Raw genomic sequence first — 115,169 nt, 5'->3', positions numbered from 1 at the left:
CCATTAATGAGTAAAGATTCTAGTTTTGGTCACTAAAGATACGCTATATGGGTGCAGATAACATTCACGACATCAAGTAAATGAAGAGTTAATGTGAGTTTTAAGAAAATAAAATTAAGGAAAAATGATTAGAGCTGTAGATATAAATAGCCACTATACAGCCTATGCGTAACAGAATTATTTATTCACCTATGAGTGTCAAAAGTTCATGAGTCATAAATGAAACCTCATTGAGAGTAGGCTTCCTGTTTAAAGTTACCTTAAAATTATTTTTATACAACTGCACTTCTCCAGAATTAAAAGAAACAGTAGCTGCCCTTATGTGGATATTAAACAACTTTCAGGTCATTACAGGATGGAAATCTTTGTGTTTAAAAATTTGGTTCTGGTTTCTCCAGCACTTTTAGACTACTTATTCCAAAACTGGAGCACTCTCTTGAGGGGTATTTGGCTGCTCAGGACCTTTGCTGAATGCTAAACTGTACATTTGATGTGAGAAATGGCACACGATGAAAGAGTAGAAATGAAAACGTCTTTATAAGTGGATTTACTTTGATGAGCAGAAGCCAGTGAATGACTATTTTCCTGCCTCAAATCCTGGATATACAGTGTGCAGTCCAAGAAGTGTTCCTGTTTTGGCTGTTGTCTCCATAGTTGTGTTAATTAAGTCTCAGTACTGAGCAGCCTATTTTTACAAAACTAATAGCAATTTAGTATCTTCAAGGCTTTTCTTCTTTCAGTTGCATGTAGTCAAAGTTTACTGTAACAGGCAGATAGAGGGGAAGATATGGACAATGTTACTCTCTAAGCTTTACTTCTGCTGAAAATCAGGCTAGCAATATACATTTAAGTTGAAATGCAATATCTGCATAAATAAATCACCACTGAAGGACCAGGTCATAATTGGTATGGTTTCAAGTAAAAAGTTTTCAAGTAAAAGCTGACATTTCTGAATGCCAGCTCTGCAAACTGAAAATAAAAACTTGACTTGATCCATAAATCAGTGTAGTGCTTTTTTTATTTTTTTTTTTTACTTTCTCTAAGTAGAGGTAAATAAAAGTACCACAGCTTACCTTTGTGGTATTTGTTGCTGGTCTAGAGGTTGCCTAGATATAAATTGACTGATTAGAACCTGATATTTTGTCGTAACTAGCTTCAGTATCAATTGCTTTATTAATTGTATCATAGTTGCAAGGAAAACAAGGCCAAAGGGCTGGACTGGTCAACATTAAAGAAGCAATCAAATTTCATGAGCTCTAAAGCTCTAAATTTTTCATATTGAAGAAAAACAACAACTATAACAGCAACATGAACAAATAGAGAAGATCGAGAAGAGGAATTTCGTTATATTATAGTAATGCACTGTTGTTGTGTGCAAAACTCAAGTTGCATATCAGGTCTGTTTTCTACCTTCTAAGATATACCAAACACTGGAATCAATAATTTGTATTAACTTGCTTTTTTATTGCTGGTATTTTCTTATTCAAAGCTGTGGTGCTTTTCTGATGAAAGTATACACACCATAAATAGCACATTCCTACTCTTCTAATAACCTCATAGTATGATAAATAGCTATGTATATCTATGTATATAGCTATGTATAGCTAGTATGCTATGATAAATAGCATCAATTTGTTATATCAAAGGACCTATTTTTGCCTTATTTTCTATTTGGAGTCACTGGATAAAGCTCCAAATAATCAAGATGTTCTGATATTTCTACAATCTAAGGAAGAGATACTACTAAATAAGAATAATAATAAGAAACAGTACTAAACAGTAACATCTGCAGCATGTATTTGACATGTTTATGTCTTCTCTGAAAACATTTACAAGGGAAAAAAGATTCAGACTGTTTCTGTATCAAAAGATATGATGGTTCTTGGTGGTGATTTTTTTTCCCACTTTTGTTTTCTTTTTATTTGTTATATTTGAATCATCAGTAATCTTCAGTTACTTTTCTACAGTAATTCTCAAATTACATCAGGATTTTCACTTACGTATTTGGCAGTAACTTAAGCTACAGCCTAGATTGTAGATTTGTATCTACAGAAATCTTGCCAGAGTTGCCTAACAATGCTTCTTCATACGACAAAAATAGGAAAAGGGTATGATGTCTGAAAAAGACCAAGCAGGGCAAAATGCTTGTGAGGAAGGTGAAAATGGAAAACAAGTAATAAAGAAGTCTGTGTGCAGTGATGTTTGCAGTTTGTACTTCATAGCAAAAGTGAAAAATAAACAAACAGCAACAAAACCACTCCTGCTTGGAGTCCAGAAGTAAGAACAGGAAAATTTAAAAGGAAAAAATATATAAGTGGAAGTTATTTGAAAAGCTTCAGTCTTTAAGAGTATTTTGCTTTCTCTCTATAAGTCAAAACATTTGTACTAATTTAAAACTGAGCTGTCAGCAAAGACATGTTTTAGTAGATAGAGTATTTTATATAGCATTTTTATATAGCATTTTAATCTTTTATATTTATATATATATATGTGTGTGTGTGTGTGTGTGTGTATCTTTTATATTTATATATATGTATATATATATATGTATATATATTGTGTGTATATATATATGTGTGTGTGTGTGTGTGTGTGTGTATCTTTTATATTTATATATATGTATATATATATATGTGTATATATATATACATATATATAAATATAAAAGATTAAAATTAAGTGAATTAAATCACATCTAGGAATCTCCAGAAATATGCTATATAAAATACTCTATCTCTATACTCTATCTATTAAAACATCTCTTTATATATGTATATATACATATATACATATATATATATATATATCTGCGTGGTTTAATATATGTTTCTCTGCTAGAGAACTGAGAACTGTTTTAACATCCAGTCCTTTTATGAGCTTAATTCATGTTGCAGGAGAATCTTGCAACAACTAGTCAGTGAGAGCAACAAATCTGATAATGTCATCAATAACATTTCTAAACTTTCTAAAAACAGAAAGATATAGATATCTTGATATAGACTACATAGACCTCAGGCAGTGTGAACAGGTTCTTCAGAAGTCTTATCTGCCTTCGTCCAACCTCTGTGTTGTGGTATGGGGCATATATGGTAAATGCTATTCATTAGGTATGTCACAGTATAAACTTCTCTTCATAAGCTGCAGAATTTCTAAACTAAGTGAAGTGTTTATATGCAGATATTTGAGACATTTTTTAGTGATGAGTAATGGTTTGATGATCATTTCACAGTGCTCTCTCATCACTATAGTGATGAGAAACTATTCTGTGGTTTTGATGTTTTGAATTCTGTTGATAGTGTTCTGCATCCATCTCAAATCATGACTCACCATTTATTTTAAAAAAGAAACAGATCATTTACCTGAATTTGCACTTTCATAGTTGACCACTGAAGACAGGAAAACCTCAACAACATAAAAACATCCAAGTGTAGGGTGCTATCTTTCAACTCACACTTCTTTATTAACTTTTTTATTACTTTTATTAACAGCCTGGAAAAGCTATAACTTATTTTGAAAAAAGTACTGATGCTTTTAAACATGGATGAGCAGGAAATGTTTGACCCACACCTATGCTTCCGAAGCAGGGGGCATGAGCATTTGCTAAATGAAGAGGGAAACACAGTGTAGCAGAACTGAGACATAAAACTGGTGAATGTTCCACGTATTGTAGGCGACTGCAAATGGAAGCTGCCTTTGGTTAGCTCCATGCCAATGAAGTCTTAGAAATTTTACCAGTGCTACATAATTCTCTGTGTTTGAAATCCTCCTGAATTTCACTGTAATTGAAAGGGGGTAGCTGGATCTCAGTCCTTGCAGTGGGAAATAAACTGTAGAAAGTGTTTTAAAACTCCATGTTCTTTCCTGCTGGCTGTTTTATGACTGCAGAGAAAATTTTAAGTAGTGTTTTATGAAGTATGAATTTTACCAAAGAAGCATCAGAATGCTTATTCCCTTATTCCCTAGAAAATACTAAATTGCCAAGCTTTTAATTCTTTGCCCTCTGTCTCATTTCACTTTAGATGTGCGTTTTGTTGGCAAGATTTACTTTCAGTTATCAATAAAAGAAATTCTTTCCAGTTGCCTGTAAAGTCTGGACCCATTTTTAACATTTTGAGACACTTAACTGAGAAACAATGTCAGTTTCTCCATTTAATGTTTCTTTTTATGATTCTATGTGAGGATTAGAATGAAGTCATTTCTGCCTGCACAGAGTATGATGAACTGCCATCGCAGCAAAAAAGCAGCATGAAAAAAAAAATATATATATATATATATTCCTTTATATACATATATATATATATAAAGGAATAAGGGAATAAAGATTGATGAGATCGTAAGACCACTTCAAAATCATCCCTTAAGAAAATAGGAAAACTGGTATAAAGGATTGAGAGATTGTTAAAATCAAGTTCATAAAGTTATTTCTTAATAGAATATTATAGAGGGTAGCTTGAGGATCTTGAGCATACACCAATTCGTATTTACTTTTCTAATTTTAAACTACTATCTTTGAAGCAGCAAAATAAATAACGTTTCCAACATTTTTTTTTCTGATCTCAATCAGCAGAAATTTTGGTTTTCCTCTTCCTTATTTTTATTTATTTATTTATTTATTTATTTATTTATTTATTTATTTATTTATTTATTTATTTATTTATTTATTTATTTATTTTGTGATAAGTCACTCATATTGTGTGTGCTTTTAACTGAAGCAGATGTTCACAGGTAATCTAGGATAAAGACATGCCCAAACAGTGATTCACTTTGAAAAATCCTTTTCTTTCGCAAACTGGTTCTAAATAAACACTATGGCTTAAAGAGAAAAACAGTGCAGAATAGATTTTTTATCTCTCTTAGCCAGATGCCCACATGGAATAAAAATAAAAATTTGTGTCTTTAGAAGATCTATTCAGAAGTCTGTTTGACTTCTGTTAATTAAAAAAGTTTTTTTTCTTGCCTTTATGTCAAGTTTTAAAAGTTAAAATTTTGTTTTTATTTATTGCCTTCATATGGAGGGAGGAGGAAAAGACTTCATGTTACAAAAATTGCCAAGAGGAGGGATTACAGAGATGTATGTTCCCATTACATAGTCTTGACTCTCAGAACTGGACATCTAAATTAGTCACCTAAATGAACACATATATGAGGCTAAACAAGTAAAACTTGTTGATGTCAGCTGAAAATACTTGCTCACAAAATTAAAGAATGTAAAATGACAAATATCATTTTATTTTGGTACAAGTAATGAGGATGCTTAAAATTATAAAGGTACTTTATTAATCTAGTATACTGAAAGAAAATACTAGAATGTAAAAGTATCTTCTTAGCTTCAGTATTTTATTTTTAACAAGTTTAAAGAAAATTGATGAGTTATACTGCAGTGTAAGTAATGAAATTCAAATTCTCATACCTTCAGACAGATTCTGTATTCTTACTTTTTTTTTTTTTAGGTAAGTTATTTCAGTTCAAATTCTTTACTGTGAAACATTTTCTGCATCTAGAGGTGAATTTATGCTTGACTTTTTTCTTGATACAGGAAAATGAAGCATAATGTTATTTCAACTATTAAGACAATACGAAGTCCCTCAGGTAATCTCAATGGGACAATAGTATCAGATGACTTTGGAAGTGGAAATTGTGTCAGACACCTGGTTACACTACAATGCAAACAGTTAGTTAGAAGAAGTACAGGAATATCTTAGGTGACTGAATATACCTAAAATTGCATTTGATGTTTTAGAAGGAAACCCACTTAGGTAACAGTGTAAATGAAAGCAAAAATTTGCTTCTAAACTCCAGATGATTAAACATAATGGCAAAATGAACATTAAAATATAATAATAAACATTATTATATTTTAATTAAAATATAATTAATGAACACTATTACTGAACATTTATACTATAAATGGAAAAGTTAATTATAAAAAAGGAAGCACCAGTAGACTCATGTTAAAATGATACCTCTGTTTTAAATGGAGCTTGTGCTTTTATTTCTTTTTTTATTCATTTTCAACTGTAATTTAAGCTTTCCCAGTCCTAGCAGAATCATGTAATGCAAACATATGTTTGCTTATTTATTTATTTATTTATTTTTGCTACAGTATCTTTTATCTTCGTAATTCTACACTTTTAAGTAAAGTTTTTTACAAGTAAAAGTGCAATTACTCAAGCACAGTAAAGACATTTTGCCAACTACATCCAATTCACCTATTTTATTGCTTTATTATGAATATTCCTAAAAGGTGGGAGTTGTTCAGAGATGAAAAGACATTTGGGTCATCACCTAATGGTGCAGCTCCGATTTAGCAACTTTTGTATCTACAAACACTCACTTTCCAGCATTCTCTTTTTGCATTGTTTTAATTCACTCTTTGATTCCAGATTAGGAAGCAATGTGGGCACTGAGACAGTCTCAATCTGTTCCTGAAGTGATGATGGGGGTTGGGATGTCATCCACGAACAAAGATAATATTCTTGTCTCTATATGTACAATGTTTATTGCACAGTATCACAGCTTAAATGTGTTACATTCATCTTAGATGTGAAAAGTCTCTAGTAACTCTCAAAGACATTTTTCCTTGCTAGGATATGTAAATAAATTTAGGCAATTTGCTTGAAAAAAATTCTAATGGGCAATAAGTGACTGCACATTTCTCCATTTCTTGACTCCCTGTGTCATCATTCATCCAAGTACAAAGTGGTTACTGGAAATCAACTCTGAAGAAAGATGTCGTTTCACATAAAAGATCTCTATGTTCTTACATACTCAGAAAAAACAAGAACAATAACAATAAAAAACACCAAAGGTCCTCAGTATGTCATTTTAGATATGGGACTGGACCTAAAGATAACATACACTGTTTATGTTAATTTTTGACTCGTTTGCCAGGAATAATGGTGATCATTATGTGAGAAACACTCCGTAGCCAATAACTTAGGCTCAGGCGAGGATCTCAGTGAAGTAGTAATTTATTCGCGATTGCAATGGCGGGCGCCCCACAAGCAGGAGAGAGCGCATCTACTAGTTCCAAAACACAGTTTATATACCTTTTGATGGCAGGACCCTCCCCTGTTTCCCCACTGAGTGGGTAATCCAGGTTCACAATCTATCTGATGCTTCACAAACAATGCATGGCCTTCAGTTGCCGGCCTGTTAAATTTCAAATTTTTTTTGACATTTTTACTGTTTGAAGTGGTAATGTTTCTTCACTTATCTGACTTGACTTGATACCGTGATTTTCACCTAATTGTCCTAAGGAGTCTGGTTGTCTGCATTTTACTAGGTCGCCTGCTAAACTTTCTTATCACTGTAAGCATATCTCAGTACCACATTCCCTCCTTCTAAACAATGTTACTCTGCAAAAACAACATTTCTATTCCCACAATTCCCCCCTTTTCTTTTTTTTATAAACTGTTGATTTTTGCAAAACCTTTCTCTAAGGTGTAATTTGATAGACTTCTTCTTTTTTGCTTTCTTTGCTTTCCATCTCCTCATTATCTCCTTATCTGAGTAAGGTGGTAGCTCCATGGTCATTTGTTTCAATAGTGCAGTTTCAGTTAACCACTGTACTAGTCCTCTTACACAGAGGATAATGCAGCAACCAATGGCTGTCAAAACTCCTACAACTACGATCAATGTTGCAAATATGCCTATTTTTTTTTTTATTTTTTATTTTTTTTTTTTCTGCCAATTCACTGGCAAGGGTGGTAAGCCCTTGCAATGCTCTTGTTACCGAGCCATCTGGGACACTATTGTTGGGTATAAGATTGCAACAATGGTTGCTCAGTATTACACACACACAAACACACCTCCTTCCTCTGCGAGCATCATATCTAATGCTATCCTGTTTTCCCAAGCCATTTTGCTGATGGCATCTAGTTGTTCAGCGATTCCTCTCATCGCATCCTTGGTATAATTGATGAATCTCCGCTGATTATAATAGAAATAATTAATCCAATCCACATTTTTATTGATTGTTACCCACCAGAACAGTGACTCAAACCCTGCAGCAATTTGATTTCTGGCTTTATGTTCATCTGCAACTCCTCTAGGTACCCCAATAGAATCTATGTATACTCTATCATCAAATGATATTCCTAAGCCTCTTTTACTTCCTCTGGGTATTTGTGATGTTTCTCTTTCAAATGCCAGGGTGAAGGGTATAGCTAATTGAACAAGTGCACAAGTGCCTTCCCAATTAGATGGTAGGGTGGACCGTAAGATCTTCCCTCCACCGTACCACCAGAGATCTGCCCTGGGGATCTCTAGTCTTGAGCAGTTTCCCATCAAGTCCTTGGTAGCACAAGGCAAATTCTCGTAGATGCCAGGTAGCACTCACACCCTGCCGTGAGAGGCAAGCTGTATGGTTACCTATAGCTGTAGAGAATGCAGGGGGAACCGTGATACTGTTATCATGCAAGGAACAGCAAAGAGAGACTTACAGGCCTCATTTCCCCAGGCAGTCTTTTCTTGGTACAATGCAATCATACATCGCATCCCTTGGGAGTCTTTGGTCCACCCCCATGGGAAAGGCACTATCTGGGCAATCGGTCATCCCGAGGCACAAGCATAGCAGTAGCTACGGTTGAGACTCTGGACGGTATATTTGACCCATTCTATCCAGGCATTCACATCCCCATACCTTGTTTGAACTGACACATTTCAGAGGGCTTCCTGTTTTCTCTCCTGTTTTCTCCTTGAGTTTCTCCCTTTCTCTGATGGCAATAGAGGATTGTTTCCATACAGCTATTCTCAATCTGGCTGTTGGGTCTCTCCCAGTTATTTGTTCTCTCTGCTCAATTGTCGTTGGGCATTTAGATCTCCACAAGCTAACACCTCACAAACATCAAACGTGACAGAATGTGGTACATAACCCTCTGTCACAGTCACCCATATTTTGATGGGGTATCCCGTTTTTGCTATTATCTGGTCATGCCTTTTGCAAGTTGCCAATTGACCAAGGCCTTCTCTGAGGCCTAGAATCACTAAAAACAAAATTAGTAATCAATTTTTCCCTGTCATTATTTTTAAACCTTAGGTTTCCAAATAATTATCGATACAAAAAAATAAGATGTACACTACTACTATAACAACCCCCCCCTTGGGAGCACTGCATTTTGCTATAGGTCTGTTCTTTCTTTCAATCACAAGTCGCAGTCGTTAGTTACCTGTGAAAATAAAGGTTAGTTTACAATTGTAAGCTCTTATCCTGCTCAGAGTCCACTATGAGATTTTTCTATTCAATTTCAACTTCCAACAAGTCTTTTGTAGGAACAGCTTCCCAGGTACTAGCGTCGACGGATGCCTTCACTCGAGTATAGTGAGTCCAACCTTTTTCCGCAGTTCTTATGGCTGTTTCAGTGGTTAGTAATTGTCCTTCCCATTCAGGCCGGAGTTGACTCTTTCCAGGTCCAAATCAGGACCCGGTTTCCTGGGTGATGGTGGTGAATGGGGAATTCCAAAGGTGGGGTTTGAGCCAACAACCCACAGGTCCTGAGAAATGACAAAGAAGAGGACAAACCCAGAATACAGTTCTTAAGAAAACTCTCTTGTTTTAAATTGTGGTATCTCATCCCTTCTGCCCAGATAGGGCAATCTGAACAGCATCTCATATGGTGAAATTCCTATATCCTTTCTTGGTGCTGTTTAAAGCTGTAGGAGTAAGCATTTTACCCAAGGAAGTTGGGTTTCTAACACTAGTTTAGTTAATTGCTTCTTTAATGTCTGATTCATTCGCTCCACCTTCCCAGAAGAGGAGGGGTACCAGGGGCTGTGAAAATCCCACTCAATCTCTAAGGCCTGCTTTAACCCTTGCAGTAAAGCTTTACACCCATCCAGTCACGTGGTCAATTAGGACAAACAAGTAACTCAGTAAAGTTTACCTGTATACTTTGGAAAGGTCAAACCCCTGGCTCCCGTCCCCCTCTAGATGGGTTACAGAAGACCTTTTTATTTACCTTTTGACATATGGTACATCCTCTACATATGTGCTTCCCTAAAGTGTATATTCCTACACAGACATACTTTCTTATCACATATTGCTTGCACCTCCCAATGACTCTTCTGATGTAAAACAGTTAATATTTGCCTCATTATCACTTTATTCAGCATTTCTCTCCCATTAGGGAGTATCCATTTTCCTTCAGACTTCATGGCTCCTGATTTCTTAAAAAAAATCTTTCTTTTAAAACTTTTTAGTTCTTTCTTAATTTTCAACAATTCTTTGAATCCTCTCTGCATTTATTCTTTGTTTTCCTTCAGACATTAGATGCCTTAAATACCTGACTTCTCTTTCTCCATATTGTAATTTATTTATTTTTTTTTTAATACTCCCAAGCCCTGCTTTCCCAGAAAGTTGAATAGCTTGTTAGTAGCTTTCTTCACAACTCTTTTCTCCTGTCCTGACAATAGAAAACGATCCATATATTTGTTAACATTAATACCCCCTTGGGAGGTTGTAATTGCTCCAAAATCTTTTTTAGAACTTAACCAAATAGATAGGTGGCCCAGTAAACCCTTGGGGTAAAATTGTCCACCTATATTGTTGCTTCCGCCCCCATTTCAGGGTCTTTCCAGTCAGAGGTGAATATCCATGTATGTTTGCTCTCAGGGCCTGAGAGCACTCCATTAATAACACTGTTATTCCAGTCTAACAATTTACTATTTGAATGCCCAATTTAATCATCAAATCCCTTCTCAACAAGTTAGTCCCTGCCTTGGGTACATACAATAATTACCCAGTGATCATTTTATCCCCTGGTCTCAGCTTGGTATCCCCCAAAAGTGGCACTGTTATCCCAGCCCCTTCTACCCCCATCACTTTTTAGGGTTTCATTAGTTAATTTAATCCCTGATACTTTACAAGTCAGTAATGACCTAGCTGCTCCCCAGTGTATTGGGTTTGATGGCAAGGTTCGGGGGCTGTGAGTGGGGGGGGTAGGAAACTGCAGTGGCAGCCCCTGTGAGGAAAAAAAAAAAAAACAGAAGCCTCCCCGTGGCACATAAGGGACAATTTCATCTGGCCCTAAAGGGGCCCACTGCTGCCCAGAGCCAAGCCATGAGCAATACAGGCCGTGCCTCTGTGAGAGCACATCCACAAAAACAAACAAACAAACAAACAAACAAAAACCTGCTGCTCAACAGCAGTTGGGAGAGCGAGAAACCCCCCCCGCAGACACCAAAGTCAGTGCAGAAGGAGGGGGAGGAGGCGCTCCAGGCGCTGGAGCCGAAGCCCCCCTGCGGCCGCTGGAGAGGCTCCTGGTGGAGCAGGCTGTTCCCCCCCACCGTCCCCCTCCCCGATGCTTGGGAAACTGACCAAACACCACAGCAAATATGCAAATATACCAAAACTTCTAGACTGTTACTTAGATAATGCCTACATCCCCTTTCCCTGCTCATTCAACTTCAAACAGCTCTGTTAAATACTACATGCCACACCTTTAACCCCTTCAGCAACCCTTTTAACACTTCCTTTATCTTTCTCCAGCCTGTACTTTAATACCAGCACCAAAGGCTCAGTCAGGGTCCAACTTAATTCCATACTTTTTCCCTCCAAGATAAACAACATATCAATATAGCATATTTCATCCCATTTTCCTTCTTCCCTCCTTCTTCCACTCCACATATTCCTATTCGAAGTGGCCAGCCTGGCCACACTTAAAACATCTTATCAAAGCCTGTCCCTGCTAGGACTCAGGCCACAACACAGGCAGCCTTCTTTGCCTGCCATTCCTTCATCTCTCTTCCTCTCCTTTCCATCCTGGCCCTGACTCTCCCTGAAGATTTTCTTCCTCTTTCTCCAACCCTCTGCCTCACTACCCGCTGCACTGTCAATACCATTAGTTTCGCTCTTTTTTTTTTTTTTTCCTTCTTATCTCCCCTTCGGACACACACCTCCCAGGCCTCCCGCAGGAGGGTCCCCCAGTGACTGTTCACTACATCCCCCCACCTTCTGAATCATTTTCTGCGTATTTTGCCAGGCTTTAATCACACAATGAACTTTCAAGAGCCCTTGGGTTACTGGGTCCTCAGGTCTTATCCCCAAGTACTTTCTCATTCTGACCCCAAGTCTCTCATATGATTTCTGTGTTGCACACTATTATTATTCCAGCCAGGATTGGCAAGTGGGTATTTCTGCCCTGCCGGTATTACCCCTGGTCCTGGAGGATGAGCTCTTTCCCATTCTTGTATAGCAGCTCTCCTCCTGATCATTCCCATTTCTTTCCCTGTAAACAACATACTTATAGACATAATTCCCTCCCCCAAGAGTATAAATCAGGTCGTAGGAACTGGTCTAATTGTTCAACTAGGCTGTCGGGGTCCTCAAATAAAGACTTCCTCTCCTTCTTAAAAGTCCTAACCTCTCTGCTGGTAAGGAGGGGGGGGTAGTTCACCTAAGAGGATACACAGTTAGTGTTAATACTGTTAGTATCAGGGAAGGCAAAATTCTCAGTATATCTTCTACCTTGTTCTAATTCTTGCCGGAGCCTAGGGTACGATACTTTTTTAGGGACAGTGTTAATTACAGTCCCTGTCTCCCTTCCTGGAGTGACTGCTGCTGCCACCAGTTCAATATTAAGATTATAGGGAGCATAACTTGGCTCCTTCTCTGAAAAAGGAATCTTCTTGTTTACACATAAATTTAAAGCCTGAATTTTCATCAGACCCGTATTTTGGCCAAAATACTGCTGTTTCCTTAATTGGTTCTTTTGTCCAGACTGATACACAATATTTAACCTTTTTTTTTTTTTAATTATTTTTCTTTTACAATCCCTCTAATTTTGGGATTATGTTTCCAATCTCTTATAATTCTTCAGCAAGAACTATTAGTAGGCACTCCCCCAGGGATATCTCCCTGTCCCCTGGAACTCATATCTTCCCATTTTTCCTAACCCTCGCCCGTATGTGCTACAGAAATTTCCCTTCTGCAGTGTACCACACACCAACGTACTGAAAAATGGGGGTGTACCGCCAAGCACTTCCCTGTGCCAGCGTTACCGCACACCTATGAGTTTACCAGATTCCCTGGAACTCGTACTTCCCATCTTTCCTAACCCTCGCCAGTATGTGCTACAGAATTTTCCCTTCAGTGTACCACACACCAACGTACTGAAAGATGGGGGTGTACCGCCAAGCACTTCCCCGTGCCAGCGTTACCGCACACCTGAGTTTACCAGATTCCCTGGTGTACTTCCAAGCACTTCCCCGTGCAAGGATTACCGTACACCAGATTCCCCTGGTGTAGTGCCAGCACTTCCCCGTGCAAGGGCTTACCATACACCAGATACCCGACCCCCAAGGCAATACTTAATATTTCTTACCTTGGTCTGTGCACAGAGTTACCGGATCGATTCTTAAAAACCCGGAGTGCCTACCTTCTTCCTTTCCCCACTACTTCACGGATCCTGCCTCTTTAACCAGTCTCGGGCCCTCTGTCAGCTTTCCGCAGAACCGCCACCGTCGATGCACAGGACCGCTGAAATCAGCGGGGCATGCCTTCCTGCTGCTGCGGCGGTGGAGCTCCCCAGTAGGTGACTGGCTCCCGGACGAGCCCCCAAATTGTGAGAAACACTCCGTAGCCAATAACTTAGGCTCAGGCGAGGATCTCAGTGAAGTAGTAATTTATTCGCGATTGCAATGGCGGGCGCCCCACAAGCAGGAGAGAGCGCATCTACTAGTTCCAAAACACAGTTTATATACCTTTTGATGGCAGGACCCTCCCCTGTTTCCCCACTGAGTGGGTAATCCAGGTTCACAATCTATCTGATGCTTCACAAACAATGCATGGCCTTCAGTTGCCGGCCTGTTAAATTTCAAATTTTTTTTGACATTTTTACTGTTTGAAGTGGTAATGTTTCTTCACTTATCTGACTTGACTTGATACCGTGATTTTCACCTAATTGTCCTAAGGAGTCTGGTTGTCTGCATTTTACTAGGTCGCCTGCTAAACTTTCTTATCACTGTAAGCATATCTCAGTACCACATTCCCTCCTTCTAAACAATGTTACTCTGCAAAAACAACATTTCTATTCCCACAATTATCATTTGATCTTGCTAGAAAATTTTGGTAAGCTTTTCAATAAAAACTTCCATAGTATAGTGTTACAGTTTGAGACATACACAGAGCAATTAAGGTAAAACAAAGCTCAATAGTTGAGAATATTTGTTATACACCATGAATGGCACGGTGTATAGCCTAGCAGCTAGAGCTTTGTTGACAGAAATAGATATGTATGTATGTATGTTTGTGTATTAGGCATACATGTAGGTACGTTTAACCATGGTTATACATACATATGCCTAATAAGGTACCATGGAGGTCTTATGCTACCTCCTTTTAATCTGAAGAAAAGAAAGCCATCTCCTGAGACTAAAGTAGTAACCCAATAGTAAAAGTAGTAAACCAGGTACCATTAGGTGTGCTACAAAGATCCCATCTCAGCTGAGTAAGCAGCATGCCTGACTTTCAGAAGGATGCAGCTGCAGTTAATGCTCAGGAGCGTGTGCTCTGAAATTCTACTGGTTTAAAAAAAGATCTTGCAGAGAATGCGTGCTGCTTGTTTTGGAAACTCAGTTCCTCCACTTTGAAATTAACCACCTTAAGCTGGTAGGCTGCCTGGCATGCTGCCACCTATTGTTCCGTATTACTGGCTGAAAGGAAGCTTGGAGATGGGTGGTGTGCGAAAGACCTTGGTATTGACTTGTTCGTGGTATTCACTCTTTACTAGTAATTACATTGTTCCTGATGCATGGAAATGAAGTTGCAGAAGCCTGTTTTATGTTAAATATTAGGAGTTTGTCAAGGTTTCTGGGATGATACTTTATTCTTTCGTTCAGCTGGAACACATCTGACTAAATAAGCAGATTAATATTCTCACTGTCACCCTTCCCACCTACAAATGCTGATAAAGGGGTTAGAGGGACCGGAGAGAACACTGTCCTCCCCTGTGATCTACCAGGTAACTACTTTCCCAGCAACACTCCAGCAGGTCCATTAGCAATTACAGCAGGAACCACCTGAATGTAAACTTTTCACCGATTTATGGATTTCACTGTGTTTGGTCTGTGAAGGCACACACAGTCCCCCCGGGGTGCTGACTACACAACGCTGCAGAGCCGGGTGCAAGGCAAGCCCAGCAGCTTTCTGGCAACCAGCCTTGTGCATGCAAGAGGTCACTAAAAATGTCATTGCTTAAGTAATGGAAAAGCTAATCATTACAGTGAAAGATCATAAACCGTTGCCCTTTGGGAAGGGCAACAACTACGTGTTGTTTTCTTTATCTAAAATCGCAGGAGAGGGGTTTAGGACAGCTCTGGCTTTGTCTCTTTTGAACATGAAGGAAAATGGGTTTATTTTGCTTGGCTTGAAGGACTTTTTGATCCTTCCTTGTTTCCATTTTGTAATGAGGAGATAGAGGAACACTGGGTAAATTCCAAAGTGACACTTTGTATTATTTTGTTTCATTTTCAGTACTTACACTATTATTATTTTTTCCCTAAAGGAATACTTACGGAGACCAAAATTCAGAAACACTCCAAATCTCAATTTCTGCTTCAGTTGTACAGCTATATAATATGGATAGCATTATTCACCAAGGAATTGACAGTCAAAATTTGAAAAATGTGGAATTATTACTGCAGACAAGTTTGATACATGGAAAAGCTTAGTTGTCCAGATCAACAACCTCATAGCCAAATCTTCACTAATTAAATACAGACGCTGTATGGAAATGCTAAAACATAAGTGAATTGTGAGAAATGCAAACAGTTACCTGACTTTTTATTTTTATTTATTTTTCACTCTGGGATCATACAGTGGACAAAACAATTGCTACTTCAAATGTTAAGTAGATAGGAGATGTACCATGTTGCTGTAATGATCCCTTAATGGATAAATTCATAATTCACCTGAGTTTAGACAACTCATCTTGTTTAGAAAACAAGAGTTAGGAGCAGCTGAGGAGACTGGGGCTGTTTAGTCTGGAGAAGAGGAGGCTGAGGGGAGACCTCATTGCGCTTCCCACCTCCCTGCAAGGAGGCTGCAGCGCGGAGGCAGTCGGTCTCTTTTCTCAGGTGACAAGAGAGAGGCCATGAGGAAAGGCTCTCGATGTGGGGCAGGCTGTGCTTGGGTTGGGTACTGGGAAGAATTTCTTCAAGGAGGTTGTGGTTGAGCACTGGAGCAGCCTGCCCAGTTAAGTGATGGAGTCCCAATCCCTGCAGCTATTTAAGAGATGTGTGGACATGGCACTAAGGTACATGGTTTAGTGACGGGGACTCAGTAGGCCAGGTGGATGGTCGGACTTGATGATCTTGAAGGCCTTTTCCAGCCTAGATCGTTCTAGAAGGGAAGGAACATTACTGCAGATACAACACACCCATGAAAATGAGTTACTATGTGGGGAACAGGTACAAGGATCTGAAGTCCCGAACCCAAATCTTCTCTGTTGTACCCATTTTTGCACAGTGCTGTTGTATTTATGGGATTCCAAACTGTGTCCAAGGTACTTCACTTTACATCCTCTTACTAACGGGCACATGAGGCAAAGTTTGAGGAAAAGTAACAGAAACAGCCAAATGAGGCAACATTATTGACTTACTATACTTTACTGTTATGACTGTTCTCAAAAACAATTTTTCCATTCTGGACTTAACTTAAAAAATGCATTCTATCCACCATTCGTTGAAAAGACTTTGGGGTGGGGGAAAAAAAAAAAAAAAAAAAAAGCCATCCCATCATCAATCTTCTTGGCAAATCCCTTTTTTGATCCTTTTTGGATCCAACACTAGCTCTCTGTGCTTTTCCTCTACCTCAGAGGAGAACTGTGTAAGATTTATTAATTGGATTTGCTTTAGTATGTTATACCATTTGTCTCTTAGGACAAGAAGCCAGGCTTCTACATAACAACTGAAAAAAATATGAGAAATTAAATCTCCTGTGAACAAGTTGTTGAAGTTATTTGCTTGAAAAGCAGCAACATACAAGAACCACCTCCCTCCCCTTTCCTAGGCAGAATACGAATATAAAGTTAAAAAAAATAATAATAAAAAAATCTGTATGCAAAGCAGGTAATACATGGAGAAATGGAAATCCCTCAGCCTGCATAATCCACCAATAAGTGCAGGAATTTGTCAAGTTATCCTGAAAGAAAAGGTTTGGGCTAGGAGGAAGGCATCAGAGGGGATAAGAGCATCCTTACAAGTCAGCAAAGAAGAATCTTGTAAAAGACATTCAAAGAAATAGATAACTGCTGTCAAAGATCACATTGTCCAAGTTACAGAAGTGAAACCCAGTGTGATTAGAGATGAAGACAGAAAAGTACATATTTTTAATTACCAGTAGTTTTTCTCTACTGTTAAGATATCTCTAATATGTATGTCCTTACATTGATCAGCAATCAGTTATTTAAAAAGCAACAGAAAAAAAAAAAAAAAAAAACAAAGAATTTAATATTACATTATTTTGGTTAACATCAGGCATTGTTTCAGCTTAGCACCTGCTGGAGCATCTAAACTGGCAATGAAAATTCCATGCCACAAACACCTGCATCTCATAACAGATATTGAGCTTCAGGTTTTCTTTGGATGCTGAGTCTCATTAAAAATATGGTGAGCAGTGGAAGGTGACATGGCCTCCTGGGATGTGTGCTGCATCTCGAGCACCTGCAGCTTTTTAACTTCAGACGCAGGTGGCATTCTCCTGGGTGCTGAGACTGCAGTGCTAGGAACAGTGTGGGACATACAACCAGGCCAGGGGAAGGCAACCACTGCACTGCTCCTCCTTTTCTGGGCCAAACTGCAGCTGTAAAAGTATGTCATTTTCCCCGCAGCAATTTGCACTAAATAAGCATGCTGTTTTTTTCAGGATGTTCAGAATATGCCCTGGTAAAAATACACTTCTTATTCCAATGCAGAGAGAATGTACACAGGTGTCTTGAATATTATCAGCAAGCAAGGCAGAAGTAATAACTTCTATTAAACAACATATGTGTGTGTGTGTGTGTGTGTGTGTGTGTGTGTGTGTGTGTGTGTGTGTGTGTGCATATATAAAGTATCATCATGGGATGCTTGGGAACTGGTGAGAGCTGGCTCTTTAAACCTATGTCTGTACGATAGCAGAGGTAGCAACACGAATTACTTTTCCTGGACAGAGCAGAAACTACAGCTGTAAACTTGAGAGTGCATTTCATTCCAAAATTGAGCATGAAAAGAGGGAACTGTGCAATGCTATTAAAAGGGCTTTGGCAGTGAAAACATGGTTTTAAAATTGTTGTTCGTCCTAGAAATTTTTTGTGTGTGTTCTCCAGTCCTGCAAGAACTGCTTTCACCAGTGTATGCACTTCACGAACTGCACATAATTAAGGAGTACATTCATAAGCTTCTATATCCTGACTTCACTATCAATTTTTACATTGAAACATTACCTTATTTAAAGTACAGTGCCAAATGAAGTCAACAGGACATGACATAACAAGGTATTACATGTAGAAAGGAAAAATTAAGCCACCCATCCTTACAGGTACTACTGTCTAATTAAGGTTTATGGTACATGAGGTTGAGGCTTAAGCTACAGTGACTGCTGTCGTGGTAGTGTAAACATCAAAACCCTGCTAGATCCCTGATAGAATAAATAAATAAATGTTTATTCCATTCAAGCTGCTTTTGAAAGTAGCTCACAGAGCTGGAGCATCTCACAGGCTCATCATGAAAATTTCCAAGCCAAAGCACAAAATGTATTTCTCTTTTCTTTGTGAGACAGATTAATGAAAGGAAATCAATGCAGGGCTGCAGTTTTGAACAATGCTCAGGCACGACTGAGAGCTACTTGCTGTTGCATCTGAACATTTAAGGTCTACACATTTTTAGTCTTTGGCAATACCATAAAAGTTGTTATCATTAATATATCCAAGATTTCTTTCTACTGGAAAAAAAGAAAAAAAAAAGTAAAAATAATATCTAAGCAATCACATAAGTCAGTGAAAGTGTATCTGAAGGTCTTAACATATTTTTCTTTTACATGATGTGTGTCTTTCAATAGTACATGGTACCAATGCTTAAGTTTCATCACAGGTGAAACTAGTTGGGTGAAAATGGAGGAAAGGGAAGAAAAATTCTGTCCCCTCTTCATGTGGCCAAGCCAGTGTACAGTGATGTATCTACCATGTCCTTTGGCATAGCAGTTGTATCACTGTACCACCAACCTCACCTTCCTACTACCTACACTTCAAGAAGAGTAAGAAGTTTATGTGTTCCTTTAAAATAGAAAAAAGAAAACACATGCATACACACAAAAGCCCAACAGCAAATACAACAACAACAGAACCCAGACCGAAGAACTGGTCAGTAAATAACAGAAGCTTCTAGCAGGTGATCAGCTCTGATTGACCTGACAGAAGGTAAGCGCTTACACCTGATCTAGTCAGCACAGCCTGATTTAATGGCCAGTGAGAGGAGGAGGAAGAACATGTATCAGTGCTGCGCTATTTCTAAAACACAACACTGTCACAGGTCAGATCAACAGCACCTTGAAGGTGCTCCCCTATTGACCATGCAAACAACATGAGGAGACATGACCAGAAGCAGATGGCTAAGTTTAAATAGGATGAATCCATCACACCGTGACATAAATTGAGAATGTGTTCTGCTTCTCTCATTGTGACCGATCAGGCACAAATGTCTTTCTCTGACAGTTCCCTACACCTCCCTAATTTTAAATACATTGACATGAACAATGATGTTGACACAGACTTCCTTATCCTCCCCATACACTAAAAGCCAGATAATCTACTGCACATGAGAGAAACTTACAGTAAAGACCAAATAGCTTGAAACTGAACCCACGTAAGACAGAACTTCTGCAAACAGCCAACAAATCAACAGAAGAGGCACCCTGAAAAATTACAGGCAGGCTGCAGTCACATTACTAGATGGACTGACAGGTCAGGAGCCTGGGGCTGATGTTAACCTTCACGCAGTATTCCTGTAACTGAAGGGAAGGTCTATGGGCTCTGTGCTCTGGGTAAGAAAATCCACCGAGTCCCAGAACACAGACTGCTCTTCATGCAGCACAACACAGGGTGTGCTGGGAGCAGGGTTATCAGGGCAGATCTAATGTTATCCAGGGAACTCAAATGCAGAAACCTAACTTTTGGCTCTAAATAGAAAGCACACCCTTTATAGTGAATATACAATGTTGTTTTTTAAAATAAATAAAAACATACAAACAAGAACTATGCATGTCTTTTTTTTTTTTTTTTTTTTTTAACCCAACAGTTTCTTTCTCATCCGACAACAGAATCAGGAAGAACAAGTTATACATGACAAATATATGTCACATTATTTGATGAACTACCAGAAGAGTTCAATGAGGAGTAGGAAAATAAATGCTACTACATACTACAGAATCTGGTAGCAATACACAAGTGGGCATTAAAAAGCACATTAAAATACGCTCAAGTGTTGTCCTCCTCCTTGTGAAAATGTGGATTTGGATTTTTAAACATCCACATAATGCTCAAATATCTAAAACGTTAAAATTTTCTCTGTCATTTATACAGAAGGCATTGTAAGCATAAACTGTTAAATATATAAACATAACCTTTACTCCAGACTATTTACCTTAAACAATGTTTCATAAATGTTTCATAAGTAATAAATTACACTATATCCCCTCTTGAAAATTAAAATAATTATAGCAATACAGAATTTATAAGATATAAAGTATGATATACACTCTGCTCTAAGTCTTTTTGAAATTCAAGAGAAAAAAAAATCAATGGCACAGGCCATGTCATATCCCCAACTAAGTAGAGCTTCTTATCTTACTAATTTCCACATTATTGAATGCAGAATATAAACATCAGAATTTAATCTTGGAACAGTCTTTACAGCCATGTTACATTTTTATTTAATTACAATGATTCTTCATAGGGACATTCACCAGCATTTTTTTTTCTAGCTACAATTTATTCTGCTGCCTGTGAGTTGCTTTTTTTTTTCAAAGCTAAATCACCATTATTTTTGTATTTGTCAGCAAAATAATCAGAGTCAAAGCTTACAGACAAATCTGGAGGACTCACATAAACGTTGCCATTGTTTACTGTAACTTTGTGAATCCTTTGTTTTACTCCTTTTGACTGCCACCGAGGTGTTGGTGATGGCTCCAAAGGGTTTATTCCTTCATATAATCCTTCTCCTGTTTCCAAAGTAATTACGTACTTATGCCAAGGACAAACAATACATGGTTGACCATCAATATCCTGAAAAGAGGAAAAAATAAAGAAAAAATATGTAATTGTATTCTGACTCTTCTCCTTTAAGAATCTCCAGGCCAAAAAATATGTCTGGTGATTCATGTCTATTCATGATTCATGTCTATCTGCATGTCTATTCTGGCAGGAACAAAAATTTCTGCTCCTAAGAGCACCATATTACAGTAGCAAACTGGACCAGCAATCTGTTTGTGCTGGAGCCCTTTACCCAACAGTGAACAACACCAGGTTTTCCTTGCAACTTTTGTAATACTGCTGCTAATCATAATATTCTACCATTATGGGATGCATTTACACAGCAAAGGGAATCAGGTTCTCACTCTATTTCTCATCTCACCATTTCAGTCTCCCAAGATTAAAACAAACAAATAAAAAACAAACCAAGCAAAAAAAAAAAAAAAAAAAAAAAAAAAAAGTAAAAAGTGTGATACGAAACATTATTTTCACTTAAATATCATTTTCTTTCAATGTTATGTTCAGTCAAAAGTTTTCAGAGAAAATACATTTGAGATTTCAAAAGACTATGGAAATGCATATTACTTTGCTTACATACCTCTATTTCTCCAAGATTTAAAGGGCCTCCTTCATCTGAAACATGGAAGAATAAAATATTAATTCATTCAGCATATGTTATGTTTAATTGTAGCAATGTTAAGAAGAACGAGCAAATATCTTACGGTAGCAGCGAGAGTCCAAAGCATGAAATTTCCCTTCATGGTAGAAAACAACAACTTCTCTGCCATTGACTTTGGCAGTTATTCTTTGGGAGTTTTTTATGTCGTCTTCTTTTCCAACTAGTACAAGACCATCCGGCTCTGCTTCAACTGTTCCTTTGCTTGAGCTGCGCAAAACCACATCCTTAAAACACACAAAAAATAATTCAAAAAAGGCAGCTTATGAAGCAGTCCATGTTTGGATTTCTACATCTGGAATGGATGTCCCAGTCTCAGAGAAACTCACAGCTCATTTAACACGAGATGAAAGGAACAGAAGTTTTAGTAAAAGATTAACAATATGCACATGAAGCAAAGCACAGGAGTTTGGTGATAATGTTTCACCAACATGTTCACTACCAGAAGCAGAATTGCGAACACCAACTGTTGCAAACCTCATACCTGAGGCTGAGACAAGATAAATTCCAAATCATTGCTTATTTAGTCGATACTGTAGTCACTATCTCCCCTAAAGCAAACAAGTCTAGTAGTGCTGATTTTAAAATATTTAATTATTTAGCTATGCAATGTGTAAGCAGTAGCATTTACAAGTAAATCTGATTCTCTTTAAACAATACAATGTCTAGAAATACAAACCTATCTAGGTTGACAAAAAAAAGTTAAAGTATCATTTGCAAAAGGAAAAAAAAAAAAAAAAAAGTTTATTTGTGAAGCTATAATAAAATGGGCTTTTTAACAGATATGTTTTGCCTTTCCCTTCTTCTCTTTACATATTTCAGATGTCTAAGAGCCTCTCCCTCTCTCAGGAGAGGACATGAGGCAGTTTTCCTCTTTTATCACAAAACCTGTCCTCCTATTAAATTTGCTTACAATTAGCTACTGTGTTCCAGTCACCTCAGAAGTCCTAGTGCCACAATATTACCCTCAATTCCACAGAAGATCAGCCTAAAAAAAGCTGTTGCACACACTGAGAACAAAGAGGAACCACATACATACAGATTCCAGTTGCAAAGAGGGTTAAGAGCTACAAAGAGCAGTGCAACTTATCAGGCACGCAGCAAGCCGTACAGTACCTTAGATCCACACCAGATTACAACAGAGATGAGAAAGCAGATGAAGAAATGAATGCTCAGAATAATGAGGTCCAACATTGGCTCTCTTCAGTGTTCCTATCACAACTAGGCCTGCTTTGTTCGCATAGGTAACAGCATTTATCAAAGTGCTTCTTTACATAAAGACGTAAGCCAGTGGGACTGGCCCCAATAGCACAAAAAGGCAGGCTTTATGAAGGCTCAGCACGGCAGAGGAGAGAGCTCTGTGAGGACTGATAAGGAGTGGGGATGAGCTGGGGCTGTCCTGATAACAGAAGATCAGAGCTCAGAGTTCCTCTCGCTGCATTTCCCCTTGTAAGCAATGCTGCACCACCGCCTGTTCCAAGTGGGACTCGTCAAACTGAAACCCTGCGCAGAAGTCACGTCTTATGTCACGTAGTGTGTTCTGGGTGTACGCAGCCTCAGCAACTGCATATTTCCTAATAACCGCTATGCTGAGACTGGCATAAATAACAGTGTGGCACTGGCAAGGCCAGTTATTATTTGCTTTGTGCATAATGAAATGCAACTACCAATTCCTTGCATTCCAGTCACAGGAATTTCTACCAAGCCTTTCCTAGAAAGTGAAATATCACAGTTGTCAGACTCACAGTAACATCCAATAAGGCATTTGCATTTACCTTATTTTCCTTAGAAAATAAGCATGGTGTGTAGCAACTTAACCATGAGAACTAGAATACAATATTCTCAATTTTTACTATCAGGATTTGTTTTGGTCTGACTGCATATAAACCTTCCAGACTGATCTAAACCTTAAAATACAGGTGCATGTAGTTAAGCACACTCTTGTGAGGACACTTATAAAAACACACACATGCACACACACACATACATACATAAACACACATATATATATCCATCTCGTATTAAAGTAACACATAGTAGTTCGTTTAGTGGTGATGTTTCTACAGCCATCCAGGATTTCAAACACAAAAAAAAAGCCAGTCAATTCAGCCTGACTGCCAGTATCTTGTAGACCCTGCGCTAAGTGCCTGGAGTCAGCAATCAGTAGCCAACTGCTCCACTCCACAGGCCAGCTCCAACGTAAACCCCTCCGTGCTTATCTGCAGCCACCTGCAGACCAGGGACTGACCATCAGGACTGAGCCCTCGGGGCAGCGTACGCCTGGTAATGCAGTACGGAGCTTGCTAAACACATGCTGACAGACAATTTTCTCCCCTCTGAAAAGCCACGTGGAAAAGGCCTCTGCAGCTCGATCCTCTCAGAAGCCTTCCACTGGCCATGAGGTGGGGACGTGCCTGCAGAGCACTGACAAAAGGCGGCAGATTTCAGCCTAAAGCCCTCGGAAAGCCCGCACGGAGGCAGATTTTTGCCTACAGGAGCCTGCCTGGCTTGTGTCCCTTGGCCTGAGCCCAGCCCCAGGCCTAGCTGCAGGGCAGCGTGCCAGCCAGCAGGACTGCAGCTCCAGGCAGTGCCCCGAGCGTGATGCCGGCTTCCCGCTGGGCCCCACGCCAGCAGGAGCGGGCTGGCTGAGGCATTCGGGGGATTAATACTGTCTTGGGGATCATGTTAATCACCTGCTGCAAGGATGCGTTAGACAGGGGTAGCAACAGGCTGAGGTATGAGGAATGCAACCTCACAACCCACAGTTTAATCATAGACTCATGGGATCAGAGAATGGCTGGGGTTGGAAGGGACCTTAAAGCCCACCCAGTTCCAGCCCCCTGCCATGGGCAGCGACATCTCCCACTAGATCAGGTTGCCCAGGGCCTCATCCAACCCTGTCAAGCGTTAATGATTGACACCCCATCAGAACAACAACTGTGCTCCAGTAAGGAGATAAAATTCCCAGTAATCAGGTGGATAGGAGCAAGTCAAAAAAACCCTGTGATGTCCTAGTGGATATTTGCAACCTGCCCAACCCAGGCAATCAGAAATCCCTGCAGCAGACAGCTGGTGCGTGGGGATTCAGGAAGGTCTGGGGCTCTAGCTCAACTACTGCATGACGTGCTGAAGACATCAGTACAGCAGTAGTGGTGTGAGCAGGCTGGAGAAGCTCTCAGCAGCTTAGAGAAGTAATGGCCTATGAGTTGTTAGGACCCCTACATGCTTGAAACCCCTTTGCACTGCCAGTCGTGGTAGGGGATCCAGGAGCATGGTGGGGCCTGTGACAGCAGGTAAGCCAGGGTGAAGGAGAATGGCCCATGGAGTTCGGTTCAAAGCCCTGGCAGGCAGCACAGAGTGTTTGAGAAGTGCTGCTTAGAACATATCTAGCCTTAATGGATAAAGAGAACGTCAGCCAGAACAGGAAGGAACATTTAAAACTACCCCTCTGTATTTTAAAGCCCACTTTGGAGGGACAACCCTTTCCTGCTGGTTGGCCCTCAGATGGCCATGCAACCATAAGCTTTATCCCAGGGCACCGGGTGAGGGAACTCTGAAAGAAGGGAAACTCAATGAAGATGTTTGGGAGATCGGGATCCTAACTCTCCAATAAAGGAAGCCCCCATATTTAACCCTCAGCAGCACAACAGAGTGTCGTTCACAGATAAGTGGCTAGAACACATGCTGCCGTATCAGTCAAGGATTGAAAGTCTTATCACGTGAGCTGAGGGATCTGCTCAATTAGCCAAGTTGCAAGCTGTTTAAATGGCTCTGGAAGCAGAAGCTAAAGTGACTTACACCAATTCCTATGAAGTCTGGGCAGGAGTCACTGAAGAAGTGGAAGGAAAATAATTTGCAAGTTAATAACTGAGATATTTGGGGGAAAGGAATATGGCACACAGAAACCAGACCCACTGCAATGGGAGACGTGGATCAGAGGGATTCTGATTCAGTGTATGTCTGGAATAACAAGACTGATAAGCATGCCCGGGCCCAATACCCAAGACCAGTCTCTTTGTTTTGTTTTCCAGGCTCATGAACATTATGTGAGAACACTCCAAGTGCCTACACTGTACTGGAGTGAACCTAAGGCATTATCCTATTTTTTGTAATAATTTGACTTTTCTTTGTGTTTATAATTTTACATGTGTCTTGCTTTTAGAACAGGAGAACCCTGAACATATACTGTCTCTTTTTGTTAATGTGAAATATTTATTTTAAAACTTATTTTAAAATTTAAAGTCTTTGGCTCATGTTATCTTGAATCAAGAAAATGGTGTGTTTTACAGTTATATGTGTCTTTCTGATGTTTCCTGTAACAAAAGCAGGCTGGAAGGAAAAATTATTAAGTTGTCATAGAATCATTGAGTCATAGAATGGTTTGGGTTGGAAGAAACCTTACAGACCACCCAGTTCCAATCCCCTGCCATGACAGGGACACCTCCCACCAGAGCAGGTTGCTCAAAGCCTGGCTTTGAGCTCCTCAAATGCTGGTTATTTACCCACGCACCTTCTCAAGGAGTGACGGGATTACGTCTATTAGGTGTCCCACTGGAAGCACCTCCTAACTCTTCTTGGAGAGAGAAATCAGCCAGTTGGTGCATGGGCTTCCTGTGAAGCCCTGAATCACTATGTGTCACCGATGTTCCCCGTGCTCACATTCCCAATAGACTAAATGCCTCACCTTGCCTGAATATTTCCAGGAAAGGACAGGAGCTAGGAAAGGAATACAGGTGTGAAACAATGCTCAGTTATGTGTGGAACTCCAGCATTATGCATGTCAGTAAAGACACTGGGTCCAGATGGGAATATGCATTTATTTTTTCTCTTGTGTTATACTGCAAATTGTTCGATACCTTATAACAAAATTAAGGACTGCTCACCGCCAAACCACCATCCTTACCACATGCTGAAAGATACAGTGAACTTGCAGGATTTAGTAAACAATTGTGCTTGTAAGAGCCCAGGCAGCACAGGCACCTACCTGTACGGTGGGATGGTTACTTACGCATTCAGAAGTACATTATGCTCTATGGCATGGGCTGGCCCATTTTTTACCCAGGCACATTCAACCTCCAGACCCTCTAGTGGAAAGATCAAAACACATACGTATCTTGAATCCTATTTCTGAACCACAGTGTAATTGTACTTGAATCTGCCGCTGCAATTCAATGGGCAATGCCACAATCAATGCAGTTTTGGCCTTGCAAGAAGAGGCATCAGGAGTATCAAAAGTAGTGCTCCAAAATTAGATGGCATTGGATATGCCATCTCTCAAGGTAGTGTGTGTGTATTGATAAATACAACCCGCTGTGCTTATGCTGCTCAATCTGGTCATATCTCCATTGACATTTCTGTTCTAAGAGAATATTTAAAAACCTCCCACGAAATGGGAGAAAACAGACAGAACGCAGACATATGGGGACAGTCACTCAATGTCGGAGGTTGGTTCAGGAGTATTCTGAAGCCAATTTTGAACCAGATCATTTTGGTCTTACCAATCATAGTTTATACATTAGCAAAACTGTCTTTATATTGTCTGACATTGAGCTGTAAGTGCACATTACTACCCACCAACAAACTTTTGGAAATGCACAGCACAGGGAACGAAGGGAACGAAGGAATGTAAGTGTTAAATAAACACAAGGACAAGGAGGTGCAAGACACCACCTGGGCAGAGCTCATCACCAGTACCAGACTGGTGTTTAGTTGGTTTGAGAGGACTGAGCATGGGGCTAAGTGAAGGTCTAAAAGAAGGACCCCCCTGCTAGCTGTGGTGCCAGCAGCCATGGAAGGCAAGATTCAACCCAGCACATCCTGAGCATGGTGAGGACATTCCAGAGAAACCTCGACCAGAGGGGAGGCTCAGGAGACATGGGTGAGAGTGATAATCCATGCATCCATGTTGCTTGCAGACAGGCATTGAAGAACTGGCCAGCTGTATCTACCTGTCAAGCTGCAGTAGAGAAAAATAATTTTTTTTTTCCCTTCCTGTTCTTACTTGATTTACATTTCCCATGAGTGATTGATTAATCCCAGAATGAGAAAGCAATCGCAGACACCCCTCCACTGGTGTGTCAGTCATAGTCTGCTCTCGTGGGAAGTTTTTTTTTCAGTTCTTAAGGTCTGCTGCAGTATGCATGCGTTTGTGCTCTCAGTAATGTTACCAACACCTTGAATGAGGAAGGTCAGGTGAGGGCAAGGCTCCTTCCTACTTGTGCAGGGTCTCACTGGGTCTTCAGCCAGGGCTTTTTCTTGATTATTCTAGGTCACAAACAAGCAATCTTTCAATGACACAGCACTTGAGGCTCCTTATATCCACACTCTGTCACTAACCATCACCAACCTATCCAACAACACTGAGCTTTTTTTTTTCCTATACATGTACGTTTCTCTCTTTTCTATGGGTATCTTTTCTTGTTTCAAAAAGTGTCTCTTGGTAGGTATTTGTGTTGAACCACATTTACTTGTAAAGGTACCAGATTCTGACAGGTAGTGGCAGCAGCTGAAACTCAAGCTTCCTCTAACAAAATTAAGACTGTGACTTTTCACAGAAAAAGACATCATTCTGAAAACAGGCACTTTGTGTGGTATTTTTACAAAACATCATTACAATAATTCATGCTAACTTGCAATTACTGTTGATGGCAAGGAGTTATTATAAAGATTGTAAAGCTGGAAGGGTGGTATATAAATGGGACTCAAATTTGTTCACTGAAAGAGAAAAAAAAAAAGAAAAAAAAAAAAAAAAGAATGGCAAGTCACCACCCAGCAGGCAGAAAAGAAGGGCTGTAAAGAGTGTCAAGGAAGCATTTGGTCGAACTCTTACCTAGAGCAGGATCACACGTACCTTACCCATTCTTGACAACTATTTTCAACTTACTTGTAATAAATTCCAGTGTCAGTTTTGATAGCCTCTCCAGGCAGTCTCTTTTTATGTTTAACCATCCTTACATTATTTTCCCCAAATACCACGTCAGAACAGCCATGCCTGAAAAACAAAGGCATCTTTTTCTGTTCTTGGTGACAGCAGTTTGTTGTGCTTTTATGTGACCCTATTATTATCTGGGGACTTATCAAGGTTTCTCTGAAGTCTGAAACAAACCTAGCACAACTCATAGTCCCTTGTTTATATTATATACCTTTGAATGCTCTCATCTGGTTACATCTTTCTTAAAATACAAAGCCACAAATGGGGGATATCTTGAGGATTCATTAGTGTTGAGAAGAATAAAGTAATTACCTTGTGTCTTGCATATAACATTGTTTTAAATCATTCAAGAACGTCCTTTGTTTCTTTTGTCATCACATCATACTGTTGATTTATACTCTTCTCCTTTTTCACTAACATCTCCATGCTTTTTTTTTGTTCCTGAAGAAATTGCACCCTAGACAGGTTGCAACCTAGACAACAACCTAGTTTACCTAGAATCTATTTCTACACTTTGCTTAAAAAGATATAATAAACATCACTGCCTAATTGCATGCATTTTTTCTCACTTATTTGGCAAGCTATTCTGACACAGACGATTATTTTCATGATTTGATGGCATATCCAACATTGGCAGTCTCCTGCCTCTGCAATGACTTCTAGGAACTTGTAATTACAAAAATAATTCCCATTGTTATTCTTCAGAACACTAGTACCTCACCTGCTTTTTGTTTGTTTGTTAGTTTTCAGGACATCATGATGCTCTGTTGACCTGAGTATATCTGAAAACATGCTTGACTGCATTGTTATTCCAGCCCTTCTTCTCCCTTTCACTCCCCAGTTTCTCATTATTTATTACTGACATTATATCTTATTATCTCTATTTTTATGTATTTATTATCATTACATTGTATGACTTGTTTAGAGTGATTGAGAAAGGTGTTTTTCCAGTTAGTTTGCCCAGCTTGCATGTTGCAAACATCATTTGATTTGTTGTAGCAATGCAGATGCTTTAGCATAATCAAGACAGTGAAGCTGAATACGATCAATTGCAAATATATCTATTTTATAGTTAAATTAGTACAGTTTTCTACCAAAACAGGCAGATTGTTTATTGCAAATAGAGGTAGTTTAGTATTAGGAGGGCTTTTGCCTTCTCTCTGTCAATGAACTTGTGGAAGACGAAGTTTTGCTTTTAACAAATAAATTAATGCTTTCTTGTTAAATAAGCTCTTTAAGAAGACCAAATACAAACATAAATAGTTGACTATCATGGAATACCAGAATGATGGAGGTTAACAGCACTTCTCCCAGCTAAAGAAGGGCCATCTACAGAAGGTTGTCCAGCACCATGTCCTGGACTGGATAGGCCAATCTGGGATCTGACCACAACCCTCACTACCTTACATGCCACAGAATAACTCAGAGATCATCCCTTCCTACTGGAATTCTACTTTCAGTTTGTGAGCTAGCACATTACTGGGTTTCCCACAATTATTTTGGAAACTGTCCCTATGAACTACCCGTTTCTGCAGTCTGTTATTCAGCAAGTTGCTGCAAGGGTTTAAGGTAGGAAGTCTGTTTTTCCATTTCACACAGTAATACAAACTACACTTCTGTTAGCCTAACAGTTACAAATAAGCGCATCCTTAAAGGCTTTTGTCTTCTGAGAAATGTAGCACTGCATTCACAGAATTGACAGAACACAATTTTCCCTTGTGATATATTTAAAAATTAAAGAAAGCACTGACAAAACAACAACAAAACAAACACACACACACACAAAAATCACAGTTCACTGTTATTTTATTTTGCTGTATTCTGTACAATTTATTCCATTCTCTCCAGAACTCTGGAAAGTGATCAATTTACTTATTATTTCCCTTGTTGAATAAGCCTTCATAGGGACATTTTGACATTTTTTCCCTGTAATTATGCAGCCAATTTATATTAGAATGCTAAGATGAAATTATTTCATCACTATCTGAACTCATTTTTGCAAGAATTGCAAAGGCACATGCTACAGGGTTTAAAGGTTTATTTGAATTTAATATATACCAATAATAGTGTAGTAAGCAGTTTACAAAATGCATGTAGAGTACTTAGCCATCAGAAAATATTTTTTTTCCATGTTATTATTATTTTTTTTACAAGCTTATTGTTACTGCTGAATATCGCATTAAAAATTCCAGAGAACATTTAGGTATGAACTATAATATCATCCTGAATTGCTATTATAGCTGCAACAACCATGCTTGAAAATAAGCACATATAAGTGCTGCTACAAGCATATTCTTCATTAAGCAAAAGTTAAGACTTACTAGCTAAATCTTATCTCCTTCCAAAACTGCTTTGTTTTTTGTCACATTCCTGGTAAAATGAGAAATAGTATTTTTAATTTTTTTTTTTTTTTTTTTTTCTGCAAGCTTCAACAGCATCTCCTCTGTATACATTTCAGATTCCAGTTTTGCACATTAAGACGTTTACCTGCAGAATCTAACTCCATAATGGGGAATCTACTCAATCAGTTTTCACCTTATGTTGTGCAAATGGCATTACCACTTTTCACAGAACAGCTGTAGTCACAACTTTGGTCTGAGGGTCTTATTATTTTCCCCCCCCCCACCCCCCCTTAATTTCCAAAAGCCAAATTCCTCTTCATAGCAAACATGTTCAGTGAGTGGCCTATGCATATAGTGAAATTATTTTGAACAGTGAGGCATGATAAGCTCAGATCCAAAAGCCAGAGATTAGAAGGCTGATCCTCAAAGGATGAAGATTCAATGATGTATAAATAGGGAATGCTGAAAATATTAAGTACTTGAATAAACTGCATTTATGTCCAGACCAGTAGTAGTTGATATCTTTTTGATGAAATTTGAACCTCTATGGCATCTCCAAACTGGATAACTGTGAATTTATTATGAAAGTCCACCTTGATGGAAAACTGGCTCTAGCACATTTCTCTGTAACTGGCATCCCACCACACTAGGTACCATAATCCGTTTAACAGTCTGTCCTTAGAAATGCAAATTCCTGTTAAGTTCTGACACTTAATACTTGGTATTCTGACAACCAGCTAAACATTCCATACACATAATTAATACTTATGTGCTATCCTTTCTATGGATACTTAAGTGACGTGGAATTATAACACGTAGAACCTAAATTTGTTGTGCTGGCTAGTTATATAATTTTTTTCTGGCTTTTTAACAAAAACCAGTAATCCTCTGATCATCCTTGCTTTAAATAGCTTGTATAAGATAGCAGTCCTAGCACTTGAAACACAACAGAATATCACAAATGCAGAATGTTTCCACATAGTCATAAGAAAGCTGCATTGATTTTATTTATTTATGTATTTATTTTATTAATTCTCTGACTCAGCCACTCATCAATTGCTTTCTCGTATTTTTTTGGTTTCTTTAACCAGTCTTGATGCCATCTAAGGTTAGCAATAACAGCTGAGTAATTCTGTCCCAAACTTTGTTTCCAGCTGATAAACTGGTTTTTGTTATACTCCTGAACATAAGAAGAAACCTTTGGGTAGTTTACTACAGAGCGAAGTATTTTGTCCAAGGACTTTACAATTTCTGGGAATTTTACGGCAACGTTTGTGAGCTCATCTGGATCAGCAGAAAGGTCTGGAACAAACAAAAAGGCAGTTAAGAGCCAGTGTGCATGTAATTGAATTTATCAATCAGTTAGGACACAAGAGTTGTAACATACCGAACAGTTGTGGAAGTACTGAATGGCCATCTGAGTATGCGATATACTTCCATTTACCAGTTCGAAGCATGTATGTGGAAGCATTCACATTGCACCCGTGGAACTCACTCAGCACCCACGAGGGCCGAGGCCCCCTGGGTGACACTTCCTCTTCAGCCTTTCCCTGTAGCAGCGGTATAAGAGAATATCCACTGAGGTTCTGTGGGACAGGAATTCCTGCTATATCTAAGCAAAAATATATATAATCAAGACACTACTGCAGTTAAAACAATATAGAAAACAAATTTTCATTAGCTTTAACTACTAGAAGTACAGTTTTATCTCTTGCCCCACATTTTCTCAAGCAATTGTAACATGCATGTGATGCTTCTTCAATAAAGATTTTTGCAGACTGCTTTGAAAAGAACAGTTTTCTGATCAGCAGCCTAAAAGATTGTAGGTAAAGCCTGGAATGGTGACTTCACCGAATATTTAGTTCCAAAGAGATCTTGTGTGATTTGTCACACAAAAACTGTTTGAAAGTATACTCTTATAAGTTTCTTCTATTTATTTGTAGGTAATTTGATGCAAGTCCTTTTCATTTGTTTCTCTGCTCCATAAAGGATTTTTCCATATCCAAGAAGATAAGAATGGATATGGATTATAACATTTTATTACACTTGCTCAGATCAATTGTACCTTTCCTACACAAAGACCTTTATTAAGTTTCTTCCACATGACACTTCATAAAGGAAATTCCTTTGATAAGATAATGAAGCTGCCATCCTTTCAGATAAAATCACATCTCTGGATGCTTTTACATTGTAATTTCTATAGTGAATTATTAGATATGCATGCTAGCAAGGATTATTCATATCTGAACTACGTCTGATTGGTTTGTATCTCATTTTTAAACAAATAATCCCAAATAAAATCATTCTCTGTAATTGTGAGAATGATGGTAACAGCAATAAGGAACAACACCAACTCCTTTATTCAGTTTTAATATGCACTTCTTGCGTTTTGTGTTAAGTCCATACCTATGCTCCCCACATAAATTGTTACCTCCTGTTGTGTTTACTACATTGTTTCACAAAGTGGAGACATCATTCTGTCTATAACACGTATGTTGTATATGTTGTATATATGTCTATAACACGTGTTATAGACATATATACAACAATAATTGAGTGAAAAAAAAAGATCGAAATGACTTAACTCACCAAGCATAGTAGGATATATATCCACAAGAGACACCAAGTTTGATATTTGCTGCTGTTCTTTTACGCCTGGCCCCATAACTAAGAGAGGAACATGGGAACTTCCTTCATACATGCTCATTTTGTAGAACTGCCGGTGCTCCATAGCAAGTTCTCCATGATCAGAAGTGAATATAACAATTGTTTCTTTAAGAAGCCCAGTATCTCTTAGAGCTGAAATAACCTCACCTGCAACAAGAAAAAGGTATTCAGAAAGGTACATTCAAATATTCCTTTAAGCTTCTGTATTGGCAGAGTGGCACGCAAACCCTGAGTAATCCTATTCAAAGGCTTGGGAAATCCTCCCTCTGCCACAGAAGGCTGAGCCCAAAGCATGCATCCCAGAACAATATACAGTATTATATTGTAGTAAATTAGTTGCAGCAGTCTGCTTCCCAGTGAAGCCTGGAGGGCACTGAACAGCAACCATAAAAATTATGAAGGGCAGAGATGCACCACAGGATGAGGTGCATTTTTGCTACTATAACTAATAACAATTATTGCAACAGAAGCAAAACACAGCACCAGAAGCCCTAACACTACATCTAGAGAGAAGGACTCCTCACAGCATCCACCTTACACGTAATCATGGGTGTCTTTTCTTCCTGTGCTTATGTCCCACAGGGACCCTTTACACAGACGTTTGTTGTTCAAGGAAGACAAAGCCAAGGTCAATGAAATCAGTAACTAAGCAAAGCATCTGCATATCTGTAACTAACATAATTCTTGACTAAACAGACTAGTTAAAAACTTAAATTACCATATTAAACCCCAGTGCAGAGTTACTTAGCAACACCTTCATTTCCTAGTGTCCCCACTGATCTCTTTTATTTTATAAAATGTGAAAGCGTAATTCTATGCCTTTTAAATTAATAATTCTAAAATTGCAAAAAGATTAGCTTATTTATTCATGAATTTCAAATTAGAATGCAAGAAAATTCTTGTTCTTTCACTGCTGCTTTTAAAATTAAGAATTAGAATCACTAAACAAAGTCTATTTTGCATTATAATTTTTATGCATGTAGACCTTATCACAGATTAGGAAGTATTCTGATTGCTTAATTATTTTTTTTCTTCTTCGTTTTCAATAATATGCTGCTAAGGAAGACTTCAAAGGTAGCTTCTTTGTTTAAGCCACGGCTAGTTGTTATCATTGTATCTATGCATTTGAAATCAATCTCCAGGGGAACTGCTTGTGCTACCAAATTTCACTTTCTTTGCAGCTTTGCTTTGCTGATCTTTCCCCTTTCCATCTATTTCTATTTTTCAGTTATCACCTAATGAAAAAATATTTAATTCTGCTGATGCATGTCAAACAAAGCTTAACTGTACTTACTGAGCTTTTATCTACTCTTTGATAGTTCATCTTAGTATTTTTCAGAGTGAACTCACTTTGCAATTGCCTTAAAAGGTGTCCGGTTATTCATCATAGAGACTGATTAAGTAACATCTATGTGACCTACTCCTAGGTCTGAACTGTGTGGCTTTGTTTCATTTTTCCAAAAGACCAGCCCTAACTGCATTTTCTTTTATATTTCTTAAGAAAAAATCAGAATAAGAAAACCCACTGTGTTATGAAACTTTACGTACCTAGCATAGCATCTGTCTCTGCACACATAGCATAATAAAATGCTCTAATATTTTTCACTTCTTTCTTTGTAAACTGTCCTGTGCAATTCTTGGTGTAGGATGAATAATAGTCTACTGGATGCATCTCTGAAAGAGAAGACCACTTGGGAATTTTAATAGCTTCATACATTACCTAAAAATGAAGAGGATATTGGCATTACTTTAGCAACTGAATTAAACAATTCTAACAGAAACAAACAAAAAAAAAAAAAACAAACAACAACAACAAAACAGATTTAATGTAAAATTTTTAGCATAATTTCACAGATCTCAGTTTGTGGTGCAGAAGACAACAGCTGTCTATCTCTTGTGTGGTGTTGCTACTTCCTCCATACTTCCCCTCTGTTTCCACAGGTGTTAAGTCATTTAGTTATAAAAGAGAGCTATAAAAATCAGCTAGAAACTAAGGAAAGAAGCCGGACATATGTGCTTTTCTAGCTGATGTCTTTTTAAACAGGAAGTGATAGTGTGAAACAATTTTCTAGATCTGTAATCTAGAGAAGTTATGGAAGGATTGGCATAGTGTCTCGTTAAGTGTCAAATGCCTCTAAACCTTATGTATGTAGGGGTGTCAGGTGTGTCTATAAAGCAAGAAATTTACTTAGTCTGGGAAGATCTACAGAAAACTGGAGGACAAGTCCTGGCATCTTGATAAACATATTTCAACATGTTAATCCAATTTCCTAATACAGTGCTATTTATTTCTACAAATGTCAAGCCATTTAATTATAAAGAGGCACAAAATCAGTTTGGAGCTAAAAGGAGGAGCCGATCAATTACATACAATGCTAGATTGCATATTCAGACTGGTATTCTCACAGATTTTGTGTGCTTACGCACCAGCTTTAGTGCCTGAAAGTTTGACACATACATTTGCCTAGGCAGTCACACTTGTAAGCATGCTCCTATGTAAGTGCTGCATTTAACAAAGTTAATTACTTCTGTATCACAGATTTAAAACACAAATTACCATAAAGCAGAGAACTATAGACTCAATATGGAAAAAATAAGTTTATTAAGCAATAAAAACACACATGCTGTTCCCATTTACCTCTGAAAATTTCTCTAATAAACAGAGCTGAGGCCTAGATTACGATGATGAAGAAGCAAGTTCCAATAAGATCAAAGACGCTAGGATTTGTACCATAAGGAACTGAGAAACTCAGAAGTTTCAAGACATGTACAAAAGAGTATATTTTACAGTGTGCAGCATAATACAAAAAAAAAAATGCTCTCTACTTTTTCTGTATTTTAATGACAATACTGTAGACAGTATGTAGAAAAATAGTATTTCATGAGGTCTAATATTAATTGCTAGCATGCAGTGACAGATATACTGGTCGAATTTATAAACCTAATACAGATGAAGTGATTTCATGGATCTTCAACTCTACCTGCTTCACGCCAATGAGAAAGCTGTCATTTCGCATGTGAGAACTCTGGAGAAAGAGCCCTTGACACCTCTCTGGTCCAGCAGCTATTGACACAGCTCCCCCTTCTGACTTCACTACCTACTTCATGCACCCTGTAAAACAGATTTTCACCCAAATGTGGGAAAGATAGCACCACCTCCTGTTCACAGGGTGATAGCTAATTTCATTATCCCTGAGAAATGAGATGAGAGCATACTCTGTGCAGTAGACAATACAGGATAATCTATCCAGTGCTCAGATGGAGATTCTCATGTTATAGAGTCATCGTGGTCTGGAGTTCTGCAGTCACATGAAGTACATAAAGTCACATTTTAGACTCCTCAAATGGTATTTATTAGCTGTATGAGATATAATGGAAGCAAAAATCCCCATGATCCAGCAGAAGACTGAACCCTTTTATACAAGATTAGAGCCTAGCTTTAAGAATTCAGCCATTATCTCTATGTCTGTCTGTCATAACTTGTAACTAGAAAAGATGCCACATGCCCCGAAAAAGAGCCAGCCAGTGCAAATTACAGTGGACCATCTCCTCAGCAGCACAGAGTTTCATAAACATACCATGCTGATACTCCATTCTGTACTAGCTCCCCAGTAAACATGTAATTTAATTCACATTCCTCATCTATACACTCAAATTTCCTCTTGAGATTGATCTTTGTCATTTTCACAGTCTGCTTTTTCCATGGCCAAAACAAATACATTCCAGAAGAATCAGGAAATGGTCACTAGGTGGTAGCATGTGGTTCACATAATTGAACTCAACTACACAGTGGGTGAAAGGACCTCAACAAACTATGAGTTCCAATAGTCTAACTGGATTAAGTGTGCAAAAATGTGTTTGAGATGTTATAAATTTGAGATGTTATGCTGTGACGTGAAAGAAGATATATACCAGACACTTGATACGCATATACCTTGATACAAGGTATATACCACCACTTTCCAAGAAATGTCTGTTGTAGCAATCAGCACCTAGGAAGTTTCCTTAATATCCAAACTAGATCTTGCTTTTTTCACAGGAAGGATTGTGGTGGTTTTTTTTTCTGCCTCTTTTTTTTTTTTCTTCCCCTCTCTTCCTTTCCCTATAAACTTCTCAGCATTCTTAATAAAGAATATCTATTACAGATATTAGACCGGTATCTATCAATGTCACTCAACCTTAATTTGTATATTTCTTTTCCTAAGTCTCTGTATTTTTGTGGCACCTAAACAAATTTTGCATCTCCCCAGTAGAAAATGCAAAATTCAGTTATATGAATTGCATCTGCTTTTTTCTGTAGCAAGTATGAAGTCCTTTAAAACGTGACTCTCACTTCTTCAGCTGAAGAAATTCCTAATGCCTTTATGCAGTGGGAGCTGTTGTAATCCATTTATAGATTTATGACAGATAAGGGCACCTGGAGACTGCATGAGATGGAAAAAAATATTTACTCTGTCTTTATGATGGAGTGCTATCTGCTAGCTCTGCACGTATAGACATAGCGGGACATTTTGGGACACTAAAAACAAATGATGCTACAGTAGCATAGAAAGCAGTTAAGAGAAAAAAGACTTCTGCTCAGAAAATCTCTCACTAAAACTTAGGTCTCATTGTATCAATTTAATGCGTTGCCTGCCATTGAACTCCAAATTTCTAACAGTCAGCAGTTTATAACAGTTAGCAATTTAAAACAGGTAGCGGTGATAACTGCAAACAAACCTCTCCTTTCCTACAACAGAAGAAAATTCTTTGCTTCTATTTGCTTAATCTTAAATCGTAAGTCCAACATCCCTTCCAAGTACTACTTACTGTGTACTGAATTATCAAAACTGTGTCTGATCTGAAAACTTACAAGTAATAAAATACTTTTAAAGTTATAAATAGATTTATACTTAAATTCCATCTTCACATACCTTTTCAAGCCAATAGGGAGATGTCAAAAATGTAGAGGAACCAAAATTTTCTCCTGCATAAGGTGATGGATAGGGATGAGGTAAATTTAGTCCCAAGTAAAGAGCAAAAGGCTGAGTAAGGTTAATGGCCTCTTCCCGTATCCAAGCCACTGCTTTGTCAGTATTCTTCCAATCTGCTTCCATCACTCTCACGTGCCTCCTGTCGCCAGTAAGATTTACCATGGGTCTCCCTTCTTGCCGGAGCAGGAAGTCAACATCCCTAGTCCAGGCTTCCACACGGTTACTGAAAATACATACACAAGACACATGCTTGGTGGTGACTGTTTTCTTCATTTTTCTTCCAAGTCAAAAGAATTTAGAACTCCCGATGAACTTCTGCTACATTTGTAGCTGTAATCTATCTAATTTCTACGTAAAGGAGAATTGTGATAAACGTAATCTACAGCTATCTCATATCTATTTTATACTCATAGCTTTAGTCATTCTTTCCTGTTTCTGAAACTTTTTTGTTTTATTATAACTTCATGTCAGAATGGTTCTTCTTCCCACATCTACACAATAACGTTTAGATATAGCATCTCTACCTTGTTGACCCTGCTCCATATTCTGGCATGCATTCATATTTATCCATCTGTCTTATATTCACATTTATTTATCTATTTATCTAACTGTTTATCTGGTAAACAGGGCCTTGGAATTTCGTTATTTAAAAAAAACTTACAACACAGCCTTCAAAAAAAAACAAAACATCGCCAGTGATTGTGATGGTAGATTTAATATTCAAATATTATCAAATATGTTTCTCTGTTTCGGTTTTCCTATACTGATCCTATATATATAATCAACACAGGAAGACTTAAAGCAATAAAATATGAAATAACCATTAAATAACCAAAATGTGAAATAACCATTCACACTGAGCAAAGCCACAATCTTGATATTCACCTCCTAGCTAAAGGAAACAGACAAAATGAGATACGCTTATGGCTGCATACAATTACAGGACAGACCTCTACTAGGTTCCTAACACAATTTCCTTCAAATAAAAGCTCCTACCATTTCAGTCAGAGACAGAAACCACTTGCCAGGCTGTTCATTCCTGTCTATGTCATACCGGGAGCATCTCTCTGATTACCTCACTGAATGATGTCCAGATGTATAATCCAATTTCCCGTACTTCTGGGTGTGGTAGCCATGCTTCTGCATGAGATCCATCCATGTTAGGTAATCTGGATCCAGACCTTTGAAGTTATTCCAAGACTCTGTTAAATGAGTGAAAAGACCGCTCCACATAGCTGGAAAACAAACGAGATATGGTTTGTGAAGAGTAAGTAGTGCTTCCTGTCTGAAACTAAGTTGAATATACTTCAGAATGGATCCATCTTTTCATTATTTTAAATGCAAAAAGTTCACATTAAGAATCAGAAAAATGGCATTTTATATTCCCCGCTCAAGTGGATCACATTTTTTTCATCATTATGAGCAGCAAATATTAAAATAATCCCCAGAATCACAGATAAAGGTCCCACCTTTCCATGCACTATAGTCATTAAATCAGGCTTTTCTGTAAATCAGGAAAAAATCCACAGCATTGCAGATCCTGATGAAACATGAACGGCGCTCCAAAGCATGATCTCTCCTCACTTCAATTAGATTTTAGTGTTAAAGTATGTTTGTGAAGAGAATTTGAGTTCTTTACTTTTTAAAAAACTATTTTTATGTAATTATTATATTTATTATTTTTATTATATGGAAAGTTTTATCCTTTCCATATATTCTACTTCACTACCAGCTGTAGAAACAAAGCAAAATTATTAATGAAGTGATCAAAAACAAACGAAACCAAGGAAAGGTTGAGAAGGAGCTACAATAAACATTTTTCTTATCCAGTCCCTGTTTCTTTGTAGCCTGTCTTCTTCACAGTGGTAATTTAAATTCAAAGGTGGATCCAAAAGCAAAACTAAACTCTTCTGTACGCAGTGGAAAAGCCAGTAATACTAGAAAACGCTAACGCCAATGCTAACCATGGTGATACCCCTCCTCTCCCCACTGACAGCCATACCTCAGATCACCCCTAGCTCTTCCCTTCCCTTCTAGTATTGTCTCTGACTCCTCCACGATGGATGCACCCTCAGTTCCTTTAAAGTTTCCAAGCTAGTGGTTAAAGAAGAGATGCCTTGCTGGCTCACAGCTACACCTGTCTGCCGCACGTAGGACAGGCTGCTTCCTCCTATCATGTATTACAGAAAGGGGAATCTCACCTTCAGCTATAGATGAAAGTTCATTTACGTCACCTCTGGAGGATCTTTGCAACAACTGAGAAGGCTAGAAACACTTTAAGATGTAACCTTTTATTCAAGAATACAGCTTCCTTCTAACTTTCCAAGTTCTAAACTCCGCAAATGTGAAGATGCACATGGGACATTGATTACCATGAGTAAAGATGAATACTTATGTATATAATTAAAGCCACTGAAGGATGCATTATGTATTTAACACAGTGTTTAGAATAAATGTAATCTAGAGGCAAGGCTAACAGCAACCAATGTATTCAATTGGCTTTATTTAATATTTTTTTCCTGAAGTAGGAAAGAGATTTATTGCATTTCTACAGGATGGGACAAGAGTAGGTCTGAATACAGTTTCAACACTTCAGCACACAAACTGACAATTTCTTTACAAATCCTCAAGGTTTTTAAAAGTTACTGATGCCTGAGTGGAATTTGGAAAAAGACCTCGAAACTTGGATATAATTGCACAAAAAAAAATTAAAAAAATATAAAAGGGAGAACAAAAACCTGAAAGGAAGAAGTGTGAGGCACGAAAAAGAGAAACGGATGGAACATCAGAATACTATAGGAATTTCAGACACAAATCAAAAATAAATTGGTTTTACCAAAAAAAAAAAAAAAGAAAAGTGAAAGCCCCCAAATTTAAGCCTTTGAAGTTTCCAATAATTACTGTATGTTTAAATTGATGTGTGCAAGTATTTATCATTTTCTTTTATCTGCCGTTTTGCTTGGTCTTACCTGCACGGGATGGACAACAAATCGGAGAATTGGTGTAAGCATTGAGAAAGACGGCGCCACGTCTTTTCATGAAGTTTATGAAAGGCAATTCCACAGTCTGATTTCCAGGATAAAACGTCAAACGTCCGTCCTGCAACCAAGCAGAGAAAAACATTACCTAAAAACTGTTATCCCGAATTATTGTCAGCAACACTTCTTAACTTGTGATCTTGAAGTTGTACCGGTCAAACACTGCTGATTCTACTTAGGTATGGAAAATACGGAATTGAGAAGCTCTTGTTAGATCAATATAAAATGGATAACTCAAAAAAAATAAAAAAAAATAAAAAAAGCCATGCACAATGCACTCACCAGCGAGTCGCAGGCCACCAGCACCACGCTGTGCCCCGGGGCGGCGGGACGCGGCCTGGCAGCCGCCACAGGCAGGGCGGCCGCCAGCAGCGGCAGCAGCAGCAGCGCGGGCCCGGCCCAGGCCCCGGCCCCGCCGCCCGCCATGGCGGCGGTGGCGGAACGGGACGGGACGGGGCGGTGTGGGGAGGACTACAACTCCCAGCGTGCCCCGGGCTCGCCGCCGCTGACTGGCGCAATGGGGCCGGGCGGAACGCGTCCCCGCCGCGGCGTCACGGCGGGGACTGCGCCTGCGCGGTGGCGGCCGCGGAGGGGCGCTGAGGGGGTGAGGGGAGGTAAGATGGCGGCGGGGGGGGGCTGAGGCGGGCAGCGGGCCGGGCTGCCTGAGGGAGGGCTGGGCAGGGCCGAGCCGGGCCGGGCGGGGGCCGAGGCAGCGCTCCGGGCTGAGTTTGTCGTCTCTCCGCAGGTGGAGATGGAGCCCGGGCTCGGGCGGTGCGAGGGACGCTGTGTCTGAGGAGCCTGAGGAGCCTGAGCCCGCTGGGAGCCACAGCGCTTGTCAAGGGCGGCTGCTAAAAAGTGTGCGTGTGGCGAGTTTAAAAAATAATCTCTTTCTCTCTATATATATATATGTGTATACAGAGAGAGAGATTCTGAGGGAATCTCAGATATCAGCCATCTTCCTTCACTCTTCCGTTATTAATTCCTCCCTAAGCCCTTATACCCGTCCTCAGCTGTTGCTCTGCAGCTTTTACAAGCCGCTTTTTCATCTTTCCAGCACGTTTCTTTGCCCGCACCCTCTGAGTTGTTCCTTAGCCACGTCCCGTCTTTGCCAGTTTGCATTGTGATGTTTTAAAGGTTTGTTTCAGGCTAAATATTTAGATTGAAGCGAAACAGGGTGTGATTATCGCGGACGTTACAAGCATGAACCTGTCTTATGCTTGTTCTTTAATGCTTCTGTGCGGCTGCAGTGACAGAAGGCAGACTGCCCCTGAGTGTTGGTGTCATGCTGACCACCGTCCCGACACAGACACGAAAATTAAAAGCTCTGATCTCAGGAGCCCCTTGAGAACGTGTCCGGTGCTCACTGTGTAGCAGTTCCTGCCTTAACAGAACATACATATGGTGTCTTTCATCTGCTGACATTCCACAACTTAAACTATGGTACCTGTCATACAACACCTCGCATCCCATTGAGGATTATCCCAAAATGAACTTCGTGTCAAGGCTTAGGATAAGTGCTGCGTATCACTTAACTGTTTGGAATATAGAAGTAATCCTGCGTTGAGACTAAGCGTGACCAATTGATCTTAACTATAGTATTTGTTTCAGCAAGTTTTAGGGAATTATCATTCAGTGTGCAGTTTAGGCATGTTGCAGTAACCAAAGTGCTCGGGATGCTTTCTGCTTTCTTTATGCTATTACATTAGGACATTAGCGATGTTCTGAGTTCAGTTTGTATGGCTGGACTTGATGATCATAAAGATCTTTCCCAACCTAGATGGTTTTACAGTTCTTCTGTACTAACTAATTATGTGTTGGTTTTATTTAGCAGCCACAATGTCAGATAAGGAGGTGAAAGCAGCATTAAAGAGTGCTAGAGAAGCCATAAGAAATAAAGAATATAAGGAAGCCTTAAAACATTGCAAGGTAAGAATTATTTACTTGGAAAGTAAAGTGCTTTGTACTTTTTGTTTGCTGTTCCCATACGCTTAGAACTATGTAGTTACCTGGAGTGTGTTGTACCTCACCAATGTAATAGTTAAGATTAATTGCACAGCTTAATTTCTGTTCCACTCAGTGAAACAGTTCCAATGTGAAACATTTTGTGGCATAAAAATATCAAGTTACTAACCTTAACCTTCACCTTTCCCTAAAAATGAGTTAACTTTTAATATTATCATAAAGAGGAATTCACCAAACCTTAATGAGAAAACTCAGTGCATGAATCTGTGAGATGCATTGCATTCATCCTTTTCACCTCAAATTGCGTGTTTTTAGGCAGTCTTAAAGCAAGAAAAAAACAACTACAATGCCTGGGTATTTATTGGCCTGGCAGCTGCTGAGCTAGAACAGCCTGATCAGGCCAAAGGAGCATATAAGAAGGCTATTGAAATTGAACCAAACCAGCTGCTGGCATGGCAGGTAAGTGTGTGCCCAGATTCACTTTTTCTTTCCATGAAAGTATTCCTCTGGAGTTCAGTATGGGAACAAAGCTGAGTTAATATTTACGTTGAGTTTTCTTCAGGCACTAAGTTGTACGGGGCTTTTCGGTAACAGAAGTTAATGTTACGTGTGTACAAACTAAAGCGATGGGTGGTTGTGTGTGTGTAGCAGCATGAATTTTAGCTCCGTTGCATTTAAGCGTGTGTTTCTTCTCTAGACAAGATAGCAGCGAAATGTGCTAGGAAGAATGTAAACTGAAGGACATACAGTAAATTTATCTGTGCTTAGAATTGCCATGCTCATAGCTTAGCAAACATTTGAGAGTGCTTGTCTTGTATACAACAAAATGTTTTATCTAGAAACTTATTTTTCCAGCACGAAATGGATTGTTATTAATTTTTGATGTTACTTAAAAAATAATAACATACATTTAAAGTAGTGTGTACTGCTGGTATTGTGACATCTTAGCAGTATATGGTTATGGCATTCAGTTGAGTTATTTGGAGACTCGTGAAGCATAAAGTTGCACGATAGGTCTCTTGCAGATGTCAGAATCTGATACTTTTATTGTAGTAAGGTTTGTTGAGTTTTCAATATAAATCGCTTCTTAAAGTATAAATACTAGTGCCTCATTTCAGGGTGTATGGAAATTTCCACAGCCGTCAGATTCTGGCTTTCTGTTATTATACATGTACAAGGTGGTGTGGTACTTAGATATAAAGTTTTCATCTTGTGAGGTGCTATTTGTATATAGTCTGGATTTGTATATAATCTAATTTGCAGACAACATTATGTAACATTTAAAAGTTTCAAATAGTTGTATTAATTAATAAAGCGAGGAAAGCTATTATTTTAAAATAGATACAGGAATATCAATGTAGATTCTGCTCAGAGATTACTGCATTAACATGTGAAGGCAATATATTTTTTTAGGCGGAACTTGCAATGTAAATTTAATTCATAACTGCAGACATCAAATGTTACTTATTTTCTGATCTTATTTTTTTAAAGGGATTAGCAAATTTATATGAGAAATCCAACCAAACCGATGTCAAAGGAGACTTGGCAGATGTTTATAAAAAGCTCTTGGAACTCTATGAAAGGTAAAGAATATTGTACTATAATTCAGTCAAAGGTTTTTAGCTCACAAAAGTTCAGTGAACGCCACAGCTGATATGATTGCCAGGATAGATTACCAGTTGTCTTTTTTAAGCCACTGGTAAGTGCAGGTTACTTAACCTTATACAGGTACAGAAAAGCTATGTTATTTCTGCCTCTTTTAATAGAGCAAAAACTTTTGGAATAGTTGTAGTTGAGGTTAGCATTTCAGAAGATTCTTACGTTGTCACTTGTCATCTGTGTAACCTCACTGCCTTGATGCATTTAGCTGTGAGGGTACCAAGCCTGCATTAATAAGGGGCCTTAACTTTTCCCTCCTTTATGGGGAATGGATGTCACCCAGCTCATACAGATACAGTTCTAAACAAAAGTAACAAAAGTAACTCTTAGCTGTCAGTGTAGCTGGCTGGAGAGTTACAGTTGTTTCCTTAATTTGAAAACAGATCAAACAGAAAAGCCCAATCCCTTAAAGGAATTGTTTACTCAGTTATAGCAGTGATTTTTAAGGTAATCTGCAATGTTCTAAATATTTTTTTGTTAACTGAACTAAAACTTCATTTGTCAGAATTTGAACTGTACTGCTATTTTATGGCAATCTTAGCTTGTTTGATTTTCTTCTTTCTAGTGGAGACAAGCAGAAATGGTGTAATGTATGTAACAAGCTTGTGGAACTATATCATCAAGAAAAGAAATATTTAGAGGTAAGTGACTAATGTCATTTCTCTGCTCTGATCTAAAGGAAATTTCTCGCTAGAGCTAGCTAGTCTTCATGAAGGAATCCATAGGTGTTCTGGGCCAGAGATCATTTAGAATCTCCTTTTGGATCACTAGGCTGATTTTTTAACTATATTCTTTTACCATATTATTTTTTTTTTCCTCCCTCTGCATAAAAGAATTGGATGGCACCTGTTTAACTGGCAACACTTGACAAAAATGTTAGTGTATAGGCTGGAAGGGTGCAATATCATCCTTCTGTTTGATTTCCAGAAGTCCAGCATGATACCAAATGCACATTTACCCACAGCATGTGAGAGGAACTTACCCTTTGCCTAGCTTGGCCAGTTCTCCACTGATGGGATGATCTTTTCCTAGGTTGTTTCATGCCAGAGGGTGAGGTGGAATTTACATAAAAACCAAAGCATATGGATTAGGTACCAGATTCTGTGAGCACAATAAGGACATGAAAATCTGCTCTGGTGCACCACAAGCTTCAGCCCTCCTTGCACTCCTAAAGACCTTGTCAGCATGAGCACTGCAGGGATGGCTCTTGACAGGTTACCATGAGGTGGAGCTGTTAAACACCTGTACAGTTCAACAGTAGTGTTATCTGCAGTCTAGTGTTATTACAGAATACTTAGTTTTGCTGCTACTCTGTTCACTTTTGTGGTGTGTGCTTACACAAAACACCATCTTCCTCCTTTTCCTCTGACAATGGGAAATGGGAGATTTTCCTTCTCTTTAAGCATCAGGCTGAAGACTGTTAGCCTCAAAGATTCTTTGCATAGCAGTTTCTGAAACTAAATTTAGTGATAAGCTTAGTTTGTGGTTTCCTTCCTATGTTAGGCCTGAGCATCCTTTTTATTCTTTCTTAGTCTTGCTGAGTTTTCCACGCTGTAATTTCAGCACATATTGCTGCTGTTCTTGTATTTCTGTTTGTAGTAGTGTAGATCTGACAGATACTCTGTTTGTAGGAGGACTGTTTGTCTGTTTTTTCTGTTGTTTTCTCAAGGAACCAGAGTCAGAATTCATGCTGTTGGTACCACCTTTACGTACCTTGGAAGGTAGACAAGTCCCCACGCAATGTTATTATTAAACAGTATATACTGCTTTCATTTTGTGTTATAGTGTTCACTTCCCCTCCTTCAATGTCTCTCTCTCTATATTGAAAGCATTCATTTTTCTCCATGTGATCCTTAATTACTCAGTCTGGCTGGCACTGGGTTTTCTGTCCAATAACAAGGCAGGTGAGGATAGCTTTAAATCTTCCTTTTCAAATTTTCAATAAATGATGCAAGCATTTATTTGCAATAGTGTGTTATGCAAATGTAAGTAAGTGTAGAAGTGGAAGTACTCTAGTAGTATAGCGGTTTAATTTAAATTAGGATATCTTTTGACTGTTTGAAAGAATGTCACTGTCTTGTACAGACAGCAGTGTGCCATTTTAAGAGAGGAAAGTGAAATGCGTGTTTCTTGGAGTTGACAGTACTTGGAAATTTTGTTGAATTTAAAGAGTTACAGCATAGTTTGTTTGTCTCCTATTGACAGGTTGCTGAAACATGGCAGAAACTAATAAGGATAAAACAGGAGGAAGGTGCAGAAAAAGCAGAGCTTCATCAGCTTTGGAAAAGGATGATCCAGTTACTGGCAGACAGTGAACAGAGCCAGGACAATCAGACTGTGCAAATGGTAATGTTTTTCCATTCCTATTCATCATCAGATGCATATATATACACAGAGCAGCTAGATTCAAATTAAGCCTTAAAAAAGTACCCATCATGTGACTCTCTCATTAGCGTTCAGTGGTACCCAGCTTCTCAGGAAAAAGGTAGGTGATGTAGCATCTGACAGAAACAGCGAAGGTGTTGCTGTCTGAAGTGAAACTTCAGTGGAATCGGGCATCTGAACACAAACAGTTGTCCTGGAGCTTTGTCCTTAACTGCCTCCGAAGTTCTGTGGGAGCCCAGGTTTGCCCTGTACCCTGGTGATGCATTGTTCTGCCCCTGCATGGTACAAGAAGCATCAGTGTATTCACACAGCAGGACAGAATAGCTTCTAGCATATTTGAAAGTTCTGATAGAGTCTAGAATATAGGCATTCTCCAAAACAAGTGACTCCTTCTCTTCCTCTCCTGCAAACTGGAAGAGGTAGTTTTGTGCTGTTTTCCCATTACTTCGTACCTAGTGCTCATCTTAGGTATCAATGTTTGAGTTCAAAATTTCCTTCTACAAATTGTAAGCTTTTATGTTTTAGGAGAATGTTAAAGTTCTTTGGAGCATTACAGAAAGATCATGAGTTGTACTGATTCTGTGCCCTCTGTGGCCAAAGTTAATTTTATTTTATCTGTTTTATTCGTTCTTGCAAGATGAACCTCCTTCACAAGGAAGGGTGGAAATTTCTCTGGTTGATAGTAATGGTTCAGGAAGGTAGCAAATACTTGTTCAAGTACTTTGACAGAGGGAAACTGAACGTAGATCCGTAAGTTCTGAGAAGGCAAATGCTCTGCCTTAAGGGCTATTATAAAAAAGAGGTGCTGAAGTCAGTACTTGCTGTCTGTTTTTTTTGTTTTGTGAGGGAGGTGGAGTAGGAGGTGAGCAGGGGACTGGTACAAAAAGATTAGGAATGGATTTCACCTGTAAATCAACAATTTCCTGCAGTTCTGAACCTGTAAGGTTGTGGTATTGAAGGCAGCTTACTATTCATCATTTCGGTTGTGGGAAACATTATATAAAATTTAATAGTGGGAGAGGGGGAGAGTGTCAAGGAATTAAGGACTTCAGGTTTCTTGAGAGTTCAGGGGGAAGGCTGACAAATAGTAACTTTGGTTTTGTGGAACCAAGTCCTTCAAACTGGAATTGGGTACAAAGAAGCATCTGTACTCCCACAAATTTTGCATTCCTTGTACGTATTTTATAAAACTTATTACTGCTTTTTCTTGTTTTGGAAAACTAATGTGTTTTGTGTTTATGAGATGATAAAGGACCCAAGGAATATCAAAGACACCAAGATAAGGATTTTTTTTGTCATTTTCCTCTGCTTTTGGTATGAGGATAAATTTAAGGAGTAGGGACCAGGTTTGAGTATGCACTTAACTATGATGGTAACGTTTTCTTAGAGTCATTGTTTGCTATACTCCTAATTATTTCTTATTTCAGCTTTTGAATGCATTTGAGGAGGCAGTGAACTCTGCGGACCCTGTTCCCAGTGAAGACCACCAAAATCTTTACAAAGACTTTATTCAGTGCCTGTCAAAGGTAAGGTTTTATTAGTCAGTCTTTGTCAGTGAGTCGTAGAATCAGTCACAGAATTGTAGAGTGGCTTGGAGTGGAAGAGACTTTAAAGATGATGTAACTCCAACCCCCTGCCAGAGGCAGGGATGCCACCCACTAGATCAGGTTGCCCAAAGCCCCATTCAGCCCAGCATTGGGCACTGCCAGGGATAGGGCATCCACAATTTCTCTGGGCAGCCTGTGCTGGTTGCCTCACTACCCTTACAGTGAAGAATTTTCTCTTTATGTCTAGTCTGAATCTCTCCTCTTAGTTTAAGACCATTCCCCCTTGTCCTATCATTATCTACCCAAGTAAAGAGTCCTTCTCTATCTTTTTTATAAGGCCCCTTTAAGCAGAGAAAGGTTGCAATAAGGTCTCCCCAGAGCCTTCTCTTCTCCATGCTGAACATCCCCAGCTCTCTCAGCCTTTCTTCATAGGAGAGGTGCTCCAGCCAATTGATCAACTGCATGGCTCTCCTCTGGACCTGCTCTTAACAGCTCCACGTCCTTCTTGGTCTGGTGGCCCCAAACCTGGATTCAGTACTCCAAGTGGAGTCTCACAAGAGCAGAAAAGAAAGCGACAATCACCTCCCTCCCCTGCTGGTCACACTTCTTGCGATGCAGCCCAGGACACAGTTGACCTTCTGGGCTGCAAGCACATACTGCTGGCTCACGCTGAGCTTTTTGTCCACCAGAACCCCCAAGTCCTTCTCTGCAGGGCTGCTCTCTATGACTTCTCCCACTCTGTGCTCATGTCTGGGATGACCCTTACCCAGGTGCAGTACCCTGCACTTGGACTTGTTGAACCTCATTGAGTTCACATGAGCCCACCTCTCTAGTCCATCGAGGTCCCTTTGGAAGGCATCTCCTCTTCCGTCTTTGCTATCAACTGCACTGTTCAGCTTGGTGTCAGCTGCAAACTTGCTGAAGGTGCACTTGATCACACTGTCTACATGGAACAATCCTGTATGATAATTCACACAAATAGCTCCTTGTTTTCTTTTCCTTACAAGCTTCCTCATGAAACAGCTAAGTTGGAAAAGGCCTGTGATGACATGATGGCTTTATATCCTACTGCAAGCTATCCTTTGGAAGTACTTTGCTTGCACTACATTGAGTCAGGTGAGTAGGATGGGTTTACACACTCTGGGGGCTTAAAATAATTCTTTTTATAATTGATGTTATGATAGTCTTTTTGACAAGTTTTTACCCTTCACACCTAAATACAAGCACGCTGTTTACTTCGTCATGTTTTACCACTCTGGAAGTGGAAAGTGTTCACTCATGCTGCTATGGTTTAACCTGGCAGGCAGTGAAGCACCATGCATTCACTACCTCACTCCCCACCAGTGGGATGGGGGTGAGAAATGGGTAAAACTCTTTGGATGAGATAAAAACAGTTTAATAAGAAAAGGAAGGAAATTAATAAATAAAAGAACACACAAAGTGATGCACAGTGCTCACCAGTAGCCAACTGATGCTCAACCAGTCGCTGAAACAAGGCAGCTCCCCTGGCCGGTTTAACCCAGTTTTACTCTTCAGCCTTACTCGGTTTGGGATATTCATTCAGCAAGTTCAGGCCAGCTGTCCTGGCTATGTCCCAGCCTAGCTCCCTGTGTACCCCCAGCCCCTCACTGGCAGGGCAGTGTGAGAAGCTGAGAAGTCCTTGGCTTGGTGTAAGCACTGCTCAGCAGCAACCAAAACATTGGTGTGTTATCATGATTATTCTCATCCGAAGTCCAAAACACAGCACTGTACCAACAACTATGAAGGAAATTAACTCCATCCAGCTGAAACTAAGACATATGCTTTATAATTACATGATTTTGTAACAGAATGATGACTGTAAATGGGAAAAAAAAAGAAAAGAAAAAAAGTCCAACTTTTGCAATGTATTTGCCTTACAAAACTCAAAAACAGCCTTTCCAGATAAATGAATCTATGCTCTGCATTCAGTATGAAGCCTGATTCATAGGCACTGAGCCTAGAATAATGAATGGAGAAGTTAACACATAGCTCTAAGGTTGAGGAAGGGCTATGTGTAGGTTACTCTTTGCCAATAAAATCCTTCCTGCCTAAGAAGAAAGATTTGTGAAATTGCTTGATGTCCCAAATTTGTGGGCTTGTAACTTAGTTGCAATATTAGTCAATTTTACCAAATTCGAATCAAAGGCGTCCTGTATTTTAATGAGTCCATAATTTAAAGCAAAACAAAACAGAAAAACAGATCAAAGACTGTTGCTGAAGTTGCTAAGTTTGCAAGTTAACTGTCAATAAAATGTAATGCTGACACATTAAGTCATGTGCTTTCACAGCAAGACTGTTTCAGCAAGCCCATCACAGCAAATGTGTAGTTACACAGGCCTACTCTGGAAGGAAATTATTTTGATTTATTTGTGGTAGATTTTGAGATGTGCGCTTTCACCTAAGCTTGGATGAAGGGCATATGAACAAATTAGTTTCTACTAATAAAGGAAGCATACCTGTATTAGTTTACTATGAGGTGTTAAAGAATTCAGATTGGCAGCGTATTTTGCTTGGTGATATTGAGTATATTGATGACTACTTGATTTTTACTTGTTTATGTGTAGGGGTTACAAGCATATAGTATAATTGGAAAAAAATGTTTAATGAATAAACTCATTACCTTGAGCTTAAAGGATAAGTGTCATATAAGTATATATGTTTCTGTAAATAATTTCAGTTTTCTTGTTACATTTTTAAATCTACAGCTCAAGAAAGTGTTTCTTTTTTTTTTTTTTCTGCAACTAGGTGCCATGTCAGAAAAGGCCTTTCAGTGTTTTTCTAAGCTTTCGGAGATGGACTCAAGTAGTGGTCCAGGCAACATTGGTTTTGGTATAAAATGTCTCCATGAAAAGAAATATGAGGAGGCTGTTAAAAGTCTTACTGAAGGTAAATGTATAATGTGAGGTATTGGTACTCTGTCTTGACAGCAGCTACAATTAATGTTTTGGGAAGCTTAGAGTTTCATATTACTTTGCCAGTTCTATTGCAAGTAGTAGAAAGACCAGCTAGCTTTTAAAATAATACTCAATGCTTTGTCTGACTGAAGTATATTTTTTTAAGTATCTCTTGAAGTATAACATGTCTGAAAGTCTAAGCAATCAGGATATACTGTGATACCCTGTATTCCTTTAATTTGAATTTTGGAATATGCTATGTCACAGCAGCATACCCACACTGAAATAAGGTGACTTGCCTAAATAATGAATCAAATTTCAGATGCTTAAGAGGAAAGTCTTCCATGTAGCAAATTTCTCTCTTAAATGGCAGTTGGACATTTTGATGAAACATATATGTGATTTAGAAATGCAATTGAAATTTGCTTATATTTCTGAACTGCTCTCTCCCAAAACATATTACCAGTTTTTTACTTCTAGATGTAGTACTCATAAAGGGGAGAACACAAAGAGCCTTGCACTTTGCATCAGCAGAAATGTTTCGAGTTGGAAGTAATGCCTTTCCTAGTAAGCCAAGTGTTCACATTTTAGGCTCTGAAACTTCAAGGAATTATTTAATAGTAATATATTTCTCAGAAGAATCAAATTCTGTTTTATGACTGAATCTCTAATTAAGGCGTTTCTCAGGAAATTCTAGTTAAATGCTTTTGCAATCTGTTTTTTTTTTTTGCTGTCTTGAAGTTCCATAGCTGTTCTATAGAGCCAGCCTTTTCTCGTCTCTAAGGGAAATTTTATAAAGCAGTCTACAGGCTGTTGGTGATAATTTGTGATCAAACAGAAGGACTTTCTGCGTTCTGAAACAAAAGTGCACCTTAAGCCAATGTTGTGTATTTCCTCACATTTTCCCCTTTTCTCTTTATTTATATATAACATTATAGGCAAAATTAAGCCTAAGAGAGGTTTACAACTGCCATGGTCTTTCCCTTACATTTGGGTGTATCTAAGATATTTTTTCTTTGAGTCTTAGTTTAAACTAACTGCATTTTTTTTTGCTGATTATTTGATGTTAGTGTTTTGATGGTGTTGCACGGCAATACAGCATCTGTCAGCCACAGCATCTTTGCAGCCCTAAGCAACATTTTTTTTCTTGAACTTTCTTTTACTAGGTTTGAAGAATGCTAGCCAGTGTCTGGGAGCATGGCATTGTTTGGCAGAGGCACAGATGAAAATTCACAAGCACAAGAATGCTGTCCTGTCCTGTAATCAAGGTAACTGCCTGCTAATTGAAAGGGCATCTGCAGTGTTAACCGTCTTTATGCAGTCTAGTCAGTGTGGCCTGTGCACAGTAGGTGTGTGTTAGCAGCAGCCCTACTCCTTTGCACTTTGCATCATCACTGGTTGTGGTGAGCTCTCTTGCTGCTTTTGCTTTATGACAGGTGAAAATCACCTTGTGCTGCTTAGTCTCAGGAAGAGAGGAAATATTTGGTTAATCAGAACCAGAAAGCTGTCTCAGGATTAATATTTAGATGTTTTGCACATTTTCGTATGCTTCTTCAGCTGGTCGTTGACCAAGTCAGCCAAACAGCAGTTAACTGCCAGGAACTACAGAGGTGAGTGAAACACAGTGGACTTTATCAGAATCTCACCTTTTCAGTCTTTATATAAAGTTAAAGTGCAGAAGAATGTTGGATAGTACAGCTGCATCTCAAGAAAGCTTACTTTGAGTGCAACTCTTCATCTCTGCTAGCTGGGAGTGAGGGCGGTTGTTATGATCTAGTGATATATATCTAATCTGAACAGAATCATTATTTGATGGTTATAAATGAAGGCTCATCCAAAGCAGGCTTCTTCTGACAGAGACTAATGTAACAAAAAACTCCTCAGGAAAGACTCAGAGAGGTAACAGTAATCAGACTTGGCTAAACAGTCATAGAAAATACATTAAAAGCAAGGGGAATACTTCAAATGGTGAAGTACTTGCCATTGAGGAAGATGCAGAAGGGCTATAAAGCTGGGTAGAGGAAATGTGAGAACAGAACGAAGTAGGTCAAAAGAGTTCAGGAAACATATTGCAGAAGGAATGAAAATGAGGCAATTATTTTCCCATCTGTTTTCGCTGTGTAAGAGTTCAGGGAGACTTCTACACCACGACCTTTTTTTTCAGGGGTCTTATCAAAGAATTTACCTGTCATTATAGCCTTGATAGAAGTTACTATAAACCAAAACAGGAAAAATGAGCATTAAGAAACTAAGAGATACTGACCTAGGAATTGAACAGGGCACATCAAGATGAAATTGCTGAAGCATTAACTGTTAAATCATAGAATCACAACATGGGGTGGGTTGGAGGGGCCCTTAAAGAGCACACAACTCCATCCTCCCTGCTATGGGCAGGGACACCTCCCCCTAGGTCAGGCTGCCCAAAGCCCCATCCAGCCTGGCCTTGGACACTTCCAGGGATGGGGCATCCTCAGCAACCTGGGCAACCTGTGCCGGTGCCTCTAATCTAAATCTGCCCTCTTCAATTTGCAAGCCATAACCCCTTTTCCTACTACTACGCTCCCTGATAAATATTCTCTTTCTAGTGGTATGTAATCACTTGCTTAAACTGTCTTCGTACCCAGATACTTAGACATAGTTAGTGTGACTCCAATTACAGGAAGGATTGTAGGAAAGATCAGAAAAACCACAGACAAGTATAATGTTTAATGGTGAAACTGCATTACTCTCTTCTTTCAGTTTTTAAGTAATTAATGTAGAAAGATGAATTCTGTGGGGATAGACAGCATGGCTTCAATAAAGTGAAATTGTTTTTTAGTAATCTTTGAAGAAGCTACCAGCACACGGGGAATGAAGTTGTAGTACAATTCACTCTGACATCCAAGTGGTAATTGATAAAATCAAGAGATCTTATTACAAGACTTTTAAGGAAACTGAGCAGTTTGGATTAAGAAGCAGTGTTATAGCACTGAGTAGGAGTTTTTTTCTTCTTTTTTGTCTGTTTGTGGTTTTTGTTTTTTTTTAATAGATTAAAAGAGCACGTTGTAGTAATAAAGGTCATTTTTCATGCTTGAAAGAGGCATTCGAATACCAGGACCTTGGATGTTTATCTTCTTTACTAGTCCAATTATGAATTTTGAGTAATACATTTTGCTGCTATTCAGGGCAGAGGGGAATAAGTCTGAAAAGAAATTATCAGAGAAGGTAATTAGGTGAGAACCTGAACAGGCCTCTTGCTATCTGTTAAAATAACTGATTGTAGTGGATTTATGCAACTAGACAGTTGAACTCCACCACAACTGCTCTTTCACTCACCCTCCTCAGAGGGAAAGGGGGAGAAAATACGATGAAAAGGACTCAAGGGTTGAGATGTGGACAGGGAGATCATTTACCAGTTACTGTCATGGGTAAATCAGGCTCTTCATAGAGAGATTAAAGTAATTTATTGCCAACAGACTAGAGCAATGAGAACTAAAAGCAAACTAAAACAACCTTCCCCTCATCCACCCTCTTCCACCTCCTCCTCCCAAGAGGCACAGGGGAACAGGGAATGAGAGCTGCGGTCAGTCCCTGTTGCTTCGTCTCTGCCTCTCCTTCATGGTCCCTCTCTGCCCCTGCTCCCTGTGGGGTCTCTCCCACGGGATGCCGTCCTTCCCCAGCTGATCCCACACGGGCTGCCCACAGGCAGCAGCTCCTCAAGCACTGCTCCCACACGGCTCCGTCCCATGGGGTCCATCCATCCCTCCCCCAGGAGCAAACTGCTCCAGCACGGGTCCCCCACGGCTGGGCAGCAGCTCCCCCAAAGACCCCCTGCTCCTGCGGGGGCTCCTCTCCACGGGCTGCAGCTCCGGCCCGGGGCCTGCTCCTGCGGGGGCTCTCCATGGGCCGCGGCCTCCTCCAGGCCACATCCACCTGCTCCACCGGGGGCTCCTCCACCCATGGGGGGGCTGCAGCGTGGAGATCTGCTCCATGGGGGACCCATGGGCTGCAGGGGGACAGCCTGCTCCACCAGGGGCCTCTCCCTGCACAGCCCGCAGGGGAACTGCTGCTGCCTGCCTGCAGCACCTCCTGCCCTCCTGCTGCACCCACCTGGGGGCTGCAGGGCTGGTGCTCACTTCTCTCTCTCCCAGCTGCTGTAGCACAGGCGGATTTATTTTCCCTTAACTCTGCTCTCCCAGAGCCCAACCAGTGTCACTCACGCTTTAGGGAGCAGCAGGTCCCTTTTGGAGCAGCTGGAGCTGGCTCCGCTCTGCCATGGGGCAGTTGCTGGGCTCTGCTCACAGAGGCCACCCTGCAGCCCCTCATTACCAAAACCTTGCCACATAAACCCAATACACTAATAAAATTCCATAGTCATAAAAGCAAAGTCATGCAGTTGTTAGAAGAAGTGTTCTCGTTAAGTTATCCTCTAGTCTTACTGCAGTAAAACACAGAAAGGTATTTATTCTGTATGAAGAAAGTAGGACTGCTCCTTTTCCCCTTCTGTGCTTTACAGGAGAACTTGAAAGTCAGGAATTACAGTGAAGGGAATGGTTACTGAAACAGCACCAACAGGCAGTTGCATGAAGAACTTGAGCAGCGTGGTGAATTCTTTGTGCAGTTTTAGTACCCACCCACTCTCTAAAAGAAGAGATGATTTTGAAATCCGTGAAGTTACAAATTACTTGGAAAATAAATAAAGATCATATGCTTTCTTCTCACATGCAAGATCTAGTTAGTAACAAATGAAACTAAAGGATGTCAGGCTCAGAACAAACGAAGGAGGCTTTGTTTCTTATGACAAAGTGTAAGTTAAGGTATTGTGCCTTGCTAAAAGATGCTGTGGATACTGAAAGTTGCCTTGAGTCCAAAACTGGGGGAGAAATCTAGGGAAGCACTGCTCTGTGCTTGGCCTGTTTTTACATTGTTCCTGTATATCTGCAGCTAGAGGCAGGATGCTAGGACAGACGGACTATCAGGTCAGACAGAAGACTGACATGGGTGGAAATAGAGTTAACTGACTAGTTGAGAAAGTATTTGTCTTTGGAGTGTACTGCAACTCAACAGAGATTCTCTGAGGTGAGATTATACTGCCTACTGGAGAAGTAACCAATACTGCTTACAATAGTACAGAGCTGGCTTTGCACAGGTACAGAGTTAAATCCTTGATTTAATAGCAATATTTTTTCCCTTCTGACATTGAAGTATAGAACAACAAATTTGGTTAGTGAAGGGTCATTGTTTTCTCAGAGCATGGATCAGGAAAACAAGCATTCCAATTATTAGGCTAGCATCTAGGAGACAGTTTCTTACACATCTGACATCACCTTTCTAAAATTGATCAAACTTTTGAACTTGCATAAGTAGAGATTTTATGTAATAGTTTCTTCAACACAGGAGAGAACAGTCTAATAATTAGCTTTATTAAGTGGTGTTCTCTGTAGATCCTTTTTTATTTCCATTTGATTAAACTTCTGTCTTGTCAACAGCTCTCAAGAGTCTTGGAAATCCTGAGAGTCCTAGTCTTCAGCAGAAGAAGGACCGTATTCTTCAGTTGAAAGCAGAGGCTTTGATTAAAATAGGCGATGCCGATGCTGCAGAAGAAGCCATTAATGCACTTGAGCAGGTATTTTCATTGACCAAAATGTAGTTTAAGGAAAAAAAAAATGCTCTCATCTTTATGCACTAAAAATTCAAGCTGTGTATTTTTCCCCTTGGCTCGTTTTTGTTTTCTGTGTGGTTTAGACAGCTCCTACCAACAATGGTGTAATTAAAACATGCCTTGCTCCTTTGCTTTTAGGCTTTGCTACTACTTCTTTTAAGTCACAATTCTAATTTAAAAAGCCATTGCTCCTCGCCTTATCTGGTCTTGCATAGTGAAGCTGGGTTCTTGCTAGTTCTGGGGCTATTGTTCATCTTTATTTGAATTATGGTTATAATCCTACTCCCTCTGCCCTCAATTCACTTGTTATTACATGTAAACACATTACTTTAAGATTGAATGGTGAAGCTTTAAGTGAAAATTGCTTCCCCTCTGTTATGCCTCACAGTTTCATGTATACTACTTTTTTACTGTTCAAACTTCTGTAGATTTGTCCTTTCTGTTTACAATCTGCTACCTCTTCAGCAAAACTCTATCTAAGGCTCCTCAAGGGTGGTCTCCTCTCTCAGTGCTTTCTTGTCTTCATGTAGAAAACCTGCTTTTGACACCTTTGATTTCTTAGTGTGTGAAAAGAATAACTTGTTTGTATCTATTACCTGATCTTCTAGATTGCAGGTGCAAGCAGCGATCCAGTGGTTTTAGCTTTCAGAGGTCGGGCTTATCTAAACAAAGGTTTAGTGGATCAAGCTTCAAAGGTTAGTGCTCTATAGTCCTTCCTGCAAGCTATGTAGAACTCTTATTTTCATATAGAAATAACTAGAGAAGGATGACATATTTTTGCAGATTTCACAAGAACTTCTGTTGTCACACCCTGATCTGGCTGAGGCCCATGCTCTTGAGGGTTTCATCCATTATTCTCAAAAGAAGTATGAACAGGCAGAAAGAAGGTAAACCTCTTTTTCTTTTTTTAACAGGGAAATGTGGGGGAAAATAGCATATAATGTTCAGCTTTTGAGGGTTTGCTTCATCTAATCTGTTCCTTTTATTTAGTTTTCAAAATGCCATTGAAAGAAGGGCTGACACTGCAGAGTATCATCAGTACCTGGGGCTCACCTATTGGTTCATGAGTGATGAGACAAAAAAAGACAAAGGAAAAACACTCACTCAGCTCTTGAAGGTAAAAGCTTCTTTAACAATTCACATAGATTAGCATTTTCCTACATAGGAAAAGAAATACAGAAATTATTCGTGACTGGAGTTAGACACTGGAATTGTTTCTTACTCTTTACAGGCCTACAGAGCCTGTAAACCACGTTCAGCTGTGAAGAAATGCATGAAAGGGAGCTGTGTAATTACCTAGAATCTCCCTGTTTTTGTTTTCTTCTGTTCACTGAAATCTTGAGGTCTTTGGTGTAGCCAAAAGTAGTAATGGTTCTTTCAATCCCCTTTCCTTGAGGGCTGTAAAGTTGAGGCCTATAGGTGAACAGTGTAGCACTTTTTGAAATGTAGAAGGCAAAACGTTTGAAAATGTAGAGGGGGAGAGGGGGAAGAAAGGAAGGAGAGGAGAAAGAGAATGGTGTTAAAGTTTCAGTGTGTGTCCACAGAAGTAAGCCTGCAAAGCCCAACTAGTTTATATGCTTTTCCTGATCGTTTGTTTTTTGTTGGTTGTGGCTTTTTCCCTGCACATAGATAGAATGTAATCCAAAAGATTGTCTGACATCATTACTGAGAATTTGGAAGTTACAAAATAGGAATCTAGATATTGCAAAGTCACTATAAATTAGTAGCAGGTATGGGCAACTCGTATCATCGTCTACTGTTTACAATTCATTAGCAGCGGAGTATAGTGGGCAATGTATTTGAAGTGAACAGTAATCTTAATTCTAAATTATTTTATATGAGCTTTTTTATTATTGTCATAGCTGTTATTGTGCTGCTTGGGGCTTGTAGTTTCTTAAGTATAAACAAATCTGCCAAATGTGCTTAAAAAGGGAACTCAGACTTTAGAAAATGCTAGAGTTAACTGTGATATAATACGGTATGACTATGAGTGTAATGACTGAAACTGAGTGGAATATAAAAATGATGGGATGCAGTATGGAATTGTTTGTTCCCAACACATCTCGCTTGTTAGTACTCATGGCACAAAACATTTTGTACAGAAGGTTTGTGGCAGATTCTGCAAATATTTAAAGCTCAAGTAATCTTTTGAATACTCAGATGTACCACAGAAGATGCTTAACTAAGTTGATAAGCAGAGATTGTACAAGTAGTTATCACTGGACCTGCCCATCTGTTATTCCTTCAAAAGCTGCTCTTATATTGTGTTCATATTTCTTTATAGGCTGCAAAATTGGACAGCTACTTGGGAAGTGTCTTTTGTTATTTAGGTAACTACTACAGAGACATTGCTGGAGACAAAAGTAGAGCTCGTGGTTGCTATAAAAAGGCTTTTGAACTGGATGCAACTGATGAAGAATCTGGAATAGCAGCTGTAGACTTAAGTGTGGAACTTGGAGACACGGTATTGCATATTCAGGGCCTTGGCTAATGGGTGTCTTGATTTTCTGTTAATCCTGCTCTTTGAGCAACCACTTGAGATTTCTTCAGTATTTGAGAATAAGATCTCAAGAAAACAGATATTCTGTCATTGCTTAGCAGTTTTCATAGCTGGATCTGCTTCAACTCCGTGCTTCAATTCTGATTTAAACCTATCTGGGGAGAAAGGTGGGGGAAGCAAGCATAACGTTGTAGTCATCACATACGTGATTCAGAAGATGGGAGGATTTTTTTCAGTAGGTTACATGAAGAGAAAGTGAGTTTTCTCTTCATATTTAACTTGTGCCATTTCTTTCTCCATCCTCCCCCTTGCTCCTTTCAGAAAAAAAGCACACAAAGTCATCGGAACATTTTAAACAAATATTTCTTACATAGCATTGTATAAAAAGTTCTTAGTCTGGTATTACAGCAAGAAAGCAGCCCACACTTTGACAGACTATTGGAATATCTGGAGAAATAGACTGAGTATCTGACTTACTGCAAAGACGTGTAACCTTATCTAGTTAAAAAATCAAGTTGCCTATTTGCTAAGGCATATACATAAGAAATAATCACATCTTATCACAGATGTGATAATTTCCTTCTTTACTCTGCCACTCAGCCTGCCAGCTTTGAAAAGCCCATGTAATGTTTCTTCATTACAGTAACTAACAAGTTAGACAGTTTAATGGTTTGCTAGAATTGGGAGTATTCTTCTTAAACAATAACTTTCTTCTTTAGATACAGCTGTTTACTAATGTGGCATTTTTGGTGCTTTGTTAGGATACCGCTCTGTCAATCTTGAATGAAGTAACTGAAAAAGCAAACGCTGCTTCAATAAAATGGGCCTGGCTTCATCGTGGACTTTACTACCTCAGAACTGGTCAGCCGTCACAAGCAGTGGCTGAGTAAGAGAACTTGTGGTTGGTTTAAACTGTTTTCTGTAAATCCCTGTAAAACAGTCTTTGATCTTCATGATTTTTGAAATTAAGTTAGCTAATCACAAGATGGCCTGTACTACACAATGGAAATGGGTCTGAGCAAGCTGTATCTATCTCCAGTTCTGGAATTAGCACAATGCAGTTTTATCATGATAGCAGTGATCCATGCTAACAAGCCTGGTGACAGGCTTGTCATAGACACTATAACACTGAATAATGAGCCAAAATTAGGTACAATGCCTAAACTTTTATAATGTGTTCTATGAAGATTACAACACTATTATGCAGTTTCTAAAAGTTCTATATAATTGTGTGGTTGTGTTCTGATAGTATATAATGCAAAGAAATAATTTGTTTTTGTTAACTTATATCACATTTGATTTAAATAAATTAAATTTTGATATCTTCAGTTTGCAGGCAGCTCTCAGGGCTGATCCAAAGGATTCCAACTGCTGGGAGTCTCTAGGGGAGGCTTACTTTGGCAGAGGTAGCTATGCAACAGCTCTAAAAGCCTTCAGGAAGGCCAGTGAACTGAACCCAGAGCTTGTATACAGCATATACAGAGCTGCTGCAGTTGAGCAGATGCTAGGCAAATATGAAAATGCTATAGTTACCTATCAAGAAATCTTGAAGAAGACAGAAGAGTATGTGCCTGCGTTGAAAGGTAGTGTATCTGAATCTGAAAATTTTAGGTCTTTCTCCTTCTATCCTGAGTTTCATGAAGAGGCTCTGATGTAGTTAGGTCTGCCTACGTAAAGGACAGTTTTGCTGGTGTAGAATGCTGTGATTCACATGTATGAAAGAAAGAGTATAATAGCTTGTAAACATATGAAGACTGTTAAACCATGATGCACAGAAATGATTGTTACTGTTGCAAGTAAGTAAAAAAGGTAACTATTCTTACGTAACTACCAAGCCAAATGGGTAGAGGCATTGAAAATTTATGTAGTGGATGCCAGCTGATGATGCTCAGCTTCACCTAAGCAGTCAAATACTGTGTATGGCTGAACAGGCAGTGGAGTTGGGCTTCTGTGTCAAAAAGGTGGGCTATATTTATTTTCTGCTGCTGCTCTTCGTGACTTTTTTTTCTCACCTTTTCTGTTACCCCTGGTGATTCCGATCCCTGTGAGCTTCTTCAACTGACTAAAAATAGTAGTGAGGTATCCAGAGAGGTCTCGCAAATGTTAGATGTGGCAGTTGGTAGGTTACTTTAGTATGTATTTGGGAACAGGCTAGAGTGGTCAAGCACGGAGTCCTGGTGATAGTGAAAGTGAACTGTTGGTCTCAGTTTATGTAACGTAGAGAGTATATAACATTTTGATAGCCAACTAATAACTGTTTTGTTCACGTTCTCAGTGCCTCTTAGTCCTCAGGCATTCTCACCCTATACATCCATCTGAAATCAAGTTTTTTGCTGCTTGGTTCTGGTATGAATTTTTATGTTGCGTTCCTTCTGTAGAAGGCCTTTGACATTTGGATGAGTGTAAGCTGATATACAAAATATACACAAGTGTACTTGTCATACAGTTTTGATCAAAAAAGAAACAGTTTCTGAAATGAGCTGTTAGAAGTGTAGTCTTAAGGCAGATGAGAGAACATACTGATGTTGCTTGAACGTGTCTTTTCTGTGCACTTTTTATTTGTGTTGTTGAATAATAAGTTTATTCACCTCTGCTCCAGCATTTCTCTTCACTTATAACTTCAGGGAATAGAATCAGTTTTATAAATCAATTTTGCTTTTAGATTGGAGCTTCTTGACATCTGAAGAGTTTATGTCCTTGGGACTTCTGTGTGGTCAATGCAAACACCTAGTGAGGGCATGATAAGAGTCTCACAGAGCTGCATCTAGTTCATATGGTCTGCGTTTGTCACGATGTTATTGATGTTAATTGTTTGCCAAAATCTGCAAAGAAAGATGGTACCTACTTTGATTATTAGTTTGATATAAATAGAGACGACTAAAGCATGAGGAATGTAGGTTCAGAACTGTGAAGAAAATGCTGAGAATTAACGAGGCTCAAATCCAGTGACTTATTGCCAGACAGAATCACTACAGATACCAGCGGTGTAAAGAGGCAGTATCTTGCTGTTTCTGAAATAATACAAATAGTGGTATTAGATGTGGTTTCTTTAATTGCATTTATTTCCATATGAAGTAAATTCTTAAATAGGATTAAATAGTTGTGGTTTCAGGTAGTTCTAAAAAAACTTCCCACTTTTATTACCTTGATGTTATTTCTTCTTTTTGTATTTGGCAGTGATTTGATAATGTTTTTGACTGAAGTGTGAGCTGAATATGGCTGTATTTGTCAGACTTACCAGTGCAGAGCACCTCTCACATAAGTGCTGTAGTTAATTCTTGAAAACAAACCCAAAGTTTCAATACTATATTTTTTATAATTACACAAATTTATTTTAATATTCAGATTATTCTACAGTTCATGCTACTGGGGAAGGGGTAAAAGCAAAGTCTCTCTTGTGAGCCACAGAGTGAGTTTGGTTGTGGATTTTTTTGGTCAGGCATAGTATATGTAGGGCATAAAGCATAACATGGAGCAGTCTTTCTTCATACAACCCCACCTCCTTCATCAAGTAGTAACATGGAAGCATCTGTTTTCATAGAGGATATTTTGTCTTTCTTTCAGGACTTGGTGAGTGCTATCTCATGCTGGCAAAATCAGCCCTTGATAAGTATCTTGATAGGAAGGCTGTGGAATACATAGAGCAGGCTCTTGAATTTTTTACAAGGTTAGTACTAAACATTCTGTTGTTTCATTTCCACTGGGCTTGTGGTTTGAAGAAGAAGAGTTAAGTGTTTGAGGAGTTTCAGTTACACTAAATCAAATGGAGTGGGCTTCTAATGTAGAAGTGTTTAGTGAAAATGGTTTGAATAATGCATTGTGGACTTAGGCTGCTAGAGCGAATGGTAATGAGAGTTTTCTTTTTTGTGTTTAAAGACACAGAGTCTTTTGATTATAACACAAGTGTGAAGTCGCACACAGTTCATTTCAGCTCTCATCCTGTGTATATGGGTAGAAGGAAGGAAACTTCTCCCAAAAATGGTGGATGAGAGGCTATTGTAGCTTACCTTCCTCAATCTTACTGTTTTGCTTATCAGACAGAATGCTTTAGTGGCCTAAACTGAACCCTGGGATAACTGTTGGTATAGGAGAAGGTCTGCTAGGTTTCTGCAGATGTCTCATGTCTTGCAATATAAATGATACTGTTCTGAAACACAAAAGTTAGTGTTGACAGCTGATGTTTTGATAGATAACAGGTCATTTTCAGAACAGACTCTTCGTCTCCACAAAATTGCAGTACGTTAGCATTTTGTAGTTTCTCTTTTTATGATTACTTTTAAGTTTTTAAAAATACAGATTTAGTAGCAAGAAAACAGAATAATAATAATAAAAAAAAAATACAAACAGCCCATCAATTAATTAGAGTTCGTGCCACTATTCAAAGTGGTGAACTTTCTTTCAGGAAAGAGCATTGCAGTGTCTGAACAGATATTTTGTGGGTTTTCTTAAATATCAATTTACAGGGCAACAAAGCACCGTCCTGATGTATCATCCCTTTGGAAACTGCTTGGAGATACCTGTACTACTGTGCATGTTATTTCACCAGCCAGAGTGAATATTCAAGTTCTAGGATTGCTTCTGGGTAAAAATGAAGGCAAACAGATGCTGAAGAAAATTGAGCTGCTCAGACTGGGAGGAAGGTAATAATATATTTTTTTTTTTTACTGTCAAGTTCTTCTACATATCTGTGCACAGTATAGAGTCTCAAATGTTCTAGACTATATTATTCCTAGAAAATGAAACAAATGCTGATCTTTATCACCTGGATATTTAATGAAGATTAATGAGGAGGTAAAGAGGGCCTCATGCTTCTTTCAAACTATACCACTCATTTAAAGGTATGATCCCTGGATTGCTGCAGTGGCTCTCAACACTTCATTTAGGACCTGCTCTTCTTGGTTCTGTCTCCAGAGCACGGCTATATCATGTCTCTCATTCAACAAATTGTGCTACTCTAAATGGAATGGTTGCAGTAGTAGTTAGCCCATTCTCCCAGGATTATTAAAGTCCAAGATAATACTGTAAGCTTTATGTCTGTGTTTATTTCATACAAAACTGTTATCAATTTGAGCCCTAGTTATGGGATCTAAATTACATTGGAAGACGGAATTCCTTGTGCCTGTCCCTGGAAACTCACAATAATAGAGCTAGAGATAATAGAAGTACTTATAGTTGTTTTCTTGTAGCCTCTCCTGTGGCTCCTTATGAGCTTTGTGCAGCTGGATGTGTTAGTTAAGACAGGCTGGCAATGTACCTCCTTTGAAGATCTCAACAGTGATATGTGTAGTCAAAATACTTCCAAGGGAAAGTCTGATTAACTCTGAAAATGGTTGATGTTTGTTTTAATTAAAAATATGCATATTGCAGCTGACATAACTTTGATGTATTGCACATCTATAATTTCACAAGTGGTGGGGTAATACAGATCAGGATGGATTCTGTGAAGATAGCTGTCTGAATTAAAATTAGTTGTCATAGGATTTCCATTCTTGTCTGGTTTTGTTTGTATTTATGCATATTTGTTTGGTTTGGGTTTTTAAGCACTCGAGTGTTTTTCAGCTTTCTGTTCTTCATGTTAGGGAGGCTCAGAATAATACGTGTGTGTGATTCATGTTTCTGTAGGTGTTACGGCAGAGCTTTAAAATTGATGCCTTTGCCTAACATATGGTGTGATCTTGGAATAAATTATTATCGACAAGCAGAGCACCTCACAGCAGTGGATGCTGACATGAATGAGATCAGTGAACTGCTAGAGAAATCTTTACAGGTACTGCCTGTTTTTCTGTTGCATTCTTTAAAGTTTAAATCAACTTTGGTGTTTCTCTGCCTAACCTCTCTGTCCTCAATAAGACCTAACCCTCTGGATAACTTTGTGCATAAAATCTTATTTTATGATAATCTAGTAGTTCAATTCACATTTGATTTTCTTTCAGTGTATCAAAAAAGCTGTGAGGCTTGACAGCAAAAATCATCTTTATTGGAATGCACTTGGTGTAGTTGCTTCCTGTAGTGGTAAGTCTTCAGTGAGACCCCTAGCTGCATAATATTCTAAATTAGAAGGCAACTTAACTAATGGTGTTTATGAAATTCAGTTAGATCTAGCTTTCCTTTTTTTTTTCCTCCAGCTATTGGGAATTATGCTCTTGCTCAACATTCGTTCATCAAATCTGTTCAAGCTGAGCAAATCGTAAGTGCTGTAGGCAGCTGCCATCTGTTTCAAGTGGGCATTTGAAACTTTTCTTCCCCTGATGCTGTGTCATTTGGTTTTTTTAGAATACAGCAAGAACACATTGGTTTTAACTTGTATTTGTTCTCCCTAGAATGTTGTGGCCTGGACTAACTTGGGGGTTTTGTATCTAGCAACTGGAAACATTGAGGTAACTTTTTTTCCCATTTCTCAAATATGGTTTCCTTTTCCACTTTTTTTTCTTTAGGGGAATATAGTAGGGTGAGAGCGTGGGCTAAAAGTGGAGAGTGTACCTCTCAAATTCAAAAAACATACTTGAATTGAATGAAATAAAATCAGCATTTTTCTTGAGTCACACAAATTAAGTATTTGTTCTGGAGTGGATGTAGTTAAGTGAACTTGCTCTAAATTGCTGAAGTTTCTCTCCAAATGACTAAGTGGAATAGCAACTGTTCAGAAGGACTGAGAAGGACTAAATCAAACCAACTCACAACAAGTTGACTGGGAACTCTTTTAGTCACAAACTGAAACTTTGAGTTTCTGATTTTCCTGTAGGTAGCTACTTTCTGCTCATTAGTATGGCACATGACTTGCCATAGTTCTGTATAACCTTTAGAGCTTCTCTGAATAAAAATTGGAATACCTGTTAAGTGAAGTCCAGGGTTTTCATGTACCTAAAACTACATAATATCCTATTTACTGGTAAGAATTTCAGCAATTTTATTTAATTTCTGTAATGTGATGGTCAAGCTTTATTTTTAGTAAAAATAATTTAATAGTAAAAACTACTTACTGCTAAGACATCTCAGGCTAGGACTTTGTTCACCTTGTGCCACATTAAGGGAAGAACAATGAACATGTGCAGCCTTGAGGGAAAATTATGACTTGTGGATGGTAATCAGTTTAACAATTTTCAGAATGTGTCAAACTGTTTACATGAAAGAAATGCAAATTTTGAAATCTGGATCCTAGGCTGATTTTAAAATATTAATTGTTTCAACAGTTAATCTAGCTTCTTCCTCAGAACAAGGAGGAGGAGTTGTATTTGGAAGGGAGAGGAACTTTGATTTTCTAAATATTTTTAATTTTATGTTTTTCTTTTGAGAAGATAAACTGATTTATTTCTGTGGGTGATATGTTGTTCTGTAAAGCACAGTAGATATTCTTTAGTAGTGACCTAATTTCATTCATGAAAATCTCTTCTAATACTACTGCATGTTAGCTATGAATACTCAAAAGTGATCTGTTACCATGCCAGACAGTTGAACAGCATCATTATCTTTGGTTCTGCAGCAAGCTCATGAAGCCTTCAAGATAGCCCAGTCTCTGGAGCCCACTTACCTACTGTGCTGGGTTGGACAGGTAAGATGTGAAAAAATCTTAACTGTGCACCAAATCCATTTGTTAGTGCAAGAGAAGTTTTACACTCTGTCCTAAGAATTGGCCCTTAAGCATGTTCTCATAGGATTTTAAGTAGAGGGAGCGGCTGCTTCCCCTGGGGGTGGATGGGACCCTTTGCTTCTGTATTGGTATATAATGGAAGCTACATTAATCATGTATCTTTATATAAATGTTTTTTGTGGCTAATGTAATTGTGAGTTGTATAAGAAATTATCTATTAAAAAAATCACTTTTGTGCTCTGAAGCTTGTTATTAAGTGTTCTTAACAAAGTACCATCTTCGTAAGATGCTAGCTATTTTGTCTTCTTCTGTATGACTATTTCATTTAATGGCACTGTTTAGCACACTTCTCAGTGTCCCCCTTTCTATCTTCGCTGTTAAAAACAGTAAGTCTCTAATATACCTGGTGCAAAAGCAGCTCTTACATCCTGGGAGGTGCCTTCCTCCACCTACCACTGTGGATTGGATGTGCTCCCACTGGTATCTAGGCCATCTGTGAATAGTAGAAGTACTCATGACTCATTTGTGATTGCCGTAGGTGCACTCAATAATCCCATGCTGTTGACCTGCTAATAATATCTAACTGAAACCGGATTCTAAGGAAGGACTACTGACATCATGTCAAAATTCAGCTCCCGTCATACGTTGTTATAAGTGGAACTAACATGCACAAGAAGTCTCTGTCTTGAAAAATGTAACGTAGCTCCCCAACACCTTAAGTGTGAAGTGCTGATGCGGTACTTATGCCCTCTTAGTAGTGTTCATTTTATTCTTAGAATTAGAGAGTGGTTTGGGTTGGAAGGGAAGCTTCCAACCTTCCAAGGGAAGCTCATTTAGTTCCAACTCCCTGCTGTGGTCAGGGACACTTCTCACTAGACCAGGTTTCCCAGAGCCCCATCGAACCTGGCCTTAAAAACTTCCAAGGATGGTGCATCAGCAGCTTCTCTGGGAAACCCAGTCCACTGCATCACCAGTCTCTATTAAAGAATTTCTTCCTTACATCTAATTTAAATCTACCCTCTTTTAGATTAATGCCATAACCCTTTGTCTTGTCCCTACACCCCCTTACAGAGACCCTCCACAGCTTTTCTGTAGACCCGTTTAGGTACTGGCAGGCTGCTGTAAGCTCTCCCTGGAGCCTTCTTTTCTCCAGGCTGAACAACCCCTACTCTCTCAGTTTCTCTTTGTAGGAGAGTTGCTCCAGCCCTTTGGTCATTGTTGTGGCCTCCTCTGGGCCCTCTTCAACAGGTACATGTCCTTATCCTGGGGCCCTAGAGCTGGATGCAGTATTTCAGGGGGAGTTTCAAGAGAGCAGCATAGAATTTCTTCAAGAGCATGAGAATATAAATTATTTTCATGTTAATTACCTAAGATGTGCCAGAAGTAATGTGTACCGAGGCTCTTGTCAATGTCATCGTTTTTTAAGTACCTGACCGCAGGAACCTTTGCTTCTCTGTAGGCTCTTGTTGCGGAAAAAGTTGGCAGCTATGATACTATGGATCTCTTCAGGCATACAACTGAACTTAGTATGCATGTAAGTGTAACAGTTATATTGTACTGAAGATTCTTTATGTCTAATCTTATGTCTAGTTAGGTGATGTATTTTTTTTTTAAAATAGGTTTCTTTAATGATGGGACAACTAGAGTCTTGTTCCAAATGGGATTGTCTGAATTCCATGTTGGTGTTCCTGGCCTGTGCTGGCACTAAATGGCAAGCAGTTATTTTGTTAAGTGCTTTAGTCCCAGTGGTCCAAGAACTCTGCTCCATAAGTTGTGAAAAAAAATTTCTTGATGTTCCACAGAACTGGACAGAGATCAAAGGCATAAATTGGACACAAAAACAGGAAAGAATACTGCCAGTATGCTGGCAGATACTGCCAGAAAGACCCGGGATACTGCCAGGGTCCTAAGAAAGTGGAGGACTTTATATTGTCTTAAACTTTTCTTATTTGTCATCTCTCCAGTGTGTCATAAGTGATACGTAAATATGAGAGTTCTTTTTGCCCGAAGGACAATTTTTGTTTGCAGCAATCCAGTTCAGTGTTTTATTGTACTGCTTAACAGTTATGTAGACTTTTAGCCAACATTGTGTTAAAACAAAGAATTACTATGATCTTTAAGCATTTCAGTGTTACTAGAGCAGGTTTAATGACTCTCAATTTGTGTGTTTTTTATTTCCTGAGACTGAGGGAGCAAAAGGCTATGCCCACTGGGTTTGTTCAACACTGCAGGATAAAAGCAACAGAAATACTGAGGTGTATCAGTACAACATTGTTCAAATGAATGCTATTCCAGCAGCTCAGGTGGTAATGACCAAATATACAGGTAGGTAACGTAGATACCTCTCTGAATTGCCAAGCCTGACTAAGAGATGTGTTAAATGTCTACTTCTGTATAAGGTGTGGCACAGAGTGATTCAGCTGGACTAAGCTTTTATGTTGTAAATTAAGCAGACAAAATGAGGTTAATTGGTTACTGATTTTTTATTAATGCACCGGAACAAAATAGGTATGAGTTCTATCATTCCACCAGACCTCGTTTCAGAAACTGAGCACAGTGAGGACCAGAGCCTTGTTATACTTGCCATCAGGTGTCTGGTATCTGACTTCACTTGAGTATATCTCTATGTCTGTGCAGATAGCTGCTAGCTTTTTTGCCCGTGTGCTAGATGTTAGGCTGTTTGTGGATGCTGTAAAACTTCATAACCTGAAGCACACAATAGTGTTAAGCTTCAGTAAGAGACAGAAGACTTTCTTGGGCATGGTTTCAAGACAGCATGGCCTCCATGTTGTGGTAAGCTTGTGTATATTTAGCCCAGAAGGTGGATGGAGCAAGTGTGGATTTTCTTACTGTAAATATATCCTTGGACTAAATATGTCCATTGCTGGTATTTTTAGAGCTACAAACTAAGTTACAAGCACTTAAAATGAAGTAAGTGTGAGGAGGCATTTGTAAAATCCCTAAGCAGATTTCAAGAAAGGCCTATGTTCCCCTTTCTGGTCTAGGAAAAACTGTTAGAACTGAGATGACAACTGTAGCTATTGACAAGCCTTTCAATGTTGTAGTAGTGAAAAGAAATAAACCGTAAGGTTCTGCTAGTATCTTACTAGAGTCAGTACAAGCTGAGTAATTTAATATTTCATTACCAAAAAAAAAAGACACCACAAATCACAGTGAGCTGAAACACAGTGAGCTTAACAAAATAAAATATATTGGATGCATCAATACTGTGTCATAAGAGTTGAAACACTTTTGAGCTAGCCTGATGTCATGTTGTGGTCTTAGTATCTCTTCTTTATTTGTTTGCAGCCTGTCAAATAATTCCAATGAGCAACTGAGAGAAGCACTTGGCAAAGTGCTTCATATATGTGTGTGTGTGTGTACTGTAGCATCAATGTAGCAGTGTTTTTTCTACTACATTTCACAGCTCTTTCTGATTACATTCTCCTGTATTGTCAATTCTGATTTTCTAGAAAGAAATCCAGATGATGCATCTGCTTTCACGATGCTTGGTTACTTGAATGAGTATATGGATCTAAAAAGGCAGGCCAAAGATGCTTATGAGAGGTGAGTTATACGTACTGGAATGTTTACTGATAGAAGCTCCTTGTCCTCTTTTTCTATAAAGGCTTTTCTTTTCTTGCAGTAAACCTTATTTTCAATGTACTCAGCAGTACATTTCAACTAACTGTACTGCAAGGGGGATGTGAGGATGTTCTTATATCAAGTTTGGAAATGTAGAACACAAGTAACAAGGAAAAATAAAGTCATTGCAAGGCTGAGCATCTTACTAGGACATTTAGCTAATTCAGTGTATGGCATCTCTCTTTTTTTGTGTTTTTTTTTTGTTTGTTTGTTTTGTTTTGGTCTCTATACTGATTAATGTTAGGGTTTTTTTTTCTTTTCAAATGGTAGAGGAGGGTGGTGAAAGAAACCACGTTTGGAGAGCATGTTTGGTGATTCATTAAACTTTGTAAGATTGTCTCTGTGCTTTCTGTGCTTATGCATAAAAAGATTTCTGTGTAAAACACTTGTCCATTCTGCTCTGAAAACTAATGTCAGAATACTTGTGTTATAGTCCTATGATAATTACTCTTAATTGTGGTTATTTTAAGGGCCGCTTCATTACTGAAAAACTCTGAGGATACTGAGAAATATCATATAGCTATGCAAAACTATGGCAGATCACTGTGGTAAGTGTTTGTTGACATACTTATCCCAGCCCCTAGATTCAGCTTTGGATGTAGTGAATGCAGTGGTGAAAAACTTGTGCAAGGCCAAATGGCGAAAGGTCAACAGAGAAAATAATTTATTAAATATCATTCTTAATTGTAGACAAGTCTGACTGAACTCTGTATGTTCTCCAGAAATGGGTACTATATCAAAAACAAATTAGAGGAATTGCACTACCTCTTGGCAGTTTATAACAGATCAGTGATTCCCTTGAACTCAGTTTGATCCTTAAATAGAGTCTAAACAGTGTAGCTGTACAGTCTCCAGGGTAAATTGTTTTTTAGGATCTCCACACTTTGGATTCAGGTATGTGTAGTTTGAATAAGGTAGCTGCTGTAAGGTTTATTAGAAGTCCTTTCTACCTGCCCTTTGAATTTGTGTTCACTTGTATGAATTTAAACACGCATGGTTAGGATATTGTATGCATGTGACCTTTCTGCTGCTGACCCTTTCTGCTGCAACTCTACACGCAATTGAGTTCCCTTAATGGAATCATAGAATCACTAAGGTTGGAAAAGACCTCATGATTTGCTTTGAGTTCTGATGGAAGGCAGGGCACCAGTGTTAATAGATGAAGACTTACAAACTCTTCTTTGATGTAAGATGGCTCAAGTTTTGCTTATTAGATTTTGTCAATGCTATAGGGAAACATTAATGTATTCTTAATTTTCTGTGCATGTAACTGTAATGCCTAGGCTGTGATAATGTAATAATTCATTCTTAAATTTCAGAAATTTCTGAAGCAGCTCTTCAGTTTTCCGTAGTCTCAGATCCACACTGTATGCATGGTGATTCCTGTGGGCAACTTACACAAGACTAACAGTTCAATAACTAATAACTAGTTCTAATAATATCTCCCTGCATAATTTCTTCCATAGTGGCCTTAGAACAAGAATTCTATATCTGTTTGTGTACGTACACTTGCCTGTGTGTGCATGTGCATGCTTTGATTTGATTTTTCTCTTGTTTTTTCACCTTTGCAATTTTCCTACTCCCCTTCCCTATTCCATTGTGCTGACAGTTAAGCTACATCTTTACACATAGCTATCCTGCACATTTTCCCCACCAACTATTTTTCATGCAAGAGGTAGTTGGAAAGAGGAACTGCTGTAACAGGAGGAGGGTAAGAAATATTGCACATTCTTGTCCTAGTGCTGCACTTTTCCAGATGTGTGCTTACAACTGCTGTTCAAAACAGGATTCTCAGCTGCATGGACAGCTTTTCTTAATTCTAACAGTTCTTGCTACATCCTTCATACTAACAGTAGTTGTGTTTTTTTTTTCCACAGTGCCATTGGTGAATGTGATAAAGCCATTGAGGTTTATTCATCAATACCTCTAACTGATTTTGATAGCATTGTGGGGATAGCATTAGCCTACTTCAAAAAAGGACTCTTACAAGAAAGTATTAAAGGTAAACATCTGCCTAAGTCACAGTACCGCACTTAGAATGACAAAGTTTATTCGTCTAACCAACCTAGCTGTGGTTGAGATTATTTCACTCTTTCAGTCCCAATGTACAAGTACAAATTCTGCAGCTATTTTCATCATTTAGCTGTTGAGTGCTAGAGCTATTCAAATGTACTAAGGAAAGCTACATTTTTATAATGTTTAATTCTTGTTCATTAACCTCTTGTGCTCTTAGCTTCTCTCACTATCTCTTACTAATGGCTTTCTTGGGAAAATCATTTCTGGGTAGGAGATTAATATAGTGTACAAAACACTTTAGCTTTAGTAATACATGTAAGTGCCGTATTGTCATGTTCTACACTGCCGAGATGTGAGACTTCACAAAGAGGTGTACTGAATTATCAGTGTGGAAGTGTAAGCACTCACAGTAGAGCAGCCAGCTCAGCATTGTAAAGAACTCTGTTTTTGATTGGAGTTGTCTGCCCATCTCAAATACTATTTCATAAATATACTGTCATAGGAGAATCTTTAAACTGTACTTATTAAGCCTTTTTCTCTAGATATCCCTGCACTACTTCTCAGATTTATTTCCATTTGCTACATATTAAACAGGCTGTAAATAACCCTGGCATTTTCCAAGTCTTAGTTGTGTGTTCTGCAGTATGGTGTGAGGCATGAAAATGTAGTGAACCTGAAACCAAAGTGCCTTGTTTGTGTGTGTATGTATTAATATCATGCCTTTCCAGAGGCTTTATGAGCAATGTATTTCCTTCCCTTCTTCAATACTAAGTCTTTTTTTTTTTTTTTAACAGCCTATGAGAAAGCCCTGTCTGTTGCCGAGTCTGAACAAGATAAAGCACATATCCTGACTGCCTTGGCAATAATAGAGTATAAGCAGAACAAAGTGGATGCTGCAAAGACACTACTGTTTAAATGGTGAATGGAGGGAATAACAATCAGTATATGACGCTTTATTGTACTTCTAAAACTGAAAAGTCACTTTTGTTGGGGGCCTCAGGATCAACTCGGTCAACAGAGAATTTCAGTAATGGCTGTACAGTCCCCATCTTGCCAGAAGACTCGTGAAGTTACTGAAATAGTGAAGATTCATGACTATGCTGAAGCCTGAGTAACTGATGAGTTAGCAAACTAATTAGCTGGGGAGCTGGTACATCCTATTAATCACTGTAGAGTTCTATTTTTGTCCTTAACAACAACAGTGAGAATTTCCTATATGGTGGTAGTCATTTGTGTTTAAAATAATAATAAAAAAGTAGAAAATGCTTTAGAAAAGTAACACTACAGTGAATATGTTCAGATCTAAATCTGAAGTACAATGTTGCAAATTTATACAGTGAATTTTAATTAGAAGAAAAGAGGCCTGTACATTCTAATCATAGGTCTTTGTTAGTAGGAATTTGTGCAGGGGAACTTGAAGGGCCTAGGTAGGTCACTGAGCAAGAAGATTCCTTTTTCTTCTTTCTTTGTAAGTTTAGCACAGAGATTTTGGTAGTGAGTATGTCTCTTTAGCTAGTGCGATAGAGTAACTCTTCTTACTCATGGGAGAGCTGTGCCCTTCCACCAGCTGACATGCTCGGTGTTGCCTATTCAAGGTTGCATGTAACAGCTGGTGGAATTTCTTTTTTTGCCAGGAACTGAAAATGAAATATAGAACAGGATGTTCGCATTCTTGTATTTCTTTCAAATGCAGAAATTATGTAAGATTAGTTAATAGTTAAAGATTATTTATCTAAACATTATTATTTATAAAAATTATTCCAAAAAAGCTTGATTAAGAACCTTATTGTGGTCACCTGATAAGTGAAGGTAGGCAGCATTTCATTCTGCAGTTGTGTATAGGACATGACAATTAAGTAACTCCAAATTTCTGTTGCCATGCCCTATTCTGGTCTTTTTTTTTTTGCCTCCTTTTATTTTGTATTGTCATTTATTGAATTGCTTTTGTTGTAAGAATAGCTTCAATTAGTACATCACTTAACGTATTTGATTTTGGTTGTTTGTAATGAGCTGTGTGTATTATGCAAAGTCAAAGTTCTGGGGATTAATTTGAGTTGAGAGTTCTCCACCTGTTCTATATAATTTGCAGAAAAAAGTCATTCACTGTGGCTAGTAGGTCTCCAATAAAGCTGGGAGTACTGTTGAGATGAGGTTAAACTCTTTCTCGTAATGAACAGAATAGCATAACTTAGTACTGATACTAAAACTAATTCATGGTAGAAAGAGCATGCTTCAAGTAAACTAAGTTGGAAGAAATCTTGATGTAAACAAGCTTTAATTTCTCAGAACAGCCAAATTGAAAGACCAGTTCTATGCAGCAGGCTTATTTCTGTCTTTTTCCTTCCTGCATTTCTGTTGCAAAGTTGGAAATAGGCACACTGCAACTCACTTATGACATGAGTTAGAAGTACAGGTGTCTTCAGGAAAAGTAAATAGCTCTCAGTGTTAGACATTCTTTTGCCATTCCTTTTATGGGTGCTACTAAAGGGTACCTAATGTGGTGGAGCCTTGCCAAGTAGTTATAACTAATAACTACTGAGTGTAGCACACTACCTGAAATAGAACAGAACCACTTTCTGTATCTTGATATCTCAAATTTACTGGTCTAGCTTGTTCCAGCATCTCTTAGTGTTAATTCAGCATATCGTAGGTGATGCATGGGAGCAAGAGGACTCAAAAGCATCAAGTACTGTAGCATTGATGGTAAATTTAATTTCTGCTCCAAAATGTCTCCTCTCCCTCTGATTCAACAGCTCATTAAAGGAACCTAGTACAGAAAGTCTAAAGGCTTTGTGCACACTAGGACTGGTAAAGCAGGATGTTACGCTTGCGACAGCAGCCTTAAAAGAATTACTGAAGCACGAGAAAGGAAAAGATGGGATTTATGAAAGGTGCCTTATTGCATCTGCTGTTTATGCATTACAAGGTAGAAACATGGCAGTCCAGAGAGAAGTCTCAAAAGCAATACATAGGTATGTATTTTGTTAATATTTAGATTGCCTTGTAAATGTGTTGCTTTATTGATACTGATAAGTAAGCAAAATTTATTTGCAACATTCTTCTCTTAAAAAAAGAAAGTTTTTCAAACAAGAAAGTGGCATGAAAGTGGCTCATTTAAGATTGTAGAATCAGCAGACAGAAGTTTGCTTTATTCTGTCTTACTTAAAGTATCAAGTGGCAAAAATTTCATGGCTTGTATGTGTTTGTTTTTTTTCTGTTTTTGTTTTGGTGGCTTCTTTGGTAATCAGAGCAGTTCACTATGCTATAAAAGTATTCTTCATTTTGATTATCAGGTCTTTCAACTAAGAAAATCTTTAGGGCTTTTATTTAATATTTAACAGCAGCAGCTGATGCAGTTCATTCCCTTAAATAGAAGTCTGAGTTTAAAAGTGTTTTAAGTAACGTAGGCATTATGGGAAGGGGAAATTTTAATTATTGCCTTTAAACAAGCCACACCTTAAACTCTTTCAAGGTGATTTCATAAGCTATGCTTCAAACAATGTTTTTCCCCAAAACTACAGTTAAAATTCCTTGTTCCTCAGACTAGAAGAACCAAACCTGTAGTCTTTGAGTTTGTCCATTTTCTTCCCATGAATATCAATTTGCATATTATATGCTTTTTTCTTTAGCCAGTAGTATAATACAAGAGTTGTTTGTTTGTTTTAAATTACTAGACACATCTATTTACAACTGTACTTGTGCAACAACTGAACTTCTTTCTAAAAACAAAAGATCTGTTTGGTATTTACAGCAGCTGCCTACAAAGTCACAGAAGACTGGATTCATTTCTAAACCAGAAAATCTAATATGCTTGTTTTTTTTTTGTTTTGTTTTGTTTTTTTCCCAGTAACCCTGATAATCCCTCTCTTTGGTCTCTTTTGTCTCGGCTAGTTCCACTGTATGCATTACAGAAGACAGAAGTAAGTGCATTGCTGTAATAAGTCTGTACTGTTTATAACCTGGGTGTACTATGTGTTGTTTCGTATCTGAAGAAAAAAGCGTAAACACACCATGCTTCAGTACATGTGCATTCAGTAGTTAACATGAAAACTTTAAATATAAATACATTTTGAGCAGTGCACAGGTACATGCTGAACAAATTACTTATCCAATTATTTGTGTCCTTAACAGCGTGGTGAACCTTTATCTTCTTGAAATAGACTAAATCTACCAGAAGTATTTCATCAAGAAGATTGTACTAAATATATGTAATTTATATAAAAGGATTTTTTATGTTTGTATATAATATACATTTTTTAAGAAGTTTTTATATATGTTGAATTTTGTTACTGTACTCAACTTTACTTATTTAATTACCCAGTATTTCTTTGTTGCTTTTGTACTTACTGGTAGCTCTTCTCCAAATAAACACTCATTCCCTTAATGTATGTCAAATATCTAAAAGACGTTTAGATGTAGAGCTTAGGGATTTGGTTTAGTGGGGACTGTTAGTGTTAGGTCAGAGGTTGGACTCGATGATCTTGAGGTTTCTTCCAACCTAGAAATTCTGTGATTCTGTAAATAAAAATAGCACCTGAAACAAATTCCTGTCTCTATGAAACTTTAATTTACAAACACAAGGTGTGGATAAGTTCTGATCTTGAATATCTCTTCATAATTCTCTATGAAGAGATTTGTCTGTAGGAAAGGAAAATATTTCATTGTGAAAACTTTATATTTCTGATCAATACAGACAAAAAGATCTTGCCTCACAGATTTTGTAGTGTTTCTTAATCATATAACCTTGTTGTTTTTCTTTTTTTTTCCTTTTTATGTTGCAGGGTGGAGCCATGGCAGGAAACATTGCACATGCACTTGATTCAAGATATGGAAAGGTTCGTCTCCCCTAAAATGCAGACTTTATAATTCCATTAAACTATCCTAAAATGAACTCCATCTGATCACTTACATGTAGTGTTAAGTCACTCTTATGTTGTATTTCGTAGGAAGCCCTACTAAATGTTGCAGTGAATCAGTTGGCAGCAGGATATCACATGTTAAAAGATCAGAACGAAAATCCTCTGAAGAGTATTCAGAAGGCAATCCACCTCTGTCCAGGTGACTGTGTTCTCAAATATGCTAGTGATTTTTGTACTAATCAGAAACAAAATTGTTGTGCTAACAAAGTATTTGCTTTTCTTGGGTCATTCTGTTATTTTGTTTTGCCTGTCTGTGTTTTGGAGAGAACACCTTGAATGGAAATTTTAACTGTCATTGTAAGTTTAGGCTTGGTGAATTCAACCAGATGGGGAAAAAATCCCTGAGTTTCATGGCCTGTTCTGAAAACATGAGCAATTTGTTACTTCCTCCTGCATCAAGTCAGTGGGGCTGAAAGTGAAAAAATTACTTACTTTCCCCCAGATATACCCAAGACTGACTGCTATTCATAAGCAGTAAAGTTTGCATTCTACTTTATTAGGCTGTCAAGCTGTCTTTTATTTTCTTGACAAAGAAAAACCTATCTTTGGACTGAAAATTTTCATAGCTGCAATTTTTATTTGTGCTCTGTCTGATTCAGGACAGAGACCAGACTCTTAGAGTTATAGGTGTTCTTGACTGGGCTAATTCAAGCTAATGCTGAGCTTCTTTTAACTGACAGTAGAAGTAGGCATCTATCTGTGATCACCGTAACTTGCATGCTGGTGGTTGAACTAGAATGAGTCTGTGTGAATGGAAGCTGCGGATGACATTGTGAGATTTATTCTGTCTCTCTTATGTGGCACTAAACGATAGTCAAGGTTAGTGTGTGTCACTGGAATTAAACACACCAGTGTCCATACAAAAAATACATTTGTTGGCTTTAGAAATGGCATTTTTGCCTTAAGATTTGAAAAAGCTTACTTGTTAGATGCAAATACTTGTCTGCTGCCTTGGGCTAAGCTGATGTGTGTCTGATTGGATTACTTGCCTTGTTCTCCTTACCTTTATTTACTGTATGTGGTTCCATTGATGGCTATGTTTTTATGCTTAATCATTCTAAATGAACTACCGGACTATTTAGAATGGGCACGAGTTGCCTTTAACCATTGTTTTCTCCTAGATAACCCCGCTGCATGGGCAGTGCTAATGGCAGCCTGTCACACTGAGAACACTGTTGTCTGTCTAAACAACACTCAGCCGAAGCGAACAGGTCTAGAGATGACACTGGTGTCTACAATTTCAGCCAAAAGTAAGATACAAAACTTTTTATTAAAAAAAAAAAAAAAAAGAAAAAAGAAATATAATTGAAGTGTTCTAACCTTGCAATACTATCCTGAATTTCGGAAGTGTGCATATACGATATGAATTGCTTAGTAGTAATTTGAGTTGCAGCTGTATTTTTTCCTATAAAAATACTAAATCCTAATGTAGAGCTAGTGTTAGTTAATTAATTGTAGCTTGCGTTTTCATCCAGAGCCTCAAATTTTATTTTTTTAAATAGTACTTCTGAACTCTGAGATGAGCAAAGGGACACTGTTCACAAGAAAAGGCTGAAGTATTCAATGAGCTCTGTAACTTTTCCAGCAGAGTGATAACCTCAATTAATAGGCCTGCCTTGCTTAATATCCATAGTGTTTTGAAAACTGGAATTAAATCAATTATTTTCAAACCTTTAACTCAAAGGGTGAATTTGTTGTTCTATCCTCTTGTTTTCAATCATATCATCTCTTAATAATCCCACGAATGAAGGAAGCGATGTCAGTCCAATACTAGAAATTCTCCCTTACTAGGTCATTCTCCCTTACATGTGACGTGGTAGGGCACTACAGAGTGTACAGTAACTCAGTTTAGTGTTCTATGTGCTTTTGCAGCTGGAGAAAGTAACCTTCCACGTAATTATATCCAGACTCTTGAAGATTGGTCTCTATGTCAAGCTATCACCAGTTTAGAGGAGACTGGTAGAATCTCAGAAGCTGAAGCACTTTGTAACAAGGTACGACAGCAGCATACTGTCAGAATGTGAAAAGAGGTGTATAGAAATCATTGCATGATGAATGTATTGGGCGATGAAACTTGTTCTGCCCTTAAATATTAACTTAGAGTTAAGCAAAGCATTAGAGAAATAAAAGACAAGAAATCCACTCAGGAGACTTTCAGGGGACTTAACTGTCTTCTGATCCATGGTTAAGTTACATTGGTAGTCAATTTCAGATCCACAAGTGGATGCTGCAAGTTTAATTATTAAAAGGAAAAATCTTGAGGCAACACAACTGGAGAAGGGGACTGTTGTGTTAACAGCCTTCAAGTGTGTATATAAGAAGTTTGCAAAAGATTCACAAAATAGTAATTGGACTCGGCAGCAGACGTGCTTGACTTTCACTTAGGAAAGTGGCTAATCCTTTGCAAATGTCTTCCTTGCTTATAGCACTTCTGTACTGGTGGGGAAGGGAATTAGTTCCTAAAAATGAGATTCAGTGAACATGCTGATATTTTTAAGAGATAGGAAAGTATTTTCCCCTAAATGTGCTTGGGGTGGTGGTGTTTTCCTCTTCTGGATATCATGTCTACGGACCTTGCTAGTATTAAAAAAGGATCGGATATTGCTACAAATACAACGTGGTATCTGGGGAAGGAGTAGGAAGAGATTATGGTGATTTTTGCTTATTTTTGTTAGTTAAATAATTTAGGAAAAAGAGAGTCAGTGCCTGCAGTTTCTGTAGAAACCAAAGACTCTCTGGTATCATTAGCTCTCACTGAGCATTTTGGATCTTAGGATTTCCAGAAGGTGATATAACGGGGAATGACAAGTCAGGCACTGCACTCTGAATTTGAGACAAGCAACTTAATTCCACACTTGCTGTTGGGTAGAAAAATTGAAGCAAATACTAACAGCTTTTATTTTGTTTCATAAAGTCTCTGCAGTCTGGGTGTTCTTCTAAGATCCAGCTCGTTAAGGCAGGAAATGTTTAGTAAAGTGCTTCTGTTCCAATGAGAATCAAGAACCCTATCTGAGAGAATCTAAACTAAACAAAAACCTGAACATTCTTGAGGTCACTTCAGTTGTGGGATAGACTTTTTCCCCCATCAGCCCAAAACTTCTAGTGATTGTCAAGCCAAACTGGAGCTAGAGGTCTGCCACTTATCTATCTTTCAGAAACCTCTAATGGTAAGACAGATGCAAAATTTAGGAATGATTTCATATGTATTTTAAGGGTAAAAGGAAAAAAAGTTTCTATTCCCATGTGTCAATTCCTGGAACACTGCTTTCTGCAGAGTAGGGGAAAATGCCATGTTGCAAGGATCTTGAGAATGTTTTCAATGCTCTTTTTTGTAGAGGATCAAATGGCAAAAAAGAAAGTATCTTCTGATATTTTTAAATGATCATTCTGATTCCATCTGGTTTTAGGGTTTAAAGAGCTGTCCTGAGCACCCGGCTCTGTTTTTGCTTTTGAGACAAGTTCAGTGTAAGCAGCTGTTGCAGTCTCACAAAGAACTTCCGGATACCATCCTGGAGGAGCTTCACAAAACAGTCATGACCAGTTCTTCAGTTGCAGCCTGGCAAGTAAGTGTGGATTGGCTCCCTGATTTTGTTATACTGCTTGTTACAGTGAGCTCTGAGAGTATCCATGTTAAGTGGGTGAGAGTTTGTTTCACTGCTTTTTGTTGTCCTCTGACAGTAAGTAACACAGAAAATAGCTAGTATTCAGTTCTTTATAAAGATGTATCTATGTTGGTTTTCTTTAATAGTTGAAATAATGACAAGTGTTAGAAAGAGCAAGTAGACATGGGGGCAGAAATAAAAACCCAGAGATTAAACACCTGACACTTGTGTCTCTGGGGTCGTATGACTTAGCACTGTGAGAAAACAGTAAAATATTTCATAGCCTATAAGAGTAGATGCAGGTAAATTGTTCTCACTTACTTATTCTCTCTTGAGTTCCATAATTTTCTGACATCTAGTGTCACTGTACTTTCAAGTTGGTTGAGACTGGGAGGAATAGAAATCACTCATAAGAACAGTGTTTGCTCACTTCCTTTCATGCAATTGCAGTAAGTCATTTTTAGTTAATATGAAGGTGCTATTAACTGAGTTCATGCGCTGCTTCTATGAGACAATCTGAGGAGACTATGAAACATGCCAAAATGTCTTTCGGGCAATGCAGCATATTTGTGTGTATATATATATATGTATGTATATATATATATATATATTTTTTTTTTACCTGTTGCTGTTGGTTACAGTTACTCTCTTCCTTCACTGATATTAGGAGCATGTTTCCATGAACTTTCAGAGGTTTTCACATAGGTGCAGGAAATACAGTGCTCCCTCTGCCTGTTGAACAGGCAAAAGCTTCTTACCAGAAAGTTTCACTAAAGATGATTTCAGTCCTAGAAGATGAGGCCAAGGCTGCCATAGAGATCACTATGTCCCTTGTTACAAGGCTGCAGGTCATCTTCCCTTCTGGAACATAAGAGTAGCATATGTGGAAAGGTGCTTTTTTGATATGTTTTCCTTAGTCTTGTAAGACTTTGTCTTCCTGAACTGCAGAACTCATTCAGATGGGATTTGTAAAATACTCAGGTATGTAAGACATGATTATGTTGTCTAGTATTTTAGTAATAATTTTGAAAATGGAGTTCTTGAGGCATCTCTTGCATAGTCAAGTGTTGTCTTGCTTATAAGCAGGGAAGTGAAGGAAGTGAACTAAACATATATGTGGTTTTTGTTTTGTTTTAATCCAGGTCATAAAATACATCTAGATAAGATCTTTCCAGTCTTCAATTAAAGAAAATATTTCTCAGGGCTAGGACAGAGTTCTCAAGAAGCTTGCCCGACTGCTAAAGCTGCTCCTAGTGAATAGCTCTGTGCTTTCATGTATATTCTGGCTCTAGACTTCCTAAGAGTTTGGTAAATGTTTTGTCGTACTCAGAAGTACACATCACAGTGTCCTACAGTTTTACTAAATTAGAGTGGCCATTAGCTTAGATTTTTTCCCAAGTTTTTTGGTGTATGTCTAAATGATTGTTCTGGGATTTAGGAGGGGTATTGTGCTACTGTTCTGACAGCTGTTCTTCTTGCGCTGTGGCTTACCAACGAGACAGTGAAAAGTTAGTCTTGCAGGTCTGCCATGGTGCACTTGCATGAGCGTTCTCTTCTCCTTCGCATCTTGTGCTCTAGGTATCTTCAGCTGCGAAGCAGTGAGCCCAAGGAAAGGTTTTAGGGGGAGGGTGGAGCACCTGAATTACTTAACAGAGCAGTCCTGCAGCTTGATGGCAAAGGTTCATAATCTCACTAGTGCTAATAAGGAACATACTAAAAAATCTGTTTTGATAAATGACTTCTGTGCATCAGAAAGGGTTATGAATTTTGACCCTTTTTATACTAGGCAGTCATTAGCTGGCAAAAGTCCTTTTCTTAAAAGCAGGATAATTCTCTTTTCAAAAAAGAAGTTGCTTTGGTTGCTTGGTTATCCAGGAAATAATACTTCTAAATGTGCCTTATGCATTTTGATATATATCATGCATATGTCAGGGATTTGCAAACTTGTGGCTGTCTCTCCTTGGAAAAATGTGACGTGGTTACAACATTAACAAGGGAAAAGTTAGAATCTTTTTCCTTCTCTTTGTGAGTGAATCCAGAGCTGGTGAAACAGGTCATAGGAGCGTGAAACTCTGCACACAGGTCCTATTTTCTACTTTCTTTTTCCTGTGTAGTGCCTCCAGGATGACTGTGGTAGGCAAAGAAGCTTTGTAGTGCAAGTTATACACCCATTATCTGAGCTCAGTCTCGCGGTGTAATATCTTTCACGTTCCTGAAATTACTCAATTGTGCTGGAATCTCTGTTAACCTCTACAGAATTTTTAGAAACAAGTGAGGCACAACACAATTCTCTTTTTCTCTTTTAGCCTTTCTAGACTTCCACAAAGCCAGTCATGTTGTTTGTTCATCTGTGAGCAATCTCCAGATGAAGACAGCTATCAGATAGTTGGACATACATGTAGATGTCTGGCATAAGTTACTATAGTGAGATGTACTGCTGGCTCTGCCATCAGGAAGCTACATTTTCCTGCAGGATAGTGTGCAGTGGAATGAGGGTGGGGTGAATGGCAGTGTTTTAGCTAATGCTATACTGTGGCACTCTTTTTTTTCCTTTTCTTTTTTTTTTTTTATTTAAACAAAATAACATCAAATTGTATAAATTGTATTGCCTAATGGGATGCATGTTTTGTTGGCTCCTTAAATGATTTTTTTGTCTGTGTATTTTCAGTGGCTGGCAAAAGTATATCAGTCCCAAGGAATGATGGTTGGAGCAGAGATGTGTTACAGAAAGAGTCTGAAGTTGGCGTCACAGCAGGGCAGCTGGAGTGGGAAGTTATCCAGTCTGCTCAGGCTGGCTATGCTAGCACTGGAAATCTGCATGGTAGGATAATCAAAATTATATAACTGCATGATGTAACAGCAGTTGATGTAATGTAGGGCTTCTGCAGTCTTTAAATGAAACTCCTGTTTAAATGACTTAGCATTTTATGAGTGACAACTTGACTAGAGAATAAAATAAAACCTCAAGGGGCAGTGGGCTGTTTATAGAATATTCCTTTGTAAGACAGGTTGCTGTGAAATAATCAAGTAGAATCACTTGGTACGTAACAGGCTAACTTGTTCAATAAAGCTTAGTTCTCTAATAGATTCAGTTCCATCATCAAAAATGCTGTACGCTTCAAATCTCTGTCCTTATGCTCAGATAACTAGCTTTAATAAATGCTTTTCCTGTACTGGTGCCTGGAGGCTTCGGTCAGATTTTAAGTAACTGTATGCTCTATGGTCATTTCTAGATATGGTGCCTTGCCTTGAAGTATAAAGACAATCTAAGGGAAGTGTACCTTGTGATATAAAGAAAATTGTTCTACTTACTCCTTGCACCGAGGGGCCAGGTGAACATAACTCAGTTCCTTGGAGAGTGTCCATTCTCTTTAGGCATTGTCACTCTAGAAACTTGCAGTGCACTGTCAGATTTCTTTCAAACTGATATAACAGGTAGATACTGTTGTGATTTTGGCTAACGCTTTCTGATGTATTTTAACAGATAATCAAGCTAACAGCCTTATCCAAAATCAGGCAAAGGTACCCCATAGCACCCTGAGTGCTTATTTAAGAAAAGACAGGCAGCTTTACCGAGGATAAACCTGCAAAGCTGTTGCTTCTGGTGGGAAAAGAGAATCCCCATCACAGTAGACCAATTCCTTTCTCACAAGCCATCTGCTTCAAAAGCAGAATTTTTCAAGCGGCAGAATTTTTTCTTACCGTGATTTTTCTGCCCTTTTTCTAGTATACTGTTTCCCATTTCTTAAGTCTCCTAAATGTCTGCGTAGGTCACAAGGTACTCTTTAATTGAATTAACACTACTTCTTTAGATACTGGCCTAAATTGCATGATACTATATGAGTTCATTTTAAAATATAATTAGAGTGAAACTCATCATCTCGTCTCTACGTTTGCATGAGCAGAGCAGTTGATGCATGGATTCCTATTAGGCCTCTCTAATCAGTACTGGCATAATGAAATGTGCAAGAGCCTGGTCAAAACCTAGGCACCCCTTCAAGCACAGTAGTATGAATTCTATCTGGACAATAGTAAGGTTTCCTTAAGCCAAAAGATACAGTAACTTTCTCAATAGTTGCTTTATTAGGTAATTCACATCTTGGAGATGGTTTTTACTTCTAGTAAAATGTTATATTCTCCAGTCTTTTCTGGGAATGAATTCTATATTCTAACATAGTTTTTTTAATGGGATGAAGGTTAACAAGATGAAGAGCAAACAAAGTGTTTGTGATTGAAACAGTCATTACTAACACATGTGTATAAAAACAATAACAACAAAAAAAAACAAAAAAACAGAAAAACAACAAAAAGATTCTTCATATAAATAAGCAAGTGGAATGTAGGCTTGCCTAAATCAACTTAATTTGACTTTTCCAGGCTCTTCTAATCAGTGTTTTTATGAAGTTTCCTACTAACTTGCCAAACATCCTGTGTAACTCAGAACAGTTTGAATTAAACCTTCTCTGTAGAGAGCTGCAAACAAACACTGACTTACATTTCGTGCTACAATGAAGCCCTTTTCTTTCTTAAATCACAGGCTAATGTCCCAGATGAGCACTGGCCATCCTTGGTTCAGGAGGCAACAACTGAAGCTTTGAAACTCTCATCCTGCCCCTTGGCATCTCTCCTGCAAGCACTACTACAGTATAATCGCAAAATGGGAGCAAGGTATTTGTGATCTCTTAAGCTTAAATGGAATACACTGCCTAGAAGTATAAGTGGTCATTATGCCTAGATCTAACTCCAAGACCTAAAAGAAAATTGAAAACGGGAATTAATTCTTGAAGTGACTTTAAAAGGGAGGGGGGAGTGGAGGAGGTTAGTAGTGTGGGGAACTGAAAGCAGCAGAATCTTCCTTCTCTTCTCAAAAAACTGTAAATGACCTTCACGCAAAGAGAAAAACAGCTTTATGAGCCTGGCTATTAAGTCAAGGTTTTTCTCACAGATATTTTAGTTAAGCTGTGGAAAACTGGAAAATTGTAGATATTTTTTATAGATAATTTTAATGAACTAGATTCTCCAGGTTCTGAGATGGCTTACTTTCTCTGTGAGCTTTTAGGAAGGTGACAGTTTAATGTGATAGTGATAGTTGTTGTTTATAATAAAATTAGACTGGAAATTTGTGTAGTCAATTAAAATCCATTTTATTTTAATTTCAAATATTCACTTAGTTAACAATTGTTGAGATCCTGTGATATATCAATCAGGCAAAATGTTTCAAAATCCTGTAACAAGAAATTCGTCTTAACTACAAATAACAAAACAGAAACAGATGTAACCTCTCAACAGTCTGTTAAATCACAACATAATAGAAAATCATGTTTGATATAAAGGACAGAATTCTCAAAACAAAAGCCAAATCTGATTGTGTACCACTAAGCAAATGCTGTATCCTTAAACTTAATTGCAAGTTTTTGCCACATTTCTAATAATGTGATGAATTTAGAAAACGTCTTTGTTAGCTACTAGCTGGCAGTTTTAGAAAGTAGTATCAGCCAAATAAGGTTTAGAACTCTTTGTGGTACTCTATTAAAAAAAAAAAAAAATCCCTCTCTTCTGCAATTTCACATCTTGCCCCTGTGTTTTACAGGAACTGTAGTACGTTTTGTAAGTGCCTGGATTATATATTTGTGTATAATATTAAATTTCTTTGGGATTATTAAGACTCATCATAATAGCTGCTTCTCACGGGAGCATCTGTCTTCCAAAAGATTTATTTTTGTAGCTCTTTAACAAGAGAGCATCTGCTGTTTCTGGTTATTGTTGCTTACCGTCAGATATTGGTGTGTTACATGCAATCTAGTCAGTGAAATTTTACAGCTGATTTGGATTGTTTTGGTTATGCTTCCAGGGAGACTCGTCGGATGTTGGAAAGAGTGGTCTACCAACCAGGGAATCCAGAATCCATAGTGTCAGTGGCACGCTGGTACCTCCTGCAGCATCTGTATGCCAAAGATGATTACGAATTAATAGATGTAAGACAGTCCACTTCATATAGAAATTCAATCAATTTCCATTGAGTATTGTGCTTTTAACTTGTAAGTGGGGTAGAGAGAAGCTAAGGAAGTGGTGGCTCTTCTGTGCTACAGGTTGCGGTGTTTAGGAATTCCATGCTGACAAAACACAGCTCAATTTGTATTCAGTTTGTTTGAAAAGCCTTCTCTCCCTCCCTGCAACACTAATGAAAATCAAACAGTAAAATCTCGCTCTAATCCAAATTAGAAAGTTCTGCTAGTGACTCCTCAGTAGATATGAGGACCATTTTAACAGAATTTTACCTGAATGTGATAATGCAATCAGGAATGCTGATTTCCTCAAGCCTGTCTGGAACAGCGTGGTATGCCTTAACCCAAAAGATATGAGCAGTAGCAGGTTATGCTTTCTGTACTTACAATTTTTATTATATCTGTGATAGTAACTTTTTTTTTCTCATAGTAAGTGGTACATTATTTTTTATTCAGAGTGCTCTGCAAATTGATTTGGTCAATTTCAGAAATCCACACTGATGTAAAAGGAGGTGGTTAAATTTGGCTTGTAATTGGAATCACTTTGCTTACTCAAGCTTAGAACATTCTCTTAGTAATCTGTATACTGTGCTGATGGGCTCTTTTGTTCTGGATAACAGTGAAATGTTGAATCATTAACAAGATCAAACATTAAGTAGGCTTGGCATTGCTAAAAATCCATACACAGACACAGAGCTTCATTTAAGAAGAAAACAAATTAAATCATGAGTTGGGATGATCCTGATATGATCTCCTTATACTTGCTTCTGCAAAGTCATCTGTACTCTCTACCAGTGAGTACAATACGAGTAATGACTAAAGTTAATATTTATTTGATTCTACTTAATGTTTATCATTTTAAATATGTATGATGTAACTAGATTACAAGAGAAGTGCCAGAAGCTTATAAAGATCAGTGAACATTAGGCTGTCAGGGGAGATGTTTTAACTAGTAGAAAAGTTTGCAAATATGACATGTGGAAAGTAAACGGTGAAAGGTTAAATTTAAGTGGGAGAGGCAAAGGGAAACCTTGGCAGTTTTGTTTAAGTAGGTGCACGGAAAGCTTCTTTTTGACAAATTTAGATTTATACAAATGCTCTAGCAGGGAACAAGTGTGCATTGGCAGAGAGATGGGTCTCAACCAGCTCTGCTTGTTTCATTGCCAGCAGGGAACTTACTTACCAAACTCACTTTCAGCCTCAAGTAACAAATGATGCTACTATAGTGCATTGCAAGTCACTACATGTTTAACGGGCGACTAGAGAGTGTTTTTTTTTTTGTTTGTTTGTTTGTTTTTAAGTGAATAATGTTTTAAGCAAGCTGATGTGTAATGTTCATGTTTCCTATCTGGACTGAAGGGTTACTTAAATCTCTCAGGGAAGCTATGTAGCAGAAATTAAAATTTATTTGAGATTTCCAGTAAAATATACCAACACTAAACTTAGAAAATTCTCAATTTTTCATTGTTTGATTTCCTTGTAGGCACTTGTAGAAAATGCCAAAGCTAATGGAGATGTTAGAGCTCTGGAACTAAACACGAAATTGTCATCAAGTGCCTAGTATGTACTATCTGAAGTGGAAAATCTCTTCAAGCAACTTGATCAGGCCATCCTTCAGGAGTATATGTGGTTTGGACTTTTTTATTCGTTTGTATCCAGTTTAACTTGTTGCCCTAGCTGCAGCTTTATCCTTAGTTTCACTTTTTCTTGAACTCAAGGGTTTTTTTTGTTTGTTTTTTGACATGGGTCGCACCATAAAATCACAGATTAACAGAATTGTAGGGCTTGGAAGGGACCTCCAGAGATCATGGGTCCAAACCCTCCACCAAAGCAGGTTTCCCAGAGCAGGCTGCCCAGGTAGGTGTTCAGATGGGCCTTGAATATCTCTAGAGGAGGAGACTCCACAACCTCCCTGGGCAGCCTGTCCCAGTGCTCCGTCACCTTCACCATGAAGAAGTTCTTTCACATGTTGGTGCGGAACTGCCTGTGCTCCATTTTGTGGCCATTGCCCCTTGTCCTATCCCTGCAAATCACTGAAAAGAGGTTGGCCGAATGTCAAAAACACATTTGGCTTGAAGGGAAAACCCTGAATTTTGTTTTCGTTTTCTTCCTCACTAAGATGTCAGTACTGCTTGCAATGGGGTCTACTTGTCTTCTATTTACCCCTTGGCTACACACAGAGAAGTACAATATTAACTGCATTGGCAGTGATGCAATGTTGAAAAAGTTTCTACTTTTTCTTTTTTCGTGGAACGGAGTCTTATTAGTTAATTAGCAGCAAACTTTTCTTCCCTCACAAGTATTATAAAACATACGCAAATTTAAAATGCCTCTATTCCTTCAATATATTTTGTTTTGATGTTGAGACCCAAATCCACTTGGAATTTCATATGTGGTGTCAGTTTATATGCATTTTTTTTTAAAGTTTTTTTGTTAGCTAACCTTAATTGCAGCAGCGTATCCTTGACTGCAGGCTTGAGTAAATGTTCTCATCAAGAAAAGCTTGTGATCATCAGGGACAGGGTCATATTTATAACTGTGCATAACAGGCTATATTTATGTCTTGTTAATTCTGCTGCTGACTGCTTAATGGGATGAATCACGACAGTGGTTCTTAATACGTGATGTTATTTTGCCTTGATGTACATGAAAATAAAAAAAAAAATAAAATAAAGCAGTGATTCTAATCTGTTAGTGTTACCATTAGCAATTTTCAAGCTGTTGACAAGAGAGTCATGATAGCTGTCCATTCCTAGTTTATAATTTCTGTATGACACTATGTCTAGAAAAGTCTTAGAATGGTGAATATCCCATATGAGAGGAGAGCAGACACTTCCAAGGCATGCGATGTGCTGCTGAAATAGTGGGATTGGATTGAATTCACAGCTGCTTACAGGACCACTCGCATCTGGCTTAAAGAAAGCGGGATGCTGAGCTGGGGTGAGGGATAACTGAGGCTCCCACCCAGAACATCTTGGCATCCAGTCACGCACAGTGATGCATGGAAAGCAGGCGGGAGCCACAGGCTGTCATCAGGAGCCACTGTCATTTTTAAGCCAGAAAGCTAAGCTCAGTAGGCTGGATTTTCTACTTTGTGGAGGTGAGCTTTCTGAATGGCAAGAATCCCTGCTCGTCTCCCACACTTTCGTTCTCCCACCCATCTCAATGCAAAATACCTTACTCTAAAAAGATTTTTTTTGATAAATTTAGATTGTGGTTGCCTTCACAGCCTGCTCACATAGTCTAGAATTATCATTAACTGCAAATATTAAAAGGGAATGTTGGAAAAGCCAGACTCGTGACTCTCAAAACTAGCTGTAACTTTTTTTAGCTCTCTGCTATTAATAGCCTTGAGGGGTTCTTACAGCTTGTAGTTCATATCCTTGTATATGGTTTTGGTATTTATGCCTCCTACTGTAGTGGTGGGAGAGCCATCGTATCCAGCCTGATGACAGTGCAGTAAGTGGCTGCCTTCCCTTGTTTTTGATGTGTTAGACAGAAATGCTTCCACTTGATCCTATGCTAAGCACCAATTCTAACACCTAGAAGAACAAAAGACAGCAGGCCAGAGAATCTGCCTTAAGTAACCATCAACTGAATAATCTGTGTATTTAAATTAAAAATAAAATAAAAAGTCAGTGTTTTTTTTCTTCAGAAGACCATGAAGTCAATGACTTTTGCAGTGATCAATGATGAACTCTTTGAACAAGAAAATGAAACAGCCCAAAAGTATATTACATGCCCTGTAGGGGAAAAAAAAAAAAACACACCACATATCTCTACCACCTACTCAATGAAAAGCATTCAGGGAACTTGAGTTTAAAATAAAGCTTCTGTAAAACGAAACAATGTGAGGTAAAAATCTTGCTCTCCTCAATAGCGTGCAGCCTCTACAAAATCAGTACTCACAGAAAGCGTGCTCTACCACTGAAAAAATGGGTGAATTCACGGGGGTTGAGACAGCCCCTATTTGTTACCATTGTAGAGCTCAGCTTTAAAATTCAAAGTACTATACAAAGGCACATAAGCATTGTGGAAATGAAGAACTGAGAGCTGGTTATGAATTTCACTGACTGGAATGCCATACATTTGGCTGCTACTAATGTAAAGGAACAAAAAAACATACCCAAATTATACTTAAGTTTTATTGTGTTGTCTTATGCTGAAGGCAGAATGGAATGAGATCTACTGAATCTCAAGGCAGAACTTCTGATTGCTTCAGTTATGAAGATTTTTTTATGCTTACACTTCTTTTTATATAAATGTGAGGAAAAGGGCTTGCTTCTGAGAGTTTTTGTTTACTTGGGTCTCTCATTTGTTTAATTCTCTGTATTTCTTTTGCTAGTTTGGATTTCTTTTCAACTCTTGAGGTTTCTCTCAAAATGGTATCGTGAAGTACAGTGGGTAATTACATTAATTTAAAGTAGTCTTGCCTAACCTGAGAGTTTAACAAAGCCACAGATGTTTACTTCTTTCTTTCAGAGAGTTTTGTGTGAGAGGCAAGTTTTGCTTTGATGAGCATCTTTCATATCTCAGAACACTTAATCATTTTAATATGTAAACATAAAACTGGAGAACTGTTTTAAAGATGCACAAATACAACTTTAACAACTTTACAATGAAAAGTTGCATCCACAGTCTTGCAGTCCAGTTGAATGTGGTCATGGATGTCTAGAACTTAGCTATCCTTTTCTCCCAAATAATTTGCTATCTGTTGAATTGACAGCTGACAGTTAAATAACCTTTTACTGTTCTCAGGGATCATTCTGAGTTTGGTCACAGTAAGCTGTAATAAATACTGAGACAATTCCTTTACGTCACTCAAACAATAGCAATGCTCTGAATATATATTCCTGTATGAACTTAATTTATAATTGCACCCCTGAGCCCTTCTAGTAGAATCACACAAATCAGTATTTAGGTAAAGCAACATTTGGTTTTTGCATATTCCCACATGAAGGAATAGGTAATTAGGAAACGTAGTAATAGTTCTGTCCTTTCCTCTGATCCAGGGTTAGACTCTGAAGGTTGTCTTTTTTTTTTTTTTTTTTTTTCCTGGGTGATTTTTGACACCACTTGCTTTCAGAAACACATTCATCAGTAACCTTGCATTTCCTCCTTTTGCTGCTGCTCAGCAGCCAAGGTACAGTGTGGAGGCAATACACCAAGCCATACCAACTACTGCTTCTCTGGCAGACAGGTGCAAGGGTGAAAAATTGCAAGAGTGGCTAGAACAAAGTAGAGGAAGGTTGTGAGACTGCCCTTTACCAAATGTCTTGCTGTGCTGTGACTGCATTGAAAGACTTTAAGACCCCATACATAGTCTACAGTGAAGGGAAAGTACCCGTAAATGGACAGAATATGAAGTGACACTAAAATATGAATTCACAATACCTCAATCTGCTGCACGTAGAAAATGTGACAAATGCACCCAAAACTCTGCTCAGAAAAGTCTGGCCTCAGTGAAAAGGCAGAAATATTGTGACTTTGGTTGCTGGTTTGTTTGTTTGTTGTGTTTTTTACAAGAAGTGATAATTTTCTAGGACTTTTTAGTTACTGGAGAAGCTTTTAACACTTTGTTAAAAGTTTCTCCCAGCAGGGGTGAACATGATTAATTGCTGAAGTAGGGTTCCCTACTGACTGCATCAATTCAGTTTCAGCAACCATGCTGTGCAGGTTTGGCATCTTAAGAGAAGCCACCTGGAATCTGTGGTTTTGAGAAACCTCTTCTTCTGTAGAGCAAGAAGCACAAGAGCCTTGAGACAGGAGGTTATCTTGGTCTTCTTGAATTTCCTTCTCTTAGAGACGGATGGCATTAGGCCTTCGGGAAACAAATGTTACAGTTTAAATATTCATTTTTCTATTGCAATCGCACCATGACTGACTTATTTTGCCTCATTGCTAAAGAACTCCTACTAGCCTCTGTTGGGAAATCAGAGTGATATGTTCCTTTTGCTCTACTCCATTTTTTTCCTTTTTTACAGATTTCTTTTCTTGTGTTTTTGTTTGTTTTTTTAAGTAAAGCAAAATTTCTGATGTCAGTTACATTTTTGAGTACTATACTGCTAACCACCGCTTCATTTAGTGAAACAGAAGAGATGTGAGATAAGCTTTCTTAATAATGCATCTGCTAACAATTAACTTGCATTTTATCACACTTGTACCTGATTTATTAGCTACTTTTAATGATCCAGTAGGTTCTTACAGTCAGTCCAAGTCACGCATCAGTACCATGCCACATTTCAGGATGTTATTACTACCTACACATTGGAGCTGGAGGAATGTGCTAGGGCTGATTTTAATGTTTACACCAATCTAAAACCAATATAGATTATGGCAGGATGGGGCTAACGCTGCTTATGGACTGAGTAATAGGTTTCTTAAAGTCCTTTAAAGAGCATGAATGCCTTTGTATGAAATCTGCTTGCAGAATGCTAAAGTCAATCCTTAGAAAATCATGTACTTTTTATTGTGAAATTGGTATAAGCTGCTATTTTTGTGTCTGCACAATGTGATAAGTCACAAGAACATCCTGCAGGGACAGGAGGAAACGAAGGTGGGTGTGTCTAAAGACTGCTTCTTTTAATCCAGCTATGCTTCTCGCTGGAGAGAGCACCTGCAAGTGTTGATAAGGATTTGCTTTTGGAGTTAATTCTCATGGGAGGTCACTCGCTTTGTATCTTTGAGTGTCTTTCTTCATCTTCTTTTTTTCAAGCTTCAGCTTTGCGTTCTGTATTTGTTTGAGCAGCTCCAGAGACTCATGAATAGATTGAAATCCTGGCAGAAGAATAGGAACAATTAATTAAATAGTGGTTGCTTTCAATACACTAAGAGATTCTGTGTTGTTTTTTTTTTTTTTCCCTTTGCAGAGGTTTCTGACCCATGTGTAATTCAGAGCACATTAAACCCAACCTATTTATTTCATCATTTTACTGAATACCATAGACAGGTATTAGCAGTTGAGGTTGCAAACTCCTTGCTATAGGATTAGTATCTCCCAGTGCACTGGACAATGCCAAGCATGACAGAAGTAAACTGTAACTGACATATTTATGGTCTGGAGTTAAGAAAATGCTATGTCTGTGTTTAAAACCAAGGGTACTGTTAGCTTTTGAAGTGTAATGGTCTTCTGCTGAGCACTGATTTTTATTTTATTTATATATTTGAGTTTGCAGTCCTTATTTTGAATCAGACACTCCCGTCAATGTGCTTGGTAGCAGTGCCTTGAAGTACAGGTATGTGTGAGTGACCACATTTCTGCAGCACCCTTGGAGTCTGCAGACTGGGTTTAAGTGCTTGCCCAGCACATCTTACCCATCTTGTCCATCTTACAGCCCCACAGCTTGTAGCCAGCTGTGCAATTTCTGCTGGCCTGGCATCTTACTGAGAGAAACTCAGCATCTGCCATCAGATAACCAGCTGATACGTCGAAGGCAATAAAATGGCAAGACCGCCAATTTCAGGGAAACAGATGTAGGCACGGCTGATGTGCAGTCTGCCCACCTGCAGGCAGCAAGGTTTGTGTCATGAATCTCCAAGAGTTATAGCCACTATGAATAAAAATTACGTTTCATCTGAGATGGGCACTGTTTTTTCATACACAGCTGGGAGAGTGGGAGCTCAGCTTCACTTGCCATGTGTGCTTTGTATATAGCTATAGAAAAGAAATGGGAGTGTGCAGACGCAGTTATTTTTTCTTCTAAAAACAGAAGTACAAAGCACTTTTATTCAGCCATAGTACAATTAAACATTGTTGGTAAAGAATGGAAAATTAAGCTGCTGTTAGGTAGCTGTTTCCGTTTTGCAGTACCTTTCAAGTTACATTGAAAGGTAACTTTTATAAAATATAAAAGGTAAGTATAAAATATTTTATATTACATATAAAATTAATTCTTGTGCTCTTTTTTAAAAGTGCTTGCAATAACATGACAGTTCGTTATTTTTTTTTCTTTTTGAACACTTGTTTATCATGGATTAATTTTGACACTGCTACACACTAGATAGCGTTCAGTGAAATCACTGCATAGGGCTTAGAATTTCATAAATTCTGACCATGTCTGATTTCCAGGATGCTGATCTGTGCTAAAGCCCAAGCAGCTGTTGAGACCATTTATAAGCTGCTTCTGTGCCCTTCATACTGCTCTGCACCTCTTCAGTGGCCTTTTCTTCCCCAGGCTCATAGGTGGGCTGTGGAAAATGAAGGAATTGGAACTGCACGAAGGAGCTGGGGTCCTAGTTCACAGACAGCTTTGGAGATGAGAACCAGATGCTTGAGTTTCAAGTGAGAACATGTAAGATGTGAAGCACTTGTGTAATGACTTTCAGCCATCTGTTCCCTTGCAGAGATGGGCTGAGTGATTTTTCAGATAACCTGACATTTCCATTTTGTTTCCATTATCAGCTGCAAGTAGATGGTACTGCAATGGATTGAGCGACGCAGGGTAGTTTATGGCAGGCAGAATTGTCCTTTTGAAAGCCTTGTGCTTTGTGCCAGGTAAAGGACTGCTAATTGCTGCTGAAGGTTGAACAGCCAGAATCGGCTCAGATTGGTGCAGTGCTCATGTTCTCAGAATTACGTTTGAGATGGACATACTATAAGAAGCAGCCACTGTGAATTCAGCAGTGTTACCCAAATGCTTCCCCATTCATTTGTGTAAAGTGTGGCCCATGGAGTGTATTTGTTACACATCCAGGGGCCTCTTTCTCCAGCTGTTGTTAGCTGAGAGCAGGGCATAAGGGATGGAAATGATGGAGGTCATCAAACACATTCACAGGAGCAGGACCTGTGGGAGAAGGCAAGACTTGCACCTCCCAGCTAAGGTTAGTGACCCCGTGAGTGGAAGAAATAAGTACTCTAAAATATTTGGAAAGCTGGTTGTGAAATTGCCTTTTAAGTGTCCTTGCCATCAGACCCTCAGGAAAAGACAACAGCCGTGTGTGAATGTTGTGCTGGCTGCCGGCGGTGCAGGTGGGCTGACCCAGACACCTAGAAATGACACCTCGCTAACTGGGGCTCAGGAGAGAGAAAGTCCTGTTAAGGTCTTTCTCCCTTTGCCAGAAAGTATTTTCTGCAGCAGTAAGTCACTGTACACATTTATTTAAAAAATGAACTACGTTAAAGATCATTCTCACCTGATCTGTATTCGTTTTGGATTTCCTCGAGCTCCTTCCAGACCTGTCTTTCAAATCTGGTGATTCTTGCGTGCAGGTTGTTTTCATCACTTCTCATCTGGTTCAACTCTTGTTTGTATTCCTCTGGTTTCTCTGTCTGTTCTAGCTTTAGTGACAGAAGCAGAAGCTTTTCCTCTATTTTCTTTTCTGCTGCTTCCTTTAAATGCAGAGAAGAAGTTCACGGTAAGGTGCTTTCAGTATGCCCACCACTAACCTGACACCTGGCATCCTTGAATCCAGTCAAGTTTTGCTGCTTCATCCCAGGAGTAACAGCACTGCAGGAGTGCAGGTGAGTTCTGGTACCCCGGAGGGAATGACAATCCTCTCCTCCCCAACACACTAGAACAGGGGAAAGGGCTGGGCCAGGACAGAGGTGATTTTATTATTTCATTTATTCATTTATTTTGGTCAAAACCCTTGGGTCTTGTTGCTCAGAGGCTCCTGTAGGCCCAGGGTCTGCCTCTCAGGGAAGGTATCTGCAAATATGGCAGGCTTGTTTGAACCTGAACAGGGCTTGGGGTGGTGCTGGCAACATACTCTGGGCATCCCTGGGGGCTGAGCTGTTTTTTTTTCAGGGAGGAGATGCCCAGAGGACCACTGGCTGCTCCACAGCACTGCATTCACACAGCAGTAAATGCTCTCCTTGTTCTCAATGTGGTCTTTTGATCAGCTCTCCTCATCCCGGCACTGAGACGTGGTGATCATATTTTAATCAGTTTTGAACTCTGAGGCTGAGCATATAACTGCATATTTCAAAGGAGGGAAAGCTTCTCAAGCTGTGGAGGAATTAATTAAAAGGCACTGGTCCTGTGCCAAGCGCTAACTGCTGCTGCGGAATCCAAACTCGCTGCATTTTAATGTACCAACCGCAGTATGGCGATGGGGTGTCTATATTTAAAACCAGGCAGAATTTGCATAGAAGATCCCTTACTATTCTCAGCTTGTCAATGAATAAAAACTTGATGTTCAGTGGTGGCACTGGTGCTCATTTTGGGTCAGGAAACCACTGCCTTAGGTACACCGGGGTTACATGAAAGGGAAGAGTTACCATAACCAAGGAAAAGTGCATTTCCCAGGTTGCTGGGAGTTTTGTCAGAGACACTAAAAAGCCACTTGGACAAGCCCCAAACCCTGCCCAGGGGATGCTCCCAGTGGAGGAAAGCCTTACCAGCCTCTCCTTCATGGCATTCAGCAGCTGGTGCCTGTGCTGGGCTTGGTCCTCCGAGCGTGTCAGCTGCGCTTCTGTCCACTTCTGCTGGTGCTGCATCTGATCTTTGACGTCGCTTAGAATGCTTGTCAACCTGAAATCATCATTATTGATTTATTTATTTATTTTTAGCAATGAGACTTAAGGTTTAGTCAGTATTATGGGGGAGTCTTGAGTCATTTGAGTAAATCAAGTTACTCCAAACCTCCTCGGTATTTTCCCAAGAAGGCCTAAGCTCAGTAATTTTAGTAATCCTTAACTTGGAGGTTGTGCATACATGCCAAAATGTGATTTATCCAGTGCAGTCTAATTTAGGAAAATACCCGAGGGCTGAAAAATGGATTTTCGACTTGAATGATCTTTATTTGAACTGCATGAAGAAACGACACTCTCCCACTGGACACCATCTTTGTAGCTGAGCATCACGGGGATCAGCCAAACCCCTTGTGGTCTGAAAATCAAGTTCAAAAGGATCAAAGAAGTTTGTGAGTAAAAGTTTACAAACACAATGCGGTTGTCTTTGAACCAGCAGCTGGACAGAAATCTGAAGGCCCCCCCAGTGCAGGCAGCACCTGGAGACATGGCAGGCCAGAGGAGCCAACAAACGTCACTTGTACCAAATACACAAGCCCTCAGGCTAGAGAACTGTATGGTTTAGACTTTGTTTTTCTCATGCTGCAGCTTGTAATTTATAACATGAGCCATGACGAGACGTGAATTTAGGTCAAAGTTTAGTCATGCATCTAAATTTTCTTGCTTATGCAGGTGACCTGAGTTCACAGAAAAATTTGATGTGGTGGTATTAATTTCTTACACATACTTTCATGCAAACTGTGACCACTTGAAATTTACTTGGGCTGAATTACGGATCAACTGCTTGGCAACACTGCAGAAACCAACAGTAAAGAGCAGGATTTTATAACCAGACTTCATGCTTAAAGTACTTGTAATACTTAATAGCACTTCTCAAAAGGGTGTTTGAGTGAAATCGTTTTTTTATAGCAAGGGATTGATAACAATTTTGCATCAGTCTAATGAAGCGATAATTACCATCAGCAGCCAGTGTAAATGTACGAAACAAATTAATGATGACAGAATTTCCCTAAGTGATACGTGTCTGCAGTTTGTTTGCTATGGATAGCGTCTTACCGAGATTGTGTACACAAACAGCTGTTAGGCCAGTTTATTATTCATTTTAATAATTCTAAGTTTTGTGGTTTTTTTTTTTTTTAACATTAGAAATTTGAAATATTGATTTTTGTCATTTATAGCCCTTACATGCATATGCAAACATGCACACACTTTACTTCCTGGAGTACTAGCCTTTGCTTTTGAGAAAATAAGATGATACTGTGATATGATGCTGGTGATACAGACCACTGTTTGATCTGTGTAGTTTATGGTGGGTAGGAGAGGTAGAGTGAGCCTTCCTCAGACCTAGCAGAGCGAGCCACCTGGCTGGAATAGCACAAGTTGCCATCTGAACCCTGCTTTGGAGGGGGGTGGTAGGGATGGAGTTAGGGCTCAATCAAAGCCACTACTACCTGCTCTGAGGTTATTGAGAGCAAATTTGAGGTCAGTAAGCAAGCTGCTAATTGCAAGAGTTGTAGTTCTGCTCAACCAGCAGATCAGGCAATAACAGGGCTGCTACCTCGTCAGATAGAACTTTTGTGTAGTTAATCACTGATTTTCATCCTTGAGGCATAAAATGAGGTACGATGATGCTGTTTTGTTAGCATTACTGAAAAAAAATATTGATCGATCTCATTTTAATTGGTAAAGTGGAATTAAGCACGTATGACTATTGATGGTCAGCTTTGTTCAAAGGTTAAAAATCAAATTCTGTGTGGGGAGTAAGATATGCAGATGGCCTGTGACTTTGCTCTGCATGCTCTGAACTTGGGAAAAAAAGGAATTAAAAGGATTTAAACTTAAAAATGAATTATTTGAGACCAGTGTTTAGGCAAGTTGGAAAATGTGGCAAAAACGTGGTGGTTAAGCAGCACCCTGTTTTGCTCCACTGGAACGCTTCTTCAATTGCCATCCCTCCCACATGGAGCTCACACAATTACATCTCAGGGGAGCAAGAGAGACCACAGATTTGCCTAGTCTCTGGTCCAGCAGATCCCTGAAATATTAATAAAGGGATATTTGTGGATATTTAGTAGGAGCATATTCCAGCAGAGCTACAATAAATCTGCATGCATGAGACTAAATCTATTGATGAGTGAGCTGGCTTTGCTATGGATACTACAGATATTCCTAAGCTAACTGGCCTGGAGAGATAAGCATCCAGTCCCCTGATGGTGAAGGTCCACATTACCTAGGGAGTCCTGAAACACTTTAAAAATTCATCAGGTTCTCAGTAACAGTATCAGTCTGCACTTCCACAAGACAACTGCCAGACTGCAAAAACTGCTGGTTGGAGACAGCTGCGTGTCAGCTGAAAAGGCAGCTCTGGGCTTCCAAGCTGATCTAAACATGCCAGCGTGCGAGTGGAAGCTCTAGTCTGTTCCAGCAAAAGAGGTTAAATTTAATTTCAGCTCTTTAAAAAGTAAGCATAAATCTGGTAGAATTTTAAAGGTGCAATATGGGAAAAGACAGACATATTTCCCAAAGAGCATGCTATTTTAATTAAATATGATATTAACTGGAATAGAATCTCAGCATTTTGATAAATAAGCCTTTTGGATTTCATGTTAAAAGACCGACTGCAAGTACATCTCAGGACCTTGAAAGCCATCCCTTTCAGCTTCCTATTTCTGTTGACAGTTTCAGTAAGCTCTAATTAACTTTTGAGAATCTCAGCATTTACTTCAATTCAGTTTTCCGATTTCCTTCTTTTCTGGCATTGTTCCCTGTTTCTTTCCCTCTTATTTTGTTTTTATTTCCCATTCCTCTCACTTTGTCTTGATTCATATTCTCTGTTCTCCATCGCTCTGTAATTCTTCCTTGTTTATTTCCCCACTTTAATTCATTCCCAATTTTATCTGTTATTTCCCCATTGATCCCTACTTCTTTTCCTTTCCTCTTGACAGGAACATTTTTACATTTAAAGCTCTAGCATATTTTTAACTCTGAATGCAATTCAGATAAATCATCATTCAAATACCTCAACATTTTAAGGAGTGGGTCTATTCCCTCTGAAATACTGTTATTGCAGTATTATTATAATTAAATTTTCATCTACTTGTGCTGGTTCTGCTTTTAATGCTGGGCTGTTCTGCATTGTCCTGAATATGGATGCTGCATACTTTCATTCATTGCATCCCTCAATGGCGCTCCCTCTTCTCTAAAACTCATCGGGTTCAAAATGACACTGTGGAAGTACTTTTGCAGCTAGAATAGGAGAAATATCCCTCATAAGAAAGAAACAGTAAATTGCAAATCCAAGGGCACATGAAGCTATGCACCTGCTTCAGCCCTTGGCTACCATCCCTTGCTTGTCCCTGCCACCTCCCTCCATCAGCAGCACCCCCGCCCCTGGCTCCTCTCTCAGAAACGGGCAAACTGAGCAAATGCATAAAGAAAATGTCTTCTGCGCATTAGGCAAGTCACAAATTAGCCGCAATTATAATGGTAAATAGCGTCTTTGTATTTGGTGCCTTTCTCTTAAGCGTGGAGAGGTAATTGGCTTCATACCTTTCTTCTTACAAGGTGGCATTTAGTGCCTCATTGTAACAATTAGCTTGCAAGACAATGTACTTTCATTATGTATTTTCATTATTTTATAGCATAGATCTTCATTAACCTTCTTGTAGTGTTTTGAATGGATGTTAATTAATGGGTTTGTTTTGCTGTTTCATAGCAACCTGTTCATCATACTAAAGAATCTAGGGTGAATTATAATAATGAAAAACCCTCCATCACCTACTTGAAATCCAGAAGTTGCAATTTGTGATGCTGATCTCCCTGGACTGTCTTTAAATTTGAGCTTTGATCAGGGTTGGAAGCCTCTATCTTGCCTAATAGCTGCATTACCTAATGAGAATTCAACAGAGAACACCTTTATGAGCCAGACTATAAGCACTTATATTTAAATATGTATTATGATTGCAAGAGTGGAAAAAACAAAAAACAAAAAAACAAAAACAAAAACAAAACAAAACAAAAAAGCAAACAAACAAAAAAAACAGCTAATATGAAGAGCTCTGAACTCTCTCACAAATAATTACACTCAGCAAAGACAGACTTGAGCTCAAAGTCACCAAGGCTGCAAGACCAATGTCAAAGTCTTTGTGGAGACGGACTTTGCAATTAAATTCAGGGATATTCACCTATTTATCTTTTGTGCACATTTGTATCCAACACCAATTGGGCTCCTTCTCACCTGGAGCAGAGAAGGGAGGAGAGTCAGCATCTCTGGGTGACACAGAGGCCGTGCCCACTATGTAAAGGGATGCTGGATGCTCAGATGCTTTTGGAAGGTGTAGGACAGAGTGATGCAGGAGGCTGGGATCCGCCAGAAACCCATGTCTTGCGTGGCCTCACCCTCCATGAGCTTCAGCAGCACAGCCTGGGCCAAGGCACTTACTGCTGCATGCAGATGCTTGATCCCAAAAGGCAGTCTGACCCGATGGGCTTGTGACTCAGCCTGCCTTCCCCAATTTATTAATAATTTAGAGGGGATGCTAAATCCCAGCATTGTTCCTCGGTGATTTTACACTAAATGAGGCCAGAAAACACCCTGGTGAGAAGATGCCCCCAACTATTTGGTAGCTGTGGCACATCCATGTCAAAAGATTGCCACCAAGGACTCATTACGCTGTCTTGGTACCTTATTTTTTTGCAACAGAATGTGGCTCTTTTTTCAGTTCTTTCCTTTGCTTCTGTCCTGCTGTCACATAAGAATAACTTTTCCCACTTCACCTGAGAAAGCATCATGCCTCGTGTCTCTGCTGCTTTGTGTACCATTGCACATGACTCTGACATGCACATCCCCATTCCCAGGAAGGAAGAACATTTTTACATGTATTCAAAGAGACAGATGTCCAAATAGTGTCTTATAATAGAATTCCAGGTAAAATACCTTCATTTAAACTGTCACAGGTAATTTTAACTTCTAGAATAGGATGCATGGATAGGCAAGGTACAAAATGACTGGAACTTGTCCTGTGCAGCAGAAGATGAAGTCAAAACATGATAATGACTTTATACTGGATACCAAGTGCATGAGACTCTGAATGTCCTATACCTGCTCCCAGGCTCAGTCCCAGTGGGCACAGACAACATTTAGTTTGGGGCAGGAGCAGAGGAGCGTGTCATGCTGCATGCTCAGAAAGCCAAACTTCCCTGTGAAGTTGGACTCATGCAAAATTTTATTGCTAAGGCTCCTGATTCTGTCAGAGGATCTAAAACTGCTACTGGGTGCAGAGAACCTGTCACAAGAAGAGACTGGTTCAGAGGAATTGTATGCAGTAACAGCTGTTATTTGTTGTTGGCTTATGCTTTTATGGAGAAAAAATAAATAAATTTTAAATTCAATGTTGTATTTTCAAAACCTTTTGTGATACTGCCAACATTTACATGGAATTGGACATGCTATTAGATACCTTCCTGCCACCACCTTAAAACTGAAGGAAAACCAGCTGAACTTTCCAGGTGCACTTAAAAGAGTGTCGTGATTTTTTTCAAGGGTCTTGTAAATTATGTTGAGAAACTGTAAAGGGTCTTTAATGATCTGAGTATCCCAAGTCCTATAATATTTGTATTATCTGTTATTAGTCTACATCTATTAAAAAGGCTACTTAATTTGTATTTAAAAAAAATAATAATCCTGTCATATAAGCACTGAATCCATTGTTAATGTTGGTCAGCAGAGGACGAGAGGAAGCTCTCCATATACCCATAGTCACCACTCCTCAGGTATTTCACCATGGGCTTCTGCACTCACCATCTTCTCAAAGCCGCTCACTGAATACTTGAGGGTAGAGTGAAGGCTGCAAATCTCCTTATCGATCTTCTGGACCTCATGCCTGATAATGCTGATGTCTCCTGATAGCTTTGCAATACTTGCCTCGCATCTGCAATTAGAGACAAGAGATCTACATGGAGACATGTGAGAACAGACAGTGTTGGGGAAGATCAATTTTGGAGCCACTACAGGCAAAAACCTTTCTGTTTTACAGGAAGCATTTGTCACTTTGTATTTAAACTCCTTCAGGTGCATTCACAAAAATATCTTGTCATGTGTGAAGTAGACAAATAAAGGATTTGAGAGTAACAGCACTGATTAATAGCCAAATGCCTAAAATTCAATGATCTTCCCTTTTCAGCTTCTGTCTTCATTGCACCTGTACATATTGCATATGCACAATGTATATACATGTATATTTACATATATGCTTTTTCTTTGTTTGTTTTCCATAGGAGGAAGATTATTTTGTTAGCTTATCTGTAAATATTCACATAACATTGTAAAAATATTCAAATTGAGCAAGAAGATGCAGTCTTGTGCTTCTGCACCACTCCTCTGGGAGGAGAGGAGTGACAGAGTTCCCCCCTGCACATGTGCCCCCCCAGGAGCAAGCTCCAGTGTGAGCAGCATTAAAAACAAAATTATGGCAACAAATATCCTAATCAATTCTGTGTGTGCATTACACGAAGTACTGCACCTCTTAACATTAAAAAAAAAAAAAAAGAAGAAATTGAATAACAAAAACAGCTAAGTTTTAAAATGCCAGAGGAATTATCCTCCAAAAAGGATAATTCACAGAATAAAGCCAGTGCTGTTGACAAGTAAAGGATGTCAAGAGAAATTGTGGCAGTTCAAATAGACTGTCATCTCCTGATGATGCTGAGATATTGTGACACTCCTACAGTGCCTTCACATCAAGCAAATTGAAGAAGCTTCTGCAGATAACAGAGGCTTTGTACATGCACAGATGGAATGAGGCTGCCCTGGAGATGCAGTGTGGGATTAATGCGCCAGGGTCGGAGCAGCATGGACCCCTTGGAGGTGTAGCCACCAAAGTCCATCTCCCCATGAACTGTGTGCTGTGCACGGCATAGCTCTGTGCCTTGCTGTGGTTTGGTGGCTTGAGTCCGGCAGCGAATGGGGTGAGGCTGAAAAGAGCCAGTGTTTATAAGCAGTCAATATTTATAAGAAGCGGTGCTTTCTTTTTTCAGTTGATTGACTTATTTTTGTTGCTCTAATACATGATCCCATTCCCAAAGGAATTATTGTTTCAATATATTTTACGAATTTAAACACAAATAAAAAATATAGCTGGTGTGAGATGTTAGCTGATGATGTTGAAGGCTGTTTTTTTTCAGTCACTGCTATTTGACACATCAATATTTACATAGTGTAGAAATGCAGTCAGAATGTCTCAGAGTCAATGGACAACTGCCCTAGTATTTGGCAAGAGGTCTTCATCTGTCTTTCAGGGAAAGACAGAGAGGGAGAAAAGAGTGAGACAAATTGAATTATAAAAGCTAATCCACATTAATCCTTTACATGTGGCAGAAAACGGGGAAGAATCATCTTCCGTGAGAAAGAGCATTGGTCCACTAAGCTTTATTTCATCCTAGATACTCTTGGATTAAGGTGAGGCTGCAAATCAATAGGAAAACTGTCATTGCAAGTTTGCAGTGGGAAGATGTCTATTAATTCAAAAAAAATGTGAAATACGTGTATGCACCTTATGTCTGCAGCCACTCTGGGCTGTACTTGCTATACACAGCAATTGCTTATCCTGAGACTGAAGAAACACGAAGAACCCACATATACCATATAAACATAAATGGGACCTTAAGACTTAGCTTTCATCCTAAAAAGATGATGATGCTGTTGACTTCACGGTAATCCTAACACGTGGTTCCATCTGTGTCTTTTAGGATCCTGCCCTGCACCAAGCACCAGTAAAGCTTTGTCCAAAGCCAGTGCCCACATAGCAGCAGCTCCTGTCCCGTGGTGAGGGCTGCATGTGGACAGGGAGGGCCAAGGAAGGCAGCTCATGGGGGGCGATGCTGTGGGTCCCCAGAGGAGCCCCACCTCCTTGTTATTCTGCTTGGATTTTTATTTTGTGCAAGTGGAAGTGGGCCTTTTTTTTTTTTTTGTCTCTCCAGATTTTTTTTTTCCTGCTCTCCCTTCATGTGTTTGCTTTTTCTGCTGCAGGCCAGTGATCCAGCACAGAAAATGGGAGTGAGCCTCAGTGCACCTGGCATGAGCAATAGGGAAATGCTGGGAAAGAGTAGTGAGACACATCACATGCTGAATATTACAATTGTGCCAAAAGCATATTGTCTGTAAAGCCTGCCCATCTGAATCTGAGAACAGTAAGAGAAAGAAAATCTTGCAGGATCTCCTCCTACTTCCTTCCAACGCGAATCAGCCACAAGGTTAAAAAAAAAAAAAAAAACTTTTTTTTTTTTTTTTCTATTTTCCTGCCAACTGTGGATGTATTGGCTTCAGCTTCTAGTTCTGGATTCTTGAGCCTTTCTTCATCAGTTTTGGAGTAGTTCAGCCTTCAGCACCCTATGATTTTTTTCTCGTTCTCCCAGTAGCTATACATGGAAATGAAGACATCTCTGGATTTTCATTTTTAGAAACTATACATAGATGTGTACTTGTCTTGGCCAGAAATTTTCCTCATCCCACCACTACATTCCTGGTTCTTCTTTACACTGCATCAAGTTTTCACTTCAGAAAGGGAACTCTGGACCCAGCACAGCATTCTAGTACCAATCTCTGTGCCAAGCACAGAGCTATCAAAATCTCCCTATTGATCGCTGGTCCAAGACCATATTCCTAGCATTTCTGATACTGCTTCATTGTGAGAACTCACAGTCAGTTATTTACCTAACACACTCCCCAAACTTTTCAAGGAGCATTCAGGAGTGGAGCACTCCCTCAATGGGTTTATAAAATGCATTTTTTATAAACCAGCCCCCATGGCCCCTGATCCAGGACTTTCTCTGAGAACTGATGATTTGGTGTTATCTACAAATATCATCAATATATCAATCAGTAGTGATTTTATATGAAAAGCATATCAGTGGCCTCTGGAGAAACAAGCAAAAAAACATTAGAAACATGCTGGTTCTTCAAGGGACTTTCTTTCTTAAAGGCAACTTTTTCCAATATATTGGTTTAGAGAGCTCCTAATCCATGTATTCCCTTGATATCACACATCAGAGTTTTGTTTTCTCATTGTTTTAATCATATTATTTAAATGACCCGTGGAAGTCCACCTTCAAAGGAAGAAATAAAGCTTGCTCAGAAAGCCCCACCTTCCAAGAGAGGAAGTGAGGAACCCTACACCACCTCCTAGTGAAACAACAGGAAGGCTTCAACTACAACAGCTGAAGGCTAGCCAGACTGGGGAAGGATAAATTCTCTACAGTCTTAAGTGTGTGATGAAGAATGAGACGGGACAACATAGTTATTTTTCCCCCCTGGCTTGATAATTTTACTACCATGGACAATGCACAGCACAGATCTGGCACTAAAATGGAGATATGAGTGCAAAGTACATTCATGCCCGCTCTGAACTCGCTTTGCAGAAGCTGACTAACAGAGGTGAAAAAGGGGGCTGTTGTTTATTCCTTACCTTGCCACTCTTCCACGCAGGTCTCCAAGACTCTGGATGTATTTATGGTCCAGGCTTTGAACAGCAAAATTAGTTTGTGCTGTGGCACCATCCCTTGTTCTTATTTGCCTCTCCAAAACCTGTAAATTCAAGATCTTTAATGCACTATGGGCTTTCTACATTATTTATTTATTTATTTGTTTTTAAATAAGGGTCAGACATGAAACAGAGTGTCAAACAGATCCCTCCCACCCATGCCATAGATGCGCAAATGCTTGTCTCTTCCCTGACGCTCCTCACTCGGCTTGCTTGGGGAAGCATCCCCTAACACACTGTCTGGCACAGAACAGTGCCCACAGGACATGGGCCTGCTGTTAAAAACACTGAAAACACACCCGTCCAGCCCCAAATGTGCACGCAGGTCAGCTGCTGCTCAGTGTCTCCTCCAGGCCCATCTTGCGGCCTTGTATCAGATTTACTGCCCTGGAGGATCTGTGTGTGCCACCAGAACTAATTTTAGGCAGTCTTTGGGGAGCTACCATCACCTTGTACAGACAGAAAGCTGAGGGAGCGAGGAATGCCCCAAATGCCCTGGTTTTACTGCTCGGGTTGAGAGGAGAGGCCTGGCGCTGACGTTTCGGCGTAGCACAGCACGCCTGCTGCTCACCGCAGAGCTGCCACCCCACATCCCACCAGCACCTCCAGTCAGAGGATCAGGAACACCAAATTCGTTAAGGTTGCGACCATTTTCCACTAATTACTTTGATGCAGCAGCAGGCTTTTCCAGCTGTGGCAGAGGGATGTGTTTCCCCATCTTCAGCTTCACTCCTGTGGCAGCAGCATGCCAGTGTCTTCCCCAGAGCAGAATCTCCTTTTTCTGAAGGATATTCTTCCTGCTTTCAGGAAGACTTGGAGTATGCCGGTCACATTCCTGTGGATCCCCTTGTTTCTTTACAATGCTTGAGAGATGGTCATTGCTCAACCGCTCTAATTTGCTATATGCCTGGAGCAGTTCTCCCAAATTGTACTGATCCTCTGGTGGCTGTGACTGACAGGTCTCACCGTGCTGCTTTCTGTGCTTTACACTCAGCAAATCCTCACTGCCTCACAACAAATCCTCACATACAAAGCAAACACACACCTGAGATTAGGACCTAAATAAGAGTGATTTACAACCATGGAAAACGATTAGACTAAGAAAGCTGATAACATCTTGGGTGTTTTTCTCATAGAACAGCCCTGATCTCAGGTGAGCCAAGATTCCATATTTGATAAGACAAATGCACTACATGTCAAATACTTCTGCAAGTATGTGAAAAACAAAATTTTGAATTTAGTGGCATTTGGAGGACATTTAACTCTTCAAAGGATTAAAAAAATCTCTTGAGAATTCTATTTCATGATGTTTTTGTACTGTACACCTTTGTCCAAGAAGAAAAGCCAAAAAGTCTTGTTAAATTACACATATAAATTTGTCAAATAACCACAAATAATCAAACATATTTAGTCAGAATAAATAAATAAATAAATCATCACATGTATTTCTAGTACAGAATTGTCAGTCAGTTCAAAGTGTGACCTGATCCTTCATCCCAGTTTTAACTGAGTTTTGTGAAATGTTTCAACGTCTGATTTTGTTTGCATACATAATTTATGTAAGCTATAGATGCATCTGCACCTATAAATCTCAGTAAAATGAAATCTGAGCCTTCATATTCTATGTTAGATGAAAATGTAGTTTACTCATTTCTCTTGAATTCAGTCTCCCACACTCCAACAAAACAGAAAGCAAACGGAATCTGAACCTTTCAGTTAGAGGAAAGCAACCCCAAAACTCATTAATCTGCTCATTATTTTGCTTTACTTTCCAATTGTGTTTCTTATTTCTCCTACTCCCCTCCCTTCTGTTTTTGCCAGGAACTGAAAGTGCCACTACGTGAGAAAAATCAGAATTTCCCTAAAACACAATGCTCATGCTAAGGACTTTTCTGCCCATGAAGCCAGCATTAGAGATGCGCAGAAACTAGCATTTTCCCTAGCATTAGCACGGGAATAGTCCTCAGCATGTGTTACCTCTATGTCCTGGCAGAGCTTCTGAACCATTCCTGCAATGGTCTGGACATGGTTTTCCAGCAGCTGCCGGGCAGCGGTCTCCCTGTGCTGATATCCTGTGCTCTCCTGGAGGTAGGAGACAATGTCGTCCTTGAGTCGGAAGGCCTGGTGGAGGAGGAAGGCTGTGGTCCTCTCCTGGCTGGAGAGCCTCTCCTCCAGCCGCCGCATCTTGTCTCTGGGACCAGGAGCAGGGGACACGTTTCTCCTGCGAACACCAGAAAGCCTGGGTTTGGCAGCTTTTAGGTAAAAAAACATACAGCCCAAGGACCTGGATTCATTTTTTTCGGTGAGGACAATGGCGTGGCCTTTATAAAGCTAGATTAGAAGAGAAAGTTCCCGGTGAGGTGTTAGTGGCTGGGATATGATGTGCAAGGTAGGCGAAGGAAGGGTGACTGAGGGGTCCCATAAGCCTGAGGATTCACAGTGCTTCCATAACATATCATCATGGAGATCCTCATTTTAACCTCTTCCTCCTCTGTTTTAAACTAAGGCAAAAACAAGCACAATCAGAGGCCGCCCTTGGTAGCAGCCTGGTAAACTTTGCTGGTGCAGAGCAGTCCCCAAAATGTGTGCTGGCTTGGAGCAGGCAGGCAGAGCTCACAAGTCCTTGGTTTGGTGTTGCCCTGCAGTGCTTACACCTACCAGCTGGAAAGAAGTCTGCACACCTGATGGTTTTCTTACAGCTACCTGCTCCCCATCCGCCCACCAAAACCCAGGGGAATGAGTCCTGGGCTCGAATATACCCAGTGAAACTGCATATAAATATAGAAGAGAGGGGGAGAGGAAGGATGTTGGGTGGATCTGAAACTGACAGGTACAGAATGAAGCTTCATGCAGATAGGAACAGTCTGGAGCTTGAGGGAAACCGGAGCCACTGGCTACTGCTGTGTAAAAAAAAAAAAAAAAAAAGCCAGAGAAATTTAATTACTGTAGAACCTCAGGTTTGCATGTTATACAGAAAGTGAAGGTTGTTCTATGTCCTAAATTTAAGCCGATGGTATATTTTTTATGCTTTCAGTGTTGTGTGAAATACTCCTACGTCATAAAATTTAGCTAAAACCCTTAGCTTAATGATGAGGAAAAAATACCCAGTTAGCCAGTTGGGAAAGAAATCACAGCATCAGAGAATGGTTTGGGTTGGAAAGGACCTCACAGATCTTCTAATACACACAGACACACACAGACACACACAGACACACACAGACACACACACACACACCCTGGCACTGGAATGATCCTACAGGTTCTCTCTTGATCACTGCTTTTAGACTGACATCAATAAAAATTCCAATGTAAAAATAATCTTTAAAAGGGAAGGGGAAAAGAGTTCAGCCGCCCTATTGAGTCAATAAACACAATGCAAATATGACAGTTTAATGACTGAAGTGTGCCCAAGGATACTCTGCAAAATATTTTACAGCTATATGGGCTGCAATGATGCTCTACAGCTGGCTTGTGTCTATGTGTACCAGGAGCTGCTTTACATTTGTCTGCACAATTAAGACTTTAAAATACACATAGCCTTTGGCAACCATAAAGCGCAAAACAGATTTGAACACATAATTTATATCTCCTCTTGGTAAAAACTCTAAAAACCAAAATGTGCAGTTGAAGCTGTGTGTGTTCTCTTCTACTATGACAGCAGAAGTCACTGGGTGAAGATGAAGTGCCCATAAGCTGTTTATCCCTTAGTTTTTCAAAAGCATCATGTTTGTTACAATGCATCAAAGGGAAAGAAGGGACAGAAGGGAAAGGGGAAGGGGAAGGGGAAGGGGAAGGGGAAGGGGAAGGGGAAGGGGAAGGGGAAGGGGAAGGGGAAGGGGAAGGGGAAGGGGAAGGGGAAGGGGAAGGGGAAGGGGAAGGGGAAGGGGAAGGGGAAGGGGAAAGGGAAAGGGAAAGGGAAAGGGAAAGGGAAAGGGAAAGGGAAAGGGAAAGGGAAAGGGAAAGGGAAAGGGAAAGGGAAAGGGAAAGGGAAAGGGAAAGGGAAAGGGAAAGGGAAAGGGAAAGGGAAAGGGAAAGGGAAAAGGGCTGTCCTGTCTCACCCCAAGCAGGCTGGCCCCAGCTTCAAGTACTTCTGTCATCTGGGTGCACTGGGGCAGCTACCTCATGTCACCATCCATAAATACCTTCCTTGTTGTTACAAACTTAGGCCATCACATGTCACCGCATCATTCAAATACTTGTACACATAACAAGGGCAATAAAACACCCTTAGCGCTCTGTCAGTGTGGCCAGATTGACCAGAGATTTAGATCCATTATTTATAGAAGTTAACTTCTGCTAAGAATCTTGTTGGCCTTGTAACTTAAAATTAAAATTTTAGCTCTGCTTTTGTTTTGCTTTAGTAGAGCTAGCATGGATTTAGAAGGCCCAAGGCACTTTGATTTATTAACAATCTCCCTCAGGAGAGCTGTGTGCTGTAAACGAGCCCTGTGAGCTACTGCTCCAAACATGTCAATTATTATTATCAATCCTAATTAACACTGAGTGGAGAAGCCAAGGTTCTCAGATCCCAAGGACTGCATACCCTGGAAGTTGCTCCCACAGGTGTCAGGACACTTTCTGCAGGCAGAACACATCCCCTGGGGCTCAGGAACAAGGTAAGTACTGCCTTTTAGGTGAAGTGCAAGAGCATAAGGCTAATGACCATAAGCACCCAGGTATTGCCAGCAGTGGGAGTTATTTGCAGCTCTACACGTCTCCTGATTCTCTTGCTGGAAATTCTGATCTCTAAGCCACCTCAAATCTCTCTGAAATGTCCAAGGAATTCAAAAATTATGAAAAGAAGGAAAACTGGCTGGGAGGTGGAGCAACTTCTCCTACTTCATTTTTCTCAGAAAGCAAAGGCAGCGCAGAGGCACTTTTAGGGAAGCATTGCACATCAGGAAGGAAATTATTCAAGTAAGGCAAACGCTTCTTGATGCTATATTTCCTGGATTTTCTTTGTTTCTTCTTGTTACGGCTGAGAGTGGTTTTATTAAGAAAAATAAATAAATAAAGGGGAGTATTGTGCTGCTAGCATAAATTCATTGTTTTGTTAGTGAGACAATGAACATTACAGACTTGTCTGATGGCACAGCTGCAGATTTAACTTTGGTAAACCAAATTTAAGCCAGTGGCCTTCAGAGTGAAAGAGGAAGCAAGAAAATACCATGAAAATTCAGAGGAGGAACATTATAAATGTGACATCGTGGGCAATTAATCAATTTGCCATTGCTTAAAGTAATCTCCTCAGTCAGGAAAAAAAAAGAAAAAAGATCAATCTGCCACAATGGCACTTCATGGCTGCGACTCATCAATGTATGCCTTCAAGTTGCATGAACCTGCAACGTTCTTGGTAGGAGCCAATCCATCCTCATTTCTCTCACATTCATCAGAGACCTGCAAAGGCTGTGGCTCAGAGGGAATTGGCTCTTTCTGTCTGACAGGAGCTTCGGAGAAAATATGTCTGGATCTGAACAAAAAATCCACAGTGAGTGTGCATCCTCCCCGGCAAGCCAAAACGCAGCATGATGCTCGCTGAAGGAAGGGGAGCCTCAGGACAGGAATGAGGAAGCAAAGGCATCCTGCACAGCTGAAAAATGGCTCCTTTCCAACTGGGGTTGTTGCATGCAGGTGGGTATTTCATAAATCATCTCTTCTGTTTGTCTTTTCGAAGCCTGTATCCAAGCAGGAGGAGTTTCAATAATAGCTGATGGGCTCTTTGCCATTGGCTACGCATCCTGAAAATTTTCACCTGCTGGGGGTAAGAGCAGCGTATGCTTCTGGTTTAGGTCACTCTGCCCTTCGTGTGGTGTCACAGGGACCCCTTCCCTTCCGCCAACCCAGCAGTGCATTTTTCCATCTCCTCTGACAATCAGGGATGGTACCTGTTGTGCAAAACCTCTGCTAGAAAACACCAAGGCCAGATTTAAGAACTGTTTGAAACATACAATAAATCTGGCCAGACATAACTCTTTTTTTTTTTTTTGAGATTTTTTTAAACACAGCTCTCAAAAGAGCCTTCCAGAGCCTGCAGAAATTTACTGTGTAACATCACAAATTATATGAAGCTGTTGTTGCAGTACTCTGATCTGAATCTTTACCAGCTCCCTGCTAGCTCGGTTAATATAAACATTTTCCATTCTTCTGCATGGGAAAAAAATGTCTATGCCAAAAAGCTCAATGCTGGTCCTGTGTCTCTGAGTGTCTGTCTTCTCCTACCAGCAGGGATTAGCCACAGCATCTTCTGCGCTTGCAGCGGCTCCAGACAGAGTCCAGTGGGAGGGAGCCCAGTGAGCTGCGAGATCCCACTGCCCTGAGATGGATGACCTCATGGAAGAGTCATTAAAGCTAATAGCTTACAGCATCGTGCTTTGGCCAATAAGGCAAGGAGGAAGAAAAAAAAAAAAAAGAAGTGTCAAAATCTTAAGAATTCCTACCAGCTTTATGTCCCAGATTTTGAGATATGGGCTTGTGTTATTTCTTATGCAGAAGCTACCTGGTGCCAAACAAAGAGACGATGTGTCAGTCTAACCACAGCAGATCCCTGCCCTCTGGGGACAGCGACAGGACCCGAGGGAATGGCATGGAGCTGGGACAGGGGAGGGTCAGGCTGGGGGTTAGGGAAAGGTTCTGCTCCCAGAGGCTACTCCCAGCCACCTCCATCCAGGAGCAGAGCAAGGCCTGGAGGCGGGCAGGATGGGCAGCTCAGAAAGGAGCACTGCTTCACCACGGGGACTGAAACCCATCTGCAGGATGGGTGGGGAGCCATAAGGGTGTGGAGAGGCTGCTGCCATCCCTAACCACAATGTGGAGCTCCAGGGGAGCCTCAGAGGTCCTGAGGAAGCACATTACTAGGCTGCAGAGGCTGATAATACTCCAGCACGAATCACTCAGCTCTTAATAGCAGTTGTCTTCCTTGCCATCAGC

At 39.2% G+C, this 115,169-nt stretch overlaps 4 protein-coding genes across 8 annotated transcripts; 1 reads left to right on the top strand and 3 right to left on the bottom strand.

Moving 5' to 3' along the window:
- Nucleotides 1-15,780: 15,780 nt before the first annotated feature.
- On the bottom strand, nucleotides 15,781-23,678 carry RFESD (Rieske Fe-S domain containing). Of its 3 annotated transcripts, none has more exons than XM_068667932.1 (5): nucleotides 23,017-23,677; nucleotides 21,947-22,127; nucleotides 21,823-21,857; nucleotides 21,078-21,257; nucleotides 15,781-16,339 (listed from the first exon to the last, which is right to left on the bottom strand). In XM_068667932.1, the coding sequence occupies exons 1-5, from the start codon at nucleotides 23,092-23,094 to the stop codon at nucleotides 16,277-16,279; spliced, it is 537 nt and encodes a 178-aa protein (XP_068524033.1). In that variant the 5' UTR covers nucleotides 23,095-23,677; the 3' UTR covers nucleotides 15,781-16,276. The 3 variants fall into 3 exon arrangements, with proteins under 3 accessions (XP_068524033.1, XP_068524032.1, XP_068524031.1); XM_068667931.1 differs by lacking the exon at nucleotides 15,781-16,339 and adding an exon at nucleotides 16,346-17,800 and having other exon boundaries at nucleotides 23,017-23,678; XM_068667930.1 differs by lacking the exon at nucleotides 15,781-16,339 and having other exon boundaries at nucleotides 20,205-21,257; nucleotides 23,017-23,604.
- Nucleotides 23,679-30,795: 7,117 nt separating this feature from the next.
- On the bottom strand, nucleotides 30,796-42,309 carry ARSK (arylsulfatase family member K). Its single transcript, XM_068667928.1, has 8 exons — nucleotides 42,134-42,309; nucleotides 41,783-41,912; nucleotides 39,889-40,048; nucleotides 38,754-39,036; nucleotides 35,389-35,560; nucleotides 33,763-33,987; nucleotides 32,561-32,785; nucleotides 30,796-32,475 (listed from the first exon to the last, which is right to left on the bottom strand). The coding sequence occupies exons 1-8, from the start codon at nucleotides 42,275-42,277 to the stop codon at nucleotides 32,186-32,188; spliced, it is 1,629 nt and encodes a 542-aa protein (XP_068524029.1). The 5' UTR covers nucleotides 42,278-42,309; the 3' UTR covers nucleotides 30,796-32,185.
- Nucleotides 42,310-42,341: 32 nt separating this feature from the next.
- SKIC3 (SKI3 subunit of superkiller complex) lies at nucleotides 42,342-90,922 on the top strand. Of its 3 annotated transcripts, XM_068667926.1 has the most exons (42): nucleotides 42,342-42,465; nucleotides 42,597-42,708; nucleotides 43,680-43,777; nucleotides 44,129-44,272; nucleotides 45,305-45,396; nucleotides 46,038-46,113; nucleotides 47,678-47,818; nucleotides 49,285-49,383; nucleotides 50,412-50,520; nucleotides 52,171-52,311; nucleotides 53,486-53,587; nucleotides 57,788-57,924; nucleotides 58,569-58,655; nucleotides 58,744-58,847; nucleotides 58,951-59,077; nucleotides 60,245-60,424; nucleotides 61,222-61,346; nucleotides 61,790-62,043; nucleotides 64,025-64,127; nucleotides 64,924-65,100; nucleotides 66,083-66,227; nucleotides 66,394-66,472; nucleotides 66,586-66,647; nucleotides 66,781-66,837; nucleotides 67,941-68,009; nucleotides 69,508-69,582; nucleotides 70,232-70,373; nucleotides 71,522-71,615; nucleotides 72,164-72,241; nucleotides 73,571-73,695; nucleotides 74,504-74,627; nucleotides 76,463-76,681; nucleotides 77,557-77,629; nucleotides 78,491-78,544; nucleotides 78,656-78,767; nucleotides 79,750-79,878; nucleotides 80,501-80,622; nucleotides 82,036-82,191; nucleotides 84,899-85,051; nucleotides 86,768-86,898; nucleotides 88,082-88,205; nucleotides 89,719-90,922. In XM_068667926.1, exons 3-42 carry the CDS (start codon nucleotides 43,688-43,690, stop codon nucleotides 89,794-89,796), a joined length of 4,689 nt encoding a protein of 1,562 aa, XP_068524027.1. In that variant the 5' UTR covers nucleotides 42,342-42,465; nucleotides 42,597-42,708; nucleotides 43,680-43,687; the 3' UTR covers nucleotides 89,797-90,922. The 3 variants fall into 3 exon arrangements, with proteins under 3 accessions (XP_068524027.1, XP_068524028.1, XP_068524026.1); XM_068667925.1 differs by lacking the exon at nucleotides 42,342-42,465 and having other exon boundaries at nucleotides 42,521-42,708; XM_068667927.1 differs by lacking the exons at nucleotides 42,342-42,465; nucleotides 88,082-88,205; nucleotides 89,719-90,922 and adding an exon at nucleotides 85,464-85,562 and having other exon boundaries at nucleotides 42,518-42,708; nucleotides 86,768-86,899.
- Nucleotides 90,923-94,711: 3,789 nt separating this feature from the next.
- Nucleotides 94,712-110,692, bottom strand: FAM81B (family with sequence similarity 81 member B). Its single transcript, XM_068667929.1, has 7 exons — nucleotides 110,220-110,692; nucleotides 108,168-108,286; nucleotides 104,507-104,636; nucleotides 102,488-102,594; nucleotides 98,575-98,707; nucleotides 97,368-97,563; nucleotides 94,712-95,012 (listed from the first exon to the last, which is right to left on the bottom strand). Exons 1-7 carry the CDS (start codon nucleotides 110,511-110,513, stop codon nucleotides 94,891-94,893), a joined length of 1,101 nt encoding a protein of 366 aa, XP_068524030.1. The 5' UTR covers nucleotides 110,514-110,692; the 3' UTR covers nucleotides 94,712-94,890.
- Between the last annotated feature and the right edge of the window lie 4,477 nt (nucleotides 110,693-115,169).

This window comes from Anas acuta, chromosome Z (genome assembly GCF_963932015.1).
Source record: "Anas acuta chromosome Z, bAnaAcu1.1, whole genome shotgun sequence".
Taxonomy (NCBI): Eukaryota; Metazoa; Chordata; class Aves; order Anseriformes; family Anatidae; genus Anas; species Anas acuta.
This window is presented reverse-complemented; position numbering and strand designations above follow the sequence as displayed.

Coding starts and splice junctions, on each gene's coding strand:
- RFESD (XM_068667930.1), bottom strand. CDS start 23,094: ATGTTGGACCTCATTATTCTGAGCATTCATTTCTTCATCTGCTTTCTC. Junction 21,858..21,946: donor TTTGGACTCTCGCTGCTACC/GTAAGATATTTG, acceptor TCCATGTTTCAG/ATGAAGGAGGCCCTTTAAAT. Junction 21,258..21,822: donor TAAATCTTGGAGAAATAGAG/GTATGTAAGCAA, acceptor TCCTCTTTTCAG/GATATTGATGGTCAACCATG.
- ARSK (XM_068667928.1), bottom strand. CDS start 42,277: ATGGCGGGCGGCGGGGCCGGGGCCTGGGCCGGGCCCGCGCTGCTGCTG. Junction 39,037..39,888: donor TCTGGACATCATTCAGTGAG/GTAATCAGAGAG, acceptor ATGTATTTTCAG/TAACCGTGTGGAAGCCTGGA. Junction 32,786..33,762: donor TATATATCCTACTATGCTTG/GTGAGTTAAGTC, acceptor ATTTTTGCTTAG/ATATAGCAGGAATTCCTGTC.
- SKIC3 (XM_068667926.1), top strand. CDS start 43,688: ATGTCAGATAAGGAGGTGAAAGCAGCATTAAAGAGTGCTAGAGAAGCC. Junction 78,768..79,749: donor GGCAATCCACCTCTGTCCAG/GTGACTGTGTTC, acceptor GTTTTCTCCTAG/ATAACCCCGCTGCATGGGCA. Junction 88,206..89,718: donor ATGATTACGAATTAATAGAT/GTAAGACAGTCC, acceptor ATTTCCTTGTAG/GCACTTGTAGAAAATGCCAA.
- FAM81B (XM_068667929.1), bottom strand. CDS start 110,513: ATGTTTTTTTACCTAAAAGCTGCCAAACCCAGGCTTTCTGGTGTTCGC. Junction 108,287..110,219: donor AGCTCTGCCAGGACATAGAG/GTAACACATGCT, acceptor TTGAATTTACAG/GTTTTGGAGAGGCAAATAAG. Junction 98,708..102,487: donor TTGCAACTTCTGGATTTCAA/GTAGGTGATGGA, acceptor TGATGATTTCAG/GTTGACAAGCATTCTAAGCG.